Source organism: Telopea speciosissima, chromosome 10 (genome assembly GCF_018873765.1).
Source record: "Telopea speciosissima isolate NSW1024214 ecotype Mountain lineage chromosome 10, Tspe_v1, whole genome shotgun sequence".
In the NCBI taxonomy this organism is placed as follows: domain Eukaryota; kingdom Viridiplantae; phylum Streptophyta; class Magnoliopsida; order Proteales; family Proteaceae; genus Telopea; species Telopea speciosissima.
In genome coordinates this window covers 57,228,177-57,336,841 of record NC_057925.1, presented here as the reverse complement: position 1 = coordinate 57,336,841, position 108,665 = coordinate 57,228,177, and the positions used below count along the sequence as shown (strand labels likewise).

At 38.8% G+C, this 108,665-nt stretch overlaps 5 protein-coding genes and 1 pseudogene across 7 annotated transcripts; 5 read left to right on the top strand and 1 right to left on the bottom strand.

Moving 5' to 3' along the window:
- Positions 1 to 6,764: 6,764 nt before the first annotated feature.
- On the top strand, positions 6,765 to 11,780 carry LOC122641699 (polyamine oxidase 1-like). The gene is made up of 10 exons (XM_043834984.1): positions 6,765 to 6,874; positions 6,983 to 7,232; positions 7,456 to 7,581; positions 7,678 to 7,739; positions 7,818 to 7,972; positions 9,153 to 9,296; positions 10,099 to 10,248; positions 10,883 to 11,137; positions 11,249 to 11,330; positions 11,409 to 11,780. Exons 1-10 carry the CDS (start codon positions 6,823 to 6,825, stop codon positions 11,639 to 11,641), a joined length of 1,509 nt encoding a protein of 502 aa, XP_043690919.1. The 5' UTR covers positions 6,765 to 6,822; the 3' UTR covers positions 11,642 to 11,780.
- Positions 11,781 to 14,761: 2,981 nt separating this feature from the next.
- Positions 14,762 to 16,848, top strand: LOC122643981. Its single transcript, XM_043837568.1, has 5 exons — positions 14,762 to 14,921; positions 15,030 to 15,210; positions 15,866 to 16,248; positions 16,465 to 16,531; positions 16,645 to 16,848. Exons 1-5 carry the CDS (start codon positions 14,812 to 14,814, stop codon positions 16,678 to 16,680), a joined length of 777 nt encoding a protein of 258 aa, XP_043693503.1. The 5' UTR covers positions 14,762 to 14,811; the 3' UTR covers positions 16,681 to 16,848.
- Positions 16,849 to 18,138: 1,290 nt separating this feature from the next.
- Positions 18,139 to 31,702, top strand: LOC122642740 (probable glycosyltransferase STELLO2). Its single transcript, XM_043836317.1, has 4 exons — positions 18,139 to 18,145; positions 27,085 to 28,848; positions 30,893 to 31,019; positions 31,116 to 31,702. The coding sequence occupies exons 2-4, from the start codon at positions 27,158 to 27,160 to the stop codon at positions 31,587 to 31,589; spliced, it is 2,292 nt and encodes a 763-aa protein (XP_043692252.1). The 5' UTR covers positions 18,139 to 18,145; positions 27,085 to 27,157; the 3' UTR covers positions 31,590 to 31,702.
- A 1,600-nt stretch (positions 31,703 to 33,302) lies between these two features.
- Positions 33,303 to 89,679, bottom strand: LOC122642593 (alpha-N-acetylglucosaminidase-like). Its single transcript, XM_043836108.1, has 19 exons — positions 89,426 to 89,679; positions 87,656 to 87,729; positions 86,670 to 86,881; positions 86,098 to 86,219; positions 85,035 to 85,120; positions 82,689 to 82,783; positions 65,291 to 65,372; positions 62,029 to 62,135; positions 58,851 to 58,881; positions 56,950 to 57,067; positions 50,914 to 50,964; positions 49,125 to 49,234; positions 48,844 to 48,946; positions 46,531 to 46,629; positions 41,849 to 41,959; positions 34,769 to 35,010; positions 34,244 to 34,481; positions 34,077 to 34,155; positions 33,303 to 33,989 (listed from the first exon to the last, which is right to left on the bottom strand). Exons 1-19 carry the CDS (start codon positions 89,627 to 89,629, stop codon positions 33,754 to 33,756), a joined length of 2,400 nt encoding a protein of 799 aa, XP_043692043.1. The 5' UTR covers positions 89,630 to 89,679; the 3' UTR covers positions 33,303 to 33,753.
- Positions 89,680 to 95,852: 6,173 nt separating this feature from the next.
- On the top strand, positions 95,853 to 106,445 carry LOC122644063 (DNA-directed RNA polymerases II, IV and V subunit 8B-like). 3 transcript variants are annotated; one of them, XM_043837663.1, is made up of 6 exons: positions 95,853 to 95,901; positions 99,233 to 99,341; positions 102,671 to 102,828; positions 105,940 to 106,034; positions 106,180 to 106,293; positions 106,337 to 106,445. In XM_043837663.1, exons 2-5 carry the CDS (start codon positions 99,269 to 99,271, stop codon positions 106,289 to 106,291), a joined length of 438 nt encoding a protein of 145 aa, XP_043693598.1. In that variant the 5' UTR covers positions 95,853 to 95,901; positions 99,233 to 99,268; the 3' UTR covers positions 106,292 to 106,293; positions 106,337 to 106,445. The 3 variants fall into 3 exon arrangements, 2 of the variants coding, with proteins under 2 accessions (XP_043693598.1, XP_043693599.1); XM_043837664.1 differs by lacking the exon at positions 95,853 to 95,901 and adding an exon at positions 98,060 to 98,177; XR_006330225.1 differs by lacking the exons at positions 95,853 to 95,901; positions 102,671 to 102,828; positions 105,940 to 106,034; positions 106,180 to 106,293; positions 106,337 to 106,445 and adding an exon at positions 95,910 to 98,177 and having other exon boundaries at positions 99,233 to 99,324.
- On the top strand, positions 100,691 to 101,524 carry LOC122644064 (annotated as a pseudogene).
- Positions 106,446 to 108,665: the final 2,220 nt, after the last annotated feature.

Here is a 108,665-nt window from a genome sequence, read left to right as displayed (position 1 = left end):
CTCTTGATTGGTCTTTAATCCCTTGGATCATGGCGGAAAGGAGAACAACCATGGGGGACCAAAAGATAGAGATGAAGAGGATTGACTGTGATGCTGCCCAGAATCTTGCCTTCTTGAAGCGCCAGTTGTGTTGTTCAAAAAGGCCAGCAAGCTCTACTCCTTATGTGGTGAACGGGATTTCGCAATTACATCTGTAATTGTGACTTGGTAATAGAGTTAAGGGAAGTGAAAATTTTCAACCTAAAAAAGAAGTTTTAGTAATCATTACTTAATGATTGTGTGGTAACTCCAAAACATTCTCAATTTACTTTGCAACTGAAAATTAATTCTTAAAATTATAATTAATGCTCTCTATGGTTTATGTAACTATTTATATGACAATTTTTTACTCTTTGCATGTATTTGATTTGATTTATAACTCTTATTTCAATTTATCATAAATAATTGTGGTGATGTTTATGTTTTCTTTATGAGAGAGGGGTGCCTATGAGCCAATCATTGATGTTTATGATGATGCGCTTTTCTTCTAATGAGCATGTGCTATAAAACCCTATTTCTGCTTGAAGCAAACAAAAGTTATCTGTTGCTCTCTCTCTCTCTCCTGGTTTGTGTGTTTCAGGTGTTGGGGAATGCAATTAACAAGGCAGGGACAGAGGAAAGAAAGTCCAGAAGCACATCAAACTTATGGTTAGCTTCTCAATTGTTCTTGGTATGAACTCAAAGAGGGATTGTAGATGATCTACTATGAACTGTAAAAAAGCCTAATCATAAGATTAACTAGGATTGCATGTTAAATGGGCAATAAGCTTATATAGTTAAGAGGCCACCAGACTTTGTAGTAAGCTTGAAATATAGATTTCTTATTCTAGAATTCTAAGAACAAGCTGGCAAATAAGCCCAAGGGCTGATTTGGTTTGATTTCAATGTCAATTTCGGATCGGTTTCATTTTTGTTAAGAAAGAAATTGTTTTGGTTGCATCAATCTGAGATATTTCAAGAATAAGAAATCTATTTGGTAGTTCAATTTTTGAGAATAGATTCTCTATATTTCTTTGGTGGTGGTGATGGTGGTGGTGACAGGGCTGGGGTTGGAAAGGTGGTGGTGGTGGCGGCAGCGAAATAGAGTGATTTTGTTTTCATTTCTTTTTAAACATGTCAAATGACACATTTACCCCTATTATTAACACATGCTCATTAAAGCGGAGAGTAGAATAGGCATGAAATTGATTGCAACTGGTACTCAAGTATTTCATTATTTTGATGGAATGATTTCTCATAAATAGTTGTTTTTCTTTTTTCCTATAAATATAATCTTTGCTGACCTTTAATAAAAACAAACAAAAATTTCTCATAAATAGATCATTAAAAAACAGAAATTATACTGAAGAGAACCTTATGGTAAGAAATTTAAGTCGATTATATAATCATGTTAAAGTACAAAAATTTCTATTTCTTTTTAGGGTAAAAGTTGTGCACAACGCCAACTCAAAAATGAAATTGCACAATCCCTCACATATCACTTTGCTCATATGAGAGGATGATATATATGTAATAAATGTCACTCCCCCTATTGTCAGATTCCAAAGGGGATTCTCTCATTCGTCTGAAAACTGCACTAAGGCAGGGTCCCCTACCCTCTCCCTTCTTTTCAAAACTAAAATTTCACTTCTTTTCCCCTTTTACTTGCAACCATAGAGAACCTGTGGTTTTCTTCAATCATATGGCCAAGAACTAAGAAGGCTCAATTGGGCTTGAGCTGGATTTGAATGATTAATCTTCCAAATGGGCTTGGCTGAATCTTATGAAGATCCAAGGACACTGACTGACCAAGCCCAATCCACAACAGATAGGATATTGGCTAAGACCTGGGCTGTGTATTAACTGAAAACCCAGAAAAAAAAAATTTGGCCTTTTCTCACATGGTGATCACTCATCAGTTTATAGCTAGATGGGCTAGCCATTGTAGCCCATCAGATTGCACCCACTTGCCTAACATGCAGGAACTGGGCTTTTTACTACATTATTACGGTCTCAGACAGTCATAAACACTAACAGTTGAGGATCCAGATCCACCATGGTGCGCTGCCCATAACGGCCTGAGCGGCGCAGACTAAGCTGCGTGCGCAAAGACCACCTTAATCCTGTCCAAACACCTTACCCGAGCAGGGGTAAAGCGGTCATTGCACGCACAGCCCAGTCTGTGCTGCACAGGCCACTACGGGCAGCTACACCGTAGACAATCTGAATTGAATAGTTGAACCCTCCTCCCTATGAATGTGAACTCTAAGACCTAGAAGCACAAGTTGTACAACATCACCTTGATTGGGTTCTTAACTTTCGGCTCATTGCATTTTAATCCAACTTACTATTATTATGGTCTATGAAAGTGGAATTGCAAGGTCAAAGTGCTCCGTGTGAGGACATATGTAAAAGAACCTCAAAGTGGAGACTATAAAGACATTTGGGTCAAAGGTCCACACTAAAATTTCTATACTAATTAGATTGAACTGCCCCCCTTGGCTAAGTGGAAGCTTCTCATAGTGGAGTAGTTAAAACAGAGTAAAGTCTTGAAGGGATGATTGAAACTTGATTATTGCAATCATGCATGCAATTGAATTGAATCCATTTTTGTAAGCATGGGAAGGGTATTTCAGTTGTTCACATATAAAGAAGATGGACCCATTTGACTGATCTACCTAAGAACCCTAAAATTCAAGACAAGGGTTGTCAAAACACATTATGTGATAAAGAAATGATAGAAATAAATTGTTCCAATTGGCATTTGAATTCACACAAAATTGAACCCTACATTTCAAAGGCAAGGATTATAAAAAGATTAAAGAAGATAACAATCAATGCTTGCTACTTCATTTTTTAGCTCATACTGTATGGCTGACCCAAAATGTCATATGTAGGGCATAGTTACTTGCCACCCCATGAGTTCAAAGTAGGGTGAATGAATCATTTGTTTGAAACCTTCTCAGCTAGAGAATTATAAAGTGGGTTAATGTGAACAAGTGCCTAGTGCATTTGGTAGAGTGTAGAGCGTTAAAGCTCATCCCACCAGCAGGTCTTGGGTTCACATCTCTTGGTTCACACCTTCCCTACCCCGCCCCACCCCGCCCCCCTCATAGGATAAGATAGAGTAGGACCTATCAAAAAACAAAAACAAAAAAGGGTTAGTAAGTTTAAGTTAGATATGATTTTAACTTTGATTAAATCAATGCATTAGGAATTGCTCCGGTGGTTCCATTCCTTATCTTGTGTCCTTGTTATCCCTTAAATTGGGAGTGTCTGCAACATACGTGGTTAACTTCAAATAAAAATAGAAGACAGAAAACAAAGAAGGCACAATGGAAAAGAATCTATAACAACTTAAGTAACATTTCAACCATAGCTACCTAATTCGTTGTTTAGTTCAAGTTACATGATAAGTAAATTGTTAAAGAGAGAGGGTTCCCCACGATGCTAGTATGAGAGAATAACCTACACTACACCAATGCCGCCTAGATTGGTAAACTAGCATCGTCGTCGGGAATTTTTCCTTTAAAACTAAAATTTTTTTTTTCAAAAAAGCAATTTATTGGTAAGAATGTTCACCCCAAAAAAAAAACATTTATTGGTAAGAATGATTTTCAACCATGCAAGAATATCAAAAGGTTTATTGGTCAAATCAAAACCCAAAAAATAAATTCAGCACTGAACTGTGAAGGATAAGTACCAATTGTACTGATGACCCAAACATAGATTGTTTGATAATTTTCAGTCACTAACTGAAGTTTTTGATTTATCCACCTAAAATGAAAGGGATAGTCCAAAACTTAGCTTCTAATTAGGACACTTGGGCAAATAAGTGATAAACGATAAGGGTTCCACTTTAAAGTTGGATGATGTAGCTGATCTTGACCTCCCATCAAATTGGGCACCTTTAGAAATGTAAATCACCAAATTTTGAATATTCATCTAAATATTTTTACTGAAATTTCCTGTCTTCCCTTAAAGTTGCCTACAAAGGAACACATAGGGGTTGGCTGCTGGACTAAACTTTCACTAAGATTAGAAGATGGCTTGAGAATTAAGTGAAGCCCTTTTGTGTCTTCAAATGAGATTCCTTAGGCTTGGATAGAGTTGGATGAGAGAATCAAATCTGGCCTTGTTTGGACCAAAGTCAACTTTGGGCCACAAAATAAAGTCCATGAATGGTCTAGCATCCTAAAGTCACTACAAAACCAATTTAATTTTGTTTTTATAATACATATTAAAAACCAATTTCTATAAGACAAAAAAGTTCATGAAAATTAATTTCAATTTTAAAATTTTATTTTTATTTATATACTAATTTTTCTTTATCTAATTGTATATGATAAGGAAGCATATTTGGCCATGGTATTATGAGGAAAGTCATCAAGCCTTTCATTTGGTTCTTCCATGGTTCTAATAGTTTAGATGGAGCTGAAAATTTGTAAACGTATAGATCCCAATGTCTCTTATTCACATGTCAAGTTTTAACTCGATTGAAATTTACCATGTCACAAAATATAATTCATGATTAAAAGAGGGTGCATAAATATACGTGGAAGGGTATAAAATTAAATGAAAATATAAATGATTGAATTTGAGGTTGAAATTCGATATATGATCAATTAAGCTAGCTGATTCCCTAAATATCTAACAGCCAAGATTGCCACATCACACTTCCACGTGGAAAAATTAGGCCATGGTTACATATTAGATTTCCTATTATAACAATTCTATATGCATCAATATATCAAATTATGTGCTATAGGAAGAAGTTTCTCTTCACCCACAGCACTACAAAGAAATTCTCAATAAACCAATAATCATAATCTCTTATTCCTGTTGTACGAAATACTAAAACTGCCATTGAGTGTCCATTACGTGAAGAAATTCCCTATTGGTAACTGATGGTCATAATCTCTTGCTCCTATAGTACAAAATCCTAAAACTGCCATCGATGATCATTTGATGGGATTTTAATCCTTTTCAATTCGTAAAAATATACATTGCAACAATAGTTGGTAAAGATGTCGACACATGGTAGATTGGACATCCAACGGTGAATTTTCCCACTTGATGAGCTTAAATCATATCTATCGGCTAAACATTGGAAAGTGCTTTACTTGATTCTCATATTACCCGCTGCCAGTGATACCTAATTCTCATATTGCTTTTCCCTTTTTTTTATCTTCTCGAAAATTTCATGAGATCCACATTGGAAAATGATGGTCAGAAAAGCATTGTTGACTTGCCGTTAAAACAATCTTTAGAATTTTAAATCAAATCAGTGGAGAGAAATGCAGGTTGGACTGTCCATCGAAGTTATTATAATTTCGTCTTCACAGTTTTAAAAGGCTTTGTGAGGAATTTTTATTCGCTGTTGTAATTGGAGTGTTGTGCGCTGTGCGCATCATGCGGTACAATAGCGGTCATGTGTGCACAGCGAGCCCCATTGTGCACACATGGCCACATGATATGTACAACAGCGATTCAGTTACAGCAACGGATAAAGGTCCCTTTGTGAGGGAGTCCTGACTCCAATCCTTACATCGATCATGGTCTTTCTTTCACTCATCGATGTAGGACTATCTAGACATCCTGGAACTAGCTTTTACTCACAACAGTTAATATATTGGCATACATCCTTGTGTATATTCATGCACGCCTATACGTTGGGGTGTCAAATTTTGACTTGAGCTAGTCAAACAGACCAAAAAAATAAACCTAATTCTTAATGGTTCGGCTTCGATTTAGTTTTTAGAAATCAGTAGAAATGGAAACGGCTGGTAAACCAAATGCATAACAGAACCCAAAAAACTGATAAAAAAAACGGTTAATTTGTTTTTCTTTTTTTTCTTAATATCGAAAACCGAAAATAAACCGGACTACAAGCCTATAAGAATCTGTTAAGGAAAACCAAAACCGAACTTCACCTTAAGTATGTATCTAAGATCAATTCAGACCGATCAAAACCGGACCAAGCCGACCGATTGACACCCCCTACCTATATAGGGGGGGACCTATTTAGAGGACATGAACTTAATTCAAATGAAAAAAATTTCCTGTGGCTAGGGAATTGGAACTGGAACTTGTTGGGATAGACATGGGCTGGGCCTGGTCCAAATCCAGGATATATGTCATTTAAATTCAGGGCTGGTTCAATTTACTTTGCTTCTTCACCTCCTCTCCAGCATTTGTAAGTAAATACTCTGCAACTGTTCTTTCTAATCTTGGAATGTGGCTTAACAACTGGCCCAATTTCCTTCTCCTATATAGATCCCGATTAGCTGTTGCTGGGCCCCCATTGGTTGTTTGTTGAGGTAAGCCCAGCTGGTTAATAAACAATAGGAAGAGGCCCCACAAATGTTGAGGTAAGCCCAGCTGGTTAATCAACACCTGTCCACTTCATTGCCCAAAATCCCCAACTGATCCTTCGTCTGGGCCCCACAAATGTATTCTTCTCAAACTTCACACGGCGGCTTTTATAATTGCCACGTGAGAAGATACGAAGAGGGACCCTTTGCTGTCACTGCCACGGATTCAATGCCTTTCACGTTCGACGTTGACCATACGAAGACCCAACCGCTTTAGCGTTGGGTGAAGCTAACCCATTCCATTCCACACACTTCGGGGCTTGTGCACGAGCTTTGGAAAAGACTAATATAACCCCTGCTTACCCAAACCTCAACCGCGTTAGAATACACCTTATAAAAGGCCCAAACTCCCGCTATTTCTGCCACAAACAAAAACCAGAGCAAATCTTAAAACAATTCTCCCTCTCTCTCTCTCCTTACTTTCCGTGTTATGGATTCTTCTTCTCGTTGTTCCGTCATCATCATCGGCGCAGGGATTTCCGGTGAGATTACTTCTCCGACACCGTCAGTTTTGCTCTTCTTCGTCAAATTGTTCATCTGATTTGGTTGTTTTTTTGTTCTTTCTTGGTTTGTTGGGTGTGTGTGTGAAGGTATATCCGCAGCGAAGGTATTAGCAGAGAACGGAGTGGATGATGTGGTGATTCTGGAAGCTTCAGATCGTATTGGAGGGAGGATTTGTAAGGAGGATTTCGGAGGCGTATCGGTGGAGTTAGGTGCCGGTTGGGTTGCAGGTGTTGGCGGCAAAGAATCCAATCCTATTTGGGAACTTGCCTGTAAATCAGGCATCCGTACCTGCTTCTCCGATTACAGTAATGCTCGTTACAACATTTACGATCAGAGGTTCCTTCTTCTTCTCTTGATCTCTCTGCAATTCATCTCGGATGAGTTTTGCTAGAGTACGCCGGGAGGGTGATGCGCATGTTGATGGCCTGACTAACTCGCGCTGTAGGGTCAGGGTCAACAATTATGCTCCCCGGCGTAATTTAGCATTGCCTTGTTTGTATAACATTTTACTAAACCAGACGATTCTAAGTTTCTTACTCAGTTTTGATATCGATTTCAGTGGAAAGATATTCCCGAGCGGTATAGCTGCGGCTTCGTATAACAAAGCAGTAGAATCAGCAATTCAGGAACTCAGGAACCAGGAAGCTAAGCTGTCTGGTCTCTCCACGGCACCGGAATTGCCATCGTAATTCACTTTTAACTCGGCTCATCCTGTTTTCTTGTATTTGAATCAATTTAGCGGGTTAAGTATTGCAGATTAACTGTGTTTTTTTTTTCATAGATCCCCAAAGACTCCAATAGAGCTTGCCATCGATTTTATCCTCCATGATTTTGAAATGGCCGGTAAGTTTTAGCTCAATTTTGTTCTCTTTCTTCTTGTGTTCATCATCGTATTCTGAGGTGAGATAATTTGGTTTGCAGAGGTGGAACCGATATCAACATATACAGATTTTGGGGAGAGAGAATTTCTTGTTGCAGATGAGAGAGGATATGAATTTTTGTTGTATAAGATGACGGAAACTTTTCTTTTAACCTCTGACGGGATAATCATGGACAGTCGTCTTCAGCTAAACAAGGTAAGATTTCTTCTGCTATTTGTTCTCTTTTCAAACATCATCAGATACAAAAAACAGAGAGGCTTGTGATGATTAATTAATTGGTGGAGGAACCAAAAATTTGCAGAAGGATCTGAAATCTCTGATTTTGTATGCATGCACTCTTTTTCTCTTGTTGGGTTTGACCCACTTTTGGTTTTATGGATAACGACGTTCGCTTGAAAGCCATTAATGAAGGAAAAAAAAAAACTTTTTTGATTATTTAATGGTCAACCCTTTTATAGGGGTCCATCTCTTGTCCATTTTTTTTCTTTCTTTTTTTTTAACTGATGATGAGGAATCTAGCTATCAATCGTAATGATCATGATTTTGGTGTCTTTCTTGATTAAAGTAATGCAGGTGGATTAATGAATTCTACTAGTGTATGAGTTTCATCTAAGTTGGTAATTGAAACTGTGGGCGCCATTTATGAGTGTCTTTCTAAATTCTAGGAAACTTAAATTAAATAGCTTGAATCTGAGAAGTATATAAAATCTGATTATCCAATCAAAATATTCTTACTTCCTAATCATTTTTCAATTCCTGATGTCATCTTTGGCTTTATGGGTGTCTTAGCAAATCCCCAAATAGATGGTGAGAATCATCTTTAGATTTTGAGTTAGGATCTTCTTAGTGGAAATTAATCAGTTAGATGGTGGGTCATTGATACTCTCTGTGAATCTCCCATTGCCTGAATCTCTAAGGACACAGATTGACCATTAAGATCTGTTTTTTTCTTTCAATTTTACCATTTTAAGTGCAGATGGGTCCAGACTCCAGTGAGTCAATTGAGGTCTTGTCACTTTCCTCATTTAATGGTGATTGCTTCTTTCATGGCTAAGAGTTAAGAGGTTGCATGAAAATCTCAAATAGGAATCAAAGGAACAGTTGGACAGTACCATCTCCACCTGAAATAGAATTTCTTGTCGATATTTAGGTGCAAATTATAATCACAAGAAAAGAAACACCTGAAATGGGGAAAGGAAATGTCTAATAATTGGGGTATCTCATTGGTGTCTTTGTTTGCACGCAGTTCTTGGTTTGACTGTGCTAGTAATTTGATGGGTCTCGGAACTCTTAGGCTGTAATTAATTAATTAATTATTGTGATTAATAAAATAATTTCTATTTGTTAATTTGTTTCATTGGATGCATGGGAGCAGGTTGTTCGGGAATTACAGCACTCAAGAGACGGCGTTACGGTGAAAACGGAGGACGGTTGCGTTTACGAGGCCAATTACGTGATTTTGTCCGTTAGTGTTGGCGTTCTCCAAAGCGACCTTATTTCCTTTCGCCCTCCTTTACCTGTACGTTCTCTCTCTCTTTGTCGGTTTTCTGGGCTGAGATTGGACCGTTTCAACCATTTTTTGGTCCGGTTCAAGCCACTTTGAACTCAAAATCTTTTACGTAAGAGACATGGACAAAGATGCCAGTTATCGCCCAAGCAAAAAAGGGTCCCACCCTCAGATATGTCCTCATATTAGGATCAAAGATCTCGAATTCTGATTTTGTTGTGGGACCCACAGCAACAAGAGTCCCAACTGCGTATCTCTTATGACCTAGTTTGAGAGAAGCTATGATATATGTTATTCGTTTTCTAATAACCATCTTTTGACCATGTGTACTGCGTGATGCACCTAATACAAAATGGGTTGTCCATTTGTTGAATAGAATTGATCAATTTGGAACTCTTATTTTCTACAAAATTTCTTTCTATCATTAGTCTACTAATCTAAATAGAGAGGGTGGGCCCTACCCAGTTAGAAAATTTTAGATTCCATAGGAGACATAACCTACCAGATGGCAATTATAGACTGATTAGAGATGCAGAAAAGGAAGGGGAGGGGGGGGGGAGCAGCTGGCGAACATTGCACGCATCATCGTGTTTGGATAGCATGATTCTATCGGATAACTCGGCAGTAGAGGATCCAAATTGGAGGACTGCGTGGTATTGGTATTGGTTTTGGCCTTAAGAGCTTTAACATGGTGATTGGTGACAGATGTGAAGTAAGAATTTGAAGGGAAGCAAGCTATTGTATTTTTTATTATTGTTTCAGAATGAGATTTTAAACTAATAACGCGTCTAAATATCAAATTGTTTACGTACAGAAATGGAAAACAGAGGCCATAATGAAGTGCGATGTGATCGTGTACACTAAAATTTTCCTCAAATTTCCCTACCAGTTCTGGCCATGTGGGCCAGGCACCGAGTTCTTCATCTATGCCCACGAGAAGAGAGGCTACTACACGTTTTGGCAGGTTCGCTTCTTCTCTCTCTTAATTTCTCTTATCACTTTCATGTATGCAGCTGTGTTTGATCTGTAGACCTCACAGCCTTTAGTCTTACGTTTGTAGAACTTCTTGCAATTTTTTTAAGGGGTAATATATAATGAACTTTATTAATGACTTCCTCAACAAAAACATGGCTTCTTGTCTCTTTCCAATGGGTCAAAATAGATTACCCAACCCAGTCCACATGAATTGAATTTTTAATAGTTAGGGAAGTATACTCCACTGTTTGTACAACCTGGGCCACGCCAATCTTTGCCAACCTGGTTCAACTCTGAAGTGGGCCAACTAATTTTATTAGTTGGCTCAATTTTGGTGTTTTTCACTTGATCTGCATGGAATTCTGGAATAAACAAGATCTACTTGTATTGGAATGGGTGGGACTTGACAAGGTTCTTCTGCGTTTGCCTTTTAGGTTTAGTTATAAACTCATTAAACTGATAAATTAATCACAAGAATCATTCATTCTCTGCTTAATTTATTCCAATCGAAATGGATTTTCTGCTTAAATAAGTAAGGATTTGACCTTTCCTTATATAAATCATCTAATTACACATCACTCACTACTTACAAAAACTGATGATCTATATTGGCACGTCACCAGCACATGGAGAATGCGTACCCAGGGTCCAACATTCTGGTGGTGACATTAACCAATGATGAGTCAAAACGTGTCGAGGCTCAATTGGATGAGGAGACGATGAAGGAAGCTATGGGGGTACTTAGGGACATGTTTGGACCAGACATACCCTACGCCACTAACATACTAGTCCCTCGTTGGTGGAACAACAGATTCCAGCGAGGGAGTTACAGCAACTACCCCATCTTCTCCACCAAACAAGACTTCACCGACATAAAGGTCTTTTCACCTCTCTAGCTTCTTTGTCCGTCCATTTAATCCATATTTCTTTTGTCAAATAAAGCTTCTATTTTGTTTAACTGAAATGGGTTTGGATTAATTATGGACCAGGTGCCGATTGGACCAATCTTCTTCACAGGAGAACACACAAATGAGAGGTTCAATGGTTACGTCCATGGAGGTTATCTATCAGGTGAGAAAATGAGAGTGAAACAGAATCTTATTTTATCTTATGTGAAGAAGACTTGAAAATTCCTTTTTCTCTTTGCAGGCATTGACACGAGCAAGGGTTTGTTGGAAGAGCTGAGGAGGGAGAAGGGAAGAAAGAAGAAGGAGAAGGAGATGAGCTCATTGGAGTTGGTGGAGAATCAAACATTCCTGCTCGAACCATTACTTGCGTTGACTGGATCTTTGACTTTGACCCAGCAGGAAACGGTAAGGGGGCTCCAGAAGTGGGACATTGCAAGGCAACTCTTGGTGAGTGGGAAGCTGGCCATCAAATGACTAAATTGGCCCTGCACTGCAACATATCTATTGACTTTGACCAAGAAGGCTCAACTCAACGACGGTGACAAGAAGAGTGATTCACTGGGTCTCCCTCGTGTTCAAGCCTCTTGAGCTTCCCGTCCCAAAATTGAGGAATGAAAAAAGAAAGTTAATCACATTTGCAAAGCAAAGACCCAAAGACAGAAAAAAATATCCTTTAGAAGCGAAGGGTGATGACTTGAAAGAGGGGATAGAATGGAAGCTTGGTAATGGCGGAGATCAACCAATTGAATATTGAACATTCTTGTATGTAGGGGCTCAGAAATTTTTTATTGTGGAAGTGACACGAAATTTAGGTAGTTTAGATAAAAAGAACGACCAGAAGACAGTTAATTAGCTGGTCAAATCTGGTGGATTCTTGATTTTATTTTCACAGTAAATTTTTTTTTATGCAAATAGTTTTTCACATGAAATTTTCGTTCTCCATGTAAAATTTATTGAGTTCAGATCCTCTGCACATACAATCATATGAACATACGCTTCATGTGCCAACTCAAAGCAAGCGGCACAGAGGAGTGCAACAAAACAGTATCTGTTAGGTACTTGACTGATACGCCAAAATCCTCGAAGCTGATGGAACGCGTTAAATCAAGCATTTAACCGATTCCATTTTAGGTAGGTATAGTAGTCATTTCCAAGCGACTCCACTCTGTTTCAGGGTTTTTGCCTAGCGTTAGGTACTTGACTGATACGCTAAAAGTTGCAGAGCTGATAGAACGCATTAAATCAAGCCCTTTAACCTAACATATACTAGGTGGCATAATCTAGCGCCCATACACTAGAGTGGGCCTGATTAGGTACATAACAGTATCTTTCATAGGAGGGCAACAAGATCATTTCATGAGAGGAGAGAGATAGACACAAAAGTGCTAGTGTATCCTACTCCAGTGGTTCAGAGAAACTTTTTCCCTTTATAATATTATGACGATGTAGATGGATTTGGGCAGACCGTGTCTTCGGCCTACCATGTTTTAGGAGAAATAGATGTGATTATATAGATGGGCCTAATGATTTTAAGTATGTCCACTTCAATAAGAGTAATTTTGTTGCGCTTTATTGGATACCCAGAATAGCTAGGATTGACTCCGCTGGAATCATTTAGAGCATCAAATGAGATGGGAAGACTTATGTTATTATGAATTAATGATGACTCAAATTAGTAAAAAGGAAAGAGAGAGAGAGAGAGAGAGAGAAAAAAATCAATAAATAAAGAATCAACAAAAATAGTAAATTTTTTTTTTTGGTAGAACATAAGTAGTAATTAGTAACTACATACATAAATATTAATTGTATTAGTAACCAGATATGCATTGCATATTTCAACCTTACACCCAATTATTCGATTTACTGGGCTTTCACAAGGGTCAATTTTTTATTCATCAGGCCCGCTTATTAACCCATGACAGCCCATCAAAAAGGGTACTTCTGGGCTCATCAGAAGCCCAGGTCGCCCGTAGGCCGTAGCAACTGGCAACCCCAGCCCCTAGGTTGGTCCTCTATATGATGACTCACATTTATCCAGCCGATCATTTGGGTAAAAGTTTCAGTTTCGATGTCAATACGATATCGATATGGATCGGTTGGATCAAAATCCTCTGTAATGTGGGCATCTTGCGGTACAATGTAGTGCGGGCCTGAGAGCTCGACATGTGAAAGAAGCTTCATCCAACGGTGAGAGTTCAATGCAAGGTAGTTTTTTTTTCTTCTTCTTCTTGAGCTCGGTACCTTTGGATGTTGCAACTTCCACGTGTCGAGCTCTTTAACCCGCACTGTAGTGCACCGCAAGATTAGAGCACTACAGAAGATTTTTTTTCCGTATGGGTATGAGCCGTAATTTCAAAACTGAATCATTTTTTGTCCAATTCATTCAATTTGTTTCGGTATCATATATATATATGGGCAATTACAATACCAATATTTAGAACCATGATTGCCATGCATCACTCTATATTGTCAATAATTGATTCAAAGTAGCTGAAAATTTTTAGACCCATACACTTAGCAGAAGGTTCCAATTTTGTTTAGAAGCATGATCGCCGGGGTGCTTTTCACACACGCGCGCTGAAGCGTGGTGAGCTGAGGTGGTCAAGACCAAATATTCTTTTTGGTTCATGGTTGGGCCCATTGTGGCCTGATTTTATTTATTTTTTGGGCTTAATACATGGCTGAGTTTATGGTGGGCTTGGACTCAGGCCCTATGTTATGTGTCTATACATAAATGGATATATCTCTTTGAATAGACATACCATTTAAACAGCTGCATTCCTAGTGTTTAGATTGGAATCTTTCTATTCTAACCATTGGATCAAAGGGACACAACCCCACCACCTTAGATCATGGGGCACCTGTTAGGGGTGCATTCTCCTCTATAAATAGAGTTAATATGGACAGTCCAAGGATGCAATTCGTGGTTCCTCTCTCTCTCTCTCTCTCTCTCTCTCTCTCATACGCTTCCATTGGCCAATGCACGTGTGCATGCTTTAGAGGCCTAGGAAACGATCATCTTCTCTAAGTATTAGTTAGGATTAATTATGCATCTTAAATGGGTCTTGGACGTTTCATTTCAAGATAGTTCCTTCAATCTTTCAGTTATGGAACCAATGAAACATCCGACCCAGAATCATTCCGTTCCATTTAGCAATCAATCCCAAAATCAGCTTCTAGAAGCATTCCACTTAGTAATGAGACGAGTCAATTTTAGGTTTTAACAGGTCAGCTCAGGACGGTTCCAGTTCGGATCCCAATTTGACACCCACCCAAACAAGCTTCGATTGTGCCACTACGTAGAAAAACCAGTTCTCTTGAACCAGTCAGCCTACTATTAGGTTTCGGATCTAGCACGGCCAAGTCCAGCCTCTCCGGGACTAGAGAGGTATTCCAGGTATTTACTCACAAAACAACCAAGGCAATCGTTTGAGTCTGCGTAGGCTCGGAGCTATTTCGAATCTCGCTCTCGACTCTCACTCAGCTCTTGGCAATAATGGCAAAACAGAAGGCTATTTATGGTATTTCCATAGAGTTTTAAAAGTGATCAATCGCGCTTTTGTGTTTAGACAAGAGAACAGCCATAAATTCGATTCAAAAAAGATTTCGGTTTCAATTAACGCGCCCATTCTTCGAAAGAAAGTATGGAAGCATTTCCATGTCCGCTCGAACGTACGGTTGCAGAGGCTCTTCTCCTTCTCGCCACCTCTGAATCGAAATCACCTTCTCTTGCTTCAAATTCTTCAATTCCAAGGTGATAATCTGTTTCAAATCCTGCACATAAATTCAAATTCCAAATTCACGCTCTGTTCTTCTTTTAAAATGCTTGATCCGTTTAACTGTTTTATTTCCTCTCACGTAGCTGCTTCCACTATTATCCATCCTTTCACAATTACAGTATTAATGGAAACGATGACTCGTCTCCGAGCGATTCGAAGTCGTGTTCTTCATCTCTCACAAGTGAAGGCTCTTCTAAGGAAACTCGACCATGTCCGCTGAGACTTCTCGCAGTTGCAGCTCGTTGCAATGAGATGAAGCTCAAGGTGATCAGATCTACTCAGTTCTTTTCTTCTCTTTTTGTTCCAACTGTTAGGTTCAATTTGATGAGATTTGTCTATAATACTTCATAGCTCAAGATTTGATATTGAATTTGAATTTTACATTTCATTTTTCCACGTAGATCTTCGTGCAATTTGAATTCTAATTAATGAGACTGGTAGTCGTTAAATCTGAATCCGATTTTTTCTCTTCCTTTATTTTCTAGTTCTCTGAATTCCAACTTCATCGCCTCCTATTTGAAATCGTCAAATGATTTTTAAGATTTATTCTGTTTTCTTTTGAAAACTAACCACTCTGTTCTGCATGAAATTCGTATGAGTACTCCACTTGATTTGAATTTTAAGTTCTCACTTATTTTCAGATTTCTTGCCTCTAATTTGTAGTTCAGACATTTCGGCAATCTTTCCTGAAACGATTTACGTTCATCTTGTTTCTCTATAATAACATCCTTAAAATTCAGATTTGCGAAGTTCATCGTTCATGTCCATCCTGCAATACGATCTCTAGTGTGTCTCGTCTTCGCTTGCTATAACTTCAAATAAAGCAGTTTCCGTAGGAACTTAATCTATAATTCAGATCTGGTTTTACATGCTAACAGTTCGAATATCATGATAAGACTTAGGATTGAATCTATGACAGGTCGTGAGAAAGAGTCGCTCCAAGAACTTCCGAAACTTGAACAATCGGAAAAATCTCTCAGACCTTTGGAGGAAACTGATCATATTAGCTCCGGTGCCAAGGTCATCTAAAACTACTACAGAGGAGGCTTCATCGCTGTCGACCTCCTCCAGTGGAGTTTCCGGCTCGCCGAGTCGCTGTCTGGTAGGAGCAGTGAGGAAAGTTAAAGATTCAGTGAGTCACGCTCACGGCGAAGCGTTGAAGAGACAAAAGGTCAGTGGCACGGCTTCCATGCGTCGCCGAGCCGAGTCCATCTTGAAGTTACTCTCTGTTGGTTGCTCTTCTGAGGTTAAGATCCGTCGAGTTCTTGGTGACAGTCCTGACACCAGTAAAGCTCTCAGAATGTACTCTCTCTCTCTCTCTCTCTCTGGAACGTGCCACCTGGCACGCTCTTTTCGTTTCTTTCTTTTTCCAATGAAATGTGTGATCGCCCGTACTTTACTACGTAAGCGAGAGACATTCCCATGTAGTGTGTAACTATAATGTGCCAAGCGCATCTGATCTAATTACCGTTGATTGATGATATGATGAAGATGATGATGGTGATGGACGGCTTGCAGGTTGCTGAAGATGGAGGAAGTCAAGAGATCAGGCACCGGGGGACGAATGGACCCATTCATGTACACGGTAATGTTATGCTCCCAGTATAGTATACACTCTAAACTGGACAAGAATTAATCCTCACCAAAAATCTTTTTTGTCTTTTTTTTTTTTTTTGGTTCTTTTTCAATATCAAACAGGTTACAGGATCGCGTAGTGACGTAGACTCGGTTTGATCGAGTTTTCAAGAAGAGGAGGTAATATCATATCGTAGAGTACAGAGGGAGAAGGTTGGGTTGGGCCCAAATAATTAAGGTTGGGTCTGAAGTACTATAACGGAATTAACTAACTCATAATTTGTAAATGAGGAAATAGGAATAGCCTGTTAGGGTAATTTTGCTTTTCACTATTTGTTAGTGTTTGGAAGTCTAGCTAAGATGGGATTGGATTCCACTGTTTTTTCGGTTTTTCAAATACAAAGGCATAAGATGTAATGACAATATTGTAAGAAATACTACAACATGCTCTCTGTTGAATGATTTAGAGGGTTTTTTCATACTTTGGAATGATTTTGATTAGAATCACATTTAGCAAAATTTTGATAATCTAGATTGATTCTCTGAATCGTTTTTCTTTTGGAATGATAGTTTTGAAGCATAAATCATCTCAAGAATCAGATCCAGATTTTTGCAGGGCATCACATTTATATAACTGTTGTAAGAAATAACAGTAAGAATCATAAAAAAGATTGCAAAAGAGACACTATGAGTAGTTCTTCGAAAAGCGGCCATGACTCGAGCATCCACCCAAAACGAAACCCGGTCCAGTTCTGATCCTTGGGACAACAATGACCCGTGGCCGTATGCACCACAAGTTGACGGACTCAAACCAGTGTTCTAAGTATTGGTATAGTATCGGCCGATACATACAGGCATTGTTGGAGTCTGATACCAATCCAATACCGATCCAAGTCAGCTGATATTGATGTATACACAGTGATCAATTTGGTACCCAGTACTATATTTTATAAACTCAAAAGCTTCATCAATTTATTAATGAAAAGAACTTTGTCGAGGAGTGTGACCTACGCCAGCACTTCCATGAGTCTATCTCTCTCCTCCCCATATGTAACCCATATGTAAAGACACTTTTGCAACCTTGTTTTGAAGAGGAAAGAGATATATAAATATGAGAGTACGGATCCAGATCCTCTACGGCCCATGTATAGCAACGATCTAATCGGCCCTGTAACATGAGCGTGATAGCTGTAAAGTGTGAGATCCAACGGTCTGGTTTTAAAACTTCTAAAAACTTTGAGTTAACGGTTTAAGTATATGGCAAACCACGATAGACCGGTCTGAGTTTACCAAGCCGGACCGGTCTACAGCTAAAACAAGAAACGACTTTTTCTTCTTCCTCCCATCGTCCCATTTTCAGATCTCAAAACCTTAGATTGCATTTTCCTGAGCTTTCTCTTCTTCCTCCTCGTTCGAATCCACCGCCATCGTCTTCCTCCTTTGGCTACTTTGTGACGAAATCTGCCTCTCGTCCTCCACGATTCCTTTTCTTCTTTCTCAAATACACAACTGCTCTTTTCCCCTTCTTCCAAGCGAACCTAAACCAAGGAGCTCTTCTTCCTCCTCTGAAACCAGATCATCTTCCTAGGAAGTAGCTCTTCTTCCTCCTCTAAAAAATCTTGAGGTCGAAATCTACCCCTCTTCTTCCACTGGAAACAACAGTGCATCTTTTAGACTGTTTTTTAGTGTGAGTCGAGTTTGATGTTGTCTTTCTGTCCTTTGTTCTTTGAGCATGAACTAGGAAGTACCATTTATGCGTATGGTTGGGGATGAAAGAATATGGTGTTAAGGAGTCTTGGACTAAGCAGCTTATCATTTCATTTGTGCGTATGGTTGGAAGTATAAACCAGTAGAACTCTGGAACAATTAAACCAGTAAATAAAAATTACTTTTAGGTTGTAAGAGCTACATAGTTTTTATAGCATGAGCTGATGATAACAGTGTCATTTGGTGCAATTGTCTAATGGCCTGGGGATATGAGGCATCTTGGTGAGACCCATTAGAACTATGGGTGGTAATCTCTGTCCTATGTCTTTGTTTTTTTTCCCACCCTGCAGGGGCAGAGTTTGGAGCAGCTATTGACAAAATTTTGACAATTGATTACTTAGCATGTAGGTGTTGGAGTCTTCAAGTGTTTGTATGATATGTGGGGAGACTGAGGAATCGGTAGAAACCTTGTCTGATGCAAGTTTACTACTGGTATTTGGAGGGATCGCTTGGTGTGTTTTGAGTTGCGACTAGTCATGAATTGTTCCCCTATATATGATCTGGGTTCTTCAAGAATGAGAAGATGAGAATATAGATGATTAGATGGTGCTATGGTGCTCTGAGGCTGGTGGGAAGGCTTTTACAATATGCTGGTGCAATTGGTTGGCAAAAGATCATAGTCAAACTATGAACATAAAACTAGAAAAAATAAAAAACCCTTTTTGGTTTATTTAAAAAGATCAAAAAGAGGGGGAGAAGATAATCTTCAAACTCCCACACACATCATTTAACAAAAGCTCCAAACCTAAATCAATATGTAGTCATAGAATTTTGCAAAATTCTTTAATCTGGTCCTACAATGGAGCTTACAATGTTAAATACTGTTTAATATAACTTAAAACACTTTAAATAATGAGAGGGGGCATTCAAGATACTATCAACTCTCTCACCATAGAAACCTATTAAGAAAAATATTTTTTTAAAAAGGGTCAAGGATATTGCATGTAGCTGTAAGAGTGGTGCCAAAAAATTAGGACAGCAGCCCCTCATGTGCTCCGTTTTCCAGGTAAATCATCTCTCACCTCATTACCTTAAAACTTGATTGGTTGGGCAGGCAAATCATCTCACTCACCTTGTTTGGACAGCAGCCCCTCATAGTTAACTACTGCATGTTTTTATTTGGAACTTCAACAGAACCCACTAGGTCAATTTGAATCATTCTTTCCTCAGTAATAGCATCCACACTTGTTTCAAAGTTTTAACTGTAAGGGCATCCTTTCATCCTTTGTGAGGCTCTATATTTTTTTTTTTGCATTTGGGGTAATTGTTGTGTTCTATTTAGTAGTGTACCTCATGAACATGATTGAAATAAGAATGCTCCTCAGTTTGGGTTCGCTAGGAAGAAGGGGAAAAGTGTCATAGTCCAAGAAACAACATCTCTAAAACATGACTTCTCAATCAGTTTCTCAGTAGCCAACGAAATCCTATGCTTCTCTTGTTGCCAATTAAGATCATTAATATAATAATCTAGCTTCATTTGATTTTGCTCACTGCAATTCTTCAGTTATCTAAACTAGAAATTTCAAGCATATATAAAAATGTTGTGTTAAAACAAAGTCTATATAAAAAGGTAGAGAGGAAAAATGCTTGTATGAATCTTGATGGACTCGAACCATCATCGCCTAGGAACAAACCCAGGTGCTCTTCCGTTTGAGCTAAAGACTCATCTATTTACATAAACATGGATTTTAAGCTTTATTGAGCTGAGAATAAGGGATGAAGAACAAAAGAAGCATCATTGTTTGACCAATATAGGTTTTAAGCTCAAATATGTATGACTAAAGCAAACTATTAAATCAGAATAAGATGGGTAGATTCTGTAATATGACAAAATTCAGTTGAGACTAGGATTCTTGTTCTAAAATCCAATGTTGCTGAATTAGTTGATAAGGTTAAGTAATATGAAACAACAACTAATGATGGATAAACCAGTAGGAGAAATTCAGCAGTAGTAGGGGAATAACAATCTGAAATTAACACTTGAAATCAAAGACCAAACTGAAGTTTTCAAGAAATCACAGCAGTTAAGGATTCTAGATTTGATGGCATTTAAAAATATTCAACATAAGGAGGGGTACAGATAAATAAGATTCATAAAAACATTTGAAGTCAAGGTAAACATATCCAGAATATAGAAACTGGAAAAGAACAGAGTATGGTGGACTAGATAACAAAATTTGGAAATAGAAACTAGAGCACCAACGAGTTGTCAGCACTGATAGATTCACAGTCAAATAGAACTACTCCAGATTTAGAGAGAGAGAAATCAACCAATCCAAATGTACCAGCATTATTTCGAGAATAGAAAACTGTGAGCTACAAACCTACATATACACATAGCAAGTGTTTCAAGGATCCATGTAACCACACTCAACAATTCTTTAAAATATGATGGACATTACATGGTTTAAGAAGAGTAATAAATATGTCCATAGGATTTCAGAGAAGAAAGGGGGGGGGGGGGGGAAGGGAAGCTAAAAATTTGCAATGCCTTGGTTCACTTATCTAACTAAAAAATTAGTTGTTTGATAGAACTTAAATTTGAAATTGGGAATACCTCACAAGATGTCAACAAGAAACTATTCTTAACACAGAGAGAGATAACCGAAATATGCAAAAAAAACACAAACCCTCATATCACTACAAGAAAACTTATTTTTGGCGACGGTTTTTTTTCGTTGCCAAAAATCCAAATCCGTTGCTAAATATGTTGGCGACGGTTTTCTGAGCCGTTGCAATCACCGTTGGCATAAATGGCGCAGCCAAAATTAGGCTACGAAATAAGGGGTTCCGTTGGAAAAAATGTAATTGGCGACGGTTAAAATAATACCGTTGCCCTAAACCATTCTTTAGCAACGGTTAATAATAAGCCGTGGCCGAAGATAATAGTATGGTGACAAAATAAAACATACCGTTGCAGAAAACCATATTTTTAACAACGATATTAACCGTTGTAAAAAAATAAAAAAAAACCGTCGCTACGGGCGATATGGTAAGGCTTTTTGGCAACGGTATAAAAAAAACCGTTGCCAAAACTGAGATAACAAAAAAAAAAAATATTAAAATCAGTATATTTCCTGTAATTACATTAATATACTGGTCCATATGAAAAAAAATAAAATTAACCATACATCCAAATAAGAATACATTTCTTACACTTCACTTAAAAAAAGTAATACAATCATAATTAAAAGAACTCATGACTCTAATTACACTGTATTACCTTTATAGACTTTGTACTCCTCATCAGACATCAGCTGGGTTTATCTTGCAAAACTCATTCAATGGATCAAAATGGTGCGACGTACAGTAGTTTCAAAACAGCATCACCACCTGGGGAATCAACTCTCAAGAGATCTCCTAGACCAGCCATCCAAGAAAGGTTTGGTCATAGCAATCTCTGGTGTGGGAACCCATCAATATGAGAAATCCATCTTCAGTTCTAAGCCAATCTGATTGTATCACTGTATCAATTAAGAGTCAGTGTACCATTAAAACTAAATTTCAAAATAAAATGAGAAAGTTTCATCTATCTATCTGCACTGAAAATTGAAAGCTTTGTATGACTAGCTTTAATCTCTTATAGCTTAGACTAGTCTTGATACTACAAATTCATTACAACTCAACAAGCAGCCTCCTTGTCATTAACTTGTGTGCAAAAGATCTAATAGGTAATATGATTCAAAATCATATCAAAAGATGAAAACAGTAAAAGATCCAATGATACCTTATCCAATGTAACTACCATAGGACAGCAAGGATGAATCAAAAGATGAAAAACAGTAAAAGATCCAATGATAGCTTATTCAATGTAACTACATAGGACAGCTAGGATGAATCAAAATATGAAAACAGTAAAATCCAATATATGATAGCTTATCCAATTGAACTTGGAAGATGACAAAATTTTGAATGTAAGCTCTTAGCAAGACAATGTCTTGCAATTCCACTTTTCCATTCTATATCACAGGTTAACTCATAATTACTAATGTTTCCTCACAAGTCAACCCAATTCTTTTCCAGCTCTTCCCTTGTACATCTACCATTACCAATTTTAGCTATATCAATTATTTGAAGTTACCATAAGTTGTCTTTGTTCATTAACAAAAGCATCCAATTGACCTTCTGGCTTCCATCATCTTTTTTAATTTACTGTTCTTTAAATTGAACAGTCACATAGTCACACACTCACCCCCACCCCTTGCTGCCCCTACAGACACACCCAGACACTCACCTCCACCCCTTGCTACCCCTATACACACTCACCCCAGCCCTTGCTGCCCCTACACACTCACCATACCCACATGTTCCCATCACCATGAAATTCTCCACCATCCAATCCAATCCAACTCAACCCCAACCATTTCCCTGCTTGTTCCATGACATCTAATTACTAGAGCCATTGAAGAATAAACTGTTGGTTGGGGTGCCCCAACTGATTTGCAATAGAAACCCTTCATTTAATAACCAACTATGAATTTGGCACCTTCTTCCTCAATTTACTGTTCTTTAAAAATGAATTACTCAAAGCATTTGATCACTAAAATTAATGGCTGGATCATAAAACAGAGCTGGACTCACATGCAACTAAGAACGAAGAAGAGAATATCTCCTCTGCTGTTCCTCCTATAAAAATCCATTTTTTACAGCTTTGGGTGGCCAGTGGATTGGATTGCAAGTGACCTTCAGGCTCTCCCAATCTTTCCCAAACATGGCTTTTTCCATCCCCATAAAAAACAAGAATTCATAAGCCCACTTCTGCAACTTGCACCTCATCTCCCTAGTTGGGGAGAAAAGGCATTATCAAAAAGAAGAAAGGTGATGAACAAAGTAAAAGTAAAGTAGTGAATTGCAGATTATGTTTTACACACATTAAATAAAGGATAAAGGGAAAACGTAAAAGTGAAGCAAATTTCTTCAATTATATTTCCATCTTTCTAAAGGAGATCCTAACTGTAACAAGAACTGGTAGGAGAAATCAAAAGACAATAATGAGTGAAACAAGAATCATTAATCATCTTTATTTCTAATCAAATTTATATATTTATAAGAAAAATAAAAACAACATTACCAGAAAATAAACACAGAGCTAGCCTTCAAGAATGGGAGAACAGTAGTAGCGGAGACAAGTGAGATACACAAGTGGAGGCCGTTAATTTCAATTTCACCATTTCTTCATTCCTATCAAGAGGTAAGAACATAGAAATAGAAGAAGAAGACAAATGATACTAAGAGAAACAACTAGAAAATCAAACACAGAAATAGAAGAAGATCATCAAGAGGATGAGAATACCTAACCCGGCTTCCTTCCTCAACCGACTGATTAATTCCCTGGATAACAGTCAAAAGAGAAAATCGATAAAGAGATAGAGAGAAATCTATACTGATTAAAAGAAAAAGGATAAAGAGAGAGATAGAGAGAGAAATCAATACTAGTAAAGAATAAAAGATAAAGACAGAAATCATACCTTGCAAAGGCGTCGAAGAATGCCGAGAGGACTGCATAAGATGGGAGTCAGCCAGCCTCCCTGACGGGCTTGCAATGATTCCACAAAGAATGGGGCGCATGGGTAGCTCAAAGAGGCGAGATGTAGATCCTTGGAGGATAGGGTTAAGGTTGAACAGAGTAAGATAGAAGGTTTCCAAAAGCGAGAGGGAGAGTAAGAGAAGAAAAGTCAGATAGATCGAGAGGGATAGATAGCGAAGAGAAACAGCGCGCGGGAATGTTTTTTTTTTTTTTGGTAGAAGAGCAGGAATGTTGAAAGACCAAAAAAATAAATACAATCTCTTATAGTAAAAAATAATATGTTGCCCTAAGTGATATAAGGCGACGGTTCTTGTACAACCGTTGGCCAAAATTGATATAAGGCGACGGTTCTTGTAAAACCATTGGCCAAAATAAATACAATCTCTTACACCTTAAGTGATATTAGGCGACGGTTCTTATAAAACCGTTGGTCAAAATAATATAACACAACGGTTTGTATTATGTCGTTGCTACAAATCGTATTTTTCGTAACGGTTATAGAATAGCCGTTGTATTAAATATTTTTTTACGACACTAATATATTTTTCGTCGCCCTAAATGAAATTTGGCGACTCTATGTTGGTGCACGTAGCTATAAATCATATTGGACGACGGATTATATATTACCGTTGCTATAAATCATATTGGGCAACGGATTATATATTACCGTTGCTATAAATTAAATAAGGCGACGAATGGTAAACTACCGTTGCTAAAAATATATATTTGGCTACGGTAAAAATTTTAACCGTAGCCAAAAATGCTTTTTCTTGTAGTGTATTTACACACAAACAGAGAGCGAGAGAACCAGAATATGTGGCAAAACCCTCACATCTACACACAAACAGAGAGAGCGAGAGAGATAACAGAGATTCAGATCCAACAGCAAATTAATTTCAGAGTTCATGTGATGGGCGATAAACCTAGATCGTGTTTGTTAGAGAGAGAGACTAACATTGATTGGGTTCTTGTTAGTGGACGATTCTTCTCACAGTTTGGAGCTCCCAAATCTTTCCAGATCCAGATCTGTATCTCTGTTCCCACCTTCGAGGTTCGACAGACCAGAGGAGGTGAGAGGAGGAAGATGATGGGTGGGTTCGAAAGGACTTAGGTTTGTGAGAGAGAGAGAAATAACAAAGAGAATGCAGGTTATTTCTAGTGGAGGAAGAGAGGCAGCTTTCGACCTCAAGATTTTTCAGAGGAGGAATAAGAGCTACTTCCTAGGAAGATGATCTGGTTTCAGAGGAGGAAGAAAAGCTCCTCGGTTTGGGTTCGCTGGGAAGAAAAGGAAAAGAGCAGTCGTTGGTTTGAGAAAAAAAAAAAAGGAATCGTGGAGGAAGAGTGGCAGATTTCGTCACAAAGGAGCCGAAGGAGGAAGAGGATGGGGGTGGGTTCGAACGAGGAGGAAGAAGAGAAAGCTCATGAAAATGCAATCTAGGGTTTTAAGATGTGAAAATGGGACGATGGGAGGAAGAAAAGAAAATCGTTTATTTTGTTTTAGTTGTAGACCGGTCCGTCTTGGTAAACCCAGACCGATCTATCTTGGTTTGCCATATACTTAAACTGTTAACTCAAAGTTTTTAAAAGTTTACAGCTGTCAAGCTCATGTTACAGGGCCGGTTAGATCACTGCGATACATAGGCCGTAGAGGCTCTGGATCCATGAGGATACTGGCCTAGACCACACTCTCGGACAGAAAACTATTTTTCATTTAGTAAATAAGGGAAAAGACTGAGCACGTTGCTGAACTACTAAGTCTATCTCTCTCTCTTCTTTTTTTTTTTGATAAGATATCTCTGTCTCCTCACCCCCATAGAAAAGACCCCATCGCCTCTTCAACCAACTCGTCCATTGGCCAGCTGAGCCACCCCTTCCTATCCGCACCTAAAAAATCCCCTACCCCTTCCCATCTAGCTCGCCCATTAGCTAGTTGAGTGGGCGACGTGCCCAACTCCTACCTACTAAATAATTATTAACAGAGAAAAAGGTCTCCTTTGGAAGTGATCACACAATAGGACTACAATAGCAAACTTCACTTCAGGATGCTAACATGTTTTTTTTTTTTGGGATGAAGTTCTTGCACCGGAAGCACAAATAATCGGTATGGCCCCCCTGAATGCCCAATATGTCACCCTTGTTGCGTCCTCTCTTAGTAATTATCGTTTTAAACACGTTTTCTTGCGAGAAAAAACGGCAAACAACAAAATGTATCCAGATGCGCTGCTCCTAGACAAAGAACGTGCATATTTTTATTTTTTTTATAAAAATGTTTCTAACTAGTTAACAATAATAATTCACCAATTTGATTGTTTTTCTTCATCATTCAATCCCTATACTCGATCATATTTTGATTGCCTACCCCTAAATCGGAAGCCGATTTCAGGGTTGATCCCACTTCTATCCGAAAATAACTTGGAATTGTCTTAATCGACTTATTCAGGGCGGGTTTGGTTAAAGGTTTCTTCGGAGACAGATTTGACGGGATCTAGATTCCTTATCTTTTTTCGTATTTGGTTGCTCGAAACACAGTTCCATGTTGGATTCTAAGAATCCACATGAATCCATTTTTCTATGTAATTTTAGAATCCATTAGAATTCACCCCAAGGGGCGAATTCTAAAAAAATCCAAGTTTCTCCACCCAGGTATATATATTGTGACTAAAAATGGATTCTCGTGGCTTCTAAAAATCGCGACCCAACGCCACAACAATGCTCAGCTCTCTATCGATTGTCACTCTCCTTCAGGTCTCTCACTCGCAATCGATGAAGGTAACTCTCTCTCTCTCTCTCTCTCTCTCTAGATCTGTCGTTTTTTCAGCCCTAACGCCATTGAAACTCTAAATCACTTGGTCCTTCGTTTGTTTTCAGTGCATTCATCTAATAGTTTGAAAACAACGCTTTAACGGTATGATTTTAGGACATGTTTTGATAAAATGTGTGGATTTTAGGGTTTTTGTTTTCTAATCCGATTAACACCGATTCGATCCATTTCCACTTTTTATAACCCTACTTGCACAGTATAAAACGTGTCCAAATAAAAACATATTTTTAAAAAAATAAATTAAACAAGGAAATCCCACCTCACTCTACCAGTACAATACCACATCTCCAAGACGCCAACTACCAGTAGTTGTTGAATTCAAGACTAAGCAACCACACCCGTCGGCCGACACTCATCAGACCCAGAGGAGAGAGAAGCTGGGGGAGCGAAGAGATTGCAGTTCAGCTCAATTTGAGAGAGAGAATCTGAAAATTTTCTGTTGAGGGAGTGAAGAAGAAGAAGAAGAAGTGGTTCAGTTCAGTTACGTTGGAGTTTGGGCCTGGATTGGTCTACTATATTCAATGTTGGTCCAAGACCGTTCATCGCCAAAACCATCAAAACCCCAACTCAGAGCACATCCATCTCTCCCTCCAGATCGCTTTTCTGATCCTAAAAACCTCGATTTTTCCACATGGGTGTCTGAGAATTTTTGCAAAATCCTCGCGTTTATCGTTCTTGTTGCTACCGTCGCCACATTGTTCTTCCTCAACAGCGTGGGCAACTCAGCTGCTCTCCTCCAAACCAGAGTGAGAGAGCTTGAGAAGATATCATTCCCTAGAATTAATTGGAATAATATCCAACCCATTAAAGATCAATCCACACCTTACGCATCTTTCCGCTCAGAACGATGGATCGTCGTCTCAGTCTCCAATTACCCAACCGATTTGCTTCGCAATCTTGTGAAGATCAAGGGAGGTTGGCAGGTCCTCGCCGTCGGCACTTCGAAGACCCCCTCGGATTGGAGCCTCAAAGGTGCGATCTTTCTGTCTCTAGAGCAGCAGGCCAATCTAGGGTTCCGAGTTGTCGATCATCTTCCTTATGATTCCTATGTCAGGAAGACTGTTGGGTACCTCTTTGCAATCCAACACGGAGCCAAGAAAATCTTCGATGCTGATGACCGTGGAGAAGTAATCGATGGTGATCTTGGCAAACATTTTGATTTGGAATTGATTGGTGAGGAAGCGAGGCAGGAGCCGATCTTGCAGTACAGCCACGAGAACCCAAATCGAACGGTTGTGAACCCTTATACTCATTTCGGGCAACGATCGGTTTGGCCGAGGGGTCTGCCATTGGAGAATGTTGGAGAACTCGCACACGAGGAGTTCTACACTGAAGTCTATGGTGGTAAGCAGTTCATTCAACAAGGCATATCGAATGGCCTCCCTGATGTTGATTCAATTTTCTATTTCACGCGAAAGGCCGGTTTGGAGGCATTTGATGTCAGATTTGATGAACATGCACCGAAAGTGGCTTTGCCACAAGGTATGATGGTTCCTCTGAATTCGTTCAATACGATTTTTCACTCTCCTGCATTCTGGGCTATGATGCTTCCAGTTTCTGTTAGTACGATGGCTTCCGATGTGTTGAGAGGTTACTGGGCTCAGAGGCTTTTGTGGGAAATCGGTGGTTACGCTGTGGTTTATCCTCCCACGGTTCATCGGTATGATAGGATTGAGGCATACCCATTTTCAGAGGAGAAGGATCTCCATGTGAATGTGGGTCCTTTGATTAAGTTTTTGATTTCATGGAGGTCTTCGAAGCATAGGTTGTTTGAGAAGATCTTGCAATTAAGTTATGCGATGGCAGAGGAGGGGTTCTGGACTGAGTTGGATGTGAAGTTCACTGCAGCTTGGCTTCAAGACTTGCTGGCTGTTGGGTACCAGCAACCGAGGTTGATGTCGCTGGAATTGGATCGGCCACGGCCAACCATTGGTCATGGAGATCGAAAGGAGTTCATCCCTCGAAAGCTTCCATCAGTGCACCTTGGTGTTGAGGAAGTGGGGACCGTAAATTACGAGATAGGAAACCTGATTAAATGGAGGAAAAATTTTGGCAATGTTGTGCTCATCATGTTCTGTAATGGACCTGTGGAACGCACTGCTTTAGAATGGAGATTGCTTTATGGTCGGATATTCAAGACTGTAGTTATTCTGTCAGAGCAGAGCAACGCAGATCTTGCAGTTGAACAGAGCCAATTGTGGCAGACATACAAGTGAGTTACTAACATAAGTTATTTTTTCCTTTCGATTTTCATTTGTCTGCAAACTATTTCATTATCTGGGCAGGCAAGTCATTTTCCATTAATTTCAAGTTAGAAGTAAGTTATAATCATATATGAGCTTGTTATGGCATGAATCCCCTTGGACACACTGGTCATTAAAAGCAACACCTTATATAAGGGTCCTCATTGAACTGGAAAATTTCTCTGATATAATCTACTCTCTTTGACAAGGTTCAGGGGGCATAAATTGGGTTTCTTGTGAATAACTATTCGGATTTTTCTATGAGAATTTCTTTTGAACAGCTGCCCTTGTTCCATCTTTCATAATTTGAGCTGTTTATTCCTTGGGACAGTAGTGATGAATTTTTTAGATTTGTTTCACAAATACAAAATGCAATACTAGTGTCTTACTGATGTCCCTACTATAAGTATTGCTGTTCACTTGTGCAAATCTTTTTGATCGTGGATGCCCCAAAGATTATGAAGCTTTTAAAGGGGCTTCTTGTCCAGACATTTAGTCAGGATAATTACCATGGTGTACCCACTAATATCAGAGTTTTTTGTTTTTTGTTTTTTTTTTCTGTTAAGTGACTGGCTAGAAAATCTCTCTCACCTGTCCATGTTTTTGACACTTTTAAACCTTGTCTCATTTCTGTACCTCAGTACACACTACACACTCTAAAAAAGGCCTTACCCAGTGCACAAGGCTCCCGCGTTTAGCAGGGTCTGGGGAGGGTCAAATGTACGCAGCCTTACCCCTGTTTCCAGGACTTGAATCCGTGACTAAGCATTCAGCAAGTGAGCTAAATGGTCACTTTTAGACCTTGTCTCATTTCTGTACCTCAGTACACAATACACTCTCAAAATGCAAAATTTGTTTTTCTTTGGTCCGCTGGACCTTTTGTTGTTGGTGTACTAAATGGTCATATGATAGAGCCAATAGAAAAAAATTGATATATCCGTGGTACTGGAATTGAAGGTCACATGCTTGCATCATTCCTTTCTATTGGTGTATTGATAGTTAGTTGATATCAAAGACAAATGCAGTTCTTTTCTATAGGCCTTTTGTACCAAAGAACTGAAGAAGGACATGCTCTAAAATGTAAGTACATCTAGTACAACAAATGCACTGGGATAAGGCTGAGTTGTTGTTGTTGTTGTTGTTGTGAAGTTGGGATGATGGACTTCATACTCTAGTTTGAGCTATGGTTTGTGGGCTTGATAATCAAAACTATAAATAGAGTTTCCAGGACAACCTTGAGACTGTTAATGAGTTTTCAGTTTTGTATGTTTTGATGTATTTTTGGTGATTGTATGAGTACTTGAAGTTTATCTTTTAATTGTCAAATCTTTTATGTGTTTCGTAAGTGGCAATCTGTTTTTAGCTTCGTAGTTTTAATGTGATAAATTTGTTTGGTCTTTTATTTCTTTGAAACCATATCTTGAGTCTTGACTATGCATATAGTGGTACTTTAGTCTTTTAATACTTTTCGATAATTTGGATTTTTTTTCCTTATCTATTCTGTTTTCCAGTGTTGGGAAGGTGATTGTTATGTGATGTTGTAGTTGATGCCACAGTCGGTGTAGCATCAGTTGGTTATTTTTATATTTTTCTGTAGGTGGTTAACAAAGTTGTGTAACACTTCTATGTAAGTAATAAATAAAAAATATAAGCTTGTTTAAGGAGATATCTCAATTCTTGTATCATGTTGGTTCTATATGAACTCGAACCTGAAATTATCTATTTGATATAGACTTCACCATGCTTAGTATTTCATGCTGTTGCAGTCGCTCCCCCTCCCCCCACAATAATTTCATTGTAGTGTGTTAGCTATTACTTCCGTAATCATCATCATAACATGGAGACAATATTTTACTGTCGGTCCTAATTGAAAGCAATACGATACCACTGGAAAAGCATTACTTACCGTACAATGTCACCCTCGTCTGTTTTTATATAATACAGTAGAGATACCCATTCTCTTCATTCTTTTCCCCAAGATTTATTTTCCAATCTTTTACTCTTATATTACAGGTTTCTACCCAAGATCTTCAATAGGTTCACAAGTGCAGAAGGATTTCTGTTCCTCCAGGATGATACCGTTCTTAACTACTGGAATCTGCTACAAGCAGACAAGACTAAACTTTGGATTACCGAGACGGTAAACTCCAATCGTGGCCCTTGAGCACCCTGATCAAATTCCTATCACTTCCTCTCACTGCTCATGAGTTCTAAATTTTGTAACTTTTGTTCTCAGGTTCCCGAGTCTTGGGTCACTGTCTCAACCATTGGGAACGACTCGGCATGGTTTTCAAGACAGGCAGACATGGTGAAGAAAGTTGTCAGTATGATGCCAGTCCACTTTCAGGTTAGTTACAAGGAGAGCAGCATGGGCAAGCAGAACCTGATCCTCTGCAGTTCCGAGGTTTTTTATGTTCCTCAGCGCTTTGTTGGGGACTTTGTGGATCTTGTAGGTCTGGTCGGCGATTTAGAAATCCATCAAAAGGTTGCAGTACCCATGTTCTTCATGGCAATGGATTCACTACGTAATTTTGATTCTGTGTTAAGTACAATGATTTACAAAACAGAAGCACCATCTAACAATTATTCGAGCTTTTATTCTGCTCAAGTACCCGCAGTGCATCCATGGAATGTGTCCAATGAGCCTGATTTTATAAAGCTGGTCAGAATCATGGCAACAGGCGATCCACTTCTAATGGAGCTGGTTTAATGGTGGGAAGTCTTCCATTTTGGACACGATGGAAGAAATATGTACCACTGTGGTTGCTGTCATACCACATTCTGTATTTTTTTTCTTATTTTTATTTTTGTAAAATTTTGTGAAGGGGGTGTTGGTTTTTATTTCCTTCTTCTTTTTTTTTATATATTTTTTTGTACATTTATGTTGTATTATTCATTTACTGGCTGGAATAGTTCCCATCCCCCACCCCCCCCAAAAAAAAAAAAAAACAGAAATGCCTCATCAAATTAATTGGATCAAGGATATATGAGAAGAGAAGAAGAGAAAACCTCCAATGACACAATTCTAGCCCCCTATTTCTCTTTTCTTCCTCTTGATTTAATATCTAAGGCTATACATATCAGAGTATAAATATGGTTGATAATAGGCTTTGAGAACTCCAGTTAATCAAAGCCTTAACCTAACTAAGAAACAGAAATCCCCATTCATTTCCCTGCATTTCCGTGGTATTCTGACCACTCTTGAGCGTTCTCCACAGACCTGAACTTTCTTACTCTATTTTAGTTGAAAGTTCACATGTTGGGAGGTCACAAGAGTTAAACTCATCTGGCAAAAGTTTAAGACTAGTATATCTTAAACATAAACCATGTGATGATATCATGGATGTATGTGATAGAAGACTCTGCATCCCATCGAAATGGTCGAGTTTCACTTTCAATTAAGTACAAGGGGGTGGGCCATTTTTCAATTTATTGCACCCAAGAGACTGAACCAAAAGCTCTGAAAATATTTTTTTTATTTTTGTTTTCCCTTTTTTGATTTCAATGTGTCAAAGTCACATGCAAGTGAGTTACACAAAAGGTTGTCCGATGCACGAGGGTTCCATTATTGCGGGATCTAGGGAGGGTCATAGTGTACACAGTCTTACTCGGATTAAAATCCTTTGCAGTGCGGCACTCAGAGCTTGACATGTGGAAGAAGCTTCACCCAACGGTGCAAGCTCAATGCAAGGCAGTTTTTTTTTTTTTTTTTTTTTTTTTTCTTTCTTCTCAAGTTTGGCACCGTTGGATGTTGCATCTTCCACTTGTTGAGCTCTCAGGCCTACACTGCAGAGGATTTTTTTACAGCCTTACCTCCACTTCACGGAGAGGTTGTTTCCAGAGACTCGGACCACTTGGTCATACCTTTGGATTGCAGTTTCTAATTCAACATTCAAATTGTAACTAGTATCGCAATTTTAAAATCTATAACAATTATAAAGCATGTAATTTTTTCCATATTAGACTCAATATATCATATAGATTTTATACAATTATATTAAAAATTAATAATATGTACATAAGTTAGTTTTTTTTTTTTTTTTTTTTTATATTTATATTTAATGGGGGGAGGTTCTTTAGTCGGCAAAGCAAAAAGACAGTCCATCAGATTCTTGGCAAGGGCATTTCAGGCACTACAAACAATAGGGGAGGGGGGTGATTTATGAGTGTTGATTACTCCCGACCACCTTTGCTCTGCAAATTAGAAAAACTTTTCCCAAATTTAATATATTAATTGCAGGCCTAAGTCCTGTTCAGTTGGAAGTTAGAGAAGTAAAACAAGAATAAATTAAAAAATTTCCAATCATGACCAAGAATAATTGTATAACTCAAAAACATATTAAATATAAGAAGAATTTTTCCACCTTCCTTATCTTTAGTTGTGCTAGCATACGGTACCGCTAGCATACCCAGCCTTTTCCCATGAGATACATACCCTTTCAGCTTTTCCATTTGAATGATCTCCTACCCAAGATAATTTTTGTTGACTACATCAAGAAATCTCCATATATATCATTGTTAAATAGTTGAGATCCTCCAACCATTATTGAGTTGTAACTGGATTCTAAATGTGTGACTCAAATGATAAATGAAGGCCAAGCACCGAGGCCAACAGAGAATATCCATTTGAGCTGTTTATAGATTGTGATAACAGCCTGAATATTGTTTGCTACTTTGATAGATGAGCACAAATACATTCTTTAGTGAAAGGCTTAAAATTGAATCTTTCCTATTAAATCAATGACTTAAAAATATTGATCACTGGAGTCGATTAATAAGGAACCCAGATATGAAGGGCTCACTATCACCTGTATAAATCGACAAACAAATCCGCTATACATCTTTAATTGATTCTCGACGAATCAATTCAAATCTCAGCTTAAGTATTTCTTGAACAATGCTTCAGCAATTGCATGGGCATCTCCCTGAGCTTCTACAGGGTAAAGCTCTGTCCCTTCTTGCCATTTGTTTGAAAGAGAGATCCACTCTCTTCTCCATTCTTCCAGCTGAAAGGCTCTGTTTTCCCTCAAACTTGTTAATAAATGACTGAAGTAAGTGGAAGCCCTTGGCAGATAGTAACTTTGCAAAAGCCCACTCCAGAACTTGTTGGCTGTCCATAAGCAATAGATAATATACCATAATCAATGATAATAATAATAATAATAATAATAATAAAGCAAGTACCAAGAAAAAATACCATAGTCATGAAGATTGCTCTGATTGGTCTCTGAGTTATCAAACCACATTGTTATTTGTGTTCTTGCATTCCATTCATACTGAGAAATAAGAAAATTTTCAATAATCTAAATTCTCCAAGAAATTACATAAAGAAGACAACTAACTAAATCAATTCTTTGTTCTTACCTGCCTCAACTCGTTTGGAGTTACAGCAAGACCTTTTGCACTTTCTAACCACGTTCCCAGTAGCAAATTATCATCAGAAGACAGAAGAGTATCGATATCTTTGATGAGTTGAATGAACCTTTCACCTTGAACACTTAAAGCTTTCACATCCTCCTGTTGAAAAGCAATCACTGCGTCCATATATACCTGGTTTCCAAGCTTTGATAGGACTTGTCGAGTTAAGTCGACCAAGTCATATCTGTCATAATTTACAATCAGTATGCCATCCTTATATTTTCTACCTGCTCCGTAGGGGTTTCGTAATGTATTGAAAAAACAAAACATAAAAAGAGATGATGATAGTTCAGCACAAATGCTTGGGAGAAAAAAAGACAATTAATAGAGAATATGGCCAATAAAGACGAAAAATGGCAGGACAAATGCAAATATCATTTGATATTAAATATATCAAGTAATTCTGGAGATAACACGGAAGTAACATATGCAAAAAATCATTATGTGTAATCAAAATCTAGGGCCTTCTACCTATATGTGAGGCTTCCTGAAAGATCATTTCCTGCATTAAGGAATAGACTCAAAGCATGAATGACCTCTTTGGTGGAGTACCATAAATGTGGCTGAGGCAAAGAAGCGATCACTTCTATAAAGGAGAATCTTCTAGTTAAATCCAGTGCAAGGTGCATCTTCCCTTTTGCTGACATGTTTAAATCAGGTCTCACTGAAGGATCCCAATCCGGGAATTCAACAATGTAATCTTTGTTATGATCCTGCAACAAATGAGCATATATGAGCAATAAACCATATAATCAGAGACAAATAATTAGCATTAACTGAAGCAACATCTCATAAGTTGGCAATGCATTCAAATTGGAAAATGTTCAGAATTATAATCCAGGAACAAAAATTCTTTCAACTCCATATGATAGAATTATAATTTGAGTGCACCATAGAGATTCTGTAGTTATTTTACAAATTCAAATGGGAACACTCAAATATTTCCATCAATATCTCAATAGATGAACTAGGATTCTGATCTCAAACCAAGACGCAAGAAGATGTCATTCTCTTTTTACTAATCTCTGACAAATAACTGGATTAATAGTTGACTGAGTAACCATTTGATTCATTCTAAGTTCCTCACAAGGGAATTTTAGTCCAAGGATATTCAGAAAAGAAATGAATCTCAGAATTAATGAGGCTTGAAATTCTTAAAAATCCTGTATACATTCATCTTCCATCTCTTAGGTCAGTTCACATAACAAAGACGTAGCACTTTCAAATGTCCATGACTTGACGACTGTAGTAATAACAGGCACAAACAGATAAGTACATAAAGTGCTGTACTTTTGCAGCCTAACATCTAGTGGATGAAAATGATCTTCATGTAAGATCATAGCCACCAAGTAAGAAGACGAATACTGTTGATATGAAAGTAAAATTCGGAGAAAAACATTATAGGCCCGAAAGTATAACTTTCCTGGATCAGCTGGGCTGGTCAAACTGGACTAGACCAGACTCAGTCAACAGAATTATTCCTGGTTTTCCATTCAAACCCCATATTTTTGGCAGAAACTGGTGGTTAAACAAGGAAAAAGGGGACGGGGAACTGGACTCTTAAATGGCTTCAAGTAGACAAAACATTGGCCAGAGTGATGTTGGGAAGGTTGAGAGAGGTGGTTGATTCCATGGCAAGTGAGATCATCAAGGAGCTTTCAACCAAAAGAAGGTTATAAGGAGGCTCGATCTTGGTGATAGACAGAGAAAGTTGATTATGAATGTCATGCATCACCTTATTATGACATGGACAAAAAGAAAATATAAAATGTTTATCAGAAATAAATCCATTTTATGGAGAAAAACTATTCATGCTACATATGGACTTCCACTAAGTTGGATTCTTGTGAGTTTCATGGCGACTGTGTAAAGGAATTTGTGAGGACATTATTTTATAGAAAAAACTGCAACACAAATAGGAATGGAGAAAGGCTGACAACTTTGAAGGATGCTTTGTGCAATATTGGCGGCCTCTGTGAAGAATAACAAAGGCTATAACGTTATATTAATCTGTGACTTCAGTCAAAATTAAAGTGTGCACTGAAAGATTGTTTAAACACAGCACACGTCAGCAGTTACTATTCCGGAATTGAAATAAAATTTTGGAATCCGTAGCCGACCTCTCCATCTATATAAGGCAGCTCATTTCTTCAAAGAAAGCAGACCTAGCTCCGCCAGCTCTCGAGTTCCGCCTCTCGCCCCTCTCTCTGATCTTCTCTTTCTCTTCGATCTCTATTTCGATACCTTCTTTAAGGATCGACCAAGGATCGACCCCCCTATGTAAAATTGGTATCAGAGCTTTAGTACGCTCTTTTACTTTTCTTTGTAACCGCACCTGCCCAAACAGGTATAGCATTTGTTAATGATCTCTAGATAGTATCGAGGATCTACAAAGGATCGTCAATCCTATCTTCAGATCTGCAACAGAGTGAAAGAGGCAGACTTATTGCCAACTTATTGTAAGGATATGCACATATATTGAAGTTTCTTTCTTGTATTTCCTTTCTGTTCTTTGTTGAGACCTATGAGCACACAACCGAAGACTATCTGCGAAGTGATAGATCGCTAAGGGTTACCCCCTTTGAGTACTGCGAAGGTCGTTTCATCGATCTAGAGTTCCGGTTAGCACACACACAGGTTGGTTTACTTGCTGTTTATTTCTTTGCTTTTATCTTGTGATTTCCACGGCCATTTATTTGCATAGGAGATTGATGTCCTGAGGAACACCAGGTTGGAAGAACCGTACGTGTTTAGGACCCTTGTCTCTCCCAGTATTGCAAACGGGTTTAGCCCCCAGGAAATTATCTTTTTAATTGCTTAGTTAATTAATGGCTTCTTTTCCTCCTTGTTTCTGTGATGACCCGCTCATCCCATATGACCACAGTATTCACGCACAGCATGATCGCACTAGCACTAGCGGTGCTCTGAATTTTTTAATTGATCTCACATTAGAACATAATGAAAAAATATCAAAAAAATTAGATACTACTCTCACTCTCTTGTCAGATCTGGTTGGACCTCAACCAGAAACACCCCCTGAGTGCCCTCCCCGGGCTACTTTTCTTGTTATTAGCACTTTACATGAGGATTCTTCTTCTAACCCTCCTCACGATGATAATTATATTTATCATAAAGAAATTATGGATCATTGGAAAGATCGGTATAAAGACTCCATAGATGAGTTGGAAAAAACCCGCCTTCTCTCCATGATGCAACAATTCTATGTTGAAAACCAACAGAGTTTTGTCGCACATAATTTTGTGCTTTTCTCTGACGATGACGAAGACGACGAAATTCTTAATGAATCGTCCTCTGACTCAGCTTCGTCCTCCTCTGACTCCGACTTTGAGTTACCTCCCGAGTCGATCCCTGACTCACCTCCTGTTACCCACAGTACCCCAACTGTCGGTGAACCTTCTTCTAAACGCAAGGTAGGTCCAACAGACCATCTTGACACTGATGCGGACTTTCAACCCCACACTGGGGCCCGCACTTCTTTTGGTACTGACGATGTCTTTACCATTAACCCTGAGGTTCCCATCCTTACCCGAAAGGACGACCTCCATAAATATGGGTTAGCCTCCTATGGCACGTATTTGGATCTTACCAATATTGCCATTAAGGATTATGATAAGGCAATCACAGAATGGGCTCAAACCTTTTCTTTGTTGATTACCAATAACAAGACCACATGGAAAGTAGAACAATTTCTTGAATACTTTTGTGGTTCTCTGCAAGGTGATGTCTTGCAATTTATTAAAAAGTTTGACCAAACAGAAGATGGCAAGGTTGCAAAAACAACCCTTCTGACCTATGTCTCAAACCCTGAGAAGGTCTTGGTCGAATTCACGAAGCTCTTAAAATCTGAGTTTTGTGGTTACCATCACCCTGACAAGCTTGCAGAAGATGTCAGTTTTAACCTCACCAAGATTAAGCTTAATAATTTAAATGAATTTGAAGCTTTTTCTAAAAAATACATGTCTCTTTTTCAATTATTAGATCCCACCAAATCCGATTATTGGAAGGAACAATTCTTTCCTAAACTCCCTCCTCCATGGGATGAACTATGTCACACGACATACCCTGGTTTCATCAATGACTCCAAAAGCATTGATACCCTTGGCAACCGAATCAATTTCGTGTTTCGCCATATCTTAGATCACTGTTTAAAGGCACGTGCTGCCAAACAGTTAAAACAGAAGGTCTCCCCTGGCCTCTGTAAGGATCTTCTTCAAAATGAGTTTGAGTTTGGTACTAAGCCCTCTCATTTTTCCAAACCCAAGTCTTTCAAATCCTTTCCTTTTCGTTCTAAGAAAAGAAGGTATCATTGGAAGAAATTCCATAAAAAAGACTTTCCCTCAAAGGACTTTTCTTCGTCCAAGAACAAACGTTTCACCAAAAAAAGATTTGTTTCCAAACGTACCCCTTACACTGGTAAAAAGGACAAATCTCAATGTACCTGCTACCTCTGTAATGAAAAGGGCCATTTTGCAAATGAATGCCCTAACAAATCCAAGAATGCCCGTAAAATGATTCGTTACCTAGACGAATGCAACTACGAGATTCTTTTCTTCTCCGAAGTATCTGACCCCACAGAACTTCTCTATGAAGTCTTCTCTGAATCGGATTGCTCTGGTTCTGATGACGACTCGTCTGATTTCATTTTTATGGAAGACGAATCCACTACCGATTCGACTCCTGTTGAAATCCAACCGATTCCCTCTTCTGAAAATGACTCGGTTTCCCTCAATCACCTCATTCGTGAAGATGTCTCTTTTGACCCTAACCTCTTCACTAAGCTTAAGTCTATTCAGCATGACGAGGTTTACAAGCTATCCAAGCTTAACCTCTGGTCTCGACGTTTCTTTGACCAAGCCAGTGGCAATTCCACTGCTCAGTCTACAGATGACGCGTCTCTTGAGATCTCCCTGTTCAATCCGGCTCAAATCCAACGATTAGTAGCCAAACATCCTCGTTTGAGATACATTCACATTGGTCTCATTCAGATTGAACTCACGGCTCTCTTTCGTCAAGGCATAGACACTCCTGTTGTCATTGCTGTCTTTGACAAAAGATTCCTTTCCGACCCAATTAATGCCTTAATCGGTGGAATTGAGTCCAACCTCATTCACGGTTCGGTCTGGTTCAAACTTAGACCCAACTTCTTCCTCTCTGTCCAGGATCCAAACCTTTGTGATTCAGTGGTTCTTAAAATTAAGACCCAATGGACTGGCATGAAGGCCGACAGCCATAACCTCGCTGTTAGCTGGAAATGTTTGCACGAACTAACTAACGTTACTTCAACCAAACTATTGCCTCTTCCGGATAAACGGTTCGTTGAACTTTTCGAACCAAAACCTTTCGAACACGAGATTCAACCTCGTTTACTCGATTGGCATGATATCCAACTTCCTCAAGAATGGATGCTTTCTGATATTCTTGACACACCACAAAATATCACTGCTCCTTCTCCTCCTACCTTTGAACTACAGGCTTCTGGAAATAATCTATATTTTCGCAGACGTTCTACTGGTTCTCCTTCCCTAGCTCGAACTGCTAGTACTCCTTCTCTTAGAGCCGCCATACCCGGTTCATCTAATACCTCGATTGGCTCTTCTTCTCGCCATTCAGTTTCCTCTTCATATGTTCCACGCAATATGCCTGGATTCAACCCGCAGAACTGGTTACCTCCTTCTGCTCGAGCATTCAAAGCTCCCCTTCGTAAAGATTTTTCTGACACCGATTCTACTGCTGTCATTAATATCTTTCATCGGTATGTCACAGCCGACACCGATATTTTCTTCCAATCTAATCAAAACCCCAAAAACTACACATATGTTAAGGGCCATTTTGATTTCTCTGGTTTCAAACCATATACTCTCGATGTCCTCATGGATACCGGTGCTACCGGATGCATTTGCAAGTCAACTGCACTTCCTGGTCATCTTTGGGAAAAATTGGAACAACCCACGTATATTAGTGGTGTTTCGGGTCCCACAACGACCCTTGAGTATCGAGCTCACAATATCCCAATCTTCTTCCAAAACAAGCGATTTATAATTCCAAAAATTACTTGTTTTCCCACTATGCATGGTGATTTCATCCTTGGTACGAACTTTATGCATAAGTATCTACCGTTCATCTTGCATTCTGATTCTGTTCACATACACCATCCCTCTGGTGATGTTTCTCTTCCCTTACTCCTATCTCACAAATCTGTTTGTGATGATTTCAGTTTTATCCCTCAACGGATTTCTTCTTCCGTTCTTCAACAGGTTACCTCTGTTGATTGGTCACAGTCTGTCACCTCCGCCATTTCCCATTGGCTCCTTGACAAACTCTCTTCTCACTTTACTGACCAACCCCTCCTTCATTGGGAAAAAAGCCCTCGTTGGTGTTCTATCCAACTGACTAATCCTAACACGATTATTCGGGTAAAACCCATCCTCTACATCAAAGCCGATATCGAAGAATTCGATAAACAGATTTCCGAATTATTGGCTCTCCGACTTATTGAACCTTCAACAAGTCCTCACTCTTGCCCTGCTTTTATGGTACGCAATCATGCGGAAATAAAACGTGGCAAAGCCCGTATGGTTATAAACTATAAACGTTTAAACCAGAATATTGTCTTCGACGGATATTTCATTCCGCGCAAAGACGTTCTTATCCACCGTGCCAAACAGGCTAAGATTTACAGTAAGTTCGACTTAAAATCTGGCTTCTGGCAAATTAAGCTTACTGAGGAATCCAAACCTCTTACAGCTTTCTCCACTCCTTTCAATCGCCATTTCCAATGGACGGTTATGCCCTTCGGATTATGTACTGCCCCTCAGGTTTTCCAACGTTGGATTGACTCCATCTTTGGTTCCCTCTCTTTTTGTGTGGCGTATATAAATTGGTGAGTGCTTTCTGCTTTTTGAGAAGCTAGAAAGAGCATTCTGTTTTCACTTGGGAAGGATTATTCATCGGTATGAGATGCAAAGTTCATTTTTTTATTATGTCATACCATAATTATATGATTCTTGTTGTGGTGAAATCCAATAGAAATCTCAATATTTGAGGTATATTGATCTTCTTAACAAAGTTGAAGCTTTGGTACAGATGGTAGCACCAAATCAAAATCTGCAGACCCTTGGTTTATTAAATGGAATGGATGCATGTCCAGAATGGAGCATGGTATTTGAAAGAACCAAAATGAAGGAGGGTGCCAAGTAACCTTTTTGCTCCTTGTGCCATGGCAAGGCAATTGGAGCTTCTTTTTACAAGATATTTTGGTTCTGTTCTACAAAGGCTTTCAAGATCTAGAACTCTTGACCATCTTTTATATCTTTCAATTCAGAGGAAGATTTCTCAGGCAAGCGGCTCTCTAGCTATGGTGCTGACACTATGGAAAGAGAGTAATAAACTAATCTTACGATATCCAAGACAGTGAAAAAGGTTTTGATGCATATTAGCACTTTTTTTTTGGGTGGGGGGGGTGGAATACAGAGGCATTTGATCAATTTACTAATTTCACATATGCTGTTATGGATAAGTTGGAGAATGTACAGCAATTCCATCACTGCAATTGTAAATTGTTCGGTAAAGAATCCTCCATGCTTCCTCAATTTGGTAAACTGGTTTACCATAGCGTCGACGTGAGTAGGATCTAAGCCACTCCTGTAAGAGCAAACTAAATGAAATCCCAATACATAACATTGAAGTTGAAAGCCATTAGCAACAAATATAACACTGACAGTTGTCTGAAAGTAATGTTAATTGATCTTACTGTGTCTTGTTCTTAATTTTGATATACATACATACTCATACAGCATCTAAAAGAACGAGCAGGAATATGTCTGATTGCATGTGTGTGTGTGTGTGTGTGTGTGTGTGAAAGTGAGCATGAAAGAGAGAGAATGACATGATAATATATTTTTTTTAAAAGTAGATGAAAAAAAACTCCAAAATCATGAAATAGGAATATTTACATTAGTAGCTTATCCAAGAGTCACCTTAAACCCTTTGAATGGTCCAACAAAATCTTCCCAAACATTTGGACCAGAAGTTATAAAATGTCCAATATGTCCAATATGTTTCCACAATTTAATGAGAAGTTGTGTTAGGTAGCTACCGGAACAAAGCTGATGTGACAAAGAAATGAAGCATTTCATAACATCACGTCAACAGCACAGCATATAAGTTACACTGGTATGGTACTGTCTAGCAAACAAACCCACACTACTAAGGTTTAAACTTTAAAGTAAGAAATAGTAAAAATTAGGATTTAAAACTGAAATAATGTAAACAGAACATCCGCAAAGCTCTAGGTTGAAAAAAAAGGTTTTTGGTAAGAAAAGGAAAGGATTCTTTTTTGTATGACAACACGCCTTATATCTTTTGTGGCACTTCACGAGTTTACGTTAATTTATCTTGCTTTGTTTTTTATTAATATAACTCTATCCAATGCTTTGTTCATTGTATGTTGGTTTTCTCATATTAGTATTAAAATTAAATATTGTGAGGGTATAATAGTAATAGAATGGGAAATAAGCACACATGTGTATTACAAGTAGAGGGGCATTTATGTAATCTTGCTGTTTTACCTCATGTTATTGAATATAGGGGCGAGATATCGACCTAATCTCCCCAATTCTTTTCTGTCTCTTCTTCTTCTTTCTCTTCCTCCTTTCTCTCTTCTCTTCTTGACTTCCATTGTTGCTGTAGCATACTACAAGTGAGAACTTGGTATCAGAGCAACTACGTTTGAGAGTTGACCAATGACTCTGCAACCTGGGCTCTATATCTTTGGAGAGGGTTCCCGATCAGGGAATATCATGTGTAATCACAGTGATGAATAAAAGCTCTCAATAGAAGTTGCTTCTTGTGAACTTGGGAGCTGTTAACACACAACCGATAGAGAACTGGACAACCCTACCGCCAGGTTTGGAAATAGTTTCTTATTTCTCTTTCATCTGAAATCTGTTGAAGCTGGAACCTGGTCCCTTGGAGTCGCCCTGGGGTCTTCTTTCAAGCCTATATAGGCTCAGTTGGTAATACCTAACTATAACTCTCTGCAACTCTAAGCCTTGCTGCAGAGTTTTACTGCCAGTTTTTTGGACTATTGGGTGTATTTTTGCTATGAGTGTTGTATTTGAGTTAATAGGTGGTTGGTTGTTGTTGAGTTATGGTATTTAAAGCTTGCAAGTTAAAATAGAATGGATTCCCACTTTGAAATACTTACTTGATTGGAGATTTTTCAAGTTATGAGATATATGGGGTCTTGTTGTTGATATATATACAACAAACAACAACAACAACAAAAAACTCAGCCTTATCCCAACTTAATGGAGTCGGCTACATGGATCCAAACAAAACAAAGTAGGGAAACCCTGGTGGAATTGCCAACATGACTATTTGAAAGGGGGATATGTTTTGGACCTTCTGAAAGAGACGGGGATATTGGGTTATAAACCCACCAATTCACCTATTGAACAACAGCAGACACCCTCTAATTGATGTACGGAGGTATCAGAAACTGGAGGGAAAGTTGATTTATCTCTCACTTACTCGTTCCAAATATTGCTTATGTTGTTGGGGTAGTGAGTCAATTCATGCATGCGCCTAAGAGTGGCCATTTAGCTGTTGTATATCGTACTCTCAAGTACTAGAAGTCCAGTCCAGGAAAAGGACTGTTGTTCACTAAAGATGACCACCTAAAAATTGAAGGGAACACTGATGCTAATAGTGCAGGCTTTGTGGCCAATAAAAGGTCCACATTAGGATACTGCACCTTTGTAGGTGGAAACCTGACTACCTAGAGAAGTAGAAAGCAATTTGTGGTGGCCAGATCAAGTGCAGAGGTAGAGTTTAGAGCCATGGCACATGGAGTATGTGAACTCATGGTTGAAGAGACTAAGGCTTAAAATATCGGTATCGCGTATCGAATCGCTGGGGTGATTTTAAGTGGAGTATCGTATCGGAGATACATATCGCACACTATAGATACGCATCAAGATACACATGGAAATACATTTTTGGAGCAAAAATCAATTTAAATAGTCAATATATAATATTAACCATGCATAAACACTAAAATGGAGAATAACGTATAACCAAACAAATGCATTAAATTGAAATTATTATAAAAGATGAGATTTCTTTCATGTAATAATTGTCTATTGCCATCACAAGTGTTAGTTTTACCTAAATCCATGTAATTAATGCAAAAAATAGGTCTAAAAATAAAGATTTATACAAAAAAAAAATCAAGTTCTTGAGAAACATATCTTTTTCTATGGAGTTCTTCAATCTGAGATATATGAGTGCTGAGTCAACCAAAGTGCAGTTTGTTTCCTTGATTTGATTCATTTTTCAGCAAGGAATCAAAGCCCCAAGCATGAAATTTGAAAGAAGAGGAAGAAGAGGTCACAAAATTGAAGTTTTGAGTGAAAACTTGTCTGTCCTGGTGCTGTTGGTGCTTTCTGGTTTCTGGAATCACGATTCTGAAGTCAAACATGTCTTTTAATGTGCCCATCGCATTTTATTGCGCCGTATCGGCCGATACGTACCGATAATCCTAAATCAATCATATCAAGAGTATTGGTACGTATCAATCATATCGTATTGAGCCGTATCGGCCCATACAATGCACGATACCATTTTTTTTGGGGAAAAAAAAAAAAGATTGGCCGATACGGTACGGGCCAATACTTTAAACTATGGAAGAGACTTGTTTAAGAATTGAGGTTTGAGACTGAGGGCTCCATGCCATTGTACTTTGACGACAAGGTAGCCATTAGAATAGTCCATAATCCTGTGCAACATGATCATACAAAACATGATGAAGTTGATTGGCACTTCATCTAGGAAAAAATTGACTCCGGTTACATTTGCACTCCCTTTGTAAGGACAGAGGGAATCAGCTAGCTGATGTACTCACCAAAGGAATCAACTCATTCCAGTTCCATACCCACTTGAGCAAGTTGGGCATGTATGACATTTATTCTCCAGCTTGAGGGCGAGTGATAGAAGTACATATTGTAAGGGTAGAATAGTAATAAGAAATAAGCAAATGTGTATTACATGTTAGTAGAGGGGCATTTATGTAATCTTGCTTCTTTTTTTTATCTCATGTTAGTGAATATAGGGGAGAGGTATGGATCTAATCTCCCCAACTCTTTTCTATTCTTCTTTCTCTTCCTTCTTTTTCTCTTCTCTTCTTGACTTCCACTGTTGTTGTAGCATACTACAAGTGCGAACTATTTGGTCATTACTAGCATAATTATATCATATGGCTTATATGTTGCATATAAGCTATATAAAATTATCATTGCTATTACGTATACTGCACATATAGGGCCCCTTGTCATCTAGGCACCCCTCCAACGCCTTGGGTTGCCTAGTCACCTCTACAACTATGATTTTGAGTAGAAACTTAATTTTGGGAATTGTTTCTCCCTAATTGAGTCATTTGAGAACAGATTTGCAGCCATAAAGAAGAGGTTTGGGGTATCCTCGATAGTCGACATCTGTGAAGAGCTATGGCTTACCCTTGAAAATTTTGCAAGTAAACCAATCCTCAAGGTGGAATGGGAGGGCATCAATAAATGTGTTCCTTTTCTCCATGCTTATCGGCCCTTTCTCAAGGTACGAGTTGGATTATTTGGAGGTCTCACCTTCTCAGTCCTTTGTTTCATCGTATTGGGGCTTGAGAGACTTTTTGGCAACAAGTAAATTAAGTGCAGGCCTCTTTTTTATTATTTTGCCTCTGAAATGGCAGCCTTGAATATTCTCATATTTGGAAGCAGGAAGATCAGCAACTTAGAGCTCCATTGGGGTGTTTGGACTCCTTTGGTTTTTTCAGAGAAGAGAGGGATGCCGTCCAACAATGTTTGCAAAGGATAAACAACTGAAGTTCTCACAGAAGGAGAAAGAAATGAAGAAGAGGAAAAAAAATCAGGGTTCTCCTCAAACATTCCTTCAAGTTTATCAACTAATATCGTTATATGATGCAGGACATTAAAAAATTAAAAAATAAAAAATTGGCTGAGAAAAATATTGCTTCTCATCAATACATAATTAGACATGAACATAAGAGAGTAATACATCTTCAAGTAAAAAGGTTGATCCTTCAAACATAATTGGTAAGAGGGACAAAAAAAGTTTCCAGCTTGACAGAAAAAGAAGAAATAGAGATAGATAATCTACAAGCATGTGAAACTTATTTCACAGTGGAGAAGCTATAATACCTCAAGTTCCACTTTTTCACTCCGAAATGCCATTTCAGACATCAGCTCATATACCACTGGATTTTGTTCTATTCCTTCCATGCACATGCCAACCCCAACCTATTTGAAGAATATGGATAATGAGATCTCTCAGAAGTTGAGACTGATGAAATTGGGGAAAAAATGTGTATATCTACTGAGTACAGTCTGACAGGAGCTCTTCCAAACTTAATTTCGATGGAACTGTTGAATGATAGTTTACCTTATGATATAGATATACAATAAAATAAAATCAATAAATATGCAAAAAATACAAAGAAAGGGAATATTTCCTCGAAAGCATGGGGGCAATTTGATAGAAATCAGGGAATCATGGGTGCAATTCATGCTTATTTAAACAAAAATAATAGGAGCACTATGGTGCACGATAAAACCACTCAAAATGGTTTTGTGGTTTTGAAACCATAGTGCACAGTTTTTCACATAGGTTTTGACCAATATAGGCAATTTTTCACAAGTTTGAGATGCATACTGTAACACCCCGCATGCATGTCATGATTATTTTATTATTATATTAGATGTCCTTGAATATTTTAATGACTTTGTGAATATTTTAATAATATTTACATTATAATGGGTGTATGATACCATTATTTATTATTATTTTATTGATGTTGAAGCATTATTTTATTAATGTACTTGAGCAGTGGCATAGTTGTAATTTTCAGCATGGTCAATGGCATGAGAATGTGAATAGCTTTGGTATATTAAAATCTGTTTTATTATCTATATATATTATTTGAGTAAAGTAATATTTTATATTGTTATAATGCAAGGCATATTATTTTATTATTTTCCATGTAAGTCTTACATATTGTAAGATTTTATTGCATTATAATATACTAAGGTCATGTGTATATACTATGATATGTATACTATAATAATAATAATAAAACAATAAAACCATATACAATGCATATTTTAGTTGTCAAGGCAACTAAACAACCCAAGGTGACCCAATTCATGTAATAAGAGTATTTAGGGTACTGTGACATTTGGTATTGTATTTTTCCTTTTTTACCTCCCTATACTAACTTATGTTAGTATGGGGTATTTCTGTAATTGCCCATATTATAAGCAAGTAAATATAGGGGAGAGAAATCGTTTCTCTCCTCAAGACATTGTACGCACTCTTTCTCTTCTTCTCTTCTCTTGTTCCTCTCATCCTCCCCTCTTCTCTTCTCTCACCATGATCCTTGCATTACTTTCAACTGAGGGGGCTTGGACGCCTAGGAAACCCAGTAAGGCATCCAGCAAGGGCACCTGGACACCTAGACGACATCTTGTCAACTATGATGCATACCATCCAACCAAATACAATGCCTACCATCCAAAGAAATAAGTGTTTTATTTGTTATTCAATCACAAATAAAAAAATAATTACTAAAGAGTTCAAAAGTTAAATAAATCATTTTATGAGTAAAAACAGAATAGTTAGTAACTAATTTTATAATAAAATATGCTGTATTTTATCATAATGAGATGTTAATTATCTATTTCTTGTGATTAAATGAGAAAAACACTGAAAGAAGGGCGGGTAAAACCATTCATTATCCAACTATCATGATATTCTATACTTTCGTACTTGGTTTTAATCCTTACTTCTACCATTGAACAATGCCCCAGAATATCATCAAATCTCCCCTAATCTGGCTCAAAATTTGTTCTTAACATTATAGGAGACTCAAATATTGCAGAAATTTTTCTGAGATATTAGGGCTAAAATAGGTGTTCAGTCAAATTTCCCAATTTCGCCTATTTCAAACCATTCAACATTTAAAATAAATTTCTGATCTTTCGACCAAAATATTCTCAGTTTTGGTGGAAGCATTGTAGTGTCCCCATATGCCCCTCATTTCAACTTCGAACTTATAAAGGAAAGAGAAATGTTTCATATATCTCCCAAATTTTGATGGAAATTTAGAACATGATTTTTCTTCCATACATATGTAGAAGAATATTTCATGAAAGAAATAACCCAAACTTACGCATAACACTATCTTAGGAACAGTTGATGTTTTGGGAATTGAATTGCAGAAGAAAATTATTTTAGAGTTAGCATGGCTTATGCACTAATGGTCTGATTGATAAAGAAGCTGTACCCCCGTTCTGAGTCTTACTTAGACATGATAAATTATACAGTTTAAGCTCTCCCATAGTAATTGGGGACGAAAAACATTAGAGAATTTATCTACAATTTTAACTGACGCTTACACAAACACATTATAATTTCTTTGATCTTACACAGATTCCAAAAATGCACAAGATATATACCATAGCTGAATTTTGGCTGAGGCGAGCATCAACTGGACCAGATGAAATTGCATCCAGTCGGCCATACATTTCAATATTTCCTCCAAAGTTGTGCAACATGCACCTGACTTGTATGTAAAAATGATGATGTAAGAAACACATTGCAATTATACATAGTAATGCTCGGCCTATATCATAGCATGAAAGGAAGGCAAAAGAGCAGAAAGAAGAGAGTGATATCCTAAAAATCCAATGCTTGTAAGAGGCACATAACTGTGGATAAAGAGAAAATTGTGTACTACCAGACATAAGGAGTGCCATAAAATTGTGAGGAATTTTCCCATATAGGTTTGACATCAGCAAAAAGATCAAGAACTATCATCTTTCCAAATGGCACAGAATGCAGAAGCGCCTGTCAGATCCAGAGTAAGTTAATAACTAAGCATACAATAAATGAAAACAAGAAAACCAAGACTATCTGGTTGTAAGGTGATGAAAAAAATTTTAAAAAAAATATAGCCAAATACAAAACCAGTTCTAAAGAAGTCATTCTTGCAGAACTTCGGATATCTTTGTAGATGCAAGTCACCGAAAGAGTTAGCTTTTGTTGTTGTGTGTTAATATATACATTGTTGTAGCCCTTACTTAACAGCACGAGTTTTCGGGATAAGCGGTTGTAACATGGTATCAGAACCAGGAGGTCGGATGTTCGATCCCTAGTATGTATGAGGGGTTTGTGTTGTGTGTTGTTGTGCGGCTTGTGCCCCTACATGTTGTGCCCCTCGGTGCCGCGTGAGGTGTCACATGCAGAGCCATGTGTGTGTGGACCTGCACGTGCGGCAGAGTGTTGTTGTGTATTGATAGACATTGTTGTAGCCATTACTTAACAGCTCAAGCTTTTTGGATAAGCAGTTGTAACACAGCCAAACAATGATAAGAACATCAATGCAGAAAGAATACAATGTCAACATGGACTATACATCAATAAGAAAAAAAATTTACATGTATGATAATGATAAAAGGAGGTGGAAATCGTACATTTACATGAGATTACCAAAGAATACATATGAATTCAGACTACACAGAGCTACACCTCCTCCATCAACATGGACAGTCCCCTTGGGCTGAATATATGTTTATCCGCACAATTGAACTCTCCTAACTAATCTAGCCAGAAATATAAGACGGATAGTTTTGAAGCAACCCGAAGATCTTACTGGGATCTTACTATTTGACTGATTGACATTGACGGTAAGTGTAGTAACATCCATATTACTCTGATACTCTCCCCCTCCCCTTTTGATGAATGATAAAATTTTCCTTGAAAAAGAATAAACTGCAGCAGGCAGGCATAGTTTCACCTCTAGGGCTTGCTCTAGATTCCAGTATTTGTAAGGACTTGAGAGACTCCAAAAGCAAGTGAGTTGATTTCCTCATTAGCTAACTTCAAATATGCCTTTGAGCCCAATTAGTCTTCTTCCTCCTTGCTTTCCAATATTCCCTTCCTGTCTTATTCTTTTAATAGTCTTTTAATCTGCTGCCTAATGCTGTTGCATGTTAACTTCTTTATGTCAACATTGTACAACTTGGGACACTAAATGCATGAGGTGTAACCTCAACAACCCAACATCTTAGAAGTCTAATTACTCTTAATTTATGGTTCTCTACTTCTCTTAGCATCTGGAAATGCCATCTAGTGTTGCTGTTATTGGAGAACAAAATCAGGATGCTATCTGAAGAATCATTAATTTAAGGAATAAGTAAATTATGAAAAAAAAAAATTAATCCCAAGAAACATTCCCAACAAATAAAACCATCATCATCTGCCAATGAAAAGGAATTTTCCATTGCTTCACATGGACATTTAGTAGACTTTTCTGAAGACTGTTATTTTTAGTCACTAAATGAGATAGACCTGTTCAAGTCTTCAAGATGGAATTTTGGTCATGCAACTACTAAAAATAAAAGAAACTCCTAATCAACACAAATATATACTTCAGCACACACAAGTATCTACAGTTCAACACATGAGCTAAAGAGCTTGCAAAGCTAAGAATTTTGCTTGGAATAGGTACTTAAGTAAACACATACTCTCATTTGCGGTGGTCTCCAGAATGCAGACTCTGATGAGAACAACCATCCCTGTGCAGTGTTAAAACAGTCATGAGGCAATAATTTTTTGTACCATAAAGGAAGACTATCAGTTTGTACTGTGCAATAATAAAAGCTAAACTCTTATTTTGATGATTAATGCCAGATACATGCAGTTCATACGAATGCATATTGTGACCATTGCATCGTGCACGTTTTCTGCAGTATGTTTCCAGAAAAGAAAGATATAATTGTAATATAGAGGTTGCTCCATATTGGACATCATCGAATTTGTTAAGGGACCAACAATAATCATCATAAGAACAAAAGAATATGTCCTCTCACAGATTTCATTAAGTGGCTTCAACAAATCATAGCTCTCCTCCCAGTTGCGGTCTGCTGGATATAACGTCATTAGGATTTAATAGTAAAATGAATACCCCCAATGGACGGAAAGAGCTAATACCCTGGAACTCCACTCAAGCACTTAACCATCGTTTTTTTTCCGTATTGATGAATAAAGAAATTTATTAATTGAAGATCAGTAGATTACAAGATATGAGGCCCAATTATGCCACCTCAACAGAATCTCCTAAAAATAAGCCATAAAATATCGGCCTAAGATGTTTAAAATTGACATGAAGGCCTGACGACACCTTGTTTAGCTACACCATTTGCCAATTTAGCTATTCACTCAATTAGGAAAAACCAATGAAGATGACATAGCATGAATGCACCTGATATGTTACATGAATCTCCACAAACCCTCTTCATATCTCATCAACCCTATAACATCTGTTCAAAATCACCCTCTAGAATAAGCATCAGAATACCTCTCGAAAAAGTAGGATTGGTCATGATACAAAGGCATCAACTCTGCTCCACTGGAGACAACCTTCCCTAGCATTCCCAAATATTTACCTAAAATGGTTCCCTTCCCATCCCTGATAGATCCTCCTACCCTCTTCAAGCCTCAAATCCTGAGAACGCAACCATTGAAATTGAGCTTTGCATTCCTATAGAGGAGAAGAATACCCAATGTCCAACCACCAAATTCAACTTTGCTTTTCTCTCACATTTCTCCCTTTCCATGTCATTATCTAAAGCAAACTAAAAGTAACCACCAAAGAGTCCAAAAGAGTTGATAAGGCGAAATATATCAAAGAAAAAGGAATAAAGGCCACAAGGTTGTTGAAGTCACCAGGTAAAAGAAAACTAAACAAATTTCTTTCAAAGAATTTTCAAGTAGAAGCTAAAACCCAAAGTCACGCCCATCCCTTTAAATAATGTCCACTTCTACTTTTGACACCATATACCAGACTCTTTGGAGAACTAAGAAAAAACTAATGACACCAAATCAGCTCTTCTATCAAACTTGATATGGATCCAAAGTGCATAACTAAAAAGACAACAATGTTTAAAATTTAACAAAATAAAACTTTAACTCAGCTAAGGTCTTTGGACCCCAAATCAATTCCAGGCTTCATGAAATTTTACACATGGAAGCACCTGGCCAGCTCAGCAGAGGCTAAAGTTTGACAGTCCTACTCCTACTAGAAACAGAACTTGGCCAACCCCTAGCTCAAAACCCAGCTTCAGATAACCCTATTATCATGAAACTCTAGGAAAAACTCCAACACACTGAATTCTTCCAATGGAGAACTGTTAGACAAGAAGATGGCCTGATTTGACAAAGTGCAATCGCCCGCTGTCCCAAGAAATTCTAGGTTCAGATCAATTTACAAACAATAAATGGGTTTAAAATCTCTCTTAGAATTTCTTACCAAAACAGGATTTAGGAGAATGCTTGAATGATCAATACGATCACACAAGCCTATGTATTTATAATAAAAAGAGTTACAGCATAAAGCCTAAAATACCCCTAGCATAGCCGACTTAACTAGGGGATACATAAAACAAAGAAATAACAGTAAAAAGACCAGAACACCCCCACAGTATTCTGGTGTACATTATTCAACATAAATAACCACCACCATTTTATTAGCTTGAGATGCTATGTGGTCATAGTTAACTCCTTGGTCTTCCATAAATGGATATAAATTGGCTTGGAATTATTGGTCACAATGATATTTCCAACTTTTGAGGGTGGACCTTGGTGCAATGGTAAGGTAGCTCCATTCCACGGGTTCGAGTCTCTGGAAACAGCCACTCTGTAAAGCGAGGGTAAGGCTGCGTACATTATGACCCTCCCTAGACCCCGCAGTGGCGGGAGCCTCGTGCACTGGGTACGCCCATTTTAATGATATTTCCAACTTTTCCCTTCTCCTCTTTCTCTTCTTTTGTCACTAAAGACGGAATAACAAACTTAGAGTTTCATGCCTTCATCTGCATCCTTCGGTCTGCCTTACTGAAGGAACAAAATCTCAAATCAGCTCTAGTTCAGAAAAAAAAATATATGTTCTCTACATCCTGTTGTTCCTTCTGCTCCAAACAAACCCAAGAAATTGAATGGAACAGGAAGAGCCATATTCTCCTAGTTTGGAAAGATCCAATTCAAGAAATCAATCCTCTAGCACCTAATTGTATCTGGAAATAAAAAGAACCTTATCTATAAGCTATTCCCATATCCTCCAAAATAGATGTTGAAGCTGTAGTGTGTTTAGTGGTTGTGGTGATGTTTAAGTACTTCCAACCCAAAAAAAAAGGATGTTTTAAGTATTCATGGGGATGTTTATAATTTGTGGTAGAGTTTAGTTATGTGTTTACAAATAAAAATCATAGTGTTGTTTACTATACATGGTGTTGTTTAAGTTGTTAAGTAGTGTTTCCAGTTGGATATTGTCACATGGTATCAGAACTATGAAGAAGAAGAAGAAGAAGAAGAAGAAGAGGGGGGGGAAAGAAGCAACCCAGTGCACGAGGCTCCTGCTACTGCAGGGTCTGGGAGGGGCAAACGTACACAGCCTTACCCCCTGCATCGCAGGAGAGGCTGTTTCCATTGTTTATAGAACATGAAGAACTATGCTTTATTGCTGGTGTGAAGTTCAGTTGAATACGTCTCTGCTACACAATGATGCTCTGCTCTCTACTGCGCATGATGTTTGCTCTCTGCTGGTGCTGTCCTGTGTATGATGCTTTGCTCTTTCTCCCTGCAGATGCTATCCGATTGTGTGTGGCTGTTGCTGCAATGAAGGTCTTCCCTGCGGCTACTGGTTATTGATGTTCTGCAGTGGCTGCTATGGTTGTATTCCCCGCAGCTGCTTTTTCTTGATGTTCGGCTGTGATTAATGTGTGCTGCTAAGTGAAATCTGATCTCCTGCTGAGTTGGTTGCTTCTTCCATCATCCATGAGTCGCTGTGATCTTACTGAGTGAGTTGATTTTCCTTTCTTGATCATCAAACCTTTTTTTCTGTTGTTCTTGAAGAGTCCTTATCAAAGAAGGATTTTTTTTTTCTTCAAGAACCCTACTTCCACTCCTCAGATCATTGTAAAATTTTACAGTGGTATAATATACTTAAGTTGTTGGCTGATCACTTGAGCATGGAGTTGTGATTTTTTTGTCAACCTGCGACCATGTTACTGCTCTTCTCTGTGATCTGCAGATTAGGCAATCATGGATATCTCTAAATCCAGCCCTTGGACTTTGAAGATCTTTTGATGGTATCCTCTACACATCATATATAGCATTCGACCAGAATTTGATCTGGTTCTGCTATGTGGATTGTGAGTTCTTGAAGTTCCTAGTTAGGACTTCGAGTTTCTATTTTTGACATGTTTACTGCATGTACTATTCAGCCGTTGGATTTAGTTCATATTTTGGACATCTATTCTATTCATTGGAAGGTATATTCGACCAAGGTTTGATTCGATCTAAGGTGTTGACTTTGACTTTCTAGTTGTCTTTTGTTCTGCCATCTCCTTATATCCTACGGCTGGAGTTATTAGTTGCTCTTGATTTTGTGCTTTTGGCTGTTTCTGTTTTATGATTGGGTTCTCGTTGTTATACTCCCCTGGGTTCTTTGTCCATGTGTAGTGCTGCTACACATGAGGTGGCAATTGGAGATTTTGAAGATTATCGGATAGTTGAAGCTCATTTGCCAAGTCTCATTTGTCAAGTCTCCTTATTTGAAGATTATCTGTCAAGAGACTCGAGACTCCTTATTTGAAGATTATCTTCCCGTGTCTTCTTATTTGAAGATTTTCCTATCTCCATATTGGAGATTAATTATGTCACCTTGGTGGAGATTTGTGTCTCCATATTGGAGATTATTGTGTTTCATTCATAGAGATTATTCTGTCTCTCCTTCATGGAGATTAACAGTGTCTCCTTCGTGGAGATTATTGTGTCTCCTTCACGGAGATTATTGTGTCTCCTTAGTGGAGATTATTGTCTGCATCTTCCTTGCGAAGATTATTTGTTTGCCTTCTTTGTGAAGGTTATTGCCAATGGCTCCTTATTAAGGATTATACGCCTCGTCTTCTCATTGAAAATTTTTACTTGCAGCGATGAGTTAATCTTCCCCTGCTGTTATCTTCTGAACTTTTGTTACTGTTGTTGCTATTGTTGTTGAACTTTTCTGGCCCGCAACGATGATTAATTCATCTTCCCCTACTGCTATTTTCTGAGCTTCTACTGTTGTTCCAGTTACCATTGTCTGGCCTGTGGATGGTGTTTCCTAGAGTTTAATTTTGATATCTAGATTTCTTCTTCACACAGAATTCGCTCTATTGTTGTGCTGGTGGCTGCTATGTTTCATTGATGTTGTGACTGAAAGGAAGTTCTTTTTGTGGCTACTGGATTCTACAACTGATATATATAAAATATATATATATATACTGGATTCTACAACTGATATATATATATATATATATATATATATGTGTGTGTGTGTGTGTTCAAGTTTGTTTCTGCCAGTTGTGTCCATTCTTGTTGTTCCAAGCTGGAGCCTAGTATATATATATGCTCCAGATTGAGGGGAAGTGTTGAAGTGGTGGCGACATTTAGTGGCTATGGTGATGTTTATAATTTGTGGTAAGAGTTTAATTATGTGTTTACAAGTCATAGTGCTGTTTAGTATATATGTTGTTTAAGTTGTTAAGTAGTGTTACTATGTCTTTAGAATCCTTAATTGTAATCCTTTCTTATTGATTTATTATATATAAATGACTAGACCATAGTTGAGATATCCAGCCAATCTTTCTCTCTCTCTTGATATAAGCACTGGGGGCATAATGGCTTCCACTAGTCAGATGGTAATAATTAAAGTTTTGCCCAAGCCTGCTGCCCACATGAAAAACTGAAGGATGGGAAACCCCTTGACCCATGTGGCTGTCTTAGGATGCTGGACTGCAACCAATTAAGGACAGCAGCACATTGTGACTTTACTGGAAACTAGCCTGAATTCTCCAATGTCCTCCACCCTATGATCTCCAGAATCTCTGTCCAGCTTTAGAGGAGTGAACAGACATAATATGTACACCACAGGCATAGTACAAAAACTCATTTCGTCTCGGTCGGATTTCGAGAATTTCGAGAATCTCAGTCGAATCGAAATGAAATGCAACACCAAATTGAAAAAATGCAATATTTCAAAATTTTCGGAAATCTTGGTTATTTCGGTCATCTCGTTTTGGAAATCTCGGTCATTTTGGCATTTTACACCCACAAATGGCGAAGCAAACTCATAGAAAAAATACCATATTTCATCTCGGAAATTTCGGTCAGACCGAAACACCGAAATGAAACAAGATTTTAAACCTTGACCACAGGTTCAACCTCCCACTCTGGATAGTCTTGTCATCTTAAGTGTTTGGCTGTGCCCTGCTTTGGGAGGGCTACTTATAAATTATCTTTTATCTTTTATATTCATGAATAAAATCCTGTCACCAATAAAAAAAGGGAGTCTAGAGTTCTTTTGGGACCTCAGATCACAATTAAATCATATACAATTCATGAAAAAAATAATACATTGTCACCAAAAAAAAAAAAAAAACTAAGTCTCCAGATGGGTTTAAAAGCCAGATATGAGGGTCTGTTAATGCATATCATAGGGGAAATAAGAGTGAGAAACCTACTTGCATTAGCCACACAGCGTCCTTATCACCTTTAGACATTGCATTATAAACAGCAGCTCCTAGCAATGAGATGTATGTTGGATTGTCTGTAGGTGGGGAGTTTTCATTGAATGTGTCACTACATTTTGAACATGATGACAGGTATGTTATCAATCCAGGACCCAAGTATACAATCATGATATGAAACTCCAAATAAGAATGGCGAAGCCAAACAGACAGTGAGGGAGAGAGAAAGATTATCACAGAGAAACAAAGATCTAATCATTAGTTTTGCAAGAAATTTGAAGTTACTTCTAACAGAACATGAGAAAGCATTGCAAGTCTAGATCCAGTGTAGATACACTGAAAAATATTAAAGACAAAAGAATTATTACAAAAAATATCCAAAATGACAGAAATAAAAAAATAAATAATAAATAATAAACTGAGGCTTGAGATTGAAACAGTGAAACTATAACACTTGAAGGGCATCAATGAAGGTTTCAGGCTGAATGGAGAAAACTCACATGCCTCTAAAATTATACCAGAAATGAATGAAAACAAGAGTCTCCCAGTGCACGAGGCTCCTGCTACTGCAGGGTCTGGAAGGGACATATTTAATCCATTGAAGGTGAATTTTTAAACCAGAAATGAATGACTAATATGTAAGAGAATGCATGAAGAACCACGAAAAAGTTTTGGCATATTCAAGGTGAACTTTTATAGAAAATGATTTTCGGGAAGGTTTTTGTAATTGGTTCTCAACTCAACTGAACTCAGCCTTATCCAAACTAAATGGGGTCAGCAATTTTTACAATTGGTTACTCTCTATAATCCATTCACTCATCTGAGCAATCTTATTAATGGCAGCCATAAAAGTTTGAGTTCACAAATATGTCATGCTTAGAATATTTGACTTGAAAAGCAGGAATACCCATAACAACAACAATGATGAGAGTCTTCATTCAGTGTATCTTGACAATTCCCTTGAAAAGATACTTGCTAATTACTGACTATCTGCTTTTACAGACATCCTGATGCCTTTATCATGGGAGACTGGGAATTAACCTCCCTCAAATCAAACTCAGAAATTGGAAATTGCCCTTTGTAGATGCCTGAAATAATATGGATAGGATTTCTTTTCTAACTTTTTCTCCTCTTCTTTCCTTTAATTGTCATACACCTTCCCCAAACCATACCTATAGAAAACCCACCCAATGAACCTACACACTGAACATACCTTTCACATGAGATTAGAAGGGGGGGAAAAGTAGAGAAAAAAAACCTCGATATGTCAATAGATTTACAAACGGTAACAAAGCTGGAATTCAAAACATATTTTAGGGGTAAAAGCATAAACTAAGACTGCACAATATACCACCAAACAATAAAAAATCTACTCACAATCCCTTCAAATTCTTTGAGACAGAAAATCCTAGCAAAGAGCAGAGAATCTAAACACATAATTAGTGAACAGGTCTGGCCTCTTTTGTTTTTTCCTGCCTTCAAAGATTCTTCTTCTCTCTCCTTCCAAGTATTCCACATTAATAGGTACAAAAGAAGTGCGCACAAGTATGCACCTCAAGAAACCAAATATAGGCACCTTTTTTTTCCCTTTTAGTTTAGTAACAGGCTAGTGGTGCCAACTGCCAACAGAACTTTCATATCTTGTTCATGTATAGAGAATGCTTCCCAGTCCCCATGGTTCAATTTCTTCTGCAATAATAATGAATTTTCCCAATTTCCCCTAGAATCAATCAGAAAAGTTTGGCACCAGCAACCAATAGCAAGTGTGAAATTTTACACACACAGGAAAGTCATTTTCATAGGTTATAAAAGGAAATACATATAACAAAAAAATGAAAATTATGAACAAAACTGCCAAGATAAACTTAACAAAGCATAAACCATGAAACAATTACCAGTTGTAGATGTCAGTTATGTCACCATATTCTGCAATACAACAACAGGAGGTGAGAAACCTGAACTAATAAATAATAAATAAATTACGAAGGAGAAAATTTACAGATAGATCTTTCTACGAAAACTAAGTTTGTGATAGATAAATAATCATGAGCTCTGCTAGACATGAATAAAGAGGACTTGCATGAAACCATCAATCACACTAGTAGACCAAAATTGGGCTGAAAAGAACTAGGTGTTTGAGTCACACTGTCCCTTGTGGTCGCTGTTTTGTTGTCATTTAGTGTCCAAGAGTCTCTTAGGGATTCTTGGCTTTAGCTTAATTAAGTCAGATCATTGGGCTACTTTTGATAATTGTTGAGAACCGTGTGATGGGAATATTCCCTATTTGTTATTAGGGTTTTATTATTTTTCTCCTTTTGCTTTTTTGCCCTTGGGTTGTAATTCTTATTATAAATAAGAGGTCCTCTGTCATTATTGACATGACACATTATTCCAAAACTCTGATTCTCAACTATAATTTTAGTTTGTCAGGTATTCACATAATTTTCAATTACTAGGGGTATTTGGATCATTTTAGTTCATTTGGTGTATTTAGGTAATTTAATTTTCCTTGGAAAGTGATTCAACTTTAATTAATTAATCACTATATTAGACGCATTAGGTACCCTAGTGCTCAAAGGAATTTCCTTTTTCAATGGAAACCAAGAAGTAGTAACAAGTTAGCTAATGATTTGGCAAAAGAGTAGTAATATGCTCAAGGCTCCGTAATGGGAATGATATTCCTTTTTGACATTCAGTGCTTTAGATCTATGGATGAGTTGTACTTAAATAGGTTGTGGGGTGGCTCCATAGGAGGCTCTGTTGTTGTGGTTGTTGTTGTTGTTGTTGTATTATTACTTAGTAATAATGCTAATTTTCAGGCTGCAGGGCGTCTGGAGCTGATCCGATCAGTTCTTCAATCCTCCTATATCTATTGGAGTGGTGTCTTCGAGCTGCCTCAAGAAACTATCAAGGCAATGGAATCTATTATGTGAGCATTCCTTTCGAAAGGGGCTGAAATTTCCAGGTTCCTTCATTCGATCAGCTGGGCCTCTACTTGCCTCCCAAAGAATGGAGGCTATGGTCTAAGAAGGATCAAGGATGCTTACACAGCGGGTATCCTCAAGTTAATCTGGAACACTGTGACCAAGAAAGACAGCATTTGGGTCAAGGGGATATACTCAGGTCCCCTTCATAATGATACGCTTTGGACAGTCCCTACTACCACTGATGCCTCCTGGGCTTGGCACAAGATGCTTCTCCTAAGGCCCATTGCATTACAGGCTATCTCCTCCAGATTGTTGATGGGCTCTCTACCTCCCTATAGCTTGACAACTGGCATCCCATGGGTGTCCTCTATTTGGTTGTGGGTGCTAGGACTAATACTCCTCAAATATTGCCATACACTCTCCAGTGGCTTCTATTATCTGCCATGGTGCTGCCCCTCAGTCCTCCCCCCTGCATTATCTGATATCCGGGCTGCCTTCCCCCCCCCCCCTTCCGTCGGGTCATCTCCTCCCTCTTCTTCAGCTGATTCAGTTCTTGGCTTCATTCTCCCAATGGCCTCTTCAGTTCCTCCTCAGCTTGGGACTTTGTCAAAGTCCGTGCCCCTTTAGCCCCCTGGCGTAAGCTCATCTGGTTTAAGGGTCATACCCACCGCCACACGTTCTCAGTTTGGAGAGCTCTCTTATATTGCCTCCCCATGCAGTCTTTCCTTCTTCATAGAGAGATGCCAATGGCCCCTCCTGTGCCTTATGCTGGAATGGTTTGGAAGATGTTGACCATCTCGTCTTCTCTTGCCCCTTTGCCTCCACGGCTTGGAAAAAGGTGTTGGGTAGCTGCTGGCCTCGAAATAGAAGAATTCTCCCTTCTCTAGGGAGTGGTTTTCAGTGGATATGACTTTTTCGGGGAACTCTATCTGTGATACTGCTGGGAAACTAGCCTTTGGTGCCACCATTTCTCATTTATGGATGGAGAGAAATCTCAAAAGAGGACCCATAGTTATCAACGCCTTGGGCGCCATGGCGGTGTCGCCTTGCTTTTTTTCCCTCTAAAACGCCATGGTCGCCTTCCCACCTTGATAACTATGAGAGGACCTCTAACTCTCGCTCCTTTGACAAGATTTGGAAAGCCATCTATTTTGATGTTAGCTCTAAACTTCTTTTGCTTCCCCATTAAAATGTTGTTCTCCCCAAGGAACAGGTTTGTTGTCGCCTGGGGCTTTTCTTTATCCTTGTTGCTTCCCCCCTTTCCCCTTCCCCTTGAGAGTTAGGAGCAGTTTTGTCTTGTTTCTTTTCTCTTGTATATTCTCTCTTTTCCCTTGTTGGGACTTTGGTAATGAATTATTTATTCACCCAAAAAATAATAATGCTAATTTTCTGTTGAAACATGATGGAATGCCACCATTAATACATGAAGGAGCCTCACCCCTAAAGGATTCCAAGAATTGTGAAATCTCAAGTTTCATTAAATTCTAAAGATAACTACAACACACACACACACACACACACACACACACACACACACACACACACACACATATATATATATATGTGTGTGTGTGTGTGTGTGTGTGTATGTCACAATATTTCTTTGAATATTGCTAAAAGGAATTTCACAGACAAAAAGAAAAGAAAGATGCTAATGTTCAAAAGAAATTCTATTCAAAAGAATAAATGAGACTACTAACGATAAGACTGTTACTCATATGCCTAAAATCAAAAGGGAACAGATTAGAAGTCACAATTCCTTCAGTCATCTGGGAATAGTTATGCCAGTGTACATTCCGTCAGTCACTGGGTTACAAATACCACCCAGGTTAGAAGTCACATTTCTCTCTCTTTGGTAATGAACTTTTTTATGGACCCAAAAAAAAATTACCACCCAGTTACTTTATATATCTAATGAGTCCTGTGTGCGTCTTTCAAGAAGGGCCACTATGACTTTGTAATATTCTAAGAGGGTCAGATTTCATATTGGTGATACTCATTTCGAACCTGCCCTGTTTCCATCCTTACTGAGACCACAAAATGCAGTGTGCTTGCCAAGTAATCATGCTCTCCAGTACTACGAGGATTTCAAGTTAATAACCATATAACAACTTCAACATTAATTATTTTAAGACACACAGCATACCTTTAACCTGTTCCCTAATAAAAGCCTCCCCCAGTTTGACAAATAGTGGATCAGAAGGATCCAGAAGGAATGTACAGCACCAACGAGGATCGCTATTGATAGTGTTCCTGTACAGAACAAAAATGAACAATCCTACTTCCACCATAATCACTCAATGAGGAAAAGGCCAAACTTCAACATCTAAAATATCAAAAGCAAACAACATTTTAGACACAATCATAAAAGACAGAAACAATGGGTCAAAATTTACATAAAATTGATCAGGCATTCCCATTTTTTTTTTCCTTCAACACTTTTGCTGTCATATCAGATATGGGCTTGTACAGGTTAAGATGGAGTCCAATTGAATATTTGGATGATAAAACAGTCATCGAACTGCTAATTTCGATGCTACTCATTCATTTTTATTTAGATAGGAAGCTCAATATAGATGTAGTAGGAACAAAACCAAACTGTTCAATGTATACATGTGTAAATACATACATGCAGTAAAATGTGAACACAAAGAGTCTCGATGTCCTTTCTTTGAATAGGAAACAGCAACAAACTTCATCGAGAATGAAACAGAATACAGAAATGAAACAAAAAGTTTCCAAAAAAAAAACATAGTTGTCAAAGCGTCGCCTAGGCACCGCTTAGGCATCCGGGCGGAAAATCTGGGCCAAAGCAAGCTGCCGCCTTATTGCCCAAGATGCTTTGGTGTCAGCAGCAAATTGTCACAGTCTGCCACCAAGGCCTGTGGGCCAAACTTGCAAGCCCATGGACATGGAGCATTGGGCAAAAGAAGATCCAAGATCTAGAACTCTCCACACTTGAAGGGGAGTCTAGACATTCTAGAACCTCTAGAAGCCAAGAAGGTTCTAAAGAATACTTGTATATAGCTAAGAAAGGGAGAGGTTTCTAGACTTCTCCAGGTTTCCAGAATCCTCCACAAAGGAGGTGGGAAAGTTCTAGGACCCATTGCTAGAAAGTTCTCCTCCGTTGGAAGGAGGACACCTGTACAGATCTTAGGCATTCTTTGGGTCCTTGGTTGCCTATAAATAAGAGTGGCCTCATTTGGCCAAGGCACCAAGCAAGTGAGCATTCAAGCCTTATACTCAAAGCTCTCTAGTGTAATTCAATTTCCATTCTCTCAAAATATCTTGTGTTCACTTAAGTTCTCTTCCCAAGTCCCTTGCTAGTGTTGGAAGGATGACTTAGTGCTAAGGAGTGCTAAGTGTTGGCGCAATTGCTTAGGAAGGTCTAAGGCCGTGACAACATATTCACCCCTACAACTTGATTCCCCCACCACCGATAAGAAGGAAACAACAACAGAAACATTGCCGCTGCCACCGCCAACACCATAGCAGCAGTAGTAGCGGCGTAATAAATAGAGGAAGATACAGATGGTAAGAGGGGGAGGAGGAAGAATAAGAAGATTGAAGAAGCAGTAGCAGTAGCAGCCACAACAATTGCCACCGACGAAGAGAAGTTGCAGCAGCCACTGCCACACCATCATCGCCACCATGAAAGAAAAGGAAGAAAGAGGGAGGAGCGCACCTGTTTGAGTTCCAGCGCCACTGCCACTCCCTTCAACATTGTCGCAGCCTCGTCGAGAACAGGCAGCCACAGAGTCATGATGCTTTCGACGTTGTGCATAGAGCATGTTTCTGGGAGAACAAGTGGTTTTTGCTCCACTATTCTCCCTGGCCCTCCAGTCCCCGCTTCTACAATCCATCGACATCAAGAATGCCCTCAACTCTCCCCCTTCGTTAATATGATAGTACTTTATCTTATTTTATACATTAATTTCCTCACCCCCCCCCCTCTTTTAATTAGTATTTGTAGCAAAATCCATTGAGAATGCCCTCAATCCCTCTTTTCTTTAATAAGATATTTGTTTATCTTATTTCAATATATTAATGTTCTATTTTTTATAATCAAAAGGAACAAGAGTGAAAAATTAATGTATAAGGCTCCCAAAACCTTTCTGGACATTTTAAGATTGAGATGATGACAAATCTTATGAGAATACATTAAAAAATACTAAAGCGCCTAAGAGCTTACTGCTTAGCTGGCCCTTGAACGCATTGGATCGCTTAGCGCTTTGACAACTATGAAAAAAAAAAAAAAAAAAACAGCACCAAAAGAAATACATTATGGAAGCAAAAAAGGAAATCAAGTGTCCCACATGGGAGCATGCCAGTCATCTAGAAATATGGATCTATTAACCCATAAGAACTCTTCTTGATTGTTGCACGATCCATAAGAAAACCGCCAATTGAAGAACATTATATTGGCTTCTCCCTTTTTGTTTTAAAAAAATCTCTTATTTTTTTCACCCAAAATTCCCCAAAGAATCACATGACGAAGCATTTTTCACAATGTATGACTCTTCCCACCAAAAGCCAATTTATTCCAACTCCTCTTTATAGAAAAAAGGATGCCCAACCACCATTCCACCAATCCTGCTTCTACTCTAGGACAAACTTTGTGAAAAAGAAAACAAGCTTCCAAGACCAACAAAGGCTCCTGATAAAGGTAAACTACAAAAATGACATTCCAGAGACAATTCTGGTAAAAAATTAACACCATTACACTATAAAAGCATTTTGGTTATAAATATCCCAAATTACATCAGATTTACAAGATATTTAGCTCATAAAGAAAGTAACTAATGAAACCAGAATCAATCCAGACTGGCAAGTTTGACTCCTAATAAGGCTATAGAAGATTTTCAGAATCATAACCATGACACTTAACTCTAACCATTTTAAATATACACCAGCTTAGACCTTATAATTGATGACTCTCCTACATTAGGACAGCCTATTTTGACCAAAACTCTTAAGCAAATAAGAAACTTCTAAACAATTAGACTTCCCAGTTCCCATTCCTAAACTGACAAAGAAAAGGAAAAATGGGCAGCTCAGTTAACCAAGAATTAGCAAATGTAAAATATCCCTCTTCTAGAAATATGAGAGCATGAGCTCTCTTCTATGTCGATACATTGAGGCCATGTTGATTGGACTTCTAATGCCCAAAACTCAAGCTCATTATCATTTGAGACATTTGATCCATTTCAACCCATAACAACTAGCAAGCAAGAAAAAGAATAACAAGTAGATGGAAATGCAAAAATAGCAACTCACATGTATCACCATTAATACCATTATAAATTAAACAACTACAGCTAGAATTTCCATTTCTTTAAGGTAACAACTTTTAATAAACAGAGTCCTTCAAATATGGTATTGATCTCAAGTAAAATAAAGTGAATTACCAGTTCCCAAGTCTAGTTATATTTGCTGCAGGGAATATCCTTTTCAGTGTAGCTGGAACATTACCAGAGAATGATGGCAGCACTGGAAAAAATGGAAAACTTTCAAGGCATTAGATTTTTTTAGTGACAGTGAAAACAATAATAATAATAAATCAATGGCAGAACATTTCCCTAGCAGACAACCTTGTATTTTAAACTGGTAGAAAAAACTATACAGACATCACATAGCAAAAATTAAGAGAACAAAATTATTTGGATTGAAGACATTATGCTATTGAGGTTTGGTTCCCTTTTTGAAAATCTAAATTCCCATGCAATTAAGCATGAAAAGAATCATTCCACTCAGGAAACTACACAAGTGGAATTAGTAAGTAAGGAGAAAAATAGAGAAGAAAATAATTTTATACAGGATAAGTACATGAATAAAATATTTTATTCCCTATGACTCTCTCACAAGCTGAGTGGGCCACTAGCCAAACTCAGATTGGACCTAGAGAGGGAGATCGTGAAGAGATAAACTGTCACCAAATATGTCTGAAAGTTGATCCAAGGTGGAAGTTAACAGTAAAATTAATGTCCAATCTCACACAATCACCAAGAAAATGATAAACCAATGTATTTGGTGTGGAATACAGAGTTGGCTACAAGATGTATAGAGATATGTTTTTATTGTCACAACATAAAACCAATAGTCAGGGTAGAGTGGCTTTAATCAAGAAGAGGAAATTGAATCAAAGTGCAAAGAATAAGTGCACAACACTCCACCTCAATGCTATTTATGTCCCAATAGCTGATCACCTGTCACTAGGCCTACCAGCTCAATCAGAACTAGAAGTTATTTGACAGGGTAATTATTTCAGAAAGTAAAACAGATGCCTTGCCCAAGAGTCCTTTTTGACATCAAAGGATACACTTGGCTTCGAAGAAATCAGATGTGGTTGGCTTGTGCATAATTGAAAAGCTTGACTGATGTTCTAGGCAATATCAAGACAAGTAACAGTAAACAGTTAGATCTTGAGCATTCTCAATGCTACAATAGGAAGCAGGATGACGAAGAAGAACACCATCGTAAAGAGGTGTTTCAATTTTCAACTAGCAACTGGGGCAAAGATAGGCTTGCAATCAAGCATCGAAACTTACTTTAATAGATCGACAATATACCTGTGCCAGAACTGCTAAAGTTCACAATGTAGCAATAAACCTCAATTCGCAAAAAAAAGAGTGAAGATGACCAATGTCTTTAATTGTAAACTTGGTCTAAAAAAAGCTGGGCAAAATGTTTGAATAAGGACCCAGATTTTCCAAAGAGAATATATCATTATGTATAAAAGAAGGAACATCACAACAGATTAAGTGAAACAAACAAAAAATTGAGTAACAAAATGAAATTGTGAAAGTCTGAGTGAAGAATTTATAGCTAAACTGTTGGAACTGAGTATGAACAGCTAATTGAGCCTCGTAAATTGCTTTCTTACATTGACAAACACGATCAGTCATGAAGGATGAAAAAAACCGTTAAACTAAGCAGTAGAATCACATAAACTCCATTCTGTAGAAAGCATGTAGGACATAAATTTGCTTAATTATGTAGCCACCATAGTTGTCACGGCGTCAAGGCGACCCAAGGATCTGTGCCAAAAAGCAAGGCAACACCAACTAGGCGACCAAGGCGCCGACTAGGCAACGCCTTGACAACTATGGTAGCCACAGTTGTGAACCAACCAAAGAACAAATCAGAATCAATGGTTCCGCCAGAGTGATGCTGGATCTTGGGTAGTTGGGTACCTATTTGCAATGAATATCATATGTAATAGGGTTACCGAAGTCCAGGTGTCACTACATTGAATTCTGTCAATGGCACTAGTGGCACGCCATCTAAGATCTATCAATAAAGAAGTTGGATCCACATCATCAAATAGGGTGACAAAACATCATGGAACCTGATAGTAGTTAGTAGTTACAATGAAGATCCAAAATCGGTTTGTATTCATGAAGAACAACTTTAAGGCGAGCTGCCATATGGTGATTGGCATAGTTGTCATGGCGGTTAGGCAACCCAAGGCGTTGGAGAGGGAAAAAAATCAAGGTGACACCAAGTAGGCGACCAAGCACCCAAGTCGACCAAAGCGCCTGGACGCCTAGGCAAGCCTTGACAAATATGACTGATTGGTAGATGTCTTGTTAGTAGGGTAATGTAGTCCTAGGTAGGAGTAGTCCCACTAGGAACCAGGGTAATAGGATCACCAAACAAGGCCAGCCGATTGGGACAGCTTAGGCTAATTAAGGCAGAATTAGGGTTAGGGTTAGGGTTTCGAGCTAGGGTTTTATTTGGTAATGATGTGCAGGTTTTTAGGAGTCTATTGGTGTATGTTTGGATTGATTTGGATGAAGTTGGAAATCTAGGGTTTCGGTTTAGAGGCCTTGTAAAAATGGAGTGTTTTCAGGATCTAGGGTTTAGGGGTGGATTTTAGGAAAGGGGTTTATAGGATATTAATGGGCAGCTCTAGGGGGTTATTTTGGTATAAAGAAGTTAGGGTTTGGAAGGGTTCTAAAACTCTGCAGTTGGGCAGAATCGAGTTGCAGGTTTTTTAGGTTTAATGGAGTGGAGGAATGGAGGGGTTGTAGAGGAGACTAAGGGCTAGGGTTAAGGTCGAGTGTGGGGAGTGATGTGGGGAATGTAGGCTGGAAGTAGGGTTTGAAAGTGATGGCTAAATCTGGAGTTATGGGGGAATCCTAGTGGAGGTAGGAGTGCAGGTTTAATGGAGAATTAGGGTTACATGGATGGAGGGGACTGTAGATTAGGTCTAAGTAGAAGAAGGTTTAAAATAAAAAACAGATTCAAACTCACTGTATTGCAGGAACAATGGCAGCAGCTTGATGATTTGAAAGAGCCTCCCGATCTTCACAATGCAACGAGTCGATTGGAGATCCACCAATCCCTTCACCTTGATATTACACACAAGGCAACCTTGATATTACTCACAAGGCACACTCACGATGGAGCAAAGGCAGCAAGCATAAAGCTGAGTTTTTATTAATCAAATTCGTATGTAATGCTGGCCTCCCTTACAAACTTATATAGAAGACTCAAAAATAGACTTAGACACTAAAAAGTAATGGCGTAACCCTATCCCTAACCTATTAGGTAACTTAAACTGACTAGGAAACTAGAATACTAAAGGAAATAGACTCAAAACATGGCTGGACTTATAGGGTCCTAATCCAGCCCAACTTACATCACATGACCAATTAAGTTGTCACATGACCACTTAACCAAATCACATGATCACTTAAATTGAACCAATTGGATGCAACCAATTTGAACCGGTTCAATTAAAAAACATAAAAATAAACTAAGTATTGGGCTAATCCCGTATGCATCCTATACACCCATATTTTAGGCCCATAAAAGTGGCCTATTACATTAGAAACCCTTGGGATCAAAGGCCCAACATGTATGTAACCCAACCCTAGACTTATTCCCAATGAAACAAGCCCTATTTGGTGATGAATCTGCATTAACTCTCCCCAACTTGAAAAAATTCGTCCTCGAATTTTGTAGTGATGAGGGGGAATCAACATGTGATCAGCAGCTTTGACCATCCCCAAACAGAATTCCGGTGAAGCAGGAATATTGGGGATAAAATCTCCAAGGCGTAGAGGTTTCTCTTTGAAGAACCATGGTGGCATAACAAACTCTATGTGCTCGTTTTCTGAATCAGCAGCAACTGTGAATGTCTTGTCCATAGAGTCTTCAGTGTTAGCAATCTTCGCATCTACTACTTGAGACACAAGCTCTACCTCTTCAAAAACAACATCTTGAATGCCAATAATTTCTTGTGGAGTGCTCTCAACCACCTCTTCATCTTCTGCTGTTTCATCTTTTTCTACTTTGGTTTCTTCGACATTGACCACTTCAGTAGGGTCTTCTACATGTCGATTTTCCATCTTTGAAGCTATAGGGGCTGTCTCTTTCTTTTCATCACAATTCACTGCCACTTCAGCTTTATCTTCAACTTGTGTTCTCTCAACTTCCTTTGGTAATGGAAATTTGTATTCAGCCGCTGTTTTAATACTGGTGAAGTTAGATTTCCCACACTCTTCAACTTGCAAACGGAATCTCATTGATGGAGGTTTTAATTTATCTTCAGATTTGAAGGCCTTTTGGTGGTGATGTTGTCGATGGGAATTTAAGTTACCTTGTTGTAGAGCTCTGAACATTCGTGGGAAATATTTCTTACTCAGATCTTCTTTCATCTCTGCCCATGTAACAGGTTCTCTACCACTGTAGTCAAGATAATCCATCTGGGTTCTCCACCAATTATGTGCTGGTCCCACTAGCTTGGTATGTACTAGTCTCATTTTCCTATGCTCAAGCAAATCATACCAATTAAAATAATCATCTAAAGCAGCTAACCAATCACAAAATACCTGTGAATCTGGTCTGCCATCAAAGTCTCTCAACTCATACGCCTCTGGAGGTCTATGGCGTCTCCTGTAGTCTCTGTATCCTCTGTTCCTACCTTCACTATGATCTCTGTACCTTTCTCTATCTTCTCTGTATTACTGGCCTTTGTTCCATTGCTGTCATTCGATCACCAAGGGCTTGCTGGTTTGTTGAAATCTTGTGCAGCATAGTCATAATTGCAGCAAGGGAATCGGGTGGGGGTGGTTGTGTGGGGTCCACAGCAGGGGTACCATGCTCAGCCATGGCTCTGATACCAAATAATGTAGTCCTAGGTAGGAGTAGTCCCACTAGGAACCAGGGTAATAGGATCACCAAACAAGGCCAGCCGATTGGGACAGCTTAGGCTAATTAGGGCAGAATTAGGGTTAGGGTTAGGGTTTCGAGCTAGGGTTTTATTTGGTAATGATGTGCAGGTTTTTAGGAGTCTATTGGTGTATGTTTGGATTGATTTGGATGAAGTTGGAAATCTAGGGTTTCGGGTTAGAGGCCTTGTAAAAATGGAGTGTTTTCAGGATCTAGGGTTTAGGGGTGGATTTTAGGAAAGGGGTTTATAGGATATTAATGGGCAGCTCTAGGGGGTTATTTTGGTATAAAGAAGTTAGGGTTTGGAAGGGTTCTAAAATTCTGCAGTTGGGCAGAATCGAGTTGCAGGTTTTTTAGGTTTAATGGAGTGGAGGAATGGAGGGGTTGTAGAGGAGACTAAGGGCTAGGGTTAAGGTCGAGTGTGGGGAGTGATGTGGGGAATGTAGGCTGGAAGTAGGGTTTGAAAGTGATGGCTAAATCTGGAGTTATGGGGGAATCCTAGTGGAGGTAGGAGTGCAGGTTTAATGGAGAATTAGGGTTACATGGATGGAGGGGACTGTAGATTAGGTCTAAGTAGAAGAAGGTTTAAAATAAAAAACAGATTCAAACTCACTGTATTGCAGGAACAATGGCAGGACTTGATGATTTGAAAGAGCCTCCCGATCTTCACAATGCAACGAGTCGATTGGAGATCCACCAATCCCTTCACCTTGATATTACACACAAGGCAACCTTGATATTACTCACAAGGCACACTCACGATGGAGCAAAGGCAGCAAGCATAAAGCTGAGTTTTTATTAATCAAATTCGTATGTAATGCTGGCATCCCTTACAAACTTATATAGAAGACTCAAAAATAGACTTAGACACTAAAAAGTAATGGCCTAACCCTATCCCTAACCTATTAGGTAACTTAAACTGACTAGGAAACTAGAATACTAAAGGAAATAGACTCAAAACATGGCTGGACTTATAGGGTCCTAATCTAGCCCAACTTACATCACATGACCAATTAAGTTGTCACATGACCACTTAACCAAGTCACATGATCACTTAAATTGAACCAATTGGATGCAACCAATTTGAACCGGTTCAATTAAAAAACATAAAAATAAACTAAGTATTGGGCTAATCCCGTATGCAACCTATATACCCATATTTTAGGCCCATAAAAGTGGCCTATTACATTAGAAACCCTTGGGATCAAAGGCCCAACATGTATGTAACCCAACCCTAGACTTATTCCCAATGAAACAAGCCATATTTGGTGATGAATCTGCATCATAGGGTCAAGAGGAGAGTGGTGGAATCAGTGTTAACACTAAACAAGTAGTTCGATTGGGAAATAAAAAAGACGTACCCAGTGCACGAGGCTCCCACCACTGCAGGGTTTGGGGAGGGTCATAATGTACGCAGCCCTACCCTTGCTTTCGCAAAGAGGCTGTTTCCAGATTTAAAACGTAAAACATAATTTAAATATAGTGGACCAGTAGGACAGCAGAGACTGACATTATCAACACCATGACTGGCATGCATGGAAAAAGAACTTGGTCAAAACCGACCGAATCAACCGAGATATCTCGATTTCTTATGAAACCGAGACAAGTTAAGCAAGGAGTTTTAAAAGTTCATGGTTTCGGTTGGTTTCGACCATATTTCGCTAGTTTCGACCTGAATACCTGTATAAGTGTCACTTATCCCCATCGAAACTTGAGGAAACCTAGCTGGAAACAAGGACAGACACTTATTGATGCCTAATATCATCTAAGTAAGTGTTTTTTTCCTTTACATAAGATATTATTCATAAATAAGCAAATACCCCCTATTTGAATCCAATAAAAATAGTTAAAAAAATCTAATTCCAAAAGGATAAAAAGTCACCCCCCCCCAGTTCAAGAACAAAAACTGGGTTTTCAGCGATAGGTGAAATTTTCAAAATCTAATTCCAAAAGGATAATAAGTTAACCCCCCCCCCCCCAGTTCAAGAACAAAACCTGGATTTTCGGCGATAGGTGAAATTTTCAACTTTCTAATGCTGGGGTTTTTCTCAAATCCAAAAATTAAATCTTAATATGGTATTGCTAAAAACCAAAAGTGCGATAAAATATTCATTTGTTTTGACATCTAAAAAAATATTTTCATTCAGACCGATTTTGACAGCATTCACACATACCAAATTAGGTTCGGCCGGAACATAAGTCCTTCAATATAAATCAGATTTAAGCAATCTTGGTTTTGTTGGATAGCTTTGTTGTTTATGGATTCGCTTTCTTAGTCAATTAGTAAAGCGGATTTCTCCCTTGAAAATATCCAATTTGTGAATTTTGGAATTCTCTCCCAGAGCTACCAAAGCGGCTGAGCACCGATAACTCATGACGGAAGGTTGGCCAAATGCTTGGTCGAAGAAGATTCCTGTCAGCGTTCCGTCCACGCACACCATCACATAAGCTGGACTGGCTTCCCTGTGACAGAAATTCGTGTGCGGTGAAGAAAGTACTTCTGACAGAAATTCGTGTGCGGCGAAGAAAGTAATTCTATCTATTCTTATTTGAGACCTTTGTTGACCCCCTACGGGCCCTCGCCCGCCCACTGCTGTTAGCACCTTTTTTAGTACTCCTTGAGCTAATACCTCATTGTTTTCCCGCATTAAGCTCAGGAGTATCTTTATTTGCTAAAGCTTTCCAACAAATCCAAGATTGCTTAAATCTGATTTATATTGAAGGACTTATGTTCCGGTCAAACCTAATTTGGAGTGCGTGAATGCTATTTAAAATCGGTTTGAATTAAAATATTTTTTTAGATATCAAAACAAATAAATAGTTTACTGCACTCTTGGTTTTTAGCAATGTTTTACCATATTAAGATTTATGAAATTTTTATATTTGAGAAAAAAAACCCAACATTAGAAAGTTGAAAATTTCACCTATAGCCGAAAATCCAGTTTTTGTTCTTGAACTGGGGGGTTGACTTTTTATCCTTTTGGAATTAGATTTTTTAACTATTTTTATTGGATTCAAATAGGGGGTATTTGTTTATTTATGAATGATATCTTAAGTAAATGAAATACCAAATTCAATGATATTAGGCATAAATAAGTGTCTGTCCTGGTTTCCAACCAATGTCCAATAACAATATACACTATCAAACTTGGGTCAAAAACCACAAGTACCATTTTTTTTTTTTTTTTTTTTTTTTGTGAAAATAGTTCATGCATTGTGTTTAGAATGTCAAAAATAGGCTGTATACAAAAAATCAGATCAAAAAAACCATTTTTGGGCCTCGAAACCACCAACTCGAGTTGTCTAGGAAAAAATCACTGGTTTCGACCAGGTTTCAACTTGTTTCGACCATATCTTGGTTTCTGGCTGGTCGAAACCCGAGTTTTAGAACCTTGCTGGCATGCTCAATCCATTGCCTATGAATCTATGATAACTTGATCCAGACTCATGTACTCAGAGCAACAGGCCATGCCTCTAGTGTCCAAAGTCATTAGATGAGTAGCTCTTGTATCAAGACTTCAGTTATCATCCCGTGGATACATGTGTGTCCCACCAAAGTATTGAGCAATATTGTAATCATAGTTTTCAAAGTGTCGCCTAGGCGGCACACGCCTTGTTGGTGTCGCCTTAATTTTTGCAACCTGCCCCCTCCAACGCCTTGGGTTGCCTCGCGCTTTGACAATTATGGTTGAAATTCTTGTAAGGGTACTGTAAATATGACCAGCTTGGTCACATATTTGGCATGAATCATGAAAAACATGATTAGAGAAGACTGAATAGAGACCCACCATAGACTTAGATTGAAGGAATTTGTTCAACATATAATCCATGTTAATCCGGAAAGCGAGAGCAATGCTGCTGCTTCTCAAAGTTCCACACTTTGATGTGGATTAGAGCACCAAAGTATCGAGAATTAAAACTTGCCTCATGCTATTACCAAGGCTGCAGTCTCAAAAGGCCACAAAAACAGCAGAACCAGAAATATTAGATTTTGAAGCACCTGAGTGGGTTTACAATTGTTGCAAGTTGATCGGCCAAGAACTTGACTTGATCACTATATTATGCCACTGTAGGCATTCCACTATTCAAGGAGTGCAGTTGGATCTTTAGGTGCACAAACAGACCTGAGACAAAGCCATGCAAACATGCAAGAAAGTGTATCGCATACTTCTTTTGAGTTATTAAAATGGGAGATTGTTTGCTGGGAGGTCATTTCAGAGGGGGGAAGAGAGAGAGGGAGAGGGGGCGCTGACGGAGGTTATGCCCCCTTACAGGAATTATTTCCCCTATTAAAATATCCACTTTATGCCAGCATGTACTCAGTGACAACTGAGAATTACATTCCACAAACAGATCAAAAGTTGATCCGATACCAGAACTTGGGCTGGGAATTTGACAAGTAGAAGATTCATCTGATGGATTTTCTCTATGAACTCCTCAGGTAGAGAACATTATCCATCATCAACACACTTAAACAGATCTTCTTTTTTTGGTGAATAAAAATTATATTACCAAAGCCCAAGAGGGGCGAAAGGGAGAGAAGGAAGGGGGGGAATATACAAAGGGGGGAAAAAAGTGGGGGGGGAGGCAGACCCCTGGCCCAATTAAGGGGGGGGGGGGGAGTGGGGACATAAAAGAGCACTATCTAAACCCCAGGATACAATAATATGCCTGTTCCTTGGGGAATCCAAAAAAGCCTTGCGAGGCAGAAAACTAAGCTTTGTGGAGACATCCCAGAAGATGGCTTTCCAAATCAAGTCGAAAGAGTGAGAGTTGGAGGTCCATCTCCTAAGGTTCCTCTCCATCCAAATGTGATAAAGAGTAGCGCCAAACACAAGCTTGCCAATAGTGTCGCAGATCGTGCAGCCAGGGTAAGTCATGACCAGCCATAGCCACTCTCGAGCGAATGGGAGATGTCTCTAGTGCGAGGCCAGATAAACGAAAGGGCTTTTTTCCAAATGGTAGAGGTAAAGGGGCAAGCAAAAAAAAAGGTAGACGATGTCTTCCGAACCATTCCAACAGAAAATGCAAGAAAGGGGGACAGGGATTCTGCGGTGAGAGAGGAAGGCTTGGGTTGGGAGACAAAGGTTAAGGGTTCTCCAAGCAAGGAAGCTATGTTGGGGGATGTGGCCTTTAAACCAGACTAACTTATGCCATAGGACAGTAGGGGCTTGGGATCTAACTAGGTTCCAGGCATATCTAAAGCTGAAGAGGCCGTTAGTGGTGGGGAGCCAAATAACCTTGTCCGCATGAGCAGGGGGGATGGGGGGAGGGGGGGAGAGAATTCCAGATCAGGGAGAGGAAGAGGGGGATAGGGGAGTGGGGGACCAAGATCCATGAGAGATGATGGAGGAAAAGGGGGAAGACTTGGGAATGCCGGAGGATTCAATTGCTTTGGCTCCAAAGAAGTTGTAGAGAACACCATTGGGATGCCAGGGGTCGAGCCAAAGGGAGATGGAGGTGTTAGAGTGTATGTACTAGGGGTACTTTAGTACATGTCTATGTCATATGTCTTAGAGTTGTATTTTGTAACTTTTATTATGTTTCTCTTTTACCTCCCTAGGGAGGTCCTTGTAATTTCCTAATTATGGCTTAATGAAGTAAATGGATGTTAGGAGAAGAATCTCCTAACTTTCCATGATTCTCTCCAACTGTCTTCTTCTTCCTCTCTTCTTCCTTCGTCCTCTTCTCCTTCATGCTGTAAACTCTTCATTCATTACTAGAATCAATCAACCATAAATATTAACTTGGTATCAGAGCATCAAGGTCCTCTGGTTTGAGAGTCGGCTAGGGTCTGCCTTGTTTCTTCTACCTCTCTTTGGAACCCTTCTTCTCTTTAGGGTTCCATTAGGGGCTGTACCATGTGAAGCAATACATCCCTTTGGAGTTCCATTCTTTGATTCAATATAGAATGGAGGGACTGCAGATGTTGATGAAGCAGAGTTGAAGCTCCAGTAGCTGCACAATTTTACCGCCAGCCTCTGCAACTTTTTTTCGTTTCTCCCTCATCTCTCAACCTTTTGGGATGAGGTGTGGTGCATTTGGATCACCCAGGGGTGTCCTTTCAACCCCTCCAACAGTCGGTTGAAGAGAGAAGCAGCTCGAGGAGTGCTGCTCCAAATATTGCTGCCCAGTTTTTTCCGCCAGTGGGTTTCTTTTCTCTGTTCGATTCTGCCTATTGGCAGCTTGATTTGCTTTGGGGCTGGGACTTTTTGAGTCGCCTTGAGGTCCTCTTTAAGGCTCATAAGGTGTTGATTGCTACATGAAGCAGGTTTGAGAGCTCTACTCTGTCATCCACGATACTGCCAGCAGGGTCTTTTCTCTTTTTTTTCTGTTGAAGACCTTGTTGAGAATGTGCTGTCTTGTGTGGTTCTTAATTGTTGTGAGTGGCAGATCTGAGTAGTGTTATGGCCTTGGATGATATGAGCTGCTGTTGTTTGGTTTGTGGAAACATTTAGTTTGTGATTCTTTTTTTTTTTTTTTCATCAAGTGTATGCTCTTGGCTTGCTTGTTGCTTGCTGTTCTCCTTGCTGTGGTTGGGTTGAGGTGTCTCCCCATTCATACAAGGCTCTATTTTGCATTCCCCTGAGTTGTTTGGCAGTATGTCTACGGTGTCTGGGGCTGATTCCGAGGTCAGTGGACCAATTCCGGCCAGTGGTGCCCCAATTATGGCCTCCTTTGACAATCCCAACACCCAAATATCCGTTGTGAAATTGGACCATACCAACTACTTGGATTGGTCCCGTTCTGTGAAGTTGTCCCTCCGCAGTAGGGGGAAATTGGGAAACATTACTGGATCTATCAAGGCTCCTGCTACCACTGATACAGGCTATGTCCAGTGGGAGACTGAGAACTCCACTGTTATGACTTGGCTGATATTCTCCATGAAACCTGAGATAGGTAGGAGGTTTATGAGCAAGGAGACTACGAAGGATATCTGGGACAGTGCCTCCAAGATTTATGATAGAGTTGGTGATGCAACTAAAGTGTATCAAATCCTTTAAAAAATCATTCATATGAAACAGGGCGATAGGAGCATATCTGACTACTATAACACTGTTATCAATTTGTGGGAGGAGTATGATCACTATAACAATATCCACCTGCCCAATTCTGAGGATGAGGCAATGGTCTGCAAGAACCGTGAAAAGGAAAGAGTCCTTATTTTGCTAGGTGGTCTTAACCCAGAATATGAGCCTCTTCGCTTGCAAATCCTAGAGAGATCTCCCTTTCCATCTCTGGATGACGTGTGCAGCTACTTGCAAAGTGAGGAAACCAGGAGAACAACTATAAATGTTACACCATCAACAGAGAGATCTACTCTTGTTTCTAGTTCCCACAGAGACTGGAAAAGTGGGGGAAGAGGCCAAGGGCCAACTCGTGGAGATCACCGTGAGAGGTTCAAATGTGATCACTGTGGCAAGCTTGGACACACCAAGGACAGGTGTTGGGATCTTCATGGGCAGCCCCCTAGTATGCGTAGTGGTTCCTCTAGTGCCCGTGGAGGCAAGCGTGGGGGGGCTCGGGCTCACTCTATGACATCCGAGTCTGAGACATCTGGACTCCAGTCTGCTCCTGATTCTCTGTCATAGGATGACATTGCCGCCCTCCGCCGGCTCATGTCTCACCTTGGAGGGTCAGCTACTGGTTCTACTTCAGAAGGGTCAGCTACTTCTGCTTCAGCTCTGCAGGTCTCGTCTACTCCTTCTACTGTACCCACTTAGATTATTGACTTTGGAGCCTCTGACCACATGACTGGTATGTCCCAGTATTATGATTCCTACTCCATTTGCTCTGGCCGGGACAAGGTAAGGGTTGCTGATGATTCCCTTTCTTTTGTCTCTAGTAAGGGTAATGTGCAAGTTACTCCTTCTATTTCCCTTGAGTCTGTCCTTCATGTTCCTGATTTTGCTACTAACCTATTATCAGTGAGTCACCTAACCAAATCCTTACATTGTTGTGTTACTTTCTTTCCTTCCTATTGTGTCTTTCAGGATTTGGAGACGAAGAAGGTTATTGGCAGTGGGAATGAGAAAGGAGGACTCTATCTTCTTGAACCACGGTTACCTGCCCAATCTACTGCTGCAGCTTATGTTTGTGGTCGGAGTGACCGTAGTACTTTGGAGTCTATAATGCTTTGGCATCAGCGTTTGGGTCATCCCTCTTTTGTTGTTATGAGGAGACAGTTACCCCATTTGTTTACTTCTTTTCCTTCATCTTATGTTTTTCAGTGTGAACCTTGTATTTTTGCTAAATACTGTCGCACATCTTATCCTTATCGTGGTAATAGATCTACTGCACCTTTTTCCCTTGTTCATACTGATGTTTGGGGGCCTTCCCCTACTACTTCTTTATCTGGATTTCGTTACTTTGTTTCATTTGTGGATGACTATTCTCGGTCTACTTGGACTGTTTTGTTGAAACAAAAGAGTGATGTTTGTGATGCTTTTATGGATTTTTATCACCTTATTAGTACTCAGTTTGATACCCGTATTCAAATTGTTCGGTCTGATAAGGGGGGTGAGTACATGTATGGGGGGCTCCAACAGTTCTTTACTGATAATGGCATCCTCCATTAACTGGCTTGTGTTGACACCCCACAACAAAATGGGGTGGCTGAGCGCAAAAATCGCCATTTGCTGGAGATCACCAGGGGTCTCCTCTTTGGTATGCATGTGCCTAAGACCTTTTGGTCGGATGCACTTCTTACCGCTGCATTTCTTATTAACCGGATGCCAACTCCACTTCTTGGCTCCAAATCTCCACTGGCTCTTCTTTCTCCTCAATCCTCAGTTTTTTCCTTGCCTCCGAGAGACTTTGGTTGTGTTTGTTATGTTCATGTCAACAAATCAGCCGTACCAAGCTCGATCCCAAAGCTCTCAAGTGCATCTTCTTGGGCTACTCTGATTCCACCAAAGGGTATAAGTGCTACCATCCTCCTTCCCGAAGGCGACTTCTCTCCAAAGATGTCACCTTCTTTAAGTCTATCCCTTATTTTTCTTCCCCTCAACATTCTGTTCAGGGGGAGAGTACTAGCAGTGAACAGAATGCTGATGTCATTCCCTTTCTATCTCCCTTGCCTACCTCCACTTCCCCATTCCTATTTGATATTGGAAAGTACAAAGAAGTGGATGTTGTTGTTGATATTGATGCTAGTAGTGGTGGTGATGCTAGCAGAAAAAAAGAATAGAAGGGAATAAGATTCAAAGAAGATGGTGTATTCACAAGAGGTGAATGCTTGTTGAAGGAAAAAAGGAAGCAACCCTGCCGAAACCCCTCTTTGGATCCACATCCTCAGTCTCATCCTCCTCAGTCAAGTAATTCCTCTCCTTCTGAATTAGATCTTCCCATTGCTATGAAAAAGGGGAAGAGAGCCTGTACTAACCCCATAGCCCAGTTTGTTTCCTATGACTCCACTTCTCCTACAGGTATTGTTTTTTCCACTGCCCTTGAGTCTTCTTCTATTCCCAAAAATGTCACAGAGGCCTTATCTGATCCAAAATGGATGCAAGCAATGACTGAGGAAATGGGTGCTCTAGAGAAGAACAATACTTGGACACTAGTTGATCTTCCCAGGAGGAGAACTCCAGTTGGATGCAAATGGGTTTATACAGTCAAGTATAGATCCGATGGTACGGTGGAGAGGTACAAAGCTAGACTGGTTGCAAAAGGGTATAGTCAAGTGTATGGCATTGACTAACAGGAGACTTTTGCCCCCGTAACCAAGCATAACTCAATCAGGGTTCTTCTTTCGGTGGCAACCAATAAAGATTGGCCAATGTACCAATTAGATGTGAAGAATGCATTTCTTCATGGAGATTAAGCAAAGGAAGTGTACATGCAACCTCCACCTAGTTTTAAGTGTCCCTCAGCTAAAGGGAAAGTGTGTCTCTTGAAGAAGGCTCTCTATGGCCTCAAGCAGTCTCCTAAGGCCTGGTTTGAGAGATTTAGACAAGCCATCTTGAAGAATGGGTATTATCAGAGCCAAGCTGACCACACCTTGTTTATCAAGAGAGGTAATGGTACAATTACGCTCTCATTGTCTATGTTGATGACATTGTGGTAGCGGGAATGATGTTGCGGAGATAAACGACTTGAAGTCTTATTTGGCTAGACAGTTTGAGATCAAAGACCTTGGACTCTTGAAATACTTCTTGGGTATTGAAGTATCTAGATCAAGGAAAGGAATCAACATCTGCCAGAGGAAATTTGTCTCGGATCTTTTGAAAGCGACAGGCATGATAGGGTGCAAACCGGCAACTTCTCCCATTGACCCGAATCATAAGCTTGGTGATGAATGTGGTTCTTCTCTTATAGATGCAAGCAAGTACCAAAGATTAGTTGGGAAACTCATCTATCTCTCCCTGACTCGACCAGACATCTCTTATGCAGTTGGAGTGGTGAGTCAGTTCATGCATGCCCCCAGGAGTGGACATTTGGATGCGGTGTATCGCATCATTAGATACTTGAAATCCTGTCCGGGAAAAGGCCTTCTATTTGCTAGACATGACCATTTGCAGATTGAAGGCTACACAGATGCTGATTGGGCTGGCTCAGTCTCTGACAGGAGATCTACTTCTGGGTACTGTACCTTTGTGGGTGGTAATCTAGTTACCTGGAGGAGCAAGAAACAACCAGTTGTAGCTAGATCCAGTGCAGAAGCTGAGTTTAGGGCCATGGCTCATGGAGTGTGTGAGCTTATATGGCTAAAAAGCCTTCTTCAAGACTTGAGCTTTGAAACTGAAGGGCCAATGAGACTTTATTGTGACAACAAAGCTGCTATAAGCATTGCCCATAATCCGGTTCAGCATGATCAAACCAAACATATTAAGGTTGATCGACACTTCATCAAAGAGAAGCTGGATTCTGGGTGCATTTGTACTCCCTTTGTGAAGACCGGTGATCAAGTAGCAGATATCTTCACCAAGGGTCTCATTCCTGGTCTCTTCAGTACCTTATTGTCCAAGCTGGAAATGTATGACATTTATTCTCCAGCTTGAGGGGGAGTGTTAGAGTGTATGTACTAGGGGTACTTTAGTACATGTCTATGTCATATGTCTTAGAGTTGTATTTTGTAACTTTTATTATGTTTCTCTTTTACCTCCCTAGGGAGGTCCTTGTAATTTCCTAATTATGGCTTAATGAAGTAAATGGATGTTAGGAGAAGAATCTCCTAACTTTCCATGATTCTCTCCAACTGTCTTCTTCTTCCTCTCTTCTTCCTTCTTCCTCTTCTCCTTCATGCTGTAAACTCTTCATTCATTACTAGAATCAATCAACCATAAATATTAACTGGAGGGCCCATCGGCGATAGAGGAGGAAATGGCTGTAAGAGCCAAAGGGCAGAGGAGAAGGATCTTGCGCCAGATCCAAGATGAATCAACAGGGATGGAGACTGTCCAAATGGAGTCATTTTGAGGAAGTGGGAGTAAACCCAATGGACCCAAATGGAGTCGTGCTTAGAGGAGATTTTCCAAATAAGCTTCAAAATACCCGCGGTAATGAAGTCACGGATCCGGCGAATGCTAAGGCCTCCTTCAGATTTTGGGAGGCAGATGGATTTCCAGCTGACAGGATGGAAGAATCTGGATGATTCTTTCCCTTTCCAAAGGAAAGCACAACAAAGGGCTTCCATAGCTTTGATGGTGGCTTTAGGAAGGGCAAAGATGCCGCACCAATAGATGTAAGAAGAATGGAGCACCGATCTAATGGATTTGAGCCTTGAGGATAATGAGTCATCTGGCATTTCCACAACAGGTAATTCGCTTAACCACATTTGATCAATATGAGACACCAAATTACTGAAAGTTGGGTGTTGAGGATGAAACAAGAGCCATGGACTCTTAATATGATGAAGACAAAGAAAGGTTACCATGCAAATAACACATGAAGAGCAGGGAAGTATATGGAAGATTGAAACTTCACGAGAAAATATCTTATAAAGCTCTGATACCATGAGAAGGGGTAGAAACATTCGGATGAGATGCATAAAGCTATGTATACAAAATGAATGACCACCATAACAGAGACCATATAAATGGCATGAAATAAATAAGGAAATAAATGTACAAATGAACAATTGCATGCAACATATGAACTTAAATAAGAATTTAAAATTTTATTCTCTATCATGTACTTTGGCCAAATATGCCTCCCTACCATCCAAACTGATTACATTATGTCTGAGCTTGTGTACTGCTAATTAAAATGAAATTTTTATGACTGGATCACTACAGTTTGCCAACATTGTCCCTCAGTTTGCTATATTAAGTTAAACACTATAATCTTCTCATGCTTATATTTCCTGCCAAATTCAATCATAGGAGAGTCACAAGCTATGTTCCTAAAATATTTCAACACACTACCAGTGCATTTTTCAAATCGTTTAAAATTTCAGAGCATTTATTATGGCATGCCATATACTTTACACAATAAGGAATCTAATTGGTGAACCAAGCATTTGTTGGACATATCATAATGTAAGGTATGAATGGGTGGTATAATGGTATTTAATGTATCTCTTTGGATGAATGGATTACAAGCATGAACATTATCAAATTCATAGAGGAAATAATGGGCAAGAAGGAAATATATATATATATTTCTTAATTCAAAACAAAGTTATACCAGGAGTCATTCCAAATTCAATCATCCTTGATAGAATCTGTTTCTGCAAAGCCAATTGTCGATCCAACCAGGTCTGTGGAAGAGGCCCACCCCACCTGTGGTATTAAATGTCTAAGATTCTTCCACTCACAAAGAAAACCATGATGGCAATCACAATATTCAACACCATATGTAACATCCAAAAATCAATTAAAGTGTTCCACTATGTGAGTCATGCTGAACCATATCTAATTTTGCATGCACATGTTCAGGATTTCTTTCTTTTCCCAATTCAATTAGTGTGTATTGAATAAAGCAAAGGGAAATCAATAAAGCACAACTGTTGAGCGATAAAAGCCAATGGTTATGAATGGGATCCACTAGCAGACAAACCACCATCCTAATCAAGAAGCTAAAAGTAAACTGTAAGAGTCCTGCACAACCTACCAAACAAGCGAAAAGCAATATCAAGGACTTCATCCACGTACAAAAGAAGACAAGATACTTGAACACAAACTCAAATCTGCGAAGGAAACTCCAAACACCGGTTTGTTCTGCTTACCCCAAGAACTACAAGAGACAACTAGGTCCCCTCCAGATCTTAAACTGTGCCAAGAGCATTTATGCTACACTCAACTCATGATTTTAGGTACATATTCCATGCATAACTCGCTGACTCGGACTTTGATTCCAGGGACCAGTCAGGGCCATCAGGAGTCAAGGGGTTGACAATGGGAGTCATGTAAATAAAGGGTTCTTAATGTTTATATATTATTATGTTGCCAATCAACTCGGAAGGCATGCATTGGCGTAGTTGTTAGTGTTTCTTCACAAGCGGGGATTGTCCCTGTGTTTTTTATTTGATGTTAGTTGATTTGACCCATTTCACTCAATAGACTCATCCCAAGTCACGAAATCGACTCAGCCAAGTCATATGCAGCATGAGTCCACATGTCAGACTCTTGGTGCCTACAAGTTGAGTGGACTCACTCGAATCTCCAATTCGACTCCCGAGTCGGCAACGACGGCAAGCTATGATTTCACTGATTAAATAATTCCACATTTTCCTAAGCTTTTTTTTTTAAGATGATTAATAGCTTAAGAAACGTTTTACTTCAAATTTTATTTCCATATGTGAGAAGAGAAGGAAAAGCTTTTTCTATGTCACTCGTATGCAGCATGCTTAAGGTCTTCAGAATGGAAACACCTGTTGGAAAGAAATTATAAGTACCATCTCAGACTTTACCAACAAAGGAAAGAGTCATATTTGGTCTCATAATTACAAAATAGCATGGCAACATAGTAAACTTCCTTATACGATACTAGCATAATGAAGGAATGAACAATTTTAACCAAAATAAGGCACATTTTCACTCCAAAACACGACTCAAATAAAAGCATTTGTACTGAAATTAACAGAGTCATCCATGTTGAACAAATACTCATGGCCTGAATAACAGATAGAGGAACTGTATACGTGGTGCAAATTCAGTACCAGTAAATTCTAACTCATGCTACGGGTCATTGATCCTTCTAACAATTTCCTGAGTTTCAGTTTCCACAGATAAATACATAGGCCATTTACTTTATAACTTTATGATGGGTTAAAGTTATTATATACCATTGAATCCTAAAAAACTGGAAATGATCTCACTTAAAGAATGATTTTTATGGATGAGAGATATGACATTGGATTGCAATAAACATTTTATTAAAGCTGAGCTGAGTTCCTTTAAAAAAAAATTTGAACTAAGTTTATAGAACCTATACAGCAGGGTAATTTTAGCCAATTCTTTCCATCCATAGTTGTCAAGGCGACTAGGTGACCCAAGGCATTGGAGGAGAGCCTAGGTGCCCAAGACGTGCAGTATACGTAATATAGCAATGATAACTTTATGTAACTATGCTAATATGCAACATAGAAGCTAAATCAACGCTACATGATATAATTATGCTGGTAATGACCTAATATGACAAAACCAAAAAAGGGCATACCCAGTGCACGAAGCTCCCACCACTGCGGGGTCTGGGGAGGGTCATTATGTATGCAACCTTACCCCTACTTTCGCGGAGAGGCTGTTTCCAGACTCGAAATATAACCGTATTCATCAAAAAACCAAAAGAATAAACATAGATCAACGTAAACTCGTGAAGTGTCAAAAAAACTGATATAATATAAGGTGTGCTATCACAAACCGTCCAAGGCGGTTGTCTTTCTTAAATCAAACAAGGCAAGCTAGCGCCTTGAACCAAGAAGGCACTTGGACGCCTGGGCAACGCCTTGACAACTATGTTTCCATCAATATCAAATTAACTGAAAAGGGAAAATAACATAGCTTGAGTCAGACAGTATTCACATTTACCTACCCATGTAAATTACCCATGCGAGCCCACGCAAGGAAAGCTGGTCCTCCGAAAAAATCATTCAAATCTTCCTTCGTAATGTTAAAAGTCTGTCATCAAAAGATAAAAGTGGTAATCCTCTGTTTAGGAAAATACTAATCAAGGATTGAACTTTCATTATATCAATAAAATAGGCCAAAATCATATAACTTGAACCAGAGAAAACATAAATCAAGGATGGCAATGTTACTACTCAATGTACGAGAGCAGCCAAAGTGATATACAGTATGCTAGAAGTAATAAAGATAATTTAATTAGTTAATTTAGTCTGAAGTTCCAATTATGATTCACCATTAATCACTACTTCACCATGGAAGAGGTAACGATTACATTGTAGCAACCTCAAAGAAAAAACAGGAGAATGGCATCGACTTAGTTCTGCCTATGGATTACAGTTAACCATAAGGAGCCTATTTCATGAGCATTGCTGTAAAATTTCATGAAAACCTAATTACTTGAACTTCATGGCAATAAAAAATATCCCATATTATGTATTACTAAGCAATCCATTAAAAGGGGAAAAAAGAGAGTAAAAAGGTTTGATGACCAAAACTTTGCCAGCCAAATAAAAAGGTCAGAACATATAATCCATCTTATTACATCCAGCTAAATATTATTTGACAATGTAGGTAGGGTTCCAAAGCTAAATGCATTGGGTGTTGTTGAGGAATGAACTATTGAGACAAATCCTAAATCAAATTGCAACTGAAATACAAAATTGATCGTTAGCCTCGCGTGAAACAATGTTTGAATTATTAGTGCTCTTTATGCAGACTTAAGCATTTTACACTCGGTATACAAAATGAATTTATACAGTAAACACCATCAACCATTAACTCCAACAATGTGCAAAAAGATGTGCAATCTAAAACAGTAAAAGAATAAGGGATATAACAAGAATACATCCTGCAAAACCAAACAACATCACCAGCAATGATATTCACAATACAAAGTTACAAACTATACCAAATACTGAAAGAATAACCAGTGGGCAGATTGAAACAAATAACAGGACTACTCATATGACCTTGAAAACTTTTTGCCAAATTGCCTCTTGCCCTGTAAATGCCAAAGGCAAGTTAACCCCTTGAAGTGCCATCCAATCAATCTCTTTCTCCCATCTTTTCCAATCCCACCAAACAAAGGAATCTGCATGAAAGGTAAGCATATTTTAAGAATTGGAATACAAATGAATGTCCTAAGAAATGAAAGTAATTAATTATATAATGAGTGAGGGATTCAGTGTTTTAGGAATGCCCAATTGGAGGAGACCTACATCTTAACTAAGCCTTAACCCAACTACTCGGGGTTGGCTGGAGGGCACTTACATAGAGACATAACGTACCATGCTGAATCTCAAAGATAGGAAAACAACTAACAAGACTACCTATTTCAAAGTTGAAGATACATCTGATCTCCCCTATGGAAAACTAAATTAAATGTTTATAGTTTGGGTTTCTCAGTTCAAACAACTCAAATTCAAGCTGATGGAACATCAATTTATTTAGGACTGGGCCTGCGCAAACAAATTAATATTATATTTGATAATATAAAGACAAAACAACCCTAAAAGGAGGGAAAGGTAGGATCAGTTCTTACAACTTGAAGTAACAACATTTTGATAATAATTCCATGGGACTGGACGTTGAATCATTACACCCTCATCTTTCACAACAGGCAATGATCCTGATCTCGGAATAGAAGCAATCTGAGTTCCACCAGTCTTGTCCCACGAAACATGAGCACCACACCAATACTTTAAATACCAATGTAGACCAGAAACAATTTCAACTGCTGTGGTGCCCTTAATTCTGAGAAAAAAGAAAACAATCACAGAAAAATTCAAAGAGGAAAAAAATAAGCCATTATAACTTGGTAAACATGTCACCAGGAAATTAACACCAAGCAGAAGCTTCTACAAGCTGTGACATATATGAATTAGCATCTATTAGACTATCATGTCTAGTGTATTCCTCTTCATGATTGTTAGGTTGCTGCTCAATTAAATATGAGCAAACACAAAAGAAAAATTATGGCTAAGAAAAATCCTGAACAAAAAAGATTTAGGACCAAAGAATTCTCAACGCCCAGCTAATAGACTGGATCCAGCAATAGAAGATTGTTACATCCAAGATCATTTCAGACATGTAATGATGATTTCACCAAAAATTTGCAGAGAATAAATGATTTAGAATGTAGCCATCTCCAATTCAAAGATCCACTGCTTCAGATTTTTAAGCAGCCAGAGGGAATGGAATGACCATATTTATGGATGAAGTTAAAACAAAAATCCAACATTTATAAAACAGGAGAAGTAGACAAGATCCATCTAGCATCAGCTTCTTGAAAAGACATAACGTGAAACAAGGAAACCATGGCTAATCCACTTAGCCAAGTCAAAAATGCTTGGAAAAGCTGAAAAGCTTAGCTACAAATAAAAACGAATAATAACAATAAGAAGAGGAGGATGTATCTTTTAGGCTTTGAGCCTTTGAGACAATTAAAACTGTAATACATTATTACAATATTGAAGAGGAAAAGCACTGTACTTTTTTTTCCATTCAACTTGGAAAAAGATAACATACATTATTTCTGTGCCCTTCCTGCTTGAGATATTGAAGTTGTTTATCCAGAAACAACTATATCCGCCACAAGCATCCTGATATTTCAAAGTGAAAATAAAACAAAATAAATCAAGATATGGACATTTGTATGAAATTTATCAAATATGCCAACATGGTAATCAGCAAAAACTTTGCAAATCCATGCAAACAAGTGGCCAACATCTCATATACTAAAGGAAATTGTTTTGATTGCAGAAGTCAGTAGGACCACTCATTTGCAAACTATAATACCATACACAAAATCCAAATACTTTAAAATTAAATAAATACAAAGAAGTATGAGAACCTTTCAAATCACACACCGAACACAAATAATACCATTTTTTAAACAACAAATATGGCAGAAAATTTGATCCATGTGTGTATTAGAGAGAGAGAGAGAGAGAGAGTTATGTACCATATGCTCAGTCTCAAATTCTAATATTAGAAGCCCATTAAACATTTATATACCCTCAGATGAATAGTTTATGTTCCCTTTATTTACCAACTCTTTAAGAAAATGAATAGTTTATGTTCCCTTTATTTACCAACTCTTTAAGAAAATAAAATGCAATATTTTCAGAAAACAATTCAGTGGCTTGAAATACAGTGGGAAATTCCAATACACCATAAGCTTTACAGTTGAGATGGCCACAAAATTTTATATCTGGCAAGTCCAAAGAGTATCCTACTATCCAACAGTTCAAATGGCCACATGGCCCACATCAATCTTCCATGTGGTTGAAAATAGGCCATACACCCTGCAAGGCCAAGCAACACAGCTACCCTGATAACCTCCTCAAGTCTTTTAACCATCAAAATACCAATTTATTCCAACAACAGGCATTTGCCATACATTGAAATAATAGCTAAAGTAAGGTAAAACCTTCTCCTCAGCACCTCACTCCATAGTACAGTTTTTTTGTTTTTTTTTCTCTTTGAGGAAAATCCCTTATGCACTCCATGTCCAAAAGTTCGCAATCACAAGGTAATTAACCCCCGTGATTTTTACCCTTGCTTCCAAACCAACTAGATTATCAGCATCAAAGTAAACTAAAGGACTAACTAATGCCAGCACAACTAATCATCTATGAATTACCATATCTTACTTGCCCGTCCAGGCGTCCATCAATCACATTAGTTATTAATATGCATAGTCATGTACAAGTACAACATATTATTCTGTTCAAAGATTAAAGACATAAATATATAACAGGACCTATACCGAAAGTAATGTAGAATAATAGTAATAACAACAACAATAGTTCCTGGGACAAGATAATCCAAAACAAGTAACAACAATGTTAATTATATAAGATTCAAATAACTGAAAACTTTTCATTCAACAACTGGGGAACAGGTTTAATCTAACATCTTGAATATTAGATAATAGAATTTTCCATGGTTCAGGTTTGTAGCCTTATCTTCTTATCTGAACTGGTCCTCCTTCTTCCTAGTTTATATTTTTATCATTGTCTACTTTAACCCAGTAAATCGGTGGTGCAGGAGACTATCTTAGGACACGAGAACAATCCAATCAAGCAGAAAAAGTACGAAGTAGGTGGGGAAAATAAATTAATGGAAATGAATTCATGGAAGACACACGGTTACCAACCTCTGCCCATCAGACATCGCATCTTTTCAACTGGGTACTCAAACATTCCACAGTAACTAAATTGCAAACAAAACCTAAAAGATAAGCACAGAAGATTACTGATTGTGTGCGATAGATGAGTCAATACAGTGTAATACCTTGGAAACGATTTCGAATTCAAAGCTTGAAACATGGGTAGGCAACAATCTTCCGAGAAGTGCCTTGGCTGCTGCTTCTTGTACAGACGTAGGTGCTCGTTTACTGTCTAGACGTCTCACCAAGGCCTCTATTGCTCCCAACTCCGATGAAGTTTGAGGGAGTAGGATAATAAGGAGAAGAAGCAGAGATCGCAAATGCGACATCTTTGGGTTCTTCTGAAGTTGGAGTAAGTTTAGAAATCGCAAAACTGAATTCCTCAGTTAAGTGCAGAACAAGCAGTCAACGGACATTCATTTTAGGACCTCTGCAAGTTCAGTGGCTTCAATCATCAGCTCACAAAAAAATCTTCAGCTCTTTTTTAAGTATTTGAATAAATTTAATTCAATGGCCTCGCCGGCCGCCACGCCATTTTTTTGTCCCCTTTTCTTGGGTTTTTAATTCTGCTACGCTTTACATTAACAGGTGGAACCGGTGGAAGAAGAAAGCGTACTCGCAAGTTGCAAGCTAGCTTCCAAGGAGTAAAAGGATGTTCCAACTTCCAACGAAATTTATTAGTTAAGAATCATTAATTAGGATCAAAGCAAATCATCTCATTAGATCCAAGTTTTAGCTCTTCAAAGTTTTCAGGAGCCCAGAAATTTACAACAATGTTTTCGTGGAAATAAATATACATTTTAGTATATATGCTCTGTTTGATCAAAAAAATATTTGGTATCCAGTTTGGGGTATTTTAGTAAACAGATCCTCTACGGCGCAGCTGTTCGACCGACCATAGCAACGCAGGCACAATGAGGCACGCAATGACCACCTTATTTTAGTAAACAGATCCTCTACGGCGCAGTTGCCTGACCGACCATAGCAACGTAGGCACAATGAGGCGCACAATGATCACCTTACCCCTGCTCGGGCAGGGGTAAGGCCGTACGCCTCATATGGTCTGCGCCGCTATGGCCGCTCGGACAGCTGGGCCGTATAAGATCTGGATCCGGTATTTTAAGGTCAATGGGTGTGAAGACTGAATTCCTCTCCCTTTCTTCAGTTTTGTCTCTGTTCCCTTCCTGGTACAGTTCGTACGGTTCCTCTCATAGGGGGTGGAAATGACCACCTTATCCCCTACCTGAACACACTGCCCGGGTAGGGTCCACCCCCCTCTTATTAGAGGCATTCTCATTTAGCTATAGGGAACCTGAGAGGATAATTTTCCGTATTACAATTGCCCTTTCTGGTACTGTTTCTATGCCCACTTTGAACTATCATATTTTGATATGCACAGGAACTTATAACATTATCCTGAACGATTCAAATTGGGCCTGTGGTTTCTTGTACCGAGGTCATTTTGTTTTGATAGAATTGGGTTATGTGTTGACAGGCCAACAAGTCGAAGCAGAAGCTAGGGTCTCTTTGCGGTGGAAAGGCTAGGATGGCATGTTGTTAATATTTGAACATTCACAGAATTTTAAAAACATGGTGGTGGTTCACAGAATTTTAAAAACATGGTAGTGGAATCGAACAAGATTTTGTGGCCATAGAACTTCGTACCTATATTTTTGCATATTTCTTGTCTATTCAACGGTATTATAACTTGTCTTCCATCTGATAATGATGTATTGTTACGGTTCAAGAATCTGGCCTCCAAAACTATGAGGGAGAAGTTGAGCTTTTCAACTTCTGATTGTTATGATGATGTTGTAGCTTTATTGTCACAGCGACTTTCTTGTTTTTTATTTTCATAAAAAAAAAGAGGGGAAAAGAACACTACTTGGTCATGTGGCTAGGGTGGTTGTTGCGCCTAGACACAACACCATCCTAACCCCCATGGAAAGTACCATCTTGTCCCCATGGAATGGCAGAAATCTTGCCCAGGTCGATGCTTGTGCACACACTCCCATTAACAACGCGAGCGTGCAAGCTCTAGAGGCCCAAGCTACATTCTCTCTCCCAAAAAAAAATTATATTAATTACTTAAATTGCTTATCATAGTAAATAATGGCGATTTGTAGATGTGATTTTTATGGGCAAGAGAATGCTGACCGGTCGTGTAGCCCTTGCGCTAGTGCGATAGCCAATGGAAGTGCACGGAGAGACATTGGTTTAGATGCAATTTTTATTTCATTGGGGGTTGGACGGTCATTTTGCGTACAAAGGCATAGTTTGTGTTTAGCCGCAGGAACCGCACTAACCACACGACGACTATCATTATTTTTCCCAATATTTATTTTACTTTTTAAATCCAATGAATTTTTTTTGGATGAAAATTTAAGGAATTTAAATGTAAAATAAAATGAATTTTTTTATAATCAAATATGGAATGATTTAGAGTGTGACTGACTCTTGCCTAGAAGGCTTTATCCGACTATAACTAACCCAATTAATTATCGTTGAGTGACCCACGAAAATCTTTTCGCCTTTCGGATTACCAGGTGCGGTGGATTTAGTAGCACATGCTTTATTTAAGAAACATGCAACATCTCATGGATTAGAGAGGGGACATAACTCTTGCAGCCATGGAATGGAATTAGGCCAAACCGTCGTGCATGTAATCAACAATGCCTTCCAAGCTAGGGGGTAAGTCACGCTGTTAATCTCCATTGGAACAAAATAAAAAACACACGTTGTAAACAAAGAAGACAAATAGAGGATATCTTCCACAATCAGTCATATCAACACTGGTGAAGAGCTATTTCCCATCATTAAGATAAGAGATGAGGTTGCTATTATCATATTCAACGATCACCTTCATATTCCCATGAGAATGCAGATCCAATAATCCTTGTCGCACCGTCAAGGCTTCTCCCACCAATCTATCATGAAACCTTAGCGGACTCGAAACTGCCAATACAGGTTCACCATGGTTGTCACGAGATATATATCCAATACCACCATTAAGTGAATTCTGCGGAAGACTCGCATCACAGTCACACTTAATAAAGTCAATAGAGGGGTTTTCATTTTGCCATTGAGATGGTTGAGCCGCAGAAATAGAAGACAAGACAGTAGCACCATATTGTGCCCCTTGAAATTTCATAAAAACCACAACAGCAGCATTGATAACCTCCTCATGCCTCCATTGTCGTCGCCCAAAGACACTATCATTGCGAGATAGCCACAAAAACCAACAAATGAAAGTTTTGTGGATTATCAAAGATCAACTAACCTTTTTTCCCAAAAGACAAGAAACGTTTCCATCCCAAGATCCAATTTGCAATAGTGTAGTTATGAATCTACCGAGGGGTACAACCAAATGAACCAATATCACTTTCAAACCACACTGTCCCTTGCATAAGTACATCCCAACAAAATATGCGATGGTGTTTCAAGATCACCACAGCGGATACAAACTAGATCAACATTGATATTCCTCCTTCGAAACGCATCTCCTATTGCAAGTCCGGATGCACATGCACGCCACAAGAAGCGTTGGATATTGGGTGTGGTCCGACAATTCCAGATAGCTTTCCATATAGTAGATAGAATAGACTCCCAGAAGTGTAACCTTGAGGAAGAAGCTACAATTAATTTCTTTGCAAAATCATAATTAGACAGCATATGAGAAGCACTTCGAATTGATAACTTCCAATTCTGTTAAATTTAGTAGCACATGTTTAAAAGAGGTTACATTGGACATTTGATCTTAAAACATTACACCTTTTCAAACATTGCAGTGATTTCCCTCGAAGTTGCTGGTACTGCTGCTCTTACCTTTCCCTTTCGAGTTTCGATGCAATATTGCGGAGGGCACCTTGGGCGAACTAGTGTAGGTACACGTTCTCCTCTCCTTCACCAATCGTTCCTTTTATTCTTCAGTCTCCTCTTCCACATCATCTCCTCATTCTTCATTGTTGGAATGGAGCCTTGCACTGAAAACGTGTTGCTATTGAATTGGTAAGCTACACCCTTTCTTTCATTATTGAACGTTGGGTTCAGCTGTTTAGGTTTCATGTTTTGTGGGTTTGTAAAATTGAGTTCTGTTAAAATAGACGAGGTGGTTTTGGGGATTGGTTTGGCCAATCTGGCAAGCATGGTGGTGGTGTTCTCCACCCACCATCCCTACCTATCGCCATTTTCATGTTTGGAGGTTGTTTTACCATTTGGATAAGTGCTTGAACTATTCTTTATGTTGTGAATAAGATTCACATTGAAACAGCATTAGTAAATAGGGGGTTTATCCTCTCTCTCTCACTTGCCCTAGTGGCCCAGTAACTTCAGACACTGTTGGAGCTAGCAAACATTCAACTTAATGAGGGAGAAATTGGGAGCATGAAAGACTTCCCCCCCACTTTTCTCTATCGATCGAGTTTTTTGCAACAATGGTGAAAAATAATATCTTCTTCACAACCCATCAGTACGTCAGATTACATATAAGAGGGTATTTTTTACTTCGTAAATAAGGTAAGGGGAAAGTCTCGGTATGTTAGCGGTATACCGTATGCTAGCATCCTATTTCTCTCTCTCTATCTTCCTCCCTTTGAGGGGCAAGGGGATCATTTCAAAGGATGGAAGAGAAAGATAGACACATAGGGTGCTAGCATACGATATACCACTAGCATACCTATCCCTCGCCCCATAAGGTAAATAAATAGTGGTAGTAGACTGGTGGCACAATACTCCACTCATGAGGACAAATCAACAATGAAAAAGTGATTTGTTAACCATAAGACAAAAAAAGAATAGGAAAAAGGTAGGGGTGAGGAACACACCCATTTGTTACATAAAAATGCATAGGAGAAAAGATCAGCACACTATCCATGTGCAGATTCTTTCTCATGTTCTCTCACAAAAAGTGAGGATCAACACATGTTTTTGTTTTACTTTTATTTTAACTAGGGAGAATATTCTTTGTGCCGCAGCGCAGGCTGCGCCCAGGCACATGGGCCTGCCACTTAGGGGGCAGGGTGGTCATTACACCCACCACCATGTGCCTGGGCGCAGCCTGCGCTGCGGCACTGAGAACATCGCCCCTTTTATCTATTTAAAAAAATGTGGGGTTCACATGGATTGATATCTTTTTCAAACCACTAATTGATCGTAATGTGCAGATTCCTTCCCACATTGGCAGGAGACGATACCTTCTTAGCAAAAGTTTCTCTCAATGGGCACACTGTGGATAGGGGCACCTAATTGTATCACAAGAAAGGTGATTCAATCATTCTTACTATTGGATATGTAGGAGATGGTCTGGATCGGTGATGTGTAACATTCCAACCCAAAATTAATCACTTAATGTAGTAAATAATAACAGAAAATGAGGGTTGGACTTATCTTATCCCGATGGTTATCAAGCTTTAACTTCACCACAATATATGAGCACTTGACGACTAATCACAAACCTTCAAATACGTCAACTACAAACAAGAAACTTGCAATGATTAATAGATATTGTGGGGCTGAGTCGTGTCACAGGTCACTCTGCTTTAAGACCATAGACATTGAATAATGAGAATTAATCTCCAAGATGAAACAAACCTGTATGCCCTTCCCATAGTTATTGCACTCACTTACTTGGCCACGTCAGAATAAACTCGGGTTGTGCTTAATAAAATAGACAAAGAAAGTCTCAACGGAGCATAAATAGTACTTGAAAAATCAAGACCAACGAGAGAGAAAAGGTAAGCATGAGAGTGAGGAGGAGGAGCTAGGAAACAGAATTACTCTTCAAGTGCTCGGGACATTCTCCTTTTATAGAGGAGAGGTGTCCCTTGAACATGCTTGTCCCAAAAGGCCCAAGAGGTGTAACCTTCGAACTCATAAAAGAGCCATTGACAACACCCCATACATTCTAAACAACGTCTAAAGCAAAATCGTCTTGTCCAATTCACATTCGATGACAGAGAATCTTAACTCGTAATGCCATACAAAGGATAACATACGTTAAAAGATTTTATTACAAAAACGATTTTGAGAAATCTAAAAAAGCCAACATTTATCATTTTATCGTCTTATTTAAGTCATTGCAACTCATGTTTGAATTTAGTTCTAGAGTTGAAACTTGACATGTGAAGAAGGAACCTTAAGGAAACCATCTATTAATGAAATTTCAGCCCCTTAACCCCAGGGGGCAATGCAGTTGGCAAGGGACGAAGCCAAAGGAAGCTGAAAGTCCTAAGTTCGACTCCGTCTCCTCCCTTGGGGCCACTCGCTTGAGGAGAAACTCTCTGGTGAACATGGGGGCCCTGTATCTCCTGGTTCATGTGTGTTGAGGGGTTGTACACGAACCTTGGGGATTAGTCGGCCAAAGTTCGAATACCTCCAGTTCCAAAAACAAAAAAAATTTCAGCCACATTAATCGCTCGTCCACCAGTAAATAAGAATTTCTATATTTTTACAGCCCCGTGCGTTTCAGTACTTCACCCGTTGCGGCGTCGAGGGTGAGCCAGAAACACCTCCTCGAAGCTCGGCCATCTTCTTCGTGACCTCTCTGTAGGGTTTTCGAACACTTCTCGGGTTCGGAGAGTTCGAAAAACAGTTAACCTCCCTGGTGTGTACTCTCGCCCCTATCCTCTCCTGCAACAGTTCTCTTTGATGCTCTCTGTGTTATCTGTACTTATCTGTTCAATATATTCTATGTGCGTTCCTTCTTTGTTGCCTGTCATTATTGATAAGAATTTCTCTCCCCCTTGACTTCTTTTACGTCTTCAAGGTTAATGCTTTGTATATCATTATGATACTGAGCTGGAGGTCGTTCCAGAAAACTTCGAATCGAATCCTCAAAAACCAATCTGTGAAATCCATCCATCACTTACGATGTTTAGCGAGTAGCTCACCCAGTAATAATAATATACAAATTTCTAAGAGGTTTTCCCACTCAGAACTTCCAGTGAGGTGTCAAATCAGTCTCACTCCACAGATTGTGGAATCGACCTTATTGAATTGTCCTTCTGATATGACCGCACTGAGTTTTTTCTTATGGTGCGCTCGTCAACCAAATTATTTCCATAATCCCAAATCTTTCGATCAAATGGTTGTTGTTGTCTCTCGGCTCGCTGGTCGGCTTAAATCCGTGAAAACGCTTGTTAAAGAGTTAGAGCATTTTGGGTGTTATACGAAGCCACTAACTTTTTTGATTTTGTTAAGAATCTATTGGCGTGGAGGAATGTATAGATTGTTTTTGGAGGCTTTTGAGGAGATGGTTGGTTCTGGTTACACTCCAAACACCTTTGCAAGGAACATGGTTATGGATGTCTTCTTCAAGATTGGGCATGTTGATGCTGCCCTTAGGGTACTTAGAGATACAAGACTCCCGAATTTTCTTACTTTTAACATTGCAATCTGTAATCTTTGCAAGGTGAATGATTTGTCTGCCCTTTGGGATGTTTTACAAACGATGTTGAGACAGGGTTTTTATCCAAACATAGAGACCTTTGTAATGGTTTTGAATTGTTTCTGCAAAAGTGGTAAGATTGCGGAGTCTTTTCAAGTGTTGGCATTTATGATAACTTCGGGTATTCCCATTTCAGTGACTGCTTGGAGCATATTGATTGATGGATTAAGCAGGGCTGGTAGACTTGATGAAGCAAGTCATTTATTGAAGAAGATGATTGAGATTGGTCTTTCTCCTACTGTTGTAACCTATACTTCCTTGATTAAGGGGTTTCTGGGATCCTATATGTTGGATAGGGTGTACGGAATTTTAAATACCATGGTATCCGGAGGGTGTTTGCCTGACTTGGTTCTTTATAATGTCTTAATAGACTCTTTGTCTAAGATTGGGAGGTATGATGATGCACTTGGCATCTTCTTTGGGTTGCATAAAATGAACCTAAAACCTGATTCATATACCTTTTCTTCTGTACTGTCTACTCTATGTTTGTCACAAAGATATGCACTTTTTCCCCAGCTGGTGATTAGGGGACTTGTTGCATCAGCTGACCTTGTTGTCTGCAACTCCCTTCTATGTTTTTTATGCAAAGTTGGATTCCCTTCACAAGCTGTAGATTTCTATTATGACATGGTAGACAGAGATTTTACCCCAGATGGGTATAGTTATGCTGCACTGTTAAGTGGATTATGCAGAGCAGGAAGAATTGAAGAATCAGTTAATGTCTACCATAGGATAGTCAGGAATAGTTCTGGTATTGATGCTCACATCCATACCGTGATCATTGGTGAGCTCATTAAAGTAGGTGAGATAAATATAGCAATCTGGTTGTTCAGGAAGGCAATTGCTGAAAAGTACCCCCTTGATGTTGTGTCATATACTGTCGCAATCCATGGATTTCTCCAGGGAGGTAGAACTGGAGAGGCTTTGACATTGTATAGACAGATGAAAGAGGTCGGTGTAGTTCCTAATACATATACTCGCAATGTAATGCTCTGTGGCCTTTGTAAATTGAGGGATTTGAATTCAATTAAATGGTTACTAAGAGACATGGCTGAAGTTGGGATTGATCTTGACTGTGTTGCATTGAATATGATCATCCGTTTCCTGGTGAAGTCCAACCGTTTTTATTCAGTTCTCCAGCTGTTAGCCAAGATGCAGGATTTGGGGTTTATGCCAAATAAGGCCACACTTGATATTTTACTAGATGGTCTTGCCCGTGCTGGTGAAGTAGGTGACGCATGTTATCCATCATTGAAAGATTATTTGGAGGATATATTGTTCGTGGACGGAACAGACTCTGATGATCATCATGATGTGGCTGGATCATTAGTTTGAGTGGTATTTGGAAAAGAATTTTCTTTCTATTCATAGGAGTTGGAATTGCTGTTGGTCTTGTACAATAAGCTATCGATACTCACTCGGGCATCCCAAAGGTAATCTAGTATTTATTGTCCTTATTCTGATAAACTCAAAATCAAAAGTGAACTTGGAACAGTTGTTGTAAGAACTGAAGTTACTACATTCACCCTTCTGGTCTTCTTTTGATTGTGGAAGTCAAATAAAACCTGACTGGTCATATTAAGTTTTTTATACTGCAGTTAAACGCGAAGTGCTAATTTGACAACCTGGAATACTTAGGCTTTGAAACCAAAACATTTACATTTAAGTGGTGTATACTGTCTAGTGTGCATTCTTTAATATGACGTTGATGTTCCTGATGTTATTGCCCTTTCTCTAATATTACTGTGTTGTCAGTTAAACACCTCTGAAAGTTGTGGGTGTCTAGTAACCTCTTATTCCTTCTATGTATAGAGAATTTGTCACCTTGTTTCATATAAGACAAAATGCCTTCCCTTATTTTAGTCGGGTCAAAGTTAATCTATTTTCTGTTCCTTGGTCTGTGAAATGGATCATCATCACATCTACTACCACTGCAATTTGGTTCAGCGACACCGATCTTGGCTTACAATCCCATTCTGTTTAGGGTTATATGTCCTTGGTTAAAAGTGCATAATCATATACTTTCACTGGAGAAATCCACATCAGCTTTTGACTTCCCCTTTTTGTATGGAACCTTCAACCGGTGTTAGAGCACTTCTCAACGTTCAAATCAGGTCAGTTTGGTTACTTATTTTTGGGGAGTGGCAGTGGTGGGGGAAGAAAGTTAATTTTGGTCTGCCTATCCAAACTAGTGTTGGGTTGTGGTGAAAGGAGGAGATCAGAACTGAGCAGTTCTCTCTTGGTGCTTCTCACAAGAGAATATGTATCCCTTTGCTTTGCATTAAAAGCTTTTTGTTATGTTTAGCTATAAATAGGAAGTCTTTACTCTCTGTGATATTTCAAAGAAGCAACTAAACATGATTGTCATGAGAAGGATCTCTTGAGCTTTGTTGCATGTTTTTCGCAGCTTTTATGTGTCTAACATGTAAGGCTTCTCTTATAGATGATTGCATTTGGTTAAATGTTGTGGCTTTGTTTCTTTTTGTAGGTGAATTTTGGTTGTTAAGGTACAATTTCTTGAAGGATGGTTGAGCTTCTTTTTGAGGATATTTTTACTGTGACTCGGTTGGATCCAGATGGTAAAAAGTTCGATAAAGGTACTACCTTCCAGTCTTCCTCCATTGCATTTTTGTTGTCAATGTAATTTAATCTCACCAATCCATGTGGGTAATGGTTCCCAGATAAAATCCCTAGGGTATGAGGTTATCAACCAATAATTCATTTAAATTTGTAGGGTAACAATTAGGGCTTAATAGAGTGCATCAATAATGTAATGGGAAAAAAGATTGAAAGAGAAGATAGAAGTGCAAGGGAGAAAGTTAAGGAATTGGGATTTATGGGCATGCGGGACATATCAAAGATAAATGGATATGTATGGGATGAGTAAAGGAGGAGGTTGGGGGAAATCAAATTTGTCCCAATAGTGCAAGGGAGATATTTCCTAGGTAAAAAAGATTAAGATTTGATTTTGGATCCAGTTTGCCTGCCAGGAAAGCATAAAGTCGATCAGTTGATGGGACTTGATAGAGATTGAAAAAGAATACTTGCCTCAGGTTAATTTATAAAGAATTAAAGATCCAGTGTAGGATTGTATAAATGGTAGAAGAAACTGACCGGAATTTTAAAATTTCAAGACTGGGATCAAAGATAATAGCAATAAATAGAAAGTAGACAACCTAGTCGTAGCTAATAGTTAAATGTAATTAGCTGTGGCTAAGAAGAATAGATGTTCCTTCACGAATCCACATCCGGATATTCATCAAACCAAATCCATCTTTATAACTGACCCTGATATCCCTTTTTATATAACCTTATATCCTACTAAGACATGAATTCAAGTCATTAACTTATTATTGAAGATTATTAAATGTTTTGAATTCTTAACTGTAATAGGAGTTTAGGACTGAAACAGAGTAAATCTCTTAAGTCATCCTAATTTAAAATGTAAAACTAATGAAAACGTAGGAGTAATTTACATTCCTAAAACCACTAGGGTTTGATCCAAGAGACCATTTGTAACCTTTTTTTTTGGGGTTTTTTACAATTACGACCCCAAAATCTTTCATATTTACTATTACCCCCCCCAAAAAAAAACTTTGAAACAACTGTTACCCTCCCCTGTTGCATACTAATAACTAACTGGCCCCCACCGTTACAGACCCGTAACGGAGGGGGTTAGTCGTGAAAGTGTGCCGTTGTCACGGATTTTTTAGGACCAAAATGCCCTTTTGGGGTGGTAATTGTAAAAAACTCCCACCCCATCACCTTCCCTTCTCCTTCTCCTTCTTCTTCTTCATCCTCTGCAACCCCAACCACCTGATTCCAGAGATGAATTTAGAATTGCCGATTGCCAAAATGATCAAAGATGACGAAAGTAGATTTAAAAAAAAAAAAAATTCTTTCTTCTATTTAAATTTCAAGGAAGAAAGAGACAAAAATATTCGGTTTGTTGGATAGTCTATACTCTATATAAACAAAGCGCGCAATCTCCGTTCAAAGCTCTGTGTGTCTCTCTGCAATCACTCTAATGATGGGTGGATTCAAACTACGACTCTCTCGCATGTTCCGTGCTTCATTTGGGTCGTGTCGATCACGAAGCGTAGCCATTTTCATCTCTCAAATCCGCCATGAATCATCTGCAGAGGATGGTTTCGCAACAATGGAGAAGTTACAGAGTCCAGAATTGATGGAACAAAGCCCATGCTTCGGCTTTGATGATGCTAAAGGAAGAACTTGTCCCCCTGCATCACCCATTTCGCCATTAAATTCATATTACAAGCTTGAGGAATTTGAATAAAAAAGGTGAAAAATTAAGTCAAAGGAAACGAAGCAGAAGAAGAATCAGCGATCTATGAACAACAAATCAAGATTTCATTTTGATTCTTCATGAGGAGAAAGTGATAGTGGGTGGTTCAGTACTGAAGAATCTGGAGACGAGACAGAAACGTTTTTATCTTCAAAGAGTTTATCTTCTGATTCTTCTGAGATTTACCGCCGGAAAGCCGCTGAAGTTCGCCGGAGAAGGAATTCTGAAATGAGTCATGACCCATTTGATTCAGGGGGCAAATTACAAGAAAGGATCGCTGTGGTGAAGCGGTCTAGTGATCCGTATAATGATTTCAGGACATCAATGGTGGAAATGATTGTAGAGAAGGAGTTATTTGCAGAAGAGGATCTGGAGAAGCTTTTACAGTGTTTTCTGAGTTTGAATTCCTCTCATTATCATAAAGTTATTATTGAGGTATTTAAGGAAGTATGGGATACTCTGTTCTCTAATTGATCTTGAAGAATCTGACAGTGTCGATCTGCTTGATCTTTAGAAACTAGAGAAGCTGTAATTTGCTTCTATTGGTGCTCACTGTGCAATTCTGTCTAATTGGGTTCTCTTTTTCTTCTTTTTTTTTTTTTTTTCCTTCTATTTTTTGCTTTTTTGAATCTAAGATCAAAGATGAATTGCAGAGGATGAAGAAGAAGAAGGAGAAGAAGAAGGAGAAGGAGGAGGAGGAGGAGAAGGGACGGTGATGGGATGGGAGTTTTTTACAATTACCACCCCAAAAGGGCATTTTGGTCCTAGAAAATTCATGACAACAGCACACTTTCACGACTAACCCCCTCCGTTACGGGTCTGTAACGGTGGGGGCCAGTTAGTTATTAGTATGCAACAGGGGAGGGTAACAGTTGTTTCAAAGTTTTGGGGGGGGGGTAATAGTAAATATGAAAGATTTTGGGGTGGTAATTGTAAAAAACCCTCTTTTTTTTTGGTGCAACCGTTTGTGACTCAACAGTCAACATAAACTACTTATAGACACCAGACAATTAGATGGAGGAAAATTACTGTTCAACCCCTAAATAACTCACTGAATCATAATAATGATTATGGACAACAGAAATCACAAAGCAAGAAGCTCCCATGAACTAAACAATTTCATTTCTTGGCAGTCTTGTTTCTCGTCTGCTGTATTAATCCTTTGGTGCCTTGAATTAGCTGCAAATATGCATGGAACAGAAATAATGGAAAGGGCCTCATGTAGCTGAACCCAAATAAATGGGATAAAATTAATGACTTGACTTGGGCTTTGTGGGCTCCCATGGTGAATATAAGCCTCCTAAATCTCTTATAAGGGGGGGCATATAATGGCTTTTAGAGGACCCCCTCCCTGTATTCAAAAGTTTATAGTCAAAAGTGACTTTTAAGTGCACAAGCAGGCAATGATTGTCACTGACTATTTTACTGGTGCTTGTAGATTCTCTATAGTGGTACCATATTGTCTGTGGTTGTTTGCTTGCGTGCTAAATTTGTCTGCAAAAATTCCCACTGAATATTACAGATTGCGTTTCCTATGCAATGAATCACTCAATATCTATTGTGGTCTGATTTAGAACTACCCAGGTATATTATCATTCTTAATACTATATGTTTATGTAGTTTCTCGCATTGAAGCACGGAGCGAGCAGTTCGATATGTACATGCAGCTAGATGTGAATACAGAAATATATCCTCTTCATGTTGGAGAGAAATTCACAATGGTACTTGCTAATACATTAAGTTTGGATGGAACTCCTAATACTGGTTATTTTACTCAGGTAATGTGCTTATTGTTGTATGTAATGTCCCCTATTTAAGATGTATATGTTAACACAATGTTTGTGGCTGTTTTTTTATTTTATTTTATTTTTTTTTTTTTTTTTGGGTGGGGGGGTGGGGTGGGTGTTGGAGGAAGAGTTAAGCTGGTCAACTACCTGTTTATTCAGTAAGTTCAGAAATACTACAGAAGAGTGCATCAATATGTGTCTTGTTAAAAGGAAATATGCTGATTATGTTTGGTGAACAGCTCTCTTCTATTCTATCTGAAATAATTAAACTGTCGTCTGTCTGGGTCCACTCATCCATGCTGAAGACGCACTAAAAAATTGTCTGGGCTTAAGTTTCCTGGATCCTAGCTTATTTTTAGATTGGAATTCTCTAAGATCTACTTGGGCTCAGGTCATGGATGGATTTGATCAGGCAGAGTCCTTATTCGTCTCTTGACTACCTAGCTAATGAGCCAGCACATAACAAAATAGTATCATCCTTAAGATTGATGGTTGTAGTGAAGTCGTGACTTGTGAATACAAAGTTGGCAAAATGACTGCAATTTTGGTTGGAGAATGAATTTCACTTGAATATCTAGCAGGGTTCACCTAAAAAGTTCCCATATAAAACTTCAGTTCAGGTCATTAGTCCCCCAAAAATATTATATTTGCTTCAAAATGTCAAATATTCTGAAAGGATGGTAGTATACGTTTGTTAATGACATTCTTCTTTACATATGGCTAAAGGTTTGCGAAGATGATGGATTAAATGCTTGTAATGTCATTCAATTGGTTTATTCTTACCTAGGCTGGGGTGGGCATTGTGTAAGTTGGCTAGGCTAGGGTCATAGTTATCCAACCCAAGATTATATATATGCTTAAAATCTAGAATTTAGTGTCTTTTTTGGTACAACCATAATTCCTCAACACCTAACCTCCAAATCCCATCTCCTCCTTCCCTTCTTCCAACTTGAGGTGGGATTCATTCCCTGATGTCCACTATCAACATGATGTGTGCATGGGTAGGAGAGAGGAGAGATAATAGGGAATGAGAGAAATTAGGATTGAAGATGGAAGAGATAATAATGCATTAAGAGTTGGTCTTACGGACAAAGCCATAGCCGACCTCTTCTCTAGATAATTTCAAGAGAGATTAATGTAGTCCTAGATAGGTAGGAGACCTACTAGGAGCCAAACAACAGGATCAAATAACAAAAGGGGCTGCTGGTTCGAATGGACAGCACTAGGATTTAGGTCAATTCCTAGGGTTAGGGTAGGATAATAGAAATATAGTTTATACGATTAAACTAGGCAGGTTTTGGGGAGTTTAGAAAGCTAGATTTGGTTAGGTTTAGATGAGAATTGAAAATTCCAGAAATTAGGGATAGGGTTTCAGATTTTGGGTTTTAGAAATTAGGTCAAATTTAGGGTTTTGAAAGACAAATATGGGCAGCAGCTTGGGTCGAGTGTAGGGGGTGTTAAGGAGAGGCTGTGGTTTGAATTTGAAGTAATTCTAATGGTTAAATATGGCTGGGCAGCAAGATCTAGGGTTTAATGGAGTTAGGGTTTATGGGATTCAAACCAAAAATAAAGGGGATCAATTGGGGGAAAGGATTAGAGGGTTAGAAGAAGAAATTGGGTGTCAAACTTACTGGAGATTCCACTGGCAGCAGCTTGAACAGATGTGAAGGATAGAACCACCTTCGAATTGAAGAAGATCCTCCCAGCCGTCACGGTGTAAGGAGTCAACCGGATTCCACCAGTCCCTTTCCACCTTGATAGAACCACAAGGATGCACACTCACAAGGAGCAACACTCAACAGAGCAGGGCAGCAGCAATGGCAGCAAACAAAAGCTTTTCATTAATCAAAATTCGTGTTCAAGGCTTTGCCCCCTTACAACCTTATATAAAAGACTAAAAAATAGACTTCTACTCTAAAAAGGAAAGGCCTAACCGTATCCCTAACCTATTAGGTAACTTAAACTGACTAGGAAACTAAAATACTAAAGGAAATAGACTCAAAACATGGCTGGACTTATAGAGTCCTAATCCAGGCTATCCAGCCCAACTTACATCACATTACCACTTAAGTTGTCACATGACCACTTAACCAAGTCACATGATCACTTAAATTGAACCAATTGGATGCAACCAATTTGAATCGGTTCAATTAAAAAAACATAAAAATAAACTAAGTATTGGGCTAATCCCGTATGCAACCTATGTACCCATAATTTAGACTCATTAAAGTGGCCTAATACATAGAAAACCCTTGGGAACAAAGGCCCAACATGTATATAACCCAACCCTAGGCCTATTATAAGCCAATTTCTATGATGAACCTGCATCAGAGATATTTTAGGATTTCCATTGCTTACCAATTCATTCTCGATTATCCCTATTTAATAGGTTTACAATTGGTTACAATAACTTCATATAAATCCCTTCAGCTTAACAACTCCCCATCACAAATAACTGCACACGTTATCACAACATCCACATACCCTATTACTCCCATGTAACCCACTTATAAACAACAACTCCTAAAACAAATACATACCCTACTTTTATATAGATCCACGTATGCCCGTAAGACAAAAGTTGTAGACCTCAGCATCTAGATTTTATGCAGTGTATTATAATGACTTAAAAAGCTAGTAAGCATATCAGTTTGTCTTTGTTTAGTTGTCCATATGCATTAGTGCATGTTAAACGTCAGGTTATGAAGACCTCAACTCAGGCTCCACCTAGAATCCAAGAAACCGAGTCCATTCTTTTTCCTTTTCTTCCTTTTCTTGGGGGTAGGTGTTTGGCAGGGGTCGATCTGGGTAAACCATCAATTTGCCATAACTAGTAGATTTCTTCCTCACTGGGGTGGGTATATCTAGTATCAAGGTTTCAAATATTGGAATCGAAATTGGGTGATTTCCATTTTCCAGCCTTACCCTATCTGGTTGCTGTCGATCGCCAAACCCTATCAGTTGATTTGGTGTATATTCACTTAGGATTGTTTGATCCTTTAAACCATGAGAAGTATTTGTGCTCTTTTTGTTCATTTCAATCAACAAGCTGAAGGATTTTAAAAGGTGCTCACTGTATTCTGAAGTGTGGCACTTCTTCAGGGAAATAGGAAGTCACTAGCCGATAAATTCGAATATGTCATGCATGGGAAGCTGTACAAGATCTCAGAGGAAGGCTCTGGAGCCAATGTTAAAGTGTATGTAACATGTTTCCTTACCTATTTATTTGTTGCTGTGTTTTGATTCATATTCTTTTAACACCCTATGGGTTCTAGATCATTCTATGATGAGACAATCTTAAAAAGGATTTTGCTGTCACTGATTCTATTTCTTTGGGTTCAGGGAGATGTATGTTTCGTATGGTGGCCTTCTGATGATGCTGAAGGGGGATCCTTCCAATGCTGCCAATTTTGAGTTGGACCAAAGGTTGTTTCTCCTGATGAGAAAAGTCTGAGGCCTCCAGCTGCATGGAATGTTTACTAGTGTAGTCTAAAGCCTCCATCTGCTTTGCTGCATGGATTGCTTACTATAGCCACAAATACATTTTGCTCATAACGTGAATACTTGAAAGCTGAAACATATGCTTGGTTTAAACAAAGAAGAAAAAGGTCCTTGATGTTTCTGCCATTTAAGAGCAGTAAGAAGTTGTTTTGGCTACATGTCCCACTAGGGTTGACTTATTGAGTTCTTAATAGAAAATCTCTTATGGCAGCACTTGACCGTCATGATTGAAGCTGTAAACTCGATGCATCTCTTGACATTTTTACCTTTGTTCTGTAGTAAATGACGCGTCTTCCATCTGCATATGCAGAGGTTCTGTTTATGTACCACTGATATAGTTTTCTTGACCCAAACCTGGTTCATTTTCTCTGATCACGGTGGAGTATTGTCATGTACGTAGCTATCCTCAGTGATCTTTTATGATGTTAGCCACCATCTTGGTTTCCAAGACAGAAACTGCATTGCACTGATAATACTATCCCATTAGTGCTGAACTGCAGAAACCAAACCCTATCAGAAAGTTCATATTTGTACTTCCTTAGAGGAGTGAAACTGAGGGTAAATTCTTATGGATTGTGAGGAATGTCCATACAGTAAGGTTCGGTTCATTATTGTTCATTTGATTGGTCCTTGTTCATGTCTCAAATATGAATGGCTTACTGATTATGAACAGCTGGCTATGAATTCAGGACCACATTGTATGCAAAACTTTGTTCAGACAACAGGTTTTAACCGAACAAGGTCAAATTCCAGTCTCAAACTCAATTGTTTAGTCTTCTATGTATGTTCATGCACCCTCATGAAAGTCCTGTATTTTTCCATGCTTCATGTGGTCAACTTTGATTGGGCTGAAACTTGACATATGAACAGGAGGCCTCGATGTTTTACTTGTCCATAATTTCAGTGTCTATCTGTCATTTTTTTTCCGTGGGTTGCTGACTAAGAAAACTACACATAAATTCAAAAAGAAATTGAATTCATCTAGAAATCTACTAATTGAAATTTGCCTTATTGCTTCCTATCATGTTCAGACTAAAATCCTGGGACTTGTTTTTACTTGGAAGAGATTAAAGGTTTTCCTTTGACCTCATAAAATGATCCAATCCTTGGTCAGATCTACTGCATTAAATTAAGAGAATGGAGTTCATCCACAGGTGGAAATAAACATTGATGAAAATTTCCTCCACGAAACCATTCTCCATAGGTTCATTGTCTTTTGTTTTATGTATGATTTTATGATGTGATTTCTTTTACTCTTCAGAGATAGAAATAGGTGCTCGCTTCTGTAATTTAAGCTTCCACCATTAATGGTACAGTTCAAACTGCCTATGTAAGGAATAAACAGAAGAATCTTTTTTTTTTTTTTGGGGGGGGGGGGTTTTGGTGTTGTGAACCCAGCAAACTGAAGATCACATTGTTTATAGTCTTGCTTATTGTTTTGTATCTGATGACCGTAGCCAGGCGTGTTATCCTGTTTGCATCAGAGAAGTTGAGCATAGTAACTTGTTTTATTACTTGTGAACGAACCAACTTATCAAAAAAGGCATAAAGCTCATCTAGTGGTTTGCTACATGGCTGATACCATGATGCCCAACTTTTGTGGAGAGGTAGATCCCAAAGTCCTGTGTTCACGTGTAAAATTTCAATCCCAATAGAGTTTGTCAAGTGGAAAAATAAAGGTTTGAAAATCATGACAATAACAGTGCAAAGTAATAGTCAAGAGTACCAAAGTGTTCATGGATATACATGGAAATGGATGCCATACATGGGAGAGTATTTGATTGAATTAGACTTTGAATTTTGATACGTAGCTAATACAAGACATGTACTTGCTATCCATTGGTTATAATTATTGTCACATTGTCATTTCACATGGCACAATGACATGGGCCATCTTGATAAGCTTATGAAGGCTAGATTGTTCAAATGATTTTTTCCTTTATATTTAAAGGGAAGTAGTTTTCTGTCTGGGAGTGTGGCTTACGCCAGCACTTGAATTTGTCTCTCTCCTCCTCAAAATAAGGGGACGTAAGTGTCTTCTCATATGGGGAGGAGAGAGAAGCTGGGGGTACGATGTCTTGTATTCCGTCGCTTGATTTATGGATTGTATTATCGACCTAGAATGCATTTCATCTCAGAATGCTTTATCAACCTAGAATGCATACCTAACCAGCCTTTATCTCATGTGGCAATATAGCAAATCCTTTAATTCCCATCCTATCAACATTTCATGAATCAGGAGCCTGATACCCTACATGCACTACTATGTCATTATCAGGTAATTAACCTCAACATAATCACACATAGTAATATGAGTTGTTTATGAA

What these genes read in the sequence shown, in the direction of transcription:
- LOC122642593 (XM_043836108.1), bottom strand. Translation starts at nt 89,629, where the DNA reads ATGTCGCATTTGCGATCTCTGCTTCTTCTCCTTATTATCCTACTCCCT. An exon ending in ATAACTAGACTTGGGAACTG is followed by an intron (nt 62,136 to 65,290) that starts GTAATTCACTTT and finishes TGTTCTGTACAG; the next exon opens with GAACACTATCAATAGCGATC. An exon ending in TCAGCCAAAATTCAGCTATG is followed by an intron (nt 46,630 to 48,843) that starts GTATATATCTTG and finishes TTCTTCAAATAG; the next exon opens with GTTGGGGTTGGCATGTGCAT.
- LOC122641699 (XM_043834984.1), top strand. Translation starts at nt 6,823, where the DNA reads ATGGATTCTTCTTCTCGTTGTTCCGTCATCATCATCGGCGCAGGGATT. An exon ending in TACAACATTTACGATCAGAG is followed by an intron (nt 7,233 to 7,455) that starts GTTCCTTCTTCT and finishes TATCGATTTCAG; the next exon opens with TGGAAAGATATTCCCGAGCG. An exon ending in CCATGATTTTGAAATGGCCG is followed by an intron (nt 7,740 to 7,817) that starts GTAAGTTTTAGC and finishes TTTGGTTTGCAG; the next exon opens with AGGTGGAACCGATATCAACA.
- LOC122644063 (XM_043837663.1), top strand. Translation starts at nt 99,269, where the DNA reads ATGGTTGAGCTTCTTTTTGAGGATATTTTTACTGTGACTCGGTTGGAT. An exon ending in TGGTAAAAAGTTCGATAAAG is followed by an intron (nt 99,342 to 102,670) that starts GTACTACCTTCC and finishes ATGTTTATGTAG; the next exon opens with TTTCTCGCATTGAAGCACGG. An exon ending in TCTGGAGCCAATGTTAAAGT is followed by an intron (nt 106,035 to 106,179) that starts GTATGTAACATG and finishes CTTTGGGTTCAG; the next exon opens with GGAGATGTATGTTTCGTATG.
- LOC122643981 (XM_043837568.1), top strand. Translation starts at nt 14,812, where the DNA reads ATGGAAGCATTTCCATGTCCGCTCGAACGTACGGTTGCAGAGGCTCTT. An exon ending in ACCAGTAAAGCTCTCAGAAT is followed by an intron (nt 16,249 to 16,464) that starts GTACTCTCTCTC and finishes GACGGCTTGCAG; the next exon opens with GTTGCTGAAGATGGAGGAAG. An exon ending in TGGACCCATTCATGTACACG is followed by an intron (nt 16,532 to 16,644) that starts GTAATGTTATGC and finishes AATATCAAACAG; the next exon opens with GTTACAGGATCGCGTAGTGA.
- LOC122642740 (XM_043836317.1), top strand. Translation starts at nt 27,158, where the DNA reads ATGTTGGTCCAAGACCGTTCATCGCCAAAACCATCAAAACCCCAACTC. An exon ending in CAATTGTGGCAGACATACAA is followed by an intron (nt 28,849 to 30,892) that starts GTGAGTTACTAA and finishes CTTATATTACAG; the next exon opens with GTTTCTACCCAAGATCTTCA. An exon ending in AACTTTGGATTACCGAGACG is followed by an intron (nt 31,020 to 31,115) that starts GTAAACTCCAAT and finishes TTTTGTTCTCAG; the next exon opens with GTTCCCGAGTCTTGGGTCAC.